This window comes from Delphinus delphis, chromosome 12 (assembly GCF_949987515.2).
Source record: "Delphinus delphis chromosome 12, mDelDel1.2, whole genome shotgun sequence".
In the NCBI taxonomy this organism is placed as follows: Eukaryota; Metazoa; Chordata; class Mammalia; order Artiodactyla; family Delphinidae; genus Delphinus; species Delphinus delphis.
Window position 1 is genome coordinate 12,903,235 of NC_082694.2, and position 136,681 is coordinate 13,039,915.

The following is a 136,681-nucleotide window of genomic DNA, read 5'->3' on the forward strand; positions in this document are numbered from 1 at the left end:
TTTGGCTTAACTGAAAATGTAAGCCCCTCTAAATTGAGCTACATTTAATGTGGGGTCCAATCTGGCTTTGAAGAGCCCTTCTCTTCACATTACAGGAGGAGCAGTCAACCGTCCACGTGGTAACCAACACATCACGAACGGAAGAGTGTTTAGGAAGCACTTACTGTTTGCATGAGGATGATGGGGGCTGGCGAGATGGCCTGTCCAAGAAGTGCCTCTAAGAAATCTTTCCTGGTCTGACTCTGTCGCCCCCTGACTGCTCTGTTCATCCCCTTCAACAGAGCTGGTACCCAACCACTTCCAAGAGCCTGCCCTTCTTCCCCTCTCCTCCTCCCAGCAGCAGGTGCCAAAGCCCTCTGGCTGTGCCTCTCTCATCTCCCCATTTCAATCTTTCTTTAATGAGGATCTGTTACATTACAACTACACCCCCTCCCAATAACGCACAGTATTAAAGTTTAAATGATGAACATTATTAATATATTAATATTTGATAATAGTTGAGGCATATAACGTTGTAACAGGGAGCGATGTACTGAGCTAAAAGAGTTGTGACAGATGGTGGAATGTCAGGATGGAGAATGGGGAGTATTTAGAGGCTGAGGGGTTATCCTGGCCCCTGAGATCCTCCCAGGTGTAAGGCAATACAGCAAGTTAGCCAAATAGGCTGAGAGTTGCGCAGGTTTTGGTAGCTTCTCCCCAGGTAGCTCCTGGCCATGGGTAGGGTGGGAAATGCATCCCTCATCATTACGGTTTGGTGGCCAAGTGTGGGGATCAGGGGTTGCATGTGGGTTTAAGAACAGAGACTCAGTACGTCTACCCAGCTCCCTATGGCAGCTTCCACAATGAGCATTTATTAAATTGGTAATGAACTCTGCGATCTTGGCATAAACTTGGGCAGGTTTCTCTCTCTGGGGTGGGCATCCCTTGTGGGAATGACATGCCCCGTCCATGCTTCCCAGCAATGAGCTCTCTGTCCAGACCAACGGGCCAGCCAGCTCTGACATCAGCCTCACCTTCGTGGTGTCTACCAGGATGTGCTGAGCTGTGGTCACTAGCTCCTCCTGGTGGCTCTGACATTCCGGCTGAAGATGGAGCTTCTGAGCTACCAGCGTGATATTCCTTGAAGACAGGATCAGAGACTCCGCCGCAACCCCCATTTCCTCCTGGAGCCACACTTCCTCAGAGTCTCCCGCCAGCCTGGACAGACATGTTCTTTGCTTAGCATTTACCAACACTCCATGAATGTAATGTTACAAAAAAGAAACATCCCAGTAAGGAAACTGTGACGCGTAGAAGTTACAGAGCACTATGAAGCCATTAAAGTGGTGACGTAGGTCTGTATGTAAGTGACAGAAGCCTCTCCAAGATGTGATATTGAGTGAATAAAACCAAACTACAGAATAGTGTGTATGGCAAGATTTAATTTGTTTTCAATTAAGTGTAGATCTACATCGAGAACCATTTATCGAGAAGGATAATCATCAAACTGTGGTTCTATCTTGGCGTCTTAAAATATGCTTTGTTCCTTTCTGAATTGCTCTCATTTTCTCTGCAGTGAACACATATAATTACTACAGGAAACAATAAGCCTCTTTTTGTAAGGAAGAACTATCTAGAATCTCACTGCAATCCATTTTATCAGGAGGAGATGTTTTGTGTAACAAAAATCAGTTTCCATGAACGCAGATGTCCACAGCAGCTGTTTTTGTCCACGTGACTGCAAACATTTCTTTTTCACTAATAATCCCTAACCACACAAAACAAAACAAGAAAAGTCCCACCCCGCCTCCCGCCTGACCATATAATGGTTATTCTTTGCAAATGAGGCTGAGTTCTGTGCCTTTGGACTTGCAGGCTGGGAGGACACAGGAGTGCCAGCTTGAGTGATCTCAGAGAAGCTCCTCTCAGCTTTTGGTCCCTTACCTAATGGCAGCTGATTTCAATGCCCCTCATTCTTTCCTGCCCCAAACAATCCAGCTACCCTCATGTAAAATATCCCAAGTTCCCGGTGTGCAGAATCACACGAACCCAAAACACCCAGCGCAGCAAAATGTCTAAACGCTGGGGGAAAGGAATATTGGAGAGGATATGTGACAGCTTTTGTCTTCCCTTACTTTACTTTGGACTCCTTGCGGAGAATTTGCACATCAGCTGCTCGGCCCATAAATTTGACACTCAGGCCGCTCAGCCCATAAATATGACTGTGCCACATCCGGGCAGCTGTTCAGTTGCAGAGCTGGGGCCCTCACACACTTGCTAACTTCCTGGGCTTTCTCATGGAAGAGAAACATAGCAGTCAAGAGTCAGGGTTGTATATGTGAAATGAGGTTGTGGAGTCCAGTCTTAAGGCAATTAATAGCTGTGTTCAGATATATGACCTTGAGTACCAGCTACTTCACACAGAATGGAAACTCTGCAGTGATCTGCCCAAATGAATCTTCCGATGACCTGCTGACCTTCCCAACTCTCCTCCCTCTTCCTGAGACCTTTGGAACATTTTTCAATCCTTTCTCCCCTCACTCTCTCCCCTCCTTTTAGATTCGGCTGAGGTAGTTTAATGTTTTGAATTTGAAGCCTCAGTTAGAATTTCCCTTAGCATTTGCATCTCTCTTTCAAGAATTTTGATTCTTAACCATTCCAAGATGTGGTACTATTATCCTTTACAAATTTCTGTTCTTCTTCATCTTCCCTTATATTGAGGTCTTTGGTTTCTGTTTGTGTTGTTTATCAGTATTTTTCTGGGTTTTCTTTCTTTTTTTTTTTTTTTTTGTGGTACGCGGGCCTCTCACTGCTGTGACCTCTCCCATTGCAGAGCACAGGATCCGGACGCGCAGGCTTAGCGGCCATGGCTCACAGGCCTAGCCGCTCCACGGCATGTGGGATCCTTCCGGACCGGGGCACAAACCCATGTCCCCTGCATCGGCAGGCGGGCTCTCAACCACTGCGCCACCAGGGAAGCCCTGGGTTTTCTTGATTTCTTGACTTGGGGTACATGGTGATACGGTCACTAAATCCTTGCTTATCTGCATTCATATACTTCCTGTTTCAGGTTAATGATGAGGTGTCTGGGTAGAGCGTTCTTAATGGCAGGCCTTTCCTCTTCACAGCCCATAGACTTGTTACCAGCATCTTCTGGCCTCCAGAGTTACAGGTGAGAAATATGAAGCCAGTCTATTTGATACCAGTCTAATTGACCTTCCTTTATAAGTAATTTGTTTTTCTTTTGTCTGGAAGCACCAAGAGTTCAGGAATTATGTCAACATATGCTTTATATATATCTTTCCTCTGCAATCTCACCCAGAACCCAGGGAGCAGTTTTTCTGTACAGATATGGGTCATTACTTGGCTCAGAGAAATTTTCTTCTATTATTTGTTTAATTATTGCCTCTCCTCAATCTCTTCATGTTTCTCCTTCTAGAAGCCCCATTATCTGAAAATTGGGTCTCCTGGATCTGTCCTTCAATTCTACTGTATTTTACATGTGTGATTTCTATATCTTTCTGCTTTTGCTCTTTGGCCGGATTATATTGATAGCTTGCTCTTTCAGATCAATAATTGAGTCATAATAGTAGATATTCTTGGGACTTCCTTGGTGGTCCAGTGGTAAAGAATCCGCCTTCCAATGCAAGGGACGTGGGTTTGATCCCTGGTCGGCGAACTAAGATCCCTCATGCCACGGGGCAACTGATCTCGAGTGCCGCAAACTACAGAGCCCATGCAACACAGCTAGAGAGAAGCCCACGTGCTACAACGAAGAGCCCACACGCTGCAACGAAAAATCCCGCATGCCTCAACGAAGATCCTGTGTGCCACAAGTAAGACCCGATGCAGCCAAAAATAATAAATAAATAAAATAGTAAGTATTCTCAAACTTTTGCTTCAAGCCATGAGAGTATCAGACCAACCTTCCCACCAAGAACACTGGTAAAAGATGGATGAAATATTTTTAAAAACCCAGATACTTTCAGGTGCTAGAGATCAACCAAGGCAGCCAAGATTTATTCCCAAGTAACGCAGGCCAAGAGGCACAAAAGCCATGGAAAAAGTAGCAGTCATGCCAAGACTTCAGTAGTCTCATGGTACTGAGAAAATAAAAATTAGAGTTTGGGTCTCATCAATGTGAAGGAAACCTGATGAGTATCCCAGGATTTCAGCTGAGACCGCAAAAGGCTACACCTTAGAAGTAAGAACTGGAAATAGACATCTCCTAACAAAGACTGAAACTAGTCTTGAAGCATTTTAAGGTTTTGATTGGAGAAGAGTGACCTCTCCCTACTTTAACTGCCCATCAGAATAAAATTAAATTCTCTCTGGAAGGAGACAATACTACAATTTGCATACATTATGTATTGTATTCAGTTTTTTTTTAATTAGCCCACATGAAAAGATAAAGGTAGCATCTCAAATTATTTTGGTGAAGATAGACTTTATAATAAATAGTGCTGGGGGAGTTCCCTGGTGGTCTAGTGGTTAGGATTCGGCACTTCCACTGCCGTGGCCGGGGTTCAATCCCTGGTCAGAGCACTGAGATCCCACAAGCTGCGTGACCAAAAAAGTAATAAATACATAAATAAATAGTGCTGGGACAACTGAGTAGACATCTGGAAAAATATAAAGTGAGATTCCTATCTTAAGCCATACACAAGACTGAACTCTGAGTAGATTAGGCAATCTGAATATAAAATCAAAACTATACAAGTACTAGAAGAAAATGTGAGTGAATTCTTCTTTAATCTTGGTGTGAGAAAACCTTTGTAACTATGACTCAAAACCAAAAGGCAATAAAAGAATAGGTTGATAAATTTAACTACATAAAATTTTTAAATTTCCATGGCAAAAAAAAAAACACACACCTAAAATGTCAAAAGACATACAGTAAGCTGGGAAAAGATTTTTGCAATATATATGACAGACAAAGTTACTAACCTTAATGTATAATATATTCAATGTTTATAAACCTAATGATATAACTCTGCACCATACACTTTGCTTTTATCACTTAATAGTGTATGTGTTTTGGATTAATAACATAACCTAACATACACTACAAAGGGCTAATAACCTAATTATATTTCAATAGATCCAACATGTAATATATAATATATTTCAACCCAGAAATCTCACTACAAAGAATCGACCACCTCCAACAATATGAAAGTACATATGCACAAGGTTGTTTACTGCAGCATTGTTTATAATTTCAAATATTGGAAACAACCTACATGTGCATTCATACAACAGTGGTTGAATAAATTATGGTGCGTTCATACACACAATGGAGTTATTATACAACTCCATATAAAAAAGTAAGGAAAATTTCTATGAAATGGTATGTGTGATCTCCATGATATATTAAGTAAAATAATCAAAGTGCACAACAATATCTGTAACATACCCTTCATGTAAGAAAGAAGATATTAAAGATACATGTGTCGAGGGCTTCCCTGGTGGCGCAGTGGTTGAGAGTCCGCCTGCCGATGCAGGGGACACGGGTTCGTGCCCCGGTCCGGGAAGATCCCACATGCCACGGAGCGGCTGGGCCCGTGAGCCATGGCCGCTGAGCCTGCGCGTCCGGAGCCTGTGCTCCGCAACGGGAGAGGCCACAACAGTGAGAGGCCCGCGTACCGCCAAAAAAAAAAGATACATGTGTCGAAATTAACCAGAATGTGGGGAAATCACAAAATAAAATATGAAAAGTAACAAATGAACCTAACTAATCACTGAGGTTGTCAGAATTCTAAGATCGCCAGCAAGGCTCTCATCCTCTGGTGTACACACCCCGGGTAATGGCCTCCCCTTGAGTGTGGGTGGGACCTGTGAATAGGACGGGATGGCAGCCTGTGATTATGTTATCTTATAGGAAAAAGGGGTTTGTTGATGTAATTAAGGCCCCTAATCATTGGCTTGAGTTAATCAAAGGAGGATTATCTTGGGCTGGCTTGACCAAAGCAGAGGAGCCCTTAAAAGGGTGAGTGGGTCCTTATTGAAGAGACAGATCTGAAGGAGCAGAGACACTCTCCTGTTAGCCTTGAAGAAGCAAATTGCCACATTGCGGAGAGGGCCATATCTCAGGGCCTCAGTTCTCCAATCCCAGAGAACTGAATACTGCCAGCAACCAGTGAGCTTGGAAGGGGACCTGAGCCTCAGATGAGACTGGGGCCCACCTGACACCTGGGTCATCTGGCTCACCCAGCCAGATGAGACTCACAGCAGCAGACCAGCTACCCCAGGCCCAGACTCCTGACCCACAGACACTGTGAGATGATAAATTGGTGTTGTTTTCAGCAGCTAAACTGGTGGTAATTTGTAATGCAGCAGTAGAAAACGAATATGATTTCAAATGAATAACACTGAAGGGGATGGGGAAGAAAAAAACTAACCTAATTAACTCTAGAGAACAATATTTTTGCAGGACAGGGTCAGGATAAAAACGGTAAGAGCTACATAAAAATGCTTCCCTCTAGTAATCTGTTTCTCATATGGTTACAGGTTAAATTTGCAATTCCTTCACGTGTATAGGGCTGAAAATAAATGGATATATTGTGGGTAATGAGAACCAGGATTCTCATTTGTTGGAAAAAGAAGCTGCAAAGAAGGAAAGGAGAAGATAAGAAAGAACCTTGTAGGGTTGGATTGGACTTGGAGATATGAATATGCGATTATATATATATATATATATATGCATTCGGAGACATAGAAATAAATAGTCAATGTATGTGTGCCCATGGATTAGGATACATACATATATTTCTTAGCTCTGTCTGCTGAGAGGCCCAAGGAGCAATGACACACCAGTAGTAATGAGTATATTTAAAGCCCAGATCTTGGTTTCTAAATGCTCTTATCCTTCAGTAAAGGAAACCAGGGTTCTTTGGGGGAAGAAGTTAATTCCAGGGCTCAGGCTGGAAAAATACAAGATGAGTCTGAAAAATAAGTGGGTGCTTTAAAAAAATGGAGACATTTTCAAAAGGACACAGGAGCTGATTGGAAGGAACTCCCGATGACCGAAACTGGAATGAATTAAACAGTAAAATAATGACAGTATTGGATTATAAGCCATAGAACGAAATAAATATCCAGTATAAATCATTGAATATATACATATAATTGAATAAATAAATGAGGGAGAAAGGGTATTATTTCTGTACAGAAGAATTCCAGTTCATACACGTAGAAGAAATGAGAGAAATTTTAAAAATTATTAGGCAAACATCACAGTAACAATTCTTACAGGCAAGATACACTAATGGGTAAATGGATGAAAGTTTGAAGAGAAACAGAACAGTTACAGAAATTACTCCAAGACACTTATGAATTACAAAAGGAAAAATAGTGGAGAAATCTATCGGTTAGTTAGCCACTCAACTAAATGATAAAGTTTAAAATCACTAGTAATAAGATAGATCAACATCATGATAGAATGCGTAAAGAAGGCCACATCACTTCTGTGATATTCTTGCCAAAAAATGCATAACCTCAATCTAATCTAATCATGACAAAACAATCTGACAAACCCAAATTAATAGATATGAAAGTACTAAATAACTGACTGCAAAATAACTGACCAAGACTTATCATAATATCAGGGTCATAGAAGACAAAGAATGAAGAACTGCCACAGATTGGAAAATCTTAAGGAGAGACCATTAAATGCAATGTGGGATCCTGAATTCGATCCTGGAACAGAAAAAGAACATTAGGAGGAAAACTGGCGAAGTTTGAATGAGGTCTACAGTATAGTTAATAGTATTGTATCAATGTTAATTTCCTGGTTTTGAAAATTGCACTATGGATATATAAGTTGTTAACATTAGGGAAAATGAGGTGATGTGTGTACCTGAACTCTATTATTTTTATTTATTTATTTATTTATTTTGCGGTACGCGGGCCTCTCACTGTTGTGGCCTCTCCCGTTGCGGAGCACAGGCTCTGGACGCGCAGGCTCAGCGGCCATGGCTCAAGGGCCCAGCCACTCCACGGCGTGTGGGATCTTCCCGGACCGGGGCACGAACCTGTGTCCCCTGCATCGGCAGGCGGACTCTCAGCCACTGCGCCACCAGGGAAACCCCTTTACATATTTTTGATATAAGTTCTTTATCAGATAGATGCTTTGTAAATATTTTCTCCCAGTCTCCGGCTTCTTTTCATTCTCTTAGTAGTAGCTTCTTTTCATCCTCTTCTTTTGAAGAGCAAAAGTTTTTTATTTTTTGAAAAAGTCTAATTTGTTCTTTTATGGATCATGCACTTGGCATTATGTCTAAGAAATCTGTTCTTAATCCAAGATCTCAAAGACTTTTTTTCCCTATGGTTCCTTCTAGAACTTTTATAGATTTAGGATTTATATTTAGGTCTGTGATCCATTTTGAGTTAATTTTTATATATAATCTAATATAGTATGTATCAAAGTTCATTTTTTTGGTATATGAATATCCAATTATTCCAGCACTATTTGTTGAAAGACTAACCATCCTCCACCGATTTGCCTTTACACCTTTGTAAAAAATCAATACTAATTTATATTAGAGTCTAAAAACTCAAGGATTCATGTTGTAATGAACTAATTCATGCATAGTGTAGAACATTAAAGGGATAATTTAAAAATGCATAACTGCATAAAAGAAGAGACATCATATAGAATATTTATTGGACCACAGTATAATTATGCTAGAAATCAGAAAGATAGCTAGAAAATCTCCAACTGTGTGGTCCAGGAGAGACTGAAGTTGGAAGTGGAGAGCAGAGAAGGTGTGTTAAACCGTCTTCCCCAGGGGTGCTGTGATGCTCATGCTGACTGTGCAGTCACAGCCCCAAAGGCACGATTCACCCAGACTCTGAGGTGAGTGGTACCCTGTGGGGTTGTGCAACCCACGGACCCTTCCCTGTTTACCAACCAGTATGATCATATATATGTATGGTAAACACATATACATATATACAGGCATATCCATGGATAGATATGCTTTATATGAATTTTTTTAATGAAAATGGAGAGATAGGGAAGAAAAAAGGATGGGAAGAGGGAGTGGGAAGGAGAGAGAGAAAGCAAAAATATCTGGAATCAATATATACCAAATGTTCACACTGGTTACCTATGGGCTGTAGACTTATGGGTAATTCTTTTCTTCCTCATCTCATTCATATTTTCTAAATGTTCATCGTATGATACATTTTTAAGCAAAAGGGAACATATGCTGTGTTGGCCTCTTCTTGTGGGGTCTTCCCTGTAGCCCCGTCCTGATGCCAATGCTGGTCTGCTGATGTGGCAAGTTCCTTCTGGCCTCCTGAGAGCTTACACAGCAGAGAGAAACACCGGAACTTGCCAGCCAGAGAGAAACACTTAGCACGTTGTGTACAGATTGCCTCCATTTGCCCTCTCCTGAGAACTGCTGGAGGAGCTGCCCTGAAAGCCAAGGGAACGAAACCCAAGTCAGAATATGAATTATTTGCAGTGTTGCTCGGATTTGATGGGCTGGACCATATCCCACGGTCATGAGCACAGATAATTCCCTTTATAAATAACTTAATTGCCCGGAACAGACGATACAGCAAAGTCATTTATAATGAAGCAGACAAAAAGGATAGTTAACTTCTCCCAAAGTTTTGTGTGATTTTTTGTGTGTGATTACAAAATGCATTGCATTAAAAACTTAGAATGTACAAAAGAGCATTAAATTAGTATAAAATCACTCTATTCTCAAACTCCTAAGTAAATTATTGTAAAAATTTTGGCAAGTTTCTTTCCATGAATTCTTTTTCCTTTCACATCACTGGGGTCACACCATGTACAGTGCCTCTGGCTGCATATCTTGTGTGTGTGTATTAAAATATACATAACATAAAACTTACCATCGTACCCATTTTTAAGTGCACAGCTATTGTGGCAGTAAGTACATTCACATTGTTGTGCAACTATCACCACCATCCATCTCCAGAACGTTTTTCAACATCTCAAATTGAAATTCTTTTTTTTTTTTTTTAATTTAATTTGATTTATTTTTGGCTGCATTGGGTCTTTGTTGCTGTGCGCGGGCTTTCTCTAGTTGCGGTGAGCGGGGGCTACTCTTCATTGTGAGTGGGCTTCTCATTGTGGTGGCTTCTCTTGTTGCAAAGCACGAGGTCTAGGCACATGGGCTTCAGTAGTTGCAGCACATGGGTTCAGCAGTTGTGGCTCACGGGCTCTAGAGTGCAGGCTCAGTAGTTGTGGCGCACGGGCTTAGTTGCTCTGTGGCATGTGGGATCTTCCTGGACCAGGGCTCGAACCCATGTCCCCTGCATTGGCAGGCAGATTCTTATCCACTGCACCACCAGGGAAGTCCCTCAAATTGAAATTCCATACCCATTAAATGATAACTTCCCATCTTCCCCCTTCCTGAGCCCGCCCCTCACCACCCCTGGCAACCACCATTCTACTTTCTGTCTCTATGAATTTGACTACTGTAGGAACCTCACATAAGTGGAATCACAAAGTATTTGTCTTTTAGTGCCTGGTTTATTTCGCTTAACACTAAGTCCTCAAGGTTCATCCATGATGTAGCATGTGTCAGAATTTCCTTCCTTTTTAAGACTAATACTCCCCTGTATGTGTATACCACATTTTGTTTATGCATTCATCTGTCTAGTGACACTTGGGTTGTGTCCACCTTTTGATTATTGAAAATAATACTGCTGTGAACACGGGTATACAAGTAACTGTTAGAATTCCTGCTTTCAATTCTTTTTAATATAGAACCAGAAGTAGAATTGCTGTATCATATGGTAATTCCATCTTTGGTTTTTTGAGGACTCACGTACAGTTTTGAATCCTCTCTGCTTCTAATTCACTTAACTTTTGAGCATGAGGTGTTTTGTTTTTTTTTAAATTTTTGGCTGCATTGGGTCCTCATTGCTGTGCGTGGTCTTTTTCCCTGGTTGTGGAGAGCGGGGGCTACTCTTTGTTACAGTGTGCGGGCTTCTCATTGCGGTGGCTTCTCTTGTTGCAGAGCACAGACTCTAGGTGCGCAGGCTTCAGTAGTTGCAGCACACAGGCTCAGTAGTTGTGACTCGCGGGCTCTAGAGCACAGGCTCAGTAGTTGTGGCGCATGGGCTTAGTTGCTCTGCGGCATGTGGGATCTTTCCCGGGCCAGGGATCGAACCCGTGTCCCCTGCATTGGCAGGCGGATTCTTAACCACTGTGCCACCAGGGAAGCCCCCATGAGTATCTTTTTAACAATGTTTTTGTAGCTCTTAATAATTTCAAACTTGCAAAAATTTTTATGAAAATAATACAACAAACTCCAATATATCCTTCAGTGAGATTCACCAACTGTTCTCATTTTGCCATGTTTTCTTTATCATTCTCTCTTTCTCTTTTTGTGTATGTATGTGTATGTGTGTGTATAGAAGGTTCCAGATACGATGCTTCTTTACCCTGAAATGATTTAGTGTGGATTCCCTAAGAACAAGCACATTCACTTTCGTAACCACAAAACAAGTATCAGAAATTAATCAGAAAATTAAACATTGGTACAACGCCATTACGTAATCCAAAATCCATATTCTAAGTTTGCTAATTGCTTCCAATCTGAGGACATGTATGAAAGTTAATTGTCGAGTCCTGTGGTGGGCAGTTCTAAAGATGCCCCCACCCCAACGGTCCCATCCCCTGGTAAGTCAATCAAGTGTTAATCGGGTACTGCTGGGAAGGACTTTGCAGATGCAATTAAGGTGACCTTAAAATAGGGAACTTATCCTGGACGATCCAGGTGGGTCAAAGTAATCACATGAGCCCTTAAAGCAGAAGAATAAGTCAGAAGGGGAAGTCAGAGAGGTCTGACAGGTGGGCAACCTTGACCCGCCATTGCTGGAGGGGCCACAGGAATGCAGGCAGCCTTGAAGAGCAAAGATGAGCCTCTGGCTGAGAGCCAGCAAGAGACTGGGCTCCTCAGTCGCATGACCACAAGGGACAGCCTGAATGAGCCTGGAAACGGATTCTTCCCAGAGCCTCTACAGAAGAGCCCAGCCCACGGGCACCTTGATTTTGCCTGTGAGACCAAAAATGGAGGAACCAGCCAAGCCCACCAACTTCAAAACTCTGAGGTACTAAATCTGTATTGCGTTAGGTCCCTAAGTTTGTGATAACTTGTTACAGCAGCAAAAAAAACCTAATACACGTCCCCTCAGTCTCCTTTAATCTGCAGCAGTTCCTGAGACTTCGTCTTGACCCCTGACACTTTATGGAAAATACAAGCCATTTATTTGTAGAAGGTCTCTGAATTTGGATTTTTCTGATATATATATAAATATAAATAAATAAATATATATATATATATACTTGGCCACGTGCATGGTCACCCGACCAGGGACTGAACTCAGGTCACAGCAGTGAAAGTGCTGAATTCTAACCGCTAGACCACCAGGAAACTCCCTGATATTTTATTAATAGATTCAGGTTCTACATCTTGGCAATTGATTCCATAGAAGTGGTGCTGTGTCCTTCTCAATGGCCCACATCAGTGGGCATGTGGTGGTGTTTTTGTCCCAATAACAGTAATGTTAACTTGATCGCTAGGGTAAAGTGATATCTGCCAGGCTTCTCCTCTGTAAAACTACTATTTCCCCTTTGTAAATAATAAATACTCTGCCGGAAGATAACTAGAGACAGTACAAATATCCTGCTCCTCATTAAACTTTTGCCCACCAATTTTAGCATCCACTGATGACCCTTGCCTGGAACAGTTATTATTATGATAGGTGCCTTCTCTGTTCATATTAATTCTAGCTCTATATTAGCTTAAAAATTTTGTTTGATAGCCCGCTTCCCCATGTAAAGCAATACTACAAGTATTTCCCCTAATTAATAAATGTTAATTGACATTTTAAGCATCTACTTTGTTTTATTGTTTCACCATAAGGTTATATCATGGTTTACCAAACTAGGTCATTTAGCTTGTTTCTCCTTTTTCACAATTTTAAATAATGACACAACAAATGTCCTTGTAAATACATCGTAGCTCATATTTGTGACTATGTCCTCTGGGTAAATTAGTAAGATTGGAATTAATGAGTCAACAGGTACATATTTCTAAAGTCTTGGATCTATTTTATCAAATTACCCTCTAAAACACCAATTTCCATTTCTATCATGAGTATATGAGACGACGCATGTCTGCCACCACAGTATTATCATTATTCTTTAATAGTTGCTGATATGCTGGGCTAGAAAAATAGTATCTTACCATTTTAATTTTCATTTCTTTGTTTGCTAAATGTTTGGTAAAAGAATTATTGAGGATTAGTAAGATTGAATATATATTCCAGATTTTAAAATTCACTTTTATTTCTTTTTCACTGAAATAGCTATACTTTCCTTACTTTTATATTTATGTATTTGTCTTTTCCTTGTTGATATCGTTGTATGTTTCCTTTCTGTTTGATCCACTGCTCCTGAGAGCAAGGACTGTGAATGTCTTATTCATGCTATATTTCAGCACTTAGAATAGTGCCTGACACTTTAGTAGATGGTCGATAAATACATGTTGGATGAAAACATGTATTCTTAGTGGAAAACTCAGTCAGCTAATTCTGAAATGTTTGCCTTTTGAAATTACATCCCGACTAATAAATAACAACATATTAAGTAGCTTTGCTTTATGTTTTATCAATTTACTTGTCACACCTGACTTCTTTCCAAAAGTATCTAAGGAGACTATAATAAGGCTCTATTTATACTCTTCTTCTGCAAACTTGTCAGAGTAAAGTGCTTGAGTTGTTTAAAATTATTACCTTTGGGCAATTTGCACAAACTCTTCACTAGCTTGAGCCAGTTCCTCTGCCATCTTCTCCAAAGAGGCAAATACTTCATTGTCCATGTCTTTCCTCTCCACTGAGATGATCAGATGGCAAAGCTGAACAGTCATTGGTGAAATGATTCTCTCAATGGCCTTGTTCTGTATCATGGAGCCGATGTCATCCAAGAGGAAAGACTCCATCTGTGGACAGAAGTATGACATGGCTGAGAAGAAAAGAGGAAGGCTCAGACTTGCCCTTCTAGTTAAGACATAATAGATTACAACAGGTCAAAGTGCCTGCTATAACATTAAGAAAAGTCAGATAAATTATAAAAATTATATTCCAAATACATCAGAGAGCTGTGGCAGCAAGGATTATGAGACAGATTAAAATTCCAGGAATGAGGTGCTTCCCTGGTGGCGCAGTGGTTGGGAGTCCGCCTGCCGATGCAGGGGACGCGGGTTCGTGCCCCGGTCCGGGAAGATCCCACATGCCGCGGAGCGGCTGGGCCCGTGAGCCGTGGCCGCTGAGCCTGCGCATCCGGAGGCTGTGCTCCACAACGGGAGAGGCCACAACATTGAGAGGCCCGCGAACCGCAAAAAAAAAAAAAAAAAAAAAAAAAAAATTCCAGAAATGAGAGAATCTTTCAGAGATGAGTTAGTGTAGAGGGCTATTTTCTTAGGGGAATTTGTTATTCTGGGCACAGGCTGAGGAACAGGGCCTGGACAATTCAGAAGCCCAGTGCTGGGGGAAACAGATAAAAAGAAAACTTTTATAATAAAAAAACCTCACACTGAGAAACATTACATAGTCCAACTGCTAAAAATTAAACACAAAGAGAAAAAATTTGTGAGCATCCAGAGAAAAAGGCACTCTATCTCTAAAGGAACAGTATTAAATTTGACAGGTGACTTCTCTATAGAAACAAAGGAGTACAGAAGATAATGGAATGGCATCTCTAAAGCGATAAAAGAAAATCATTGCTAACCTAGAATCGTATACCCAGTGAAGTATGCTTTTAAAAAAATGAATGTGCTGGGGTGATAGAACAGTCCTAAATCTTGGTTGTTGTGATTATGTAAATGTGTACATTTGTCAAAAGTTGCAGAATTGTACACTAAAAGAGGGTAAATTTTACTGTATGTAAACTGTGTTTTTTTTTATGAAAAAAAATAAGGAAACAAAGGCATCTTCAGACAAACGAAAACCAAGGGGATTTGTTGCCAGCAGGAACTGCACTGAAGGAAAAAAAAGGAGTTTATCAGGCAGGAGGAAGATGATCCAAAGAGGGAAACAAATGCAGAAGAAAAAGAACAGCAGAAGGGTAACATACGATATTGCTTATACAAAACAATAATCATATATAATGGTATATTTTATAGAGTTTAAAATATATGTAGATCTAAAATGCATGACATGAGGTGGATGGACCTAGAGACTGTCATGCAGGGTGAAGTAAGTCAGAAAGAGAAAAACAAATACTGTATGCTAACTCATATACATGGAATCTAAAAAAAAAATGGTTCTGAAGAACCTAGGGGCAGGGCAGGAATAAAGATGCAGATGTAGAGAATGGACTTGAGGACACAGGGAGGGGGAAGCTGGGACGAAGTGAGCGAGTGGCATGGACTTATATATACTACCAAATGTAAAATAGATAGCTAGTGGGAAGCAGCCGCATAGCACAGGGAGATCAGCTCGGTGCTTTGTGACCACCTAGAGGGGTGGGATAGGGAGGGTGGGAGAGAGGGAGACGCAAGAGGGAGGGGATATGAGGATGTAGGTATATGTATAGCTGATTCACTTTGTTATACAGCAGAAACTAACACACCATTGTAAAGCAATTATACTCTAATAAAGGTGTTAAAAAAAGTAAAATGCATGACAGGGAATTCCCTTGTGGTCCAGTGGTTAGGACTCGGCGCTCTCACTGCCGAGGGCCTGGGTTCGATCCCTGGTCGGGGAACACAGATCCCTCAAGCCGTGAGGCATGGCCAAAAACAGAAAAAGAGATAAAATGCATGACAATCATAACTCAGAGAGCAGGATGGGGTAAATGTTGTCAGAGTGTTCTAGGGTTGCAGCATCATTAAGAAATTAGTAAAAATAATCATCTGTGTTAAACTATAATAATGTAAGGACATATATTATAATCTCTAGGTTAACCACTAAAAAAGTGAAGGAATGTGTAATTAAAAAGTTATTACATGGAAATAACAGAAAAATTACAATTTTGATTGATTTTTAAAGTCAAGAAAAGGAGGAAAATGGGCATAAAACAGATGCCGAATAGAAAAGTCATCCCAGTAAGAGAGTATATATACACACACACAAATACATCTAATTACATTAAATGTAAACAGATTGGATTCATCAAGTAAAAGACTAAAATTGTCAGTCTAGGTAAAACAAATTCATTCTAATTATAATACAGTAATCCTGCTTACAGGAGACATAGTTAAGGGCACAGAGAGAGATTGAAAGTAAAATAAAGAAGCATGCCATGGAAATGTTACCTAAAAGAAAGCTGTTTTGCTATAATTAATGTCATACAGAGTAGACCGAAGGCAAGAAATATTACTAGAGATGAAGAGGGTTACTTCATAGACATGACAAATCTCCCATGCAGTAGAATTCCAAATAATTTCTATAGCAACTCCACCCTCAAGAAGGGGGAGAATAACTCCCCAGTCCTTAAGTGTGGGCTGTGCATAACAACTTCCTTCCAAAGAGAACTGGAAGGAACGGGTATGGGGGAGAGTAACTTTACAGTAGAGAAACCTGACGACGCTATCTCAGCCAGGCAATCCAGGTCAGCATCAACAGTGATGAATTGAAATAGGATTCCTCAAAGCTGTTTAGATCAAGGTGATCAAAAACAGGGAAAACCTTTGGAACTGTCATGGCCAGGAGGAATCTAAGGACACATGACAACTAAATTTAATGTGGCATCCTGAATGGAATCTTGCAAAAGAAAAAGGATGCTAGGTAAAAACTAAGGAAATCTGAATAAAGGATTGACTTTATATAATAATTGTGAGGGCTTCCCTGGTGGCGCAGTGGTTAAGAATCCGCCTGCCAATGCAGGGGACACGGGTTCGAGCCCTGGTCCGGGGAGATCCCACATGCGGCGGAACAACTAAGCCCTTGTGCCAGGACTACTGAGCCTGCACTCTAGAGCCTGCAAGCCACAACTACGGAGCCCGTGTGCCACAACTACTGAAGCCCGTGGGCCTAGAGCCCGTGCTCCGCAACAAGAGAAGCCACTGCAATGAGGAGACCGCGCACAGCAACGAAGAGTAGCCCCCGCTCGCCACAACTAGAGAAAGCACGTGTGCAGCAACGAAGACCCAGTGCAGCCATAGATAAATAAATAAATAATAAAAATTTAATAATTGTGTATCAATATTAGTTCATTAATTAAAACAAATATACCATATTAATATAAGATGTTGATAATAGGGGAAATTGGGTTCACGGAGCTCATACTACTTTCTTAATTTTTCTGTAATTCCAAAACTGTTTAAGAAAATTAAGAAGTCTAATCTTTTAAAAATAAATGATCACAATATATTTAATCAATGAATTAAATATGATAACATTAAATCAATAAATAGTAAAAAGGCTATTCCTAATCTTTAAAAAGATTTCCAAGTAAAATACTTAAACATGATAAAGATTATTTACCAAGAGAAAGCTTTAGACTAAAGAGTAAAATGCAGAGCCAGTTTCATCAAAATCAGTTTCAAACTACTTATGCATCTATCACTATGATTCAACATTTCCCAAAGTTCTATTTAATGCAATTAAACCAAAAAAATCAAATTAAGTTAAAATTAAATTTTAAAATAGGCAAAATCATCCATGATATTTTAGGAAAGAAAATCTTTAAAAAGAAAATTTGGTTTAAATGGTTGCATATGTTTTCTGTAATAACAAAAATTGGAAATGGAAGAACATCTCATTGTAGTAGTAACAATATCCAACGTGAAGTAAATTTAACACGAAAGGCATGATTTAACTTAAATAAAATCTTCTAGAGGACATAAAAACTGAATCAATTGAGAGATATAACACGTCTGGATAGGAAGACTTAGTATCATAGAAATAAGAATCCTCCCAACATTAATATGTATGGACATTACTGCCATTCTATCACAATGAGTTTAGAGCTAGCTAAAAATAGTCATATGGGACAACAATAATGACAGAAAAGTTCATAGGGAAAAATAAGTGCTTGAGAATAACCAAGAAGCTAAGGCAAAGATTAAGAGGGAATTGCCTTTAAAACCATTGTGTGGTGGAGACGGTTACTTACCACCACCCCCATGTTGGTTATCTATATCTGTGTAAGTACAACCTTCTGTAATACCTCAAGAAAATCAAAGGAGTTTTGTTCAGTCATACAAAGGTCCCTTTAAAGAGATTTGGGTGTTCCTCTCAGATCCTCTCAATCAAACAATAAGGGGAGATTAAGAGCAGTGTTTCTCAGCCTCCATGCAGGAGCTCAAGGTAGTGAAGGGTTTATCTCAAAGATTTGTAGTGTGTTTCATCTAACGGAGTTAATCCCAAGGAGACTCACACACACAAAAAGAAAACCCACAAGTTTTATGAGAAATCTGTGTCAGCCAAGCAGGCATGCTCCCACAGGGGTGGGGTGTGGAGGGATACGGGAAGAGTCCCTCTAAAGTTAAGGTAGTGGTGCCCACTCGGACACTGTCACCAGCAGTGCAGCTGGTGCTGTGAGTAGGAGCTGCCAATTCCCCTCTCCCGGGAACTGCTCTGACCTGACAGAGCTGCTTTCCCTGGGGAGTAATTCCTTCCCCCTGGACAGAGCGGACTGTAGCCAATGGCTGAATGACATGGAGTGTAAATGGTCAGGCCCCCTTGCCTTTAGGGGAGGCAGATCTAGGATGCAGTTTGTGCTCCATGGTCATATCCTGTGGGTCAGACCAGGTTAGACTTGGCCCTGAGACCAGGTCCTTTCTCCTTCCCCTCCCCTGTCCTCCCTTCAGGCTTTTCCTGAAGGGCACTCCTTCAGTACATCCTGTGCCCCCAAACCACTATCTCAGTCTCTGCTTCTGGGGAAGCCGGGCTAAGTCTCTTCCCCTGGCTACATGTATTGATTCAGGGAGGGCAAATGATCTCAGCCTGTCCAATTAAAGCTGACCCCCCAAACCCGTTGAGAGCCAGACTATGCGCCTGGAGCTGCTGGCAGCCATTTTGCCCCCCGATGGTGTGGCGGGTGGTGTCTACTCTTGGAGGGAGACAGCAAGGGTAGCCAAGGGATGGAGCAAGTAAGACCAAGTCCTGAAGACATTGCTTACGCCCTTGGATTCAGGTAAACAGTTGTCTTCCAACACACACTATTTTTGTGTTGCTTAAACCATTTGGTCACGTTTGGCAGACTCCGCTGACATACCTGGGAACCTCCCAGAGGAATGAGGCCCCTCCCTCTGCATAGCTACAGGTGGTCAACACCACCTGTAGTGCTTATAGAGTAGCAGGGAGGAGCTACAGAATCCTGGCCCACTGTCTCAGTTATCAAAAAACTTAAAAATTTTTAAAAAGGTTGTTTTTATTTAGTATTTTTTTTTATTTTATAAAAACCTTCTTTCTCATTTTTAAATGGATACCCACATAATGTTTCTAGTGTGAACTCTGTTCATGAAAGATTTTAACACACCAAAACGTATTATAAAATAAGTTATTCCTGGGACTTCCCTGGTGGCGCTGTGGTTAAGAATCCACCTGACAATGCAGGGAGCACGGGTTTGAGCCCTGGTCCAGGAAGACCCCACATGCCACAGAGCAGCTAAGCCTGAGTGCCACAACTACTGAGCCCACACATGCCACAGAGCAGCTAAGCCTGAGTGCCACAACTACTGAGCCCACACGCTGCAACTACTGAAGCCCTCGCGCTCTAGGGCCCGCGTGCTGCAACTACTGAGCCTGCATGCTGCAACTACTGAAGTTCGTGTGCCTAGAGCCCGTGCTGCGCAACAAGAGAAGCCACCGCAATGAGAAGCCCAAGGACCGCAGCAAAGAGTAGCTCCCGCTCGCTGCAACTAGAGAAGAGCCCATGTGCAGCAACGAAGACCCAATGCAGCCAAAACAACAACAACCACCACCAAACAAACAGAAAAACAAAAACCATAAAATAAGTTATTCCAGATAAGAAAGAGTTTAACACATAAGAAAAAGGAAAACATGGTTATTCCTGCTTCTGAGTATGCCTAGAGATCAGCCAGCATCATCTTATGCCAAGAGCATGAGTTGTAAAAACCCTATGATCCATCTTGATTGACAATCTTGAGAGCATAGCCACCCATAGAGAACCAGCAAGGGGGAAAACATGGACATTTTTGCTTACCTTGATGGGAAGATGCTCTCCACTTTCCAAGCCAAAGAGCAGAATACTGGATTCACTCTAAATGTAAAATATCCAGTTTTTTAAAACCAGCAACAGTAATCTATTTACATCCATACTACTGTTCAAAACTGTGGCATCTCCCACCATCTGTTAGCTGACTCTGCTACTTACGTCACAGACAGTATTGCTAACAAGCAAACATCATAATTTATGCATGGAGCTATTCAAAGTCTGCTGCGCCTGCGGGATTGAATGTCCTGCTTATTCACAGGAATAGGAACCAGATTACAGTCTGAGAAAGAATCTAAACGTTTTAATCAATTCAGTCATAAAAATAAGACTCGACTATCGGTCTTCAAAAAGTTTTGTTGTGGGCAACTGAAAGGAAATTAGGCATCTGAAAGCCAGACGATGAATCACTAAGCAGTTTAATTAACTTGGCTTCTTTCTAGTTTCCTCACGTGTAGATTTTCACAAGAATCTGGTTTGTGAGTGAATATTCAGGCTGCTGTTTGCGGGAACAATAAAAGAAATGGGGTCTTAAACTGGAGGGAAAATAGAATTAAACATGTATTTAAGGTTTGTACTGTGTCCCGGGTGTTTCCTATACGTCATCTCACTTACTTCCTAGAACAACTTAATTAGGTAAGTATTATGAACTTCTCTTTACAAGTGAGGAAACCAAAGGCTGGGGCAGGTGAATGGTGCCAAACCTTTGAGAATTATTTCCTATTCAAATTATCACTCATTCCTAGATTTACAATAAGTTCCTAAAGACTATATGACGTTTGAGTCGTGCCTGATCAGGAAAACAGAAAGCACTTTAGGTACTTAAACCAGAGGGAATCTGATTCAAAGAATTAAATACAAAAGTGTTGGGAAGGATAATGATTTCAGGCAGGACTTCTGACTATGGTTGAGTGAGGAGATTGTCAAACGCTCTTCCCTAAAAACAACTATAAAGATGGACAAAATTGCCCCCAAACAATCATTTCAGTGCTCTGGAAACTGACCATAGGCATTCAACAATCTGAGAAGTGTTTATGCTTTAGCAAATGCTGGACTTGGTGGAAATCTGTGGCGTTCTAGTCTGTGTCTGATCCTGCCTATCCCTTCAATGTGGAGTACTGTCAGGGAGGAAGGACCGTGAGAACCAGCAACTTTGCTGTTGCCATCAAAGGGGGCTCACTCCATTTGGAGCAGTGGATGATGCCCACACTCAGGGTCCTTGTCAGTGAAAGTGATTTCCCAGAGGCAGGAGAGCTGGGGAGGGCCAAGCCCTGGTCTGGGAGGATCCCACATGCCGCGGAGCAACTAGGCCCGTGAGCCACAACTACTGAGCCTGCGCATCTGGAGCCTGTGCTCCACAACAAGAGAGGCCACGACAGTGAGAGGCCCGCACACTGCGATGAAGAGGGGCCCCCGCTTGCCACAACTAGAGAAAGCCCTCGCACAGAAATGAAGACCCAACACAGCCCTAAATAAATAAATTAATTAAGAAAAAAACCGAGTAAATCCTATTTAAAAAAAAAGGAGAAAATAAAAAACAAATAGAAAACTGACAAATATATAACAAACAATATCAATAATTATATTAAATCTGAATTATCTAAACACCCTAATCAAAAGGCAGAAATTGAAAGACTGCATAAAAAAGCAAAGTCCAATCCTGTCTACAAGAGACACAACGCTGATTCAAAAACACAAATAAATGCAAAGTTAAATTTTGGGAAAAGATACTCTTTGCAAATAGTAACCCAAAGAGAGCTAGAGTGCTGTATGGAGTTGAACAGCATTCCCCCCAAATTTCATGTCTACTCAGAATCTGTGAATATGACCTTATTTGGAAATAGAGTCTTTGAAGATGTAATCAAGATAAGACAAGGTCATACTGAATTAAGGTGAGCTCTAATCCAATGATTGATGTACTGATAAGAAAATAGAAATTTGGACACAAACACACAGAGAGAACGCCATGTGATGATGGAGACAGAGATCTGAGTGATGCATCTACAGGCCAAGGAACATCAAATATTACTGGCAATTAGCAAATACCAGGAACAGGCAGGGAAACATCCTTCCCTTGAGAATCCTAGAGCCTTGAAAGAAAACATGACCCTGACAACACCTTGATTTCAGAGTTCTAGCCTCCAGAACTGTGACAGAATCAATTTCTGTTGTTTTAAGCTCCCCAGTTTAGATATCATCAGAGACAAAATGGGACATTTCATAATGATAAAAAGGGTCCATCTGTCAGAAAGATGTAACACTTAAAATGTAAATGCACTTACACTAGAACTCCAAGATACATGAAGCTAGAGAATTCCCTGGTGGCCCAGTGGTCAGCACTAGGTGCTTCCACTGCTGGGACCCGGGTTCAATCCCTGGTCAGTGAAAAAATACATGAAGCTAAAACTGACAGATTTAAAAGGAGAAATATACAACTCAACATATACAGTTGTAGATTTCAAGACCCCATTTTAAATATTTAATAGAACAACTAGTCATAAAATGAGCAAAACATGAACAGTACTATCAACAAATGCACCCTAACTAGTATATATAGAATACACCACCCAATGACTGGAGAATACACATTCTTTTCAAGAACACATGGAACATTTACAGGAAAAACGACATGCTATGCCATAAAAGTATAAAAGTCTCAATAAATAAAAAGGATTGAAATCATGCAAAGGACGATCTCTGAAGGTATTGTTGTCCCTTACGTCTGTCACCCCAACCCAGAATTGCAGCTGCGGAGACTGTGGGAATTTGTGCTCCTCCAGTTAAAATTCCTCTCTCTGAATCCAGTAAAATCCAAGCTTCCCCAGGAACAGAAGCTCTGCGAGGGCAGGGACTTTGTCTTGTGTCCTCCATGCCTCAAGCGATGTCTAGAACAAGGATTTGTTAAATATCGAATGAGCAGTTCATGCCTTGAGAAGAAGGCATTTCCTGTGTTCCAGAGTCTCTGTTTCAACCACACACCCATGCTGCTAGAAATACCAACACATCAGTCATCGTAATCTTAGCATTAATAAGTTCATTCAAATGGAAAATACTTTTGTCCTAGTTTTGAGAAATATTTGGATGGACATAAAGATGAGAAAGTCAAGGTGCCTTCCTCCGAGGACTTCACAACCTAGTCCGTCGATTTTGGTGTCCTTCGGCTGCACGAATGAGCTGGGTGAGAACAGCAGAGTGCGACACTGGCGGAGCAGGTTGGTTCAGTCAATGTTGAAGCTATTAATCAGCAGACACCCCTTGACATAAAATGCAATGCAGAAAACCCAGTCCCGGTATTACCAACCATTGACACACTTCGTAGCTTCCTCCAGTCCTTCTGTCCCATAGTCATAATCGTGGGTACATCCTGGCCTCTACTGGTCCCATTTCCATGGCTCTGTATCCTTTCCACGGTTGGACGTAGGTCTCTTCTTCGTCTGTGTTCATGGGCTGCATACCCAGCCCATTCTCGGAGTCTGGCAGGAATCTGATGGGGAGGGAGCTGTCCTGTCCAGAGCTCACCTCACTGCCTTAAAAAGGCAGCACCAGGACATGCAGGGGGGCCCTGGCTGGTGTAGGGTGCGGGCTGAGCATCTGGGCTGGAGAGTGTTAAAAGATGTGTGAAGTTGAATATCACCATCTTAACTCTGTGTCTGGAGACTGCTCAACTTGAAGACTTGGAAATGGAGGTTTCATGCTCACCAGCAAGGATATCCTCGCCCTACAGACTGTTTTCCTTCTGACGGAAATGTTATATTACACGTACACGCAACATCTGAACTTGGTAACTTCTCAGTTATGAAGAGTTGATTATATGCCAGGCATGCCTTAGGCGTTTCACATGTCACTTAGTCCTCACCAATGTCACATTATTATTCCATTTTTCAAAGATACAATTTGAGGGACTTCCCTGGCGGTCCAGTGGCTAAGACTCCACGCTCCCAGTGCAGGGGGCCTGGGTTCGATCCCTGGTCAGGGAACTAGATCTCGCATGCGGCAACTAAAAAGATTCCGCATGCAGCAACTAAGACCCGGAGCAGCCAAATAAATGTATGAATGAATGAATGAATGATACAATTTGAGGCCCAGAGAGGTTGAGTAACTTGTCGCAAGTCACACAGAGAGTCAGTGGCTGAGGTGGGATGTTAGCCTAGGCCTGGTGGCCCCAGAGCCTGATTTGTCTTCTCTCTGTCACACAGCCTGAGCAAAGTCACAATCCCAGACACAGTCACCTTCTGAAGAAAGTGACTCCAAGCTCTGTCATCCTAATAAAAACCTCAGGCCTCATGATTTCTAAATGACACCCAGCCTGAAGCTCAGGCCCTCGTTCTGGAACTCCAAGTCCCTCTCTACGGCTGGAGTTTAAGTAGCCTGGAATGTTCTCCAGCGCTTCTTAGGGCATTTGAAGTGGTAGGAGAACAAGGGAAGGGACCAGCTGTGTGAGCTGAGGATACTGTCTCCAGAGGGACTGAGCCCCTTCCTGGCTCATGTGAGACCTTTGGGAGAGCGGGATGTGGGATGTCTATGGAGGGGCGAGGAGCTCCCCCATCCTTCCTCCTGGTGCCGTATTCATGGGTACCCACGTTCCACATACCACGGATGACCTGGGCATGTCTCATCCCTGAAACTCTAAGGAACTTGACTGCAAGAGGTATATACCAGGAACTGCATATAGAACCACCCTTCAAGGGCCTTTCTCTGCCGCAAGGTTCAAGCTGTTGTTACAAAGGCCCCTGTGAGGTAATAGAAAATTCATACAGTTGACCCTTGAACAAAGTGGCAGTTAAGGCCACTGGCTCCTACGCCCTCAAAAATCCAAGCATGACTTTACAGTCGCCCCTCCCTATTCACGGTTCCAATCCATGGATTCAACGAACCATGGATGGTATCATGCTGTATTTATCGGGAAAAAAAAATCCATGTATAAGTGGACCTGGGCAGGTAAAACCCATGTTATTCAAAGGTCAAATATAGCAACCCAAATCTCTCATTTATCACTGATATTTATTGAAACTCTTTAAAATCACATTATCTAAAGAATGCCCCATTTAGGCAGCTCTTCCACGAATTTATTGGTCTCTATGCTTGTCTATAGACTGGGCAATCCCTTCGCAGTTGGGGCGGGATTAGAAGCGGATTCAACAACGGACGCATATTTCAGGTATGGTTCGAGTACTTTTTTTATACTTTTAACTATAGGTTCTGACTGTGCTTCCCTTTTACAATTGTTTTTTAGATGCATATGTTTGTATGTGTACACATGAATGTGTATAATAATTATTATTATGGATATTTCGGACATCATACAGTACAGAAATTTTTGAAGCAGATGTTCACTTTGTAATATCAAAGGCACGAAAGAACTTAACACAGAAAAATAAAACAGATAATTTATGCAGTCTTTTTGTTAAACATTTTGGTGCTTGGGGGGAAAAAGTAAAAAAGGTCAAATATATATTGGTCTCTGCTCCTGGCTCCTGGCACAGAGTTCCTAAAACACTTGTAATTTCCTAAGTGATAAGAGCCCTGGGATCATCTTGAGTTCTACTGAGGTGACTCTGGGTGAGCTTCTCCATGGCTCCTGGATAGGGGCTGGTTGTCAGGAAGACCAAATCATGATTATTAGGAGCTTGGAAGTTTCAGTGCCACCCTCCATCCTTCAGAGAGGAGACAGGGGCTGGAAATTGAGTTAATAATTCAGCATGCCCACGTGAGGAAGCCCCCATAAAATGCCAATAGTACAAGGTTCAGAGGGCTTCCAGGTGGGTGAACACATCCACATACTAGGAGGGTGACTCATCTCAACTCCACGGGGACAGAGGTGCCTGCACTCGGGACCCTCCCAGACCTCATTCTGTATATCTCCTCATCTGACTGTTCATCTCTGCCCTTTATTATACCCTTTAGTAAACTGATAAATGTGTCTCTCTGAGTTCTGTGAGCCGCCCTAGCAAATGAATCAAGCCCAAGGAAGAAGTTCATTGGATCCTCTGACCTACAGCCCACTGGTCAGAAGCACAGATGACAACCTGGGCTTGAGGCTGGCGCTGGAAGTGTGTGCTGTGGTGGTGGGGGCAGTCTTGTGGACCTGAGCGCTTAACCTGTGGGATCTGACGCTACCATGGGGTAGTGTCAGGACTGGGTGGACCTGTTGGTGGTCACAGAGAATCGCTTGGGGTGTGGAAAACCTCCACATACTTGGTGACCACAAATGTCGGAAGTGAAGTGTTTGGTGTGAGTGAGGAGTAGTATGAGACATGCAGGAGAAGGAAACACCGGAGGGAAAAACTGGTGTTTCCGACTCAGGCCACATCTACTTTTGTGGAAGCGTGGGCAGCCCTGGGATGGACGAAGCGGACAGGGAGAGACTGGGGAGAAACCTTACATAAAAAAGATCTATGTGAGGGCTTCCCTGGTGGCACAGTGGTTGAGAGTCCTCCTGCCGATGCAGGGGACACAGGTTCGTGCCCCAGCCCGGGAAGATCCCACATGCCATGCCACGGAGCGGCTGGGCCTGTGAGCCATGGCCGCTGAGCCTGCGTGTCTGGAGCCTGTGCTCCACAACGAGAGAGGCCACAATAGTGAGAGGCCTGAGTACCGCAAAAAAAGAAAAAAAAAAAAAAAAAGACCTATGTGGTCCATGTTTGTACAGCATGCTATGCAGGAAGAGTTTGCTGCAATCAATCTGTCAAAGAAAGGCAGAAGGAGCTTTTGCAAGTAAACTCTTCCGGTACATGAAAGCATTTCATTTTATTGTTTAACATCCTAATTGGGAGGAAAAAAAATCTCCCATCACGTGTTCACAATTAGATTTTTTCTTTTTCTTTCTTTCTTCAAAGAATATTAAGGGAAGTTCCCTGGCGGTCCAGAGGTTAGCACTCGGCACTTTCACTGCCCTGGCCTGGGTTCCATCCCTGGTCGGGGAAGTAAGATCCCGAAAGTCATGTGGTGTGTCCAAAAAAAAAAAAAGAATTATCCAGTGAGTGTAACATCACGTGCATAGCATCTTGAGAACCGCGATTCTGGTTCTCTGGGGGCAGAAGAGTGTGACGGGCCTTCCTAAAGGAGGGGGTCAAGGGCTCCACTGAAGGGTACGGCAGTTCTACCTGCAAAGTGCTTAAGAGCTACCGAGACCTCAGGCTAAAGAAATAGTAAGTCTTATTTTACTCAGCACGATTGTGAGATACAAAACTCTGGCTCATTAAATGTTTTGATTAATAGGGACTTTATGATCCATGTGGTATATGGTCCATCCGTTTAGGGAGGGTTAATACACACTCAACAATGAAACAGACTTTCATTTGACCTTGATGATGATCAGGGCACTTCAAACACTTTGGATGAAGGAGTGTGGGTAACACGGCAGGGAAGATCCAATGGGAAGACTTAATGAAAGGCTATGAATTTGAAACTGAGGATGCTGGCTTCAATGAGCCACTGCAGTTTTTTTGTTTTTTTTTTTTTTTTTGCGGTATGCGGGCCTCTAACTGTTGTGGCCTCTCCCATTGCGGAGCACAGGCTCCGGATGCGCAGGCTCAGCGGCCATGGCTCACGGGCCCAGCCGCTCTGCGGCATGTGGGATCTTCCCGGACCGGGACACGAACCCGCGTCCCCTGCATCAGCAGGCAGACTCTCAACCACTGCGCCACCAGGGAAGCCCTACTGCAGTTTTTGATGGGTGGATAGACGTGATGAACGCTGTGTTTTTGAAAGATTAACCTGATAATGATGTTCAGGGAAGAGGGGAGGTAGAGGGGCGAAAGCAAGAAGAGCAGCCAGAGGCAGGCGTAGTAACCGAAGCGTGGAATGATTGCGGTGGTGTCAGAGACAGACAGTTTTGAGTTGTTTGGTGTCCAAGTAGGAGACACAAAGAGCAGACAGAGGGGAAAGGGTAGTTGAGGATTTTGCAGCTTGTATCTTAGGAGCGTCAACCTAAGGTCTATGTAAGAAAAGTCCTTCTTTAGAGGCTCCAAGTCTGGCCCTATGCTAGCCACGTCCCTCCCTATGAGTGAGACATTTGTGAGGTCAAGGGGATATGGGCACCCCAAGACTATAACCTTCCCCCTTTCTAGACTATTCTGGGTACCTGAGAACCTGATGCTTCACTGTCCAAATAGCCCAGCTCATGGCCTGGGCCTATACAGGCTTCTTCCCTGGGTCCATTCTCTGAAGGGTCAATGGCATGGCTGGTGTGTGCGCCTCTAGGCCTGAGTGGTGGCCAAAAGGCAGCTGTTTGTGGGAGGTGTTGGGTGAGTGGACGGAGCTTGAATTTCCCGGCTACGGAGTCCCCGCGCGTGATGCACAACCAACCCCTCACAGTGTAGGACGGAGTCAAGGGGGCGGGCCATGGACAGGGGCCAGGGTCATCCCTTCCAGTATTACCAGGGTCTGGCATGGAACTCCTGTGAGTCTGAAAAGTATTAAAATCCTGACCTTCCAGGTCATTCTCGTAAATGTATATTTGTAAGGTAGGAAGATAGGCATATTGTTTAGCAGCTTACCGGCTTGTTTATAACTTCAAAGTATTTAGACATATGGTTTCCCTTTGTACTCTTGCCCTACAACTATTAGGTGTATGTGGGCCTGCTTTTTAGCCAAATATATTCCTTTTTTAGTTTCTCAGGGTGCCTTTTCTTCAATTTTTCTCTTTTCTGAGGGCTTACCTCTTGGGTTGTCCCTTAGACTATCCAGAACAATTCTTTTGTTAATTGGCTTCCCAGTTTCTTGTTTGTTTGTTTGGCCGTGCCATGTGCGTGGCTTGTGGGATCTTAGTTCCCCAACCAGGGACTGAACCTGCACCCTTGGCAGTGAAAAACGTGAAGTCCTAACCACTGGACTGCCAGGGAATTCCCCTCAGTTTTTTAAATTATTGATTTGTAATTCCTTGTATATCTCAGCTATGAGGCCTTTGTCAGATACATATGTACACACACGCACACACACATCAGACATATTCTACTCTCTTGTTTTCCTTTTTATTCTCTTGATGATGTCTTTTGATGAATAAAAGTTCATAATTTTAAGGTTGCCAGTTTATCAGTTTTTTCCTTTATTCATAGAGATTTTTGTGTCTGCTTTGAGAAATCTTTATCTAGCGGAAGATCATAAACATTTTTCTTCTTTCTCTTTTCCTCAAGCAGGTTTATTGCTTCACTTTTCACATTTAGATGCATTATATCACAATGAATCTGCAACTAGTATTTTTCTTTTTGCAACTGATTTTTGTGTGTGGTAGAGGTCAAGATTAATTTTGTTTTCCAAGTGCATATCCATTGGCCCAGCTCCATTTATTGCAAAGTCCATCCTTTCTCCTATTGATGTGCAATGTTGCCTTTGTTATAAACAAAGTGACTATATATGCATAGGTTCTTTCCATTGGTCTATTTGTTTCTCCTTGTACCAAAATCATAGTTTCGTAATTACTATAGCTTTGTACTTAAATATTATAATTTTACAGTTCTTGATATCTGGTAGTGTTAAGTCCTCCAAATTTCTTGGTCAAGATTGTCTTTGCTATTCTTGGTCCTTTGCATTACCGTGTAAATTTTAGAATTGCCTTGTCAATTCTCAAAAACTGTTCCGTTTTCTATTTCCTTGGTTTCTTCCCTTCCACTTACTTTGGATTTGATTTGATATTCTTTTCATAGATGAAACAGATGACAATAGAGATGAAAGCTTAGATAATTGATTTTCAGTCTTTCTTCTTTTTCTAACATATGTTCTGTAGAATGTAAATTTCCATTTAAGCACAGCTTCAGTCTGCGTTCTACCAGTTTTGATACACCACATCTTTATTACCATTCAGTTAAAAAATTTTTTTTCATACTGTTGCGATTTCTTCGTTGACTCATGGGCTACTGAAGGGTTTTACTTGATGTCCAAGCAGCTTGATTCCACTGCAGTCAGAGAAAGCGCTCAAAATTATATCAGTCCTTTGAAATTTGTCGAGGCTTACCTTATAACGCAGCATATAACGAGTTTTGGTAAATGTCTTACAACGTTTTGTCCCACTATTGTTATTGACTGTGTATCCTGCCTCCAAGAGAAGAAGGAGAAGGCAAGTGCAAATTCTAAGGTCCAGACTAGGAAGAAATGCACAGTACTTCATTTACATGTAGTAAATGAAGATATTTATATATCCACATGGCCAGGCCTAATGCAAAGGAGGATGGGAAGCTGAATTCTCAGACAGGGTGTTCCCTCTGTAAGATAGCAAGAGAGCTGCACGCTGTCCCACACAATCTTCCAGCTAAGCAACTCCAGTTGGGGGAAAAAAGAGAGTCTTTCTCCATAGCTCAGGTAGAAAAATCCCGGAGAGAATCAGATTCGCCAAATTTGGATCACTCTCCTATGTTTCTCCAATCACAATGGCAAACGGGGTGGAGTAGTCCTGTTGGGCCAAGATATTCATTTTCCTGTGTCCAGAATGGTCAGTGTCAATCCCAACAGAATCACATAAAATGGACTCCAAGGGGAAAGATGGATTCTATTCTTAAGAAAAGGGGTGCTGTACAAGAACTAAAACAAACAAAAAAGATGTTCACTGCAAAGTGTAGGTGAGAAAAAGGAGAGAAGTACTACTGGATTTGGAAATTCAGAGGTCGCTGATGTTCCTAATGACATCCGTGGCTGCGGAGTGGCAGAGAGAGAAGCCAGCTTGCCGGGGTGAGTGGGTGATGCAGGAGGATTGAGTGAGTGAAGAGGACGGGGGTGGGGGGCACGATGAAAGTGGGTGTCACTTCCGGGATGACTGGCTGTGAAGAGAAGCAGCTACAATGTCTGGGCCTGAGTTCCCCAAAAAGGGGGCCCTGGTACAGGGATTTGAGAGCAAGTAGTCTATTTGGGAAGTGATCCCAAGAGACGTGGTATAGTAAACCAGGAAAAGGAAGGACTCCAACAAGAGAAGGTGCGTGAATGAGCGGGTTACAAGCTGTGGACAACGGGAACGCTTCTGCAGATGACCTCGAAGTAGGGTGTAGGATATATGCCTCCCTGCCGGTTCGTTCACTGGAGGGGTGAGGAAGCTGGAGAACTATCTACCAACTTTTTTTTTTTTTTTTTTTTTTTTGCGGTATGCGGGCCTCTCACCGTTGTGGCCTCTCCCGTGGCGGAGCACAGGCTCAGTGGCCATGGCTCACGGGCCCAGCCGCTCCGCGGCATGTGGGATCTTCCCGGATCGGGGCACGAACCCGTGTCCCCTGCATCGGCAGGAGGACTCTCAACCACTGCGCCACCAGGGAAACCCTCTACCAACTCTTATTCCTCCTGGATGTCTGAGTGCTGGGGGCGGGGTTGGGGGGGGGTGAGGAAATGTAACCAACCCGGCACTCCTGAGTCTGCCGCATTCCTCCTCTGAGCGAGCTTCCCTCCAGCGGTTGCCGAGCTGGAGGCTTGGGCGTAGAATAAGCGAGTACTCGCCGCTGGGAACGTGGGCAAAATGGGAGAGAGGAGAGCGCCTTTACGATATGCTAATTAGACACCGTGAGCACAGGGAGAGCAGGACGGGGAGACGTCCCAGGATGCTCTTTCTCTAAAGAGTAAAAGATATGAGGCGTGTGGCTGATGCGGCTATCTCATGCGGAAGTGTAGGAAGTTTACGGGAAATCTGATAGAGTCCTTTCTCTGTCCCTCAAATGGACCAAAAATCGTTTCCTAAAAGGAAGTCAGAGTGAGATCAGGGCCGAAGGGGCTTTCAAGAACCCCGCCACGCACACACTCGAAAGGGGAAATCGTTCCGGAGAAGAGAAAGCGAGTGACCCAACGCCGGTAAACCGCAGGGCGGAGTCCAGGGCTCCCCAGAGCTTGTGTGCAAGCGCCCGGCGGAATCTGAAGTCACCCCCTGGCTGTGTGCCACGCAGGAGGTCTCAGCAGGTGAAAGGAGCATTCGACCCAAAGGGAAACCAACAGCCACCGGAACGCTTCTGGTTCTCCGCCGTCTTTAAGCAGGAAAGCCAAAGAAGCGCATCTTGGACGCAGGATGGGGCCGCAGAACTTTTTGGTTTTATCCATAAAACGTCCCTTTGAAATAGTGGGTGGGAAGCTACCGGAGCAAGCCCCCTAGAAAGGGATCTTCCGCTGGCACCGCCGCCCCCCTCCGCCCCCAGCAGTGACCCTGGGCACGGGAGGACTGCCCCACCCTCCGGTCCCTCTGGGGACCGGCTCCCGAGGCTGCAGCTTAAGCCGCGCGCCCCTCCTCCAGCCCCCGCATCCTCCGCCGCCGGCAGCCGGCTCAGGGAGGGTGCGGGGCGCGCCCCGGGCGCACAGACTCCCCCCCCGCCCGCCGCCGGGCTGGCCGCGCGGAATCACGGGCCGGAGGCGGGGCTGCGCCGGCGGTGGGCGCGGCGTCCGGGCTGCGCTTGCCGCTCGGGCCGACGCGCGGGCACCCGGGCGCGGGCCGCCAGGGGAACCCTAGCTGCGCGGGGACCGGGCGCGGCGGCGCGGCCGGAGCGTGCGGGCGGGGTCGGCGGGGCCAGATCCCGGCTGGCGCCCGGGCGGTTCCTACGCTGAGCCGCCGCCTGGCCGGCTGGTTCCTGCGGCGGCTGCCGGGGCGGCCCGGTCGCGCGGCCCTTCGCCATGTACACCTTCGTGGTGCGCGACGAGAACAGCAGCGTCTACGCCGAGGTCTCCCGGCTGCTGCTCGCCACCGGCCACTGGAAGAGGCTGCGGCGGGACAACCCCAGGTTCAACCTGATGCTGGGAGAAAGGAACCGGCTGCCCTTTGGGAGACTGGGTGAGCTTACCCGTTTCGCGCCCTCCCGCTCCTCCCGGTAGAACGAGCGCTTTTGTCTTAAGGTCAGAAACCTTCCACTCTGTCGTTCCTCGGGCGGATAAAAAAATGCATCCCTAAAGGGCTAAGGCCGTCGTTTTTCATGCCTTCTCGGGTCCCAAATCGAATTCGGGGCGGGAGTGTCGGTGCGGGCCCCCGGGACGGCGGCTGCCTCCTGACAATGACCCGGCCCTGCAGCCCCGGGGGCGTCGGCCTCGGGAGCGGGGAGCCAATGCCGCGCGTTCCCCGGATTCCCCGGTCCTGACGCCCCCAAATCGGGCAGGTCGGCTGGGCAGATCGCCGGGCGGGGCGAGGCTCCGCGGAGCCGGCGGCTGACCATCTTGCAAATTTCCTCCACGGGGGATTCCGCCCTGTCTGTGTTGGCTCGGGAGGGGAGCTTGTGTGTGTTGAAAACCCTGAGGATTCAGCTCCCCGAAGGCTCAGATAAAGCGGCAGGGGATTTGGAAAAGACCTCTGGATTGCGAAAACGGGAGCTTCAGCAGTGAGCCCAGCCCGGGGAAGGGCGGAAGGGTGTCTGATTTTAGACCTTCCCTTAGTTTCACCAAAGAACACGTTTTCACACTTGCGCATTGAATGCAGATTTTACGTGACTCAGGTTTCTCTGCCCTACTGTCTCCGAGGGAGTTCCCTTCATTGACACGGTTGAAGCTGGCGCCCCCGTGCCTACATCTTCCCCTGTAGGAAGAGGCAGGGGGAAGGAGAGGACCAACGGCTCCTTTTTAGATGACGTAATCCAGAAGTTGTGCAGATCATTGCCATTTACATCCCACTGACCTGCACGTAGTCTCACGGCCTCTCCTCCCTGCATAGTCATCCGGAATTGCAGCCTCACTCAGGGTCGCCGTGTGCCCTGCCAAAATTCCCCTGGGGTGGGCACCCCATCGTACTGCCAAAGATAGAAGGGGAGAAAATAATGAGGAAAAGTCATCTCTGCCTTGGAGGGCATCCCAGAGAGAACAGTTGTATGTCCAGGAGAGGAGACAGTTTTTAGAAATAGGTGTGGTCAGCGGGTTGGAGAGGTTGAATAGGCAAAGACTGAAAATAGCCATTTGGAACTGACTAGCCCTTGGTGAGCTGACAGAGCACAGTTGGGTGGGAGCCTGTAGAATTGTAATGATTTGAGGAATGAAGGGGGTTTCAGCCTAGTCTTCCTGATATTTTTTCTTTGAAATGAGACCATGGACAACTTTTTATTGTTATACAAATTTATGATGTGTGTTGGGGACTCCATGGAAGGGCTGATTCCAACCCCCAGAAACCTTCGAATACAGAGAATGGGCCTGGAGATTGATTCCCTTTTGTTAAACTGTCTCCCCAGGAAGCCCTCAGCGAGAAGAATATCTTCCCTGAAAGAAGAAAACCTGCTTACAGTTGAGAACGTTTATTTCCTCCTTGCTCTGTCTGCTCCCCTGCCTGCCTGACTTTCCTCTTTGGACTGGTCAGTGCCCAGCTGAAAGAGCTTAGGTGGAATCCTAAAATTAAAAACTGACAAAAACGGCTCTTTGCAGGGGTGATCGGCGTTGCTGTGGGGCTCAGGACTAGGGTGTAGGATTAGGGTTAGGAGCAGAGTCCTAGAAGGTCCGAATCCTAAGCAGGTACCATGAAGTCAGCAACTGCTCAGGGAACATTTGCTTTTTATGGGAAAGAAAACAGCATCCGATTGGGAGTTTGGGATTAGCAGATGCAAACTATTACATATGTATAACCGGATCACTTTGCTGTATACCAGAAACTAACACAACAGTGTAACTCAACTATAGTCCAATATAAAATTTAAAAAAAGAAAAATTCTAAAAAGAATGTCAGCCAAACCCCCCCCATACTTCAATAAAATAAACATTTTTTAAAAGGTTAGCATCTTAAAAAACAAAGAAGAAGAAAAAACAAAAAGAAAAACAAAACAAAAAAACCAGCATCCCACAACCAGATGGTTATAATATGCCTTCATTGTTAAGGATATTTACCTTTCACACAGTTCGAAACCCAAGGAGATGGCCCAGCGGATAAAGGCCAAGGAATGCTGCTGCCTTGGTGATGTGAAGGTGGGTAGTTCAGGTGTGAACCAGTCCATCTGTCCAGGGAGATGGTGAGAGCTAGTTAGCGCCTGAAACTTTTTATTTGATTGTATGCTGTTCTCAGATGAATTATTCTTACCTCTGGCATCTTCAGTTCAAGCTCCCATTGTTGGGTTCTACTTTGTGTTGCTGAAAACTGCATTTTGTTAAGATGTTAAACATAAATTGAGGCTTTTATAGAGATTATCATACTCAGTGAAGTAAGTCAGACAGAGAAGGATAAATATATGATATCACTTATATGTTGAATCTAAAAAATAGTACAAATTAATTTATTTACAAAACAGAAACAGACACACACATAGAAAACAAACTTATGGTTGCCAAAGGGGAAGGGGGGAGGGATAAATTAGGAGTATGAGACTAACAGATGCACACTACTACATAAAAAATAAACAAAAAGGATTTACTGGATAGCACAGGGAACTATATTCAATATCTTGTGATAACCTATAATGGAAAAGAATCTGAAATATATATATGTATAACTGAATCACTTTGCTGTACATCTGAAACTAACACAGTATTGTAAGTCAACTATACTATAATAAATTGTTTTTTAATTGAGGCTTTTGTTTTTATTTGTATCCTTTTGCCCTAATTTTAAAGAGGAGGGGGCATGCGGTACAATCTATGGAAAATGGGTTTCCCTGTGAGAGGACGCACAGAACATCCTCAGGGCTTCTGAATTTACAGACACGGCCTCTTGGAGCATCTAGTGGCCCTCCTAGAAGCTTGCACAGGGAGACATGCTTGAGAACAGCAGGATCGTAGTTCTCCTACCTTCCTTGATGACTGTAGAAAGCAAGGGTAGCAACATCAAAAGCCTAACTGTTTAAGTCCTTACTGTACAGAGATGACTAACTCCATATGTGTTAAGCCATGTGTGCAGTGCAGTGGGGATCCAGGAGAGGCGAAATAGAAAATACTCTCCCACCCAAAGAAGAAAAAACAGAGGCAGCAGTGGTCTTTGGCAGACCTACGATGGCGGTATCCTAATAGCCACTCTGGGGAGGGTGAGAATTGCCAGTGAGATGCTGAGCAAAGGGGCGTAGAGGGGCCGGGCCACTGAATCGCTCCCTTTCCAACACCCAGTCCTGAAAGGGGAGAAAGACAAGCTAAGCATGACCCTGCTCTCCCTCCTGCGCGCTGGTGCTGACATTGTCATTTCCCACTTGAGAAATTGTCTGTTCCCCTTCTGAGCCTCTTCTTCCCTTCACAGGTCACGAGCCTGGCCTGATGCAGTTGGTGAATTACTACAGGGGAGCTGACAAACTGTGTCGCAAAGCTTCTTTAGTGAAGTAAGTGTTCTTTACGGACCCGTGTTTTCCATTTTTCACCTGAACCTTTTGGGCTTTCATCATGAAGCACTTAAGCAAAAGTGTGAGGTCGTCTTTAAAGGGAGAAGACACTTTTATTTAAAAAGCCAGCAAAGATCAGCTTTTAGTCCCAGTCCAAACTTGGCCGTACGTGCCTGTCTGTCCCTTAAGTTGAGGCTCCCTAGAAGCAGAGCCTGAGACAGGGCTTCTGGGAAGTGATTTATAAGGGGAGGGCTTGCAGGAGAAACGCGCTGAGAACCAAGGGCAGGGCATCTGGGGAAGACGCGAAGCGAGGAGGTGGTTTCAGCTGAAGTCTCGCCTCTGCCTGACTCCATGGAGCTTGAACAGCAGTGAACAGCCCCTCCACGTTCTCTACTCTGACGTCGCCCAGCCACCGGCTTTGGGCGGGACACAGCTTCCCTGGCGCTTCTAGGCACAGGCTGGTCCCCGGAGAAGAGGCGCGCCTAAGCCCCTGGCAGCCAAAGCTCGGCAGCCAGGGGTCCCTCAGAAGGGACACCTGGGCAGAATATACCGGTGTCTACCGCACCACCCACCTCTGAGCAGTGGGCTTACAGCCAGGTGCCGAAAGAACCGTGTCATAAGGCGGAAGGAAGCAGCCTTATACAGTGATAAGATCTAGGATCAGCAGCTTGGGTTTTAATTTCAGCTCTGAGCAGCTTGGGCAAATGTTCTGATCCCTCTAAGCCTCGGTGCCTCCCTCCTAAAGAGGTTGTGATGGACGTAAAGCGTGTAGCACGGTGACACAGAGTGAGCGTTTGACGCTATGCCTTAGTTTCCTTTTCTGTGAAACGAGGATGATAATAGCAGCTACCTCAGGGTTGTTGTGAGGATTAGTTGAGTTACTTTACATAAAGGCCCGGAATAATGCGCGTGTCAGAGTTCACACTGTATAAATGAAAGGTGGGTGTGGCCCCCCAAATCAGGTCTCCAGCATTCCCTCCACAGTGGCTTGTGAACATGTGTGTGTAGCCAAACGAATCATTTAGGTAAGAAGACACTAGAAGTCTTGACCCAAAGCAAACGCTCTTTTCCCCAGTCGCACAGCTTTCCGGGCTCTCTAGCTGTTTACTAGTTTGAGTGCTGGTAGGAATATTTCCACCTTTTTGTTCCGACTCACTGCCCCCACTAACTTATGTATCCACTTCTTCCTGTGACGGATTTTCATGATTTACCAGCTATCCTGAAGGAGAACGAGGCTTTCTGAAGTCTTCTTACATATTTATACATTTAGAGTGCAAACAGTTGTTTCAGCAGAACTAGAAGTAGCACACGATTATTTATCCAGATTGTCCATTTAGAAAATTTTTTTTTTTAATTTTATTTATTTTTGGCTGTGTTGGGTCTTCGTTTCTGTGCGAGGGCTTTCTCTAGTTGCGGCAAGTGGGGGCCACTCTTCATCGCGGTGCGCGGGCCTCTCACTATCGCGGCCTGTCTTGTTGCGGAGCACAGGCTCCAGACGCGCGGGCTCAGTAATTGTGGCTCACGGGCCTAGTTGCTCCGCGGCATGTGGGATCTTCCCAGACCAGGGCTCGAACCCGTGTCCCCTGCATTGGCAGGCAGGTTCTCAACCACTGCGCCACCGGAGAAGCCCCATTTGGAAATTTTTATAAAATGCTTACTCATTCTTTATTCTATGATGATTTTTTTTCCTAAAGATAGAGGTTGAATTCTGTTTTTGAAGTAGAAAGCAGAGGGTGCTGTAAAAAGTAATGTTCTCTATATTTGCATACTTGGCAGCTATAATAGGGTGAAGAGAGTGCAGAGCTGGAGTCGTGAGCAGGTCTGAATAGGTATCCGGACCTCTGTGACCTTGGACGGTACCACTCAGAATCTGTGGGGAGGGAGGTGATCACACCTGCCCTTTGCTGTTCTGCAGCACGCGGCGTGGTCTGTCATGACACCTTATAAATGACGACGTGACTTATGCAGACTAGAGGTTGTCATCATTCTCATAAGCTTCCTTCGTTCTCTCAGGTGTCCTGCAAGGGACTGTAGTAATTCCAGGAGGGAATGATTACCTTTGTCATTTTGTCTCTCTCCCATAGTTTGTATGGCTCAAAAGAGCTCCAGAAAGTTAAAAAAATGTCATCTCAGGTGGCAGTCAGAGAAGACAGCCAGGTTGCCTGTGGCCGTAGCAGTTAGTGTCGAGCCAGGACGGTTCTCATCTGTACAAACGGGCCCCGTGGGCAGTGTGCCTGGGCCTCCCTCGAGGCTTCCCAGGGCCCTGATGGGGTTCCATGCTGGACCCTGTACAGTCTGTCATGCCTGTCACTTCCAGGAGCTTTAGAAATTCATCAGGTCCCCATGGCCATAGTCTCAGAGCGCTCAAGGGCTGTCCTCCTGGCCCTGATTGGAGCTTTCTTTTCCTCTTGTGAGCGTTTCTCACATCTCGTGTGCGATGCGACTAAACCTCCATTTGTGGCTGCTTCCCAAATGGGCCTTTTTTGGAAAGGGAACAAATGCTAGAGATTTCCGGTAGAAACTGGACTGGGTTCTGTACAGGAAATGAGGGCTTCAGATGAAGGGCATTCTACAGACCAGCACTGGCCAACAGAAATAGAATGCTGGCCACATGTGTCATTTTAAATTGCTTAGTAGCCCCATTAAATTGAGTGCAAAGAAACCGGTACAATTTATTTTAATAATATATTTTATTTAACCAAATAAATCCAAAATGTCATGTATTTAATATTAAAAACAACTAATGGGATATATTCTTTTTTTTTTCTGGTGTGTATATTTTACATTTATAGCACAGCTAAGCTCAGATATTAAATTTTCATTGGAAGTCCTATGTTTAGATTTCATAAAAATGTGTGGTTGAAAAGGTAGATTTACATACGCAAGTCATTCTGACATACGTAAAAGTTTTTCAATAACTGTATTAAATACCCAAATATAATTTTCCTTTAATAGTCACATGTACATTGACAAAGCAGGTTCATAACATGAGAAGAATTGACTTGACTTTGAAGCAAAAGCATATCATTTTTAAAACTATGTCCAAGTTAAGTAAATTGACCAACTCATGTGTCAACTCAGTATTATTAATATTGAATTCAGAGGAGGTATTGAATACATTGAAAAGAAACCCTAAACTTATCATTATCAACAAAGTGTTCTTCAAATTTTTCTTTAGTTTTTGCAGCCAGTTTGCATAATGTTGTCTGTTACAAGGAAAATCTTATGCATACTGAGTCATAAAACTATGTAAAATCATTATTATTGACTTATATTATGAAGTTGGAACACAAATTCTCACACCTGTTGGTCTACATCACAAGTAAGATCTTTTTTTCCGACTTCCTTGGAGCTTGAAATTTAGCTTGTTCATATGCAGCGTGGTTATAGGTGAAAAAATGTAAACCACACTGTATTTTTTATCTTTGATTATTGAATGAGGGAATAGTTGCATGAAAAGAACGATTTGACAAGCATTCCTCTTATTTTAAGAAAATGTGAACTGGAGTTTACAGTACGGGGAAACCTTGTAAAACTCTTCCATCTCTCAGTCAGTGAGCATTGGCAAAGAACACAGAATCATTAAATTCATCATCTTGTGTTTCTTTCATGGTTCTATACCTGCGAACCATTGTAGCATTTGCAAGCATATACTGAACCATTTCAACAACTGTATCCATACTGAGTGCAAATGTTTTCAGTATGTATCATGCGGGCTTCCCTGGTGGCGCAGTGGTTGAGAGTTCGCCTGCCGATGCAGGGGACACGGGTTCGTGCCCCGGTCTGGGAAGATCCCACATGCTGCGGAGCAGCTAGGCCCGTGAGCCATGGCTGCTGAGCCTGCGCGTCCGGAGCCTGAGCTCCGCAACGGGAGAGAGGCCACAACAGTGAGAGGCCCGCGTACCGCAAAAAAAAAAAAAAAAAAAAATGTATCATGCAATGAAGCAGATGTTTCCAATACGTATGGTACAACAAAATAAAGCAATAAAGCAAACGTCAGTCTATTAAAATCCCAGTAAATCCAGATTTTAACCCAACCTAGCTGAAGTAATGTCTGTCATGATAGAAGCTGACTTTTCACATGTAGATGAAATTCTTCTTGGACAAATGTAAAAGATTAGGAAATATCCTCACCACGAGTTTGCATTTTAGGCTGCAATTTGACAATAATTTTTTCCTATATTTGGAAATCTTTTGAGGCAAAACATACAAAGTATTAATTGGGCAGCATCTCTTATGTCACTCAACTCATCTAAAGCTAAGGAAAAATATTTCAAAATTTTCCGGTTTTGAATCAATCTTTAATATTGTTAGAAATGCTTTGTACTCTATGGGCAATTATTGATGGCTTAACTAAAGATTGTTCACTTTTTATAAAATATCTTTTTAGTCTTTTCCTCAAAATAATTTCTATTACCACACTTCCATCTAAAAGGATGTTCGTTTTGCGTGTGTATGTAAGAATCCAAGCCACTTTAGAGCTGACCAAAGTTACAAGCTCAGATCCTAAGAAAAATATGTTGAAAGTTTTTTTGTTGAGTTTTTAATTCTGATTTCAGCCGCTAATTCCATTGCTTCTCTTTAGACTATTGAGAGGAAAACACCTATCAAATTCATTATGTATTTGCTGAAAATGTCTCCTTACACAACAAACTTCATTTTTCCTGCCACAGCAAATCGTAATTGCCGTTTGTTAGGAAATTTGTGACACGTCTTCTTCTAGTGCTTATTTTTTTCTTTATTGTCTGGTCATAGTTCTAGCTTCTGCATCCCCACTCAATTCCGTGTCAGTAGAATGCCTTTGTTTTAAACTTAAAAGTTTGTTCATACTCATTTTTTTAACTAGAGGACTAATTATACGTTATTTACCAATTATGATTTACCTAGCAATCTCTGTAAGTTGGCTGTGTGCATAATAAACACATTATAATGTTTCATCAGTGCCTGGAAAAAAATTCACATGAGCTGAATCCATCTGTTGTCCCCCAGTAGAACAGTGATGCATTTATGTCTAATTCCAGAAGTAGCACACGCGCCTGACATGCACGCCACCCTCTAACAACAACATCTGAGGTCACGTGGTAGTTAAAGTGAAAACATCATCTACCGAAACAGTAATGTTGTACTTGGTGGAAACATACTTTACAGTGCTTCAGCTTTTAAATGAAAACTAAACAAAACGGAAAATTCAGTTTCCGAGTCGCATTGGCCACTTTTCAAGTGCTCGGAAGCCCTTGGAAACTCCACGTGGCTAGTGGCTGCCGTATTGGACAATGCAGATAGAGCTGAATGGTCAGTGAGTTAGAAATGTATTGATTTTTTTGTTCCTTTGAGTTCTTTAAGTTAAATTCCATTGCCTCTAACGTAAAAATAGCTTTACTTAAAAATCTCAGTTTAAAGTTTCTTTTCATTATTTCTGCCATTGGCTCAGAGGCTGGGTTTTGCTGATGAATCATACCCCAGGCTTTAACAGTTCTGTTCTAGATAGAAGAGGGCGTGCAGCTCAGGGGAGGCCTGTGAATGTCTTTGGGCAGGTTTCTCCCTCCTCTGATTCCTGGGGAGCAAGGGTAGGTTTTTTTCTTTCTATTTTCTTTCTTTTTTTTTTTCTGTTTTGGCTGCACCTCGCGGTTTGAGGGATCTTAGTTCCCCAACCAGGGATTGAACCTGGGCCCTCGGCAGTGAGAGCCTGGAGTCCTAACCACTGGGCCACCAGGGAATTCCCAAGGATAGGTTTAGAATTAGGACATGGGAGTGATTCAGGGCTTATATCCTGCTTGTTTCTTACTACCTTTGTGATCTTGGGAAATTCACTTCTCTGTGACCCAGTGCCTCATCTGTGAAACGTGATGCTAGCGCCTCCCCCCAGGGGTCTGATTGGAGAGGAGATACAGTGTGAAGCCTTTGTGTTTATTAAGTGCCTGCCCAGGGCCTTTCTTTATATTCCCTTATATTATGGGGTTTTTTTTTGAGGGGGGGCAGGAGGTGTGTTTAGTTATGACCACTGGAGTCCCAGGTTCCATTAGAAAGATTCTTCCTTTATTCTGTCACCGAAGCCAGGCTGAGCTAAAGGCAAGAAATGAAGAACGAAAATGTCTTTAGATAATTCCGATTCCTGAGTGTTAGCCTTTTCTCTCCAGAGTTGGGCCGAGGTGGTATGTTTTGCTAGTAATCCAAATGGTTTCCTCAGTTCTCCACTTTGATTTTTTCGGGTGGTTCTAGCTCAGCTACAGCATGTTCGGTGAAAAGATGTTGGTTCAGGATTACTTCAAGCTAAGTTTCCTTAGAGATGCATTTTAAAAGGAGCTGAAGTTCTGGACGTTAAGCCCCTTTTGAATTCACCGGAGCATGCCTATAAGGTCGCGGGTAACAGCTGTGAGCTGCCCCGTGGTGCCTTGGAGGTCTGCCCCGTGAGTGGGATAAAAAGGAGACCTAGCCCTGGTCGTGCCCGGCTTCCTTCAGGAGCTCTGGGGCAAAGCACTGGCTGTTCTGAATAGAGGGACGGAGGGTACTCAGAAGGGAGACTGACCCTCTGTCATCTGCTAGGCTCGTCAAGACCAGCCCAGAACTGGCTGAGTCCTGCACATGGTTCCCCGAGTCCTATGTGATTTATCCAACTAACCTCAAGACCCCAGTTGCTCCGGCTCAGAACGGAATCCACCCGCCAATCCAGAGCTCAAGGACAGATGAGAGAGAATTTTTCCTGGCTTCTTATAATAGAAAGAAAGAAGATGGAGAGGGCAACGTTTGGATTGCAAAGTCATCAGCCGGAGCCAAAGGTGAGTCGGCACTGTTGCCCCTTCTCCCTTCCCTGTAGGTTCCCATTGTGTTTTGTTAGATTCAAACGATGTCTTCAGATGTGTGGCTATTCTAATCTGAATCCTCGGGGGTGGAGGCCTCGTTTCATTACATAGTTTAAAATATCTGCGTGCTGGTGACTTAGAAACGTGTATCTCCAAATCAACTAAAATAGAATAAAATAAAATCTTTTTAAAAAGTGAAATAAAGTAAAATAAAATAAGAAAATAGAAGTATCTCGAAAATAGAATAAACTCGAGCTGAGGTCTTTCCCTTTAAGCTCCACATCCAACAGCAGGCATTTTCAGCATAACATGTCTGATATAGAACTCCTTATTTCCTTCCCAACTTCACCCGCCCCAGCCTACTCCTCTCTCCATCTTCCCATGGAGTATATGATTCCACTTCTCACCCAGCCTCTCAATCCCCAAACCCAGGAGTCCTCTTTGGCTTTACAATCTATACCTAATGCAGTAGTAGGTCTTGCTAACTGTACCTTCAAAATAAAGTCTGCAATGGACTTTTCTTGCCATTCCCACTGCTCTCACTTAAACCAAAGCTCCTTTTCTCTCTATTCTGGGTAACTGCGGCACCTGCTCACAGCAGCTCTCCTGCTCTTGGACAGAGTGGTGTTTTAAAAACAGAAACGTGATCATGTTACTCCCCGCTCAAGACTTACCAGCTGGCTTCCCAAGGCAACTAGAATAAACTCGAGTCCTGCTGGAAGTCTCCGTCACTTGATATTTGCCTGTGTCTCTGATCTCATCTCTTATTCTTGGCCTTGCTCCCTGTACTGTAGCCATAACACCTGCCTAGCATCCCTGAAATACTCTAAATTCATCTCTGTACCTGGAATGAGCTTTCATGGACTATTTTTCATTTCTCAGCTCAGATGTTGCCTTGTCAGAGAGGCTTTTCTTTTCTTTCTTTTTTTTTTTTAGAGAGGCTTTTCTTTTTTCTTTTCTTTCTTTTTTTTTTAGAGAGGCTTTTCTGATCTAAAATAACCTCTGTGCCCATTGCTTTCTATCCTTTCTCCTGCTTTATTTTCCATCCTTGCATTAACCTCTTCCCAGCACTCTATTACATATTAGTTTATCTGTTCATCTCCCCCATAATCCTGCACACTCCATATAAACACAGACTTTCTGTCTTGTTCATCTCTGTACCCTCCCCATAGGCACTTAATAGAGGTATGTTGAGGGAAGGCATAAGGTGTGTCATACTAACGCAGGCTTAAAATGTAGGCAGCTGCCAATGTAATGATCACATAGACACGGTCCATCTCTGCAACTACCATCATATGCTCTCTTAAAACCCACTCCATTTTGAACTTACTTCTTCTTTCATTGCCTTGGAAGACCATCTGGCCATTGGTACTCATTTCTGTCCCCGGTCCAGTGGATCTCACCTTCTTTTCCACCAACCGTGAGACAGGAGGGCATCACCTGGAATCTCCTGAAAGTGGGAGAGTTGGACTCTTGCCACAAGCCAGGTACCTCACCTACTTCTCCCTCCCCTCCTGGGACTTCTTCTCCAGGAGAGTCCCCTAGCTTTGTTCTACTAGTAAGTGGGGGAATTGAAAGAGGAAATAGTCATCCACAGTATTCCAGATTCCTCCTTTGGATCGGGGCTGGAATCAGGATGGCCATTATGAGGCTATCGTGTGTCCTTGTGTCATGGACTTGACTGGTGCCGGAACCATGAGTGGGGCAGGGCCCTGGGTAGAAGGATCTGTCAAGTCGTGGCAGTGATCCCACCTAGGTGGTCCCTGGACCCTCACCAACCCAAGATATAGAGTGATTCTCAGCAGCAGAGGGAGGTCATAAAGAGAGAATAAAATGCCAAACAGGACGTTTTGCTTTGGGAGTTGAGGAGATAAGTGGTGTGGATTTGTTTTGTTTAGGCTGAATGAATGACTTTTATTCTTGTTAAACAAATATTTAGTGCCTACTACATGCTGGGTGTAGTTGGCTTAACTTCACCCTATATCCAGATCAAGCCACTGTTCACCACCTCCACCCCCGTCTTGGATCTGAGTCACCTTCACGTGTCACCTGGAGCATTGCTCCCTGTTCTGTTCTTGGCCATTCTGCAGAGTCTACACAAAATACAGCAGACAGAGATCCTGTTAGAGCACAATCAGACCATGTCACATCTGTCCTCAGCACTGCCTCTGGGGCCAGGACAGCACCTGGCGTGCTGCAAAGGTTCAATATATGTATTGAGCGAACGAGTGAATGGATGGATGAATGAATAAGAGAAGTAATGAACGTTTGGAGGGAGATGAAGAGATAAATGAGACGGACATGGTTCTCTTGCCCTCAGGGACCCATAGTCTAGTCAGAAAGAAGGCTAATGATGCATTTATTTCCAGATTAGCTAAATGCTGAGATGGAAACAAAGAACCCGAAAAACCACTGTGACTGCGACCTTGAAGCTCCTAGAAGAACCCCAGCTTCATAACTTAGTGAGGATATAAACAGATATCCTCCAGGTATAGTTAGTGAGGATAGAAACGAACGGTATAAGAAACAGTTAAGAAACACATGGAAACATGCTACGCTGGTGTACAAAACTTACAAAATCAATGTGGATTTTACGTATCATTTTACATCTACAAAGTAAGAAAACAGAACCCTTCAGTGGTTGTGTTGCTGAGTTTGTTGTGAACTGCTCCCTCCCAGTGGCGATACACAGCCCTTTGAAGCAGCAATAGGATCACACAGAGCAAGGGTCAGAGTTCCTTTGCTTTCGGCTCACTCATCTCATTCCTGAAAATTTACTCCGGGGAGATAGTTAAAAAGTAACAAGTGTGATCTACAGCAAAGACCTTTACCATTGTGTTACCTGTAATAGCAAAATTGTATTTAGGAACAGCCCCGTTGTCCAGCAGTCAGTAAACGTGTCATTTTTTACATCCACACAATGGGATATTTCCTTGGCCACTAGCATTGGGAAGTTAATGCAGATACAGTGAAAATATTGACTGTATGAAGTGAAAAAAGAATATGAGGTGAGTCTGCTGTGATTGAACCTATCTTTGCCATATTACATAAAGGAAGGTAATATGAAAAAATGAAAAGCATTATGTTAGGAAATAAGATGATGGGTAGTTTCAGGGCACTCGTAGGAAAATGCTGTTTTCGGATGATGATTCTAAAAAGAGTGTGCAAGGTGCTGTGGAGCGGGAGAGACTGAAGTCTGATCTGAAGAACTGGCAAGTGAGAATGAAGAGGAACCAGGGAATCTGAGTGCGGTTCTTAAGGGAAATGAAACAGAATGAATTATGTTCATCCAAAAAGAGAGGAAGGGATGTTTCCCAAGTTGATTTGCTGCTTCTTGTTTAAGAGGCTAACCAGGTGGTGGAGGGAGTGATAGAAATGGGGTAGTTGAAAACGGGGCTGGCTTTTAGGAAAGATGAATCGTTAAATTAATTTGCCGTACAGCAGAAATTAACACAACATTGTAAATCAACTATACTTCAATTAAAAATATATTGGAGGGCTTCCCTGGTGGCGCAGTGGTTGAGAGTCCGCCTGCCGATGCAGGGGACACGGGTTCGTGCCCCGGTCTGGGAGGATCCCACGTGCCGCGGAGTGGCTGGGCCCGTGAGCCATGGCCGCTGAGCCTGCGCGCCCGGAGCCTGTGCTCCGCAACGGGAGAGGCCACAACAGTGAAAGGCCCGCATACCGCAAAAAAAAAAAAAATTTTTACTGAAAGCATGAGACCCAAGTAGAGATGAGCTGTGAATCTAAAGTGTAAGGGGGTGACTTCCCTGGTGGTCCAGTGGCTAAGACTCCGCACTCCCAATGCAAGGGGGCTCCAGTTTGATCCCTGTTCAGGGAACTAGATCCCGCATGCCACAACTAAGAGTCCACATGCCGCAACTAAAGATCCTGCACGCTGCAACTAAAAGATCCCGCGCGTCTCAATGAAGATCCCGCATTGCCACAACTAAGACCTGATGCAGCCAAGTAAATAAATAAATATTAAAAAAAAAAAGTGTAGGTGGGAGGTCCTAGAACTAAAAAGTGAGTCCAGCAAGGTCGCAGGATATGAGATCAACACACAAAAATCAATTGCATTTCTACCTCTGTCACCTATTTATGCCTTGCTCTCCGCAATCTGGCCACATCCCATCTTGTATGCTCCAACCTTATTTTCTTTATGCAATTTCCTTACGGACTATTTCTTATTGAAAATTAATATCTCTAATGCTAGTAGATGGAAAAATAATGGGAAGAAAGTAAGGAGACAGGTACTTTTTAAAAATAAATTTATTTATTTATTATTTTTGGCTGCATTGGGTCTTCGTTGCTGTGCACAGGCTTTCTCTAGTTGCAGCGAGTGGGGCCTACTCTTTGTTGCAGTGCACGGGCTTCTCATTGTAGTGCCTTCTCCCATTGCAGAGCACGGGCTCTAGGCGTGTGGGCTCAGCAATTGTGGCTCATGGGCTCTAGGGTGCAGGCTCAGTAGTTGTGGCGCACAGGCTTAGTTGCTCCATGGCATGTGGGATCTTCCCAGACCAGGGCTCGAACCCATGTCCCCTGCATTGGCAGGCAGATTCTTAACCACTGCGCCACTAGGGAAGCCCTATAACTTTTTTTTTAATAGGAGTATAATTGCTTTACAGTGTTAGTTTCTGCTGTACAATGAAGTGAATCAGCTATATGTATACATATATCCCCTCCTTCTTGGACCTCCCTCCTCCCCCCCACCCCATTCTACCCATCTAGGTCATCACAGAGCACCAAGCTGAGCTCCCTGTGCTATACAGCAGGTTGCCACTATCTATTTTACACATGGTAGTGTGTATATGTCAACCCTAAGCTCCCAATTCATTCCACCCTCCCCTTCCCCTCTGGGTCCACATGTCTGTTCTCTACGTCTGCGTTTCTATTCCTTCCCTGCAAATAGGTTCATCTGTACCATTTTTCTAGATTCCACATATACGCGTTAATATACAATATTTGTTTTTCTCTTTCTGACTTCACTCTGTATGACAGACTCTAGGTCCATCCACATCTCTACAAATGACCCAGTTTCATTTCCTTTTAAAAAATATTATCATTAAAGAAAACCTAACATTAAAAGGACATGGAAAAGTTACCCGTAGCCTTACCCAGTTCCTAACATAATTATTTTTATTTTTTCATATTAGTTTCTTTTACATATGGGCAAAGACAGGTTCAATCACAGTGAACTCATTTCATATCTTTTTCATTTCATACTAACAATGAACATGTGGAAGCCAAAGTTAAAAATACAATACCAGTTACAGTCACCCTAAAGAAAATGAGATGCTTAGGTATAAACTTACCAAAACACGTACAGGGCCTATCTGCTCAAAATTACAAAACAACTATGAAAGAAGTCAAGGAGGACCTAAATAAACAGGTAGACATATCATGTTCATGGATTGCAAGATTCAACACAGTAAAGATGTCACTTCACCCCAAATTGCTCTATAGGCTTTAGGTGATTGGTGTCAAGACCTCAGCAAGGTTCTTGTGTAAACATAAAGCTTCTACTAAAATTCATATGGAAAGGCACAGGCCCTAGAATAGCTTACACGATATTGAAGAAGAAAAGTGGGAGGAAACACTGTCCCTGATCCCAAACTGTATTGTAGAGCTACAATAATCAGTACACTGTGGTATTCGTGGAGGGGATAGAAATGTGAATCAGTGGGACAGAGATGTACCCACACATTTATGACCATCTGATTTTTGACAGAGGTGCAAAAGCAATTCAATAGAGGAAGGATAGAGTTTTCAACAAACGTTGGTGGAGCAGGTGGATAGCCACAGACCAAGAAAATGAACCTCAACATAAACCTCACCCCTTATACAGAACCGAACTCAAAATGGATTGTGGACTGAAATGTAAAATATAAAGTTATTTTTCAGAAAAAAATAAGAGATAAAGCTAGGCAAAGAATTCTTAAACTTGATACTGAAAGTATAATCCATAATAGTAAAAACTGATCAGTTGAACCTTATCAAAATGAAAAACTTTTGTTCTGTAAAGGACCCAACCACGAGGATGAAAAGACAAGCTACAGACTGGGAGAAAATACTTCCAAGCCTTATATCTGACAAAGGACTCATATGTAGACTATACAAACAATATTCAAAACTCAACAGTTAAAAAAGGGGGGGGATCCAATTAGAAAATGGGCAAAAGACAATGAAAACATATTCCATTGAAAAGGTTCTACAGATGAAAAATAAGTAAATGAAAAGATTTTCAATATCATTAACCATGAGGGAAATGCAGATTAAAACCACAACGAGCTATCACTGCACTCCTAAAATGGCTAAAATAGGAAACGGTAACAACAGCAAATGCTGGCAAGGGTCAGGAGAAACTAGATCACCCTCCCAGTGCTAGTGGGGATTTAAATTGGTAGAGCCACTCTGGAAAACAGTCTGGCAAGTTCTTATAAAACTAAACCTGAAATTATATGACCCAGCAACTCCACACGTGTGGGCATTTGTCCAGAGAAATGAAAACTTACCTTCACAAAAAACTTGTACCTGATTGTTCATAGCAGCTCTATTTGTAATAGCCCAAAATGGGAACAGCTCAACTGTCCTTCAACAAGTGAATGATTAAGCAAAGCGGGGTGAATTGATCCCATAGAATACTACCCAGTAATAAAAGAGAATGAACCGTTAATAAATACAACCCCTTGGAGGAATTTCCAGGGGAGTATCAGTGAAGAAAACAACTTCCAGGGATCACATATGTTGTAATTCTATTTATGTAACATTTTTGAAATGACAAAATTGTAGAAATGGAAAACGGATTAGCGGCTACCAGGGGTCGGGGAGTGGGGTGGGGGGAGGTACTCGTGGCTTTGAAAGGGCAATATGAGGATTCTGTGCAATAATGGAACTGTTCAGAATTGGAGAAGATATTTGCAAATCATATAAGGTACCTGTATCCAGGATATATAAAGACCTCTTATAACTCAGTAATAAAGACAAATAACCCATTAAGAAATGAGCAAAGAATCTAAATAGACCTTTCTCAAAACAAACAAATGACATAAATAGCCAATAAGCATGTGAAAACATGCTCAACATTCCAAGTCATTAGAGAAATGCAAATCAAAACCATAATAACATACCACCTCCCTCACAGCCACTAGGATGGCTATAGTTAAGGCAGAATACAACATGTGTTGGCAAGGATGTGAAGAAATGGAGCTCTTGCCGCCCTTTGCTTATGGGAATGTAAAACGGTACAGCTATTACCAAACTATTTTGGAAAACAGTTTGGTAGTTCCTTAAAAAGTTAAACAGTTACCATATGACCAACAATTCCACTCCTAGGTATATTTCCAAAAGAGTTGAAAACATGTCATATGTTTTCCTATGTTGAAAACATATGTTTTCCACATGAAAACTGCAGTACACATCTTCATAGCAGCATTATTCATGAGCCAAAGATATATGTATATGTATAACTGAATAACTTTGCTGTATACCTGAAACTAATACAACATTGTAGATCAACTATACTCTAATATAAAATTTAAAAAAAAGAGCCAAACAACAGTGGAAACAACCCAAATGTCCATCAATTGATTGGACAAAATGTGATCTATCCATACAATGCAATATTTAGTCATAGGAAGGTGGAATGGCATATTGACACATGCTATAACATGGGTGAAGCTTAAAACGCTGTGTTAATGAAAGAAGCCAGACCAGAAAGGGCCCCATATTGTGTGTTTCCATTTATATGAAGCATCTAGAATAGGCAAACCCATAGAGACAGAAAGTGGGTTAGTAGTCCTCAGGAGCTAGTGTGAGGAAGGAATGGGGAGTAACTGCTTGATGGGTGTGGGGTTTGGGGGGAGGTGAAGAAAATGTCCTAAAATTAGATTGTAGTGATGGTTGCAAACCTCTTGAATATGCTAAACACCATTGAATTTTACACTTTACAAGGGTGAATTTTGTAGGATATAAACAATATCTCAGAGCTGATGCATCATTTATCTAATATTGATGGACACTTTCTATTGGAGTAGAGTTGCTTTGCAATGTTGAGTTAGTTGCAGGTGTACAGCAAAGTGAGTCAGTTATACATATACATATATCCACTCTTTTTTTAGATTCTTTTCCCACATAGGGCATTACAGAGTATTGAGCAGAGTTCCCTGCGCTCTACAATAGGTCGTTATTATCTATTTTATATATAGCAGTGTGTATATGTCAATCCCAATCTCCCAATGTATCCCTCTCCCCGCCCTTTCACCCCTGGTAACCATAAGATTGTTTTCTACATCTGTGACTCTATTTCTCTTTTGTAAATAAGTTCATTTGTACCATTTTTTTAGATTCCACATGCAAGCGATATCATATGATATTTCTCTTTCTCTGAAGTAAGTCTGACTTCCTTCACTCAGTATGACAATCTCTAGGTTGAGGGACACTTTAAATGTATCCAGTTTTTTCTAATACAACGCTGCAGGAATGTTCTTGTACATTTGTCTTTCTGCCCTAACCACCTGATGTTTCTACTAGATATAGTGTTTCCAGTCGGTTTATTGGTCATAAGCAGCATACGGCCTTTACTGTGGTAGCCAGTGACCAAAAGTAGAGCGGCCTTTATTTATGGTGCTTAGACCCTTTGAATATCCATAAAAATGAAATTTCATGGAGGCTGCCATGACAGTGTTTACAATCCTACATGGAGAGAGGGTTGGATAACCCTTGGTGCTTTTGTGGGGAGAGGGGAGAGTGAGAGAGATGGAAGGAGGGAAAGGATGGAGAATGAAAAGCGAGTCGGCCAGTAACAGCCTCCTGTCGGTTTTTACCTGCTGTCAGAATTTGCTTTCTGGCTTTGCAGAGAGCTTTTCCTCTTGGAGTGAACTGGACTGATTATGGTTTGCTTTTGCCCTGTTAGGTGAAGGCATCCTCATCTCCTCGGACGCTGCGGAGCTGCTGGATTTCATAGACAACCAGGGCCAGGTGCACGTGATCCAGAAATACCTTGAGCGCCCCCTGCTGCTGGAGCCAGGCCATCGCAAGTTTGACATCCGGTAATGCTTCCGCGTCTGGAGTTTTTGTTTTACAAATCTGGAAAAAATGCCGTGGTGTGTGATGCGGAGGGTGACATGGATTATAGGGAAGTATTGGACTTCGTTTAATGTTCCCCAAGTTGAGTGCAGCTGAACAGAACCGAGCTTCTGTTTTTCTTTCACTCTTTCTCTTGTCTTTCTAGAAAATGTTATTAAGATGATGAATTTTCTTTTTTTTAAGTATTCTCTTTAATGAAGATGACTTGTGGATCCAAAGAAAGGATATCAGTGTGTGGGGCTTGCTTTATGAAAGCAGCAGAGAGATATGCATAGAACACCTAATACAGCCACAGCAGATCAGGTGATCCTGCCAAAGAGCACGTCCTCACTTTATTATCCGTGTCCCACTTTTTAAGGTTTTCGTGAACACACCTCAGGGGTTTGGACTTTACCTTTGCGAGCAAAGGGCCTGCAAGGAGAAGGAGGTTGCATGGTGCTTTCACAAGCTGAAAGCCCTGCCCCAGCTTGCCCTGAACCTTGCTGTCCTCTCCCCATCCAGGACTCTTAGTCACTTAGGTGCCTTCACGTTGACTTGCTGCTTCTCGAACACCAGGGCTGTCAGATCAGCTTCAGCAGAAAGTCTTCTTAAGATAACTAAAAGAGCAAACATGGCAACTGGAGGTTTCATAGATTAACCGTAAAAACCAAGCCACTCAGATCTCTTCGAAATACTGTATCTTTTGAATGGACCAAAGTCTCCTTGTCAGTTACGGTGAAATGTTTTCTTTGCCTCATCATGGTGGTAATCCACTGTCTTGGCTAACTGGCATGACTTGCCTTGTATATATATTTTTTATTAATTTTTTCTGGAGTATAGTTGCTTTACAATGTTGTTACGGCATGCCTCGTATAATTTTAGAACATACCTCCTTCCTCTGTTTCCTCCCAGAGAAATCAAGGTGTGGGGATGATCTATATAATATGCAGAAACTTTGGGTAACTTGAATATTTTATTGACTTGCAGAAGCTGGGTCTTGGTGGATCATCAATATAATATCTACCTCTATAGAGAGGGTGTACTTCGGACTGCTTCAGAACCGTATCATGTGGATAATTTCCAAGATAAGACTTGCCATTTGACTAATCACTGCATTCAAAAGGAGTACTCAAAGAACTATGGGAAGTATGAGGAAGGGAACGAAATGTTCTTTGAGGAGTTCAATCGGTACCTAACAAGTGCTTTGAACATCACCCTGGAAAGTAGTATCTTACTACAAATCAAACATATAATAAGGTAACTTATTCCTATCTCTTTCGGTTAAATGTGTCTTAAAGGAGCTTTGGGAGTTTGTGCCTTTCAAGGAATGATTCCATTTACATTGTCTAAGAACAAAAATTATTTGTTATATCCCTTTATTATCCTTTTAATATCTATAGGATCTGTAATGCTGTCACTTTTTTTTAATCCTTACGTTGGTAATTACCTCATGTTGGTAGTTTATATCTTCTGTCTTTCACTTGGACAGATTGGTTAGAGGCTTATCAGTTTTATTCATCTCTTGTAAAAGTCAGCTTTTGGCTTTATAGATTTTCTTTGTTGTTTCTGTTTTCAGTTTCTTTGATTTCTGTTCTTAATTATTTTCATCCTTCCGCTTTTGGGAGGTTTGATTTGCTTTTCTTTTTCTAGTTTCCTTAAAGTGCAAGGTTAGATCATTGATTGGAGAGATTTATTTTTTTATAAAATATAAGCATTTAAGGCCATCAGTTTTCTTATAAGTACTCGTTCGCTGCATCCCACAGATTTTGCTATGTCATGTTTTTGTTTTCATTTTATTTTTATTTTTAAAAATTTTTGTTTATTTTTGGCTGCTTTGGGTCTTTGTTGCTACACATGGGCTTTCTCTAGTTGTGGCGAGTGGGGGCTACTCTTTTTTGTTTGTTTGTTTGTTTTGTTTTGTTTTGTTTTGTTTGTAGTATTTGGGCTTCTCACTGTTGCGGCCTCTCCCATTGCGGAGCACAGGCTCAGAGGCCCAGCCGCTCTGCGGCATGTGGGATCTTCCCGGACCGGCGCACGAACCCGTGTCCCCTGCATCGGCAGGCGGACTCTCAACCACTGCGCCACCAGGGAAGCCCTTTTTTTTTTTTTTGTATTTTTGGGGGCTACTCTGTTGCGGTGAGCGGGCTTCTCATTGTGGTGGCTTCTCTTGTTGTGGAGCACAGACTCTAGGTGCGCAGGCTCAGTAGTTGCGGCTCTCAGGCTCAAGAGCGCAGGCTCAGTAGTTGGGGTGCGCGGGCTTAGTTGCTCTGCGGCATGTGAGATCTTCCCAGACCAGGGCTCGAGCCCATGTCCTCTGCATTGGCAGGTGGATTCTTAACCACCGCACCACCAGGGAAGACTGTTTTCATTTTATTAAAATATTTTCTAGTTTTCCTTGTGACTTCATCTTTGACTGGTGTTATTTAGAAATTTTTGCTTAATCGCCAGATATTTGGGGATTTTCCAGGCATTTTAATTTCTTTATGGTCCAAGAAAATACTTTGTATGGTTTTACATCTTTAAAATTTGTTAAAGTTTGTTTCATGGCCCAGAATATGGTCCATCTTAGTGAATGTTCCACATGCACTAAAAATAATGTTTATTCTGCTATAGCTGGGCAGAGTGTTCTATAAATGTGCTTTAGGCAAAGGTGGTTGGTAGTGTTGTTCAAGTCTTTCGCATCCTCGATCATTTTCTGTTCTACTTGTCCTGTACATTATTGAAAGGTAAACTATTGACGTCTCCAAGTATAATTATGGATTTATCTATGTCTCCTTTTAGTTGTTTTTTTCTTTTTTAAATAAATGTATTTATTTATTTTTTGGCTGCATTGGGTCTGCTCTGCTGCACGTGGGCTTTCTGGAGTGGTGAGTGGGGGCTGCTCTTCGTTGCAGTGTGCGGGCTTCTCGTTGCAGTGGTTTCTCTTGTCGTGGAGCACAGGCTCTAGGTGCACGGGCTTCGGTAGTTGTGGCACTCAGGCTCAGTAGTTGTGGTGCACGGGCTTAGTTGCTCCACAGCACGTGGGATCTTCCTGGACCAGGGCTCAAACCCATGTCCCCTGCCTTGGCAGGTGGATTTTTAACCACTGTGCCACCAGGGAAGCCCCTCCTTTTAGTTTTATTAGCTTTTTGCTTCGTACATTGTGAAGATCTGTTGTCAGGTGCATATGCATTTAGAATTGTTATCTCTTTGAGGGCAATTGACCTCTTTATCATTATGTAGTTTCTGTCTTTATCTCTGGTAATATTTCTTATTTTGAAGTCTATTTTGTCTGGTATTAATACAGCCACTCCAGCTTTCTTTTGATTAATGGTATGTCTCTTTCCATCCCTTTACCCTTCTTCTCTGTTCTATTCTATATTTAAAATGGGCTTTTGGTAGACATCACATCATTGGATTTTGTTTTCTTTTGTTTTTAATCCAATATATCATCTCTGGTTTTTTTTTAATTTAATTTTATTTCTTTTTTTATACAGCAGGTTCTTATTAGTCATCAATTTTACACACATCAGTATATACATGTCAATCCCAATTGCCCAATTCATCATCATCTGTTTTTTAATTGTTGTGTTTATACCATTTAAATTTAAAGTAATTACTGACTTGATGGGATTTATGTCTACCATTGTATTATTCATTGTCTGTCCCTTCTTTTTTGTTTGTTTGTTTTTCCTTTCCCTGTTTCCTGCCTTCTTTTGAATTATTTGAACTTTTTTAGAGTTCCATTTTAATTTTTCCACTGAGTATTTGGCTGTCTCTCTTTGTATTTTTGTTTGTCTGTTTGTTTTAGTGGTTACTCCAGGGTTTATTATACACATACTTAATATATGATAGATTGTCAGGTTGGATTAAAAAATAAAAAAAGACCAAACTATACGCTCTCTACAAGAAACGCACTTTAAATATAAAGGGAGAAAACTAAGCTTTTACATTTACCCAGATATTTGCAGTTTCCTTTGCTCTTCCTTCAGTCCTCAAGTTCCAAGTTTCATTTCCCTTCAGACTTCAGCATTTCTTCTAGAGCAGTTCTGCTGGTGATAAGTCCTCTTAATTTTCCGTCATCTGAGAATGTCTTTAGTTTACCTTATTCCTGAAGGATTTTTTTCACTGGAGTTACACAAATATAATGTCAAGCAAAAAATTACAAATTGGTCCTGTTCATATAAATTGAAAAACAAGCAAAACTAAGTAATACGTTATTTGGAGGAATGTACACATGTGGTAAAAATCTAGAGAGAAACAAAGTAATGATAAACACAAAATTCAAAACAGTGGTTAACTCTGGAGGGGAAGCGGGAGGGACCCAAGGAGGGGGTTTAAAGGTATTGAATTGTAAGTATATGGGTAGTCATTAGTGCTACATATATTTTAAAATCACAAGTCATTATTTTTGTTATTTGTATAGTTAATATCCTGTTAGATTCCCCCATACATTTTAACCCTTCATGACCCCAGGTCACTAGTACATATGACTGTCCTTTCCCCACTGCGTTTTGGTGTGCCTTTGTTATAAATCAGGTGGCCGTTTATGTGAGAGTCTGTTCCTGGGATCTCTGTTCTGTGCCGTGGTCTGTTTATCTGCCCTGTCGTTACCACCCTGTCATGATGACTGAGCCTTTTTCCTTAATGTATTCTTACACAGAGTCTAACAGAATAATTACGGGGCTCAGAGTTCCATCTCTTCAGGGATTATATGTGGTTAGAATTCTGACACCAGATAAGTCAAGTATACTGAAGAAAGAATTCATATTTTAGGCAGAAGGTTTATTTGATATTTGATATACCCCCTCCTCCTCATTGTTCTGCACTTCAGAGAGCGTTGCTACTTTGGTGCCATTAACGCTCCTCACGGCTCTCATGTTCCTTTTTTCCCCAGCTAGCTTCCCCCAAACTTCCCACTCCAGCTGAAAAAAAAGATGTACTATATAAAGTCTCTGATGATGAAAAGAAATTCTTTAAAGTGAATTATTAACTTGAACTCCCAGCAGATAAAACAATATTTCGTTTTGACTTGGTTCTTGCTTTCAGTTTTTCCTGTAAGTGTTGGAGTGTAATGTTTCTTTCCATTTTTATCCTTCAGTGTTGTTGGTTTTGTTTTGTTTTTTAATCATGAGCACCTATTAAATTAAAACTTTTTTCTAAATTATATTTTAAAGGGCATTTTAATAAAAACAAAAGTTAAAGGTATTCTCTCGTAGAATAGAGATGAAATATAGAAAAAAATGTGATGTGTGGCTTGCAGGTTAGGGATGAATGGGAAAAGAAATTTTTATTCCAATTGGTTCTTAAGTGACTAACTGTCCAAAGTGATTTTGAAAGGTTTAAACACATCTATAGAAAATTTTTCCTCTTCGAGGAAAAAAGGAGGAAACTGATGCTTGGGGTGGAGGGAGGTTGAGGGGAGCAAGACCCTGGTGCCAAGTTCACAGAAGCCTCAGTTCTTCTTTTAAAGTCATAAGCCAAAAGCTACTTATAAGGACACGTCTTTTTTCTTTTTGGCCATACGGCACGTGGGATCTTAGTTCCCCAACCAGGGATCAAACCCGCGCCCTCTGCATTGGGGGTGCGGAGTCTTAACCACTGGACCGCCAGCGAAGTCCACTTCTATTTCTTCTTCCCCTTCCCCTTCTTCTTCTTCTTTTTTTTTTTTTTTTAGGACACATCTTTTTTCTTCTAAATATACAGCTGTGTAGAAGGACAGCTATCTCTGGTAATCTTAGAGTCATCATAACATATATTGCATTTACTAAGAGAAATATTTTGCCCCAACATCTAGTTGAGGGAAAAATCAGTGAAGAGAGCTTCATAAAACAGAAATGGCCTAGGTTTTTTCTAGGATGGTTGTACTAGATAACAGTTCTTTATTATTCATAAACAATAGATTCATGATTATCGTAATTAATGATAAACTCATAAAATATGCTTACATTTATTAGATGCTTCCTAGCTACCAGAAGTCATGCCAAGTTCCTTATGTAATTATGTCATTGAACCATCTCAGCACTGGGAGTAAGTATTATTTTTACCCCAACTTTACGGACAATGAAGTCAACACTTGGCTTAAAGAGGTTAAAAAACTTGTCCGAGCTTCTGGCTTCAGCAGCCTGACCTCAGGCATCATGTACTTTTCCATTATGTCTCTGAGATTCACTTTCAGCTTTTCTGCGTCACTAAAATCCTCCAATTTTTGCGAACAGTAGTTGATCCGAATATTAAATCCTATTCTGTATGTCAGTATCTTGTTTCATTATATAAAGCTTTAAAAGCAACTATTTGACACTTGAACTGGAGCTAGTGAAAGAAATGAACGGAGTCAGCATTCTTTTTGCAAATTCTGCTCATCACTAAATGGTGGTCCATTCTTTTAATATAGCAAAACTACGTAGAAATGTTTTGCTTATTATTATTATTATTTTTTGGTTTGTTTTGCTTATTATAAACATATGTGACAGCAGTCCACCTGTTGGAGGAGTCCACGTTTGTAGGGACCACGGTGACTCAGCACTTGCTGGGAAAGCAGCCACTACTTGTAAGAACAAGAGTGATGGCAGAGTTTTCTAACAAATAACTCACATCATCTTGAATAATCTATTGGTAATGCATTTAAAAAAGAGAATTAAGGCAAAGCCTAATTTTCATCAGCACATTCGACATAAAACCATCCAAGCACCTCTCTCTCCCAGTGGTCCTTCTCCCTGGACCACCCCATCCTCAGTGAGCGCCCCCTCTGCCCTGCAGGAGCTGCCTCATGAGCGTGGAGCCCGCCATCAGCACCCGACACCTCCCTTACCAGAGCTTCCAGCTCTTCGGCTTCGACTTCATGGTGGATGAGGAGATGAAGGTCTGGCTCATTGAAGTCAACGGCGCCCCTGCTTGTGCTCAGTAAGCCCGAACACCACTGGGTTTTTGTCTGTTTGTTTGCTTTTATCTAAAATGAGGTTTAATGCATTTCATGCAGTTTGAAGTCCGTGCAGCAAAGGAGACTAGCACGATCTTTAATGCATTTAAAAATAAGGGCTTCCCTGGTGGCGCAGTGGTTGAGAGTCCGCCTGCCGGTGCAGGGGACACGGGTTCGTGCCCCGCTCCAGGAAGATCCCACAGCCGCGGAGCAACTAAGCCCGTGAGTCATGGCCGCTGAGCCTGCGCGTCCGGAGCCTGTGCTCCGCAACGGGAGAGGCCACAGCAGTGAGAGGCCCACGTACTGCAAAAAAAAAAAAATTAATTAATTAATTAAAAAAAATTAAATTAAAAACGTGGGGTGGGAGGCAAATACACAAAGTCCTAGTCTCCTTGAGTCCCTGGAAGAGAAGGATTTGGGTTAAAATGCGTGGGAAGTTAGTTCTGCAGGGGGAGTAGTCTGTCTTGGCAAGGTGGTGAGCTCCTGTTACCTGGGTGTCCAACCACTGACCCTTTGAGTGCCGTCAAGGAGGATGTACCAGCGACGGGAGGGCTTTGGGAGGACCCCGGCCAGCAGGGGGCTTTGCTGAGTCATTTCTTATCCCTTTTCCTCCCTGTATATGTTGAGCACTTAGCACCTGTGGGTGGTGGATGCCGTGAGAGTTCTAAACAAAGCTGGTAATACCAGCAGCGACCCTCTCCCGTGACAAGGTGATGAGTCAGCCGCGTCCTGTGAGTCAGGGAGAAAGTGATGACCAAGCAGTTCAGAGGCTCCCTGGGCAGGAAGTGGTCTGAGAAGGTACCATGGACATCGTGGAGCTGAGGCTGGGGTGTAAGAGGAGAGTGTCATGTGTGCTAAGGGGGCGGGAACCCAGAATCCAGTGGGACCTTGCTCTGGGCCAGGCTCTAGGGGAGATGCACAGATGAACAGACCCTGCCCTCGGGGAACTTCTGTTCCTCCTGGGAGGAACCTGGCTGCAGCGTGGCATGAGTGTCGGGGGTGAGGAAAGTTGAGGGTGAAAAGGTGAGTTGGGGCCCCACTGTGGGAGGCCTTACGTGTAAGGGAGTCATTTGGACTTCATCCTCAAAGGCTGTTGGTTCCTCTGAGGATCCACATTCATTAGTGTCAAGACCCTTTCACGGTTCCCCACGTCCACGTCTTGGAGAAATTGAGGTGTGATCTTCCGACGGCGTAGGAAAAAGGCCTGCACCTCCAAGGGGCAGTGTTAACACATAAGCAGTTCTCTCATCTGCCACCTGCTTCGTGGCTGTGACCTGGCAGCTGGGATTCCGTCTCATTCATCCTTGCCTGCCACTAACGAATACCTGTTAGATACCCCTAACCCGCCAGGCCCCGGACTGGGCTCTGGGTCACAGTCGTGAGCAGAGAGACCCGGGCCCCGCCCTCAGTGGAGGGCGACTGGGCGAGACAAAGGACAAGACAAATATAGATTACAAACTGGGACACACCCTTTCATAGGGTAAGAGATGTTAGAAGGTAATATAATTGAGCAAAAAGTCCCCCTGGGAGGTGATGTTTGGAACCAAGATCTGAAGGAGAAAGGAAAGTTAAGGAGACCCAGGGTGGAGGAGAGCAGAATGTTTCACATCCTCCCTTCCCCAGGTCCACAGGGGTGTCCATCTTCTCCCGTCCTTCCTGTCAGAGGTTTGTCCCTTCCTTGTGCTCTGGACCCGATCCCCTCCCTCCAGGCAAGAGGGCGGGTTGAGGATGCCTCCCTCATCTGCTTTCTCCCTCTTGGCTACCTCGTTCCCACCAGCCTGTGGCGCTCAGCACATTTCCCCAGCAATTAGGAAAAGCCCTCCTCTGAGGCCCCGCCCTGCTCCCGGGACCACCCCCTCCCTGCTCCCTCCACAGCCACACTTCTGGAGAAGCCATACGTGCACACGCTGTCTCCTTGTCCTCAGTCCGCATCCACGCTCTGGTCCACTCCGGGCTGCCTCGCATCCCGGCCGCTGCACAGAAACTGCTCTTTCCAGGTCCCCAGCCAAGCCCATATTGCACTCCAGGATTTTAAAACCAGCAAATGATGTCGCAGCCCGGAGTTGCAGGCCAGTATCTGCACCTGTCTTCCCGGCGTCCTGCAAGGATGTGTGTGGATGTCCAGTAGGCGCCCCACCCGGCCAGAGTCGCCCATCTCACTGAATGTCCAGCCCCCGCAACCGCCCCCTGCTTTCCAGGTGACCGAGACCCTGCCCCTGCCTTTCCATTACCCTCAGGTTCTGTCCATTGGGGCCTGGTCAGTTCTGCTTCCAGCCTCGCCAGCCCTCTGCTCCCCCCGCCCACTGCCCTTGCTCTCCCAAACATCGTCCTCCAGCTTTGCTTTTGCAGAGAGCCTGCTAACTGGGTCTGTGCTCTTGCCCCAGTGGAGTCCGTTGTCCCCTGAGCAGCCAGAAACCAGGCCCTGCTGTTCTCTAGCCTTCCCCCTGCGCCTGGGACCGAAACCCGACTCCCCTCCACCTGCAGGGCTCCTGCCCCGCCTACCTCTCCAGCCTCACCCAGAGCCTCGTTTCCCTGATGACGCTTACCTGCTGCGGGGCCTTTGGCTTGCTCTTACTCTACCCCCCCCAGCCCAGTCTTACCAAGGCTGCTCCTAGTCTGTCGAGATGGCATCTCCAGGAAGCCTCCCCTGAATAATCCCATCTTTTTTAAAAAATTTATTTTATTGACGTATAGTTGATTTACAGCGTTGTGTTCATTTCTGCTGTGCAGCAGAGTGATTCAGTGATACATATATAGACATTCTTTTTCATAGTCTTTTCCATTATGGTTTATCCCAGGATATTGAATAGAGTTCCCTGTGCTCTCCAGTAGGACCTTGTTGTTTATGCATTCTGTATATACCGGTTTGCATCTGCTCACCCCAAGCTCCCAATCCATCCCTCCCTCCCCCCTCCCCTTGGCAACCACAAGTCTTGAACAGTCCTATCTTTGATTTTCTCCAGCCAGAGCCTTGGTAGTTTACTTCATTGCACTAATTGCTGTCAAATCAACCATTTTTGTTTTCTTTACGGAATGTATGCACCGTGAGGGCAGTAACCTTGTTTTTCTTGTTCTCCTTGGAGTCCCAGCACCTGGCACCGTGCCTCGCACATCCTAGTCTGCAAATAGTAGTTGGGTGGATATAGTGTGTGTTACTGGTTAGCACTCTTACTCACCTGAGTCAGTAATTGCTTAGGTTTTATTTACATAGAGACATCTTTCTATCTTCCTAATACTCCCTAATGACATTGGTGCTTCGATGCATAGAATTTCTTTATCATTAGGCCCAAACTTACGCATCAGCCAGGATGGGGTGTCAGGGAGCAGGGAGGTTCTGTTTGCGCACTGTGAAGAGCTTTGGGAATGTTTAAATGGCAGCTTTAAGTGTTCAAAGACAAGGATGCCATCATGTTTTGATGGTGAGTCAAGGACAGAATCTAACATGCAGTCAGGCATTCAAGTGTACAAGGTAAGAAAGTCATAAAATAACCCCACTGTCTTGTGGGCAAAAGTGATTCTGTTTCAGTTTATTCCTGAAGCTTATGAGCTGTTCACTAAGTGTTTCTTCTCCAGGGTAGCTCTTTGATTCCAAGTGTAAATTATCCTAGGTCAAGATACAGATAATCTGGTGCAGGCCCTCATAACTGAACGCTTTCCGTAGACGTTGGACCCTTTATTTACCATTGGTCTTAAGGGCTTTGGCTCAAGGGTGGACCTCCAGTCTCTGGATTGGAAAAGGTGAATCTGCCTCTTTTGTTCCGCGTAAGGATTGAAGGCTAGGGAGGGCAGAGAAACGGCAACTTCTTAGTTCATTTGGAGTGTCTAGTAATGGCTTTGACCTCTTTCCCCAACAGTAGCACCCCCCCAACCTGGTGGAAACTCACCTGCTCTCTGAGGTGCCTTGCAGGATCAGGTCATGCTGGGCCCCAACAGAGGCCTCTGGTGATAAACCCCTGGGCATCAGGGTTCACTGGCTTCTCTGGGCTCCATCTCACCAGCTCCCACACAGCCACTCACTGTCTGTTGGATTCCCTTCGTTCAGAGTCCTGATGCGAGCAGTGGGGTCCAGGGAAACAGTGGGGATTTTAGGAACATGTAAAAATGAGCGTCCTCAAGGAGTCGACTGGAGGAGGGAGACAGACACTGCCCAGTTAATTATTATATGAATCATACTGTGTTACAGTTGCTGTAATAGAAAAGAAACAGATTCCATCTTTTTATTTTTTGGCCAAGCCAAAAATTGTGGGATCTTAGTTCCCTGACCAGGGATTGAACCCGGGCCCTCGGCAGTGAAAGCGTGGAGTCCCAACCACTGGACCACTGGGAATGTCCCTCAGATTCTATCTTTTAGGTTCATGATTTTGAGTGGGGAGTGTTCTTGGGTCCTTGCTTCCAAAAGGACAAACAGCGGGGAGAGGGTCAATGGAGATGGTGACATGAGGGCGTAGTCCAAGGGAAGTCTTTTTTTTTTTTTTTTTTTTAATTTATTTTTGGCTGCATTGGGTCTTCGTTGCGGTGCGCAGGCTTCTCATCACAGTGGCTTCTCTTGTTGCGGAGCGTGGGCTCTAGGTGCGTGGGCTTCAGTAGTTGTAGCATGCGGGCTCAGTAGTTGTGGCTCGCGGGCTCTAGAGCGCAGGCTCAGTAGTTGTGGCACACGGGCTTAGTTGCTCCGTGGCGTGTGGGATCCTCCCGGACCAGGGCTCGAACCCATGTCCCCTGCATTGGCAGGCGGATTCTTAACCACTGCGCCACCAGGGAAGTCCCGGGAAGCCTTTGTTCAGGAACCACAGTTTCCATTGTCGTGTACATGTTAAAATAGGACTTACTCCTCTTGCTGTAGGAAAACCAGCAGGATGTTCAAAGGCCCACTCTTGCCTGTATGTCAGGTACTTCCTACACCAGAAATAGCGAAGATATGAGTTGACCAGGTTGAAGCTGTGTCCTCCCCTCCCCCAGTATCCCCTTTGGAAAATGCCTTCCCGAGGTAGCTAATGACAAGCATCACGAAACACCAAACACGGTGTATTTTGATGGTTGTGGCTCTTGGGGACTTGCCGAGTCCCAAGTTTAGCAGCCGCTATCACTCCCTTGCTGGCCCCCTGGTCACTGTCCCTTCAGAAGTGGGAGGTTGAGTGTGTGGCCACACCAGACTGTTGAAAATGGGACTCGATTCACAGACAGAAGGGGCAGAGGCTGGGGGACTGGGGAGAGGGGAGAGCGGGAAGAGCAGACATCCAGCAGGAAAGATGAAGGTTAGCTGGCAGTTAGGACTTCCTGAGATAGACAACGGAAGCATGGCTTTGCGTGAGCTTTCTTCCCAGAGGGCCTCACCAGAGGTTAGAGCATACAGGTTCCAGCTGCAAGGGCAGTAGAAGGGGATGGGAGGGGCGGGAGAAAGTCTCTGTGATGGGGTGGATGATAGCAGAGATTTGCCATTGCATCAGGAGGGATGGGAATTCGCTTGTGAAGATTTCCTACCTGTTGGAGGTTGGGACATAGCATCTTCTGGAGATCAGGGCAGTGAAGACCTCTGTTCCTCCAGGTCGAGCTGGCCTGGGCTCCTACCCTTGGCTGCAGCCACCTGGATTCCAAATGTGTCTTGAGTGAGTTGGGAAGGCACGTCAGGCCTGGAGCGCCATCCCAGATGTGGGTTTTCTCTTTGGACCATATGTCTCTGGTTTTCCCCTGTGTTAGAGACAGTCCTCCGAGAGCTGGCTCTGGGCCTCATGCGCTGCCGTGTGAAACGGGCGAAAATCCTATAGGCAATGAGTGAGTGGGGAGCCAGAGGGCCTCATCGCTTCTCTGAAGAGGCTGGATGGGAGGTTTTCCTCCTTAGCTTTTCTGCTATGGTGGTTCCAGATCCCTGCACGTGGCCTCAGAACCCTGCATGGCTTGGCCCCTGCCTTGTCCCTAGCCTCGCACTGCAGTGGTCCAGTTCCCCAGATGCCCTGAGTTCTCTCTCCTCAGTGGGCACCACTCCTTCCATTTGCACTGCCCCTCTTCTCTCTCGCCCAAGTCTCTCTTTCTCCCTCCCCTCCTTTCTCTCCGCATCTCTCCCTCATTCTTTGTGTCTGGCTCCCCCTCCTTCATCCTGTTTCCCATCCCATCATCCGTTCTCTGTCCGAAGTGATTCCCTCTCCGGGTCTCGGCCGAGCTGTCACTCCGGGGAGTCTTTCCTAAAGGCCCCGCAGCCACACTGCGTGGGCACTTTCCCTGGGGAGAGCCTGCGCCTCCAGGTGTCCCCCCCCCCGAGACAGGCAAGACGGCCCCCGTTCTCTTTGGAATTGCCTGTGTTCCCTGCAGTTCAAGTCAGAGCAGGAGTCGTCTTGTCTGTTCACCTGCAAGACCTTCCAGAAATATCTGTCGAGTGGCTGCTTTCTCTTCCTGCAGTACCTCCTGCAGGATTTGCATGGTCAACAGACACTAGTCTTAGAAACGTGAGGTGGAATTTCTAGGGCGGATCCTGGTGAAAAAAGCGTTGACTTTTCGCTCGCACTTTGATGAGCGTCCTCAGTAACAGCTCTTTGAACCCGTTGCAGGAAGCTCTATGCGGAGCTGTGCCAGGGCATTGTGGACATAGCCATCGCCAGCCTCTTCCCGCCCCCCGGCTCGGGGCAGCAGCCGCCCCAGCCAGCCGCCTTCATCAAGCTGTGACCGAGGGAGGCGCTCGAAGCTGCCTCGGAAGAAGCACGAGGGGGCGCTGCCCCGGGGGAAGGAGAAGTGTCCGAGTTGCTCGTCATCAAGCCAAACAGGAGGAGGAGAGACAACCCGCAGAGATGTGCTGGAAGAAGAAAAGGCAGCTTCCCCGAGGAGTGGTCGTTTGCCCAGGGGTTCCCAGGTGGAGCTCTTGGCACTGCTACTGAGATTCGAAAACTGCAGCAAATTTCGCCAATGGGAGAGCAGGCTATTCCTCTGAGGGGCAAAACACAGGGATGTGCTTAACGTTCTCATCCTTTGAAAAATCTGATTTTTATCCTAAGGTAGTGCTGTGAGCAGCGCCTTTCCTGCCCAGGGTGGCAGCCGTTGGATCTGGTTGGTGTCTGTCCACCTGCTGCATTAGTGCCTTAGCTCTGTGCCCAGCTACAGCCTCCTGTCTGGGGCAGGGGCGGGATGCGAGAGCACTTGGGAGGTTGCCAAGGGTGTCCCCCGCTAGTCCCACGGGCATCTGCACAAGCGCGCACCGACTGTCCTGGGTGCTGGGCTCTGCGGACGCTGCCTTGCCATCAGGGGGCTTGCTCTTCTTGGTCCTGATGGCATCTGGCTGGTCACTGGCCAGGGATGGCGTGGGCTGGGCACCAAACAGCAAACGCTGCTCTCAGCCTGCTCTCTGCATGTTTTAGAAACCAAGCAGCAAGTTTGCTGCAAACCCGTAAGCATCCAATAAGCATGAGAGAGGAAACAACACAAGTCCTGCTTTACTTAATAGTTGCGTGGCGGGGAGTCTTTGAAATATGATTCTCAGTTCTCTTTGTTTTAACCAGAATTCTACATGCCCTTTGGCCAAGTTCCCTTTCGTTCTGTTTTTTTTGGGGGGATTTAACTTTTGTAAAAACCCTTCTAGGGGTCGGGAGAGGGTAGAATTCCCCCCCTCCACCCCAGGGGGCTCCTCCCCACTTTGTTTTTCTTGCTCTTCTAGCACCTTCTGTGGGAGCTGGACAGGCAGGTTTTGTTCCAGGGAAGATTCTCCGTCTGCTGCGCCTCTCGACATCACGGAGAGGCTCTGAATCAGTGTGTGTCTCGCCTGAGTGGGAGAGTCTCTTAAAATGGGGAAGATGGGGTTTCAGAGCCGCGCTCAGCATCTCTTAAGTCAGCAGAGGTTAACAGTGTCCCGTTAGATGTAGTTTCTACTCACAGGATGGACGAATTTTCTGCAGACTTTCCAGGAGGCCATGTCACTAGCGAGAGGAAGCCCCATATGCCATCTGTGTCCACCGTAAGATGAGTGAACGGTGCGCTGGGAATCAGAGCAGACCCACTGAACCGGCTCCCTCCTCCCCAGGGCGCCGCGGGGTCTTCCCTCTGGCACGTGTGTGCTCTGTTATTCGTCTGTACTTGGCACAAGAAAACAGTTCTGCAGCCAGGGGAGACTTTTTTTTTTACAAAGAGAAGAAACAGCAACACCTCAAACATGATGAGATGTGGGAGCTTAACAGTGAAAAAAGGAATCATGATGGAAGTGATTCAATGGCTGCAGCAGTGTGTGTGGGATGTGAAAGTGTTATGTCCGGGCTGAAGTGGAGGAAGGGCCAGCTGGCTCGGCCCTCCCGGGTGTTTGGAATTACAAAGTAAACGTGCGGGCGGTTACCCAGAATATATAGATAATGAAGTTTCCATCCAGAGCGAAATAAGACAGTGTTAAGGGAACTGTGGAGGCCCAGCACAGCTGATGGGTTAGTGCTGGGGGCTTCTGAGCAGATCGTGGTGAGGTGCACACCTACGTAGAAAGTGTAGGGTGATGGGGAAAGCGTGGAGGTTTTTGTAGTGCTGTCACATGCGAACGCAGATTTGTAATGATCTTTTGGACCTGAACTGCAGGGACGTTTGAGAATTTTCTCTTACCGTGTCTCTTACTGGTGACAGAGGTAAGAATCCAGGTGTAGGAAGTCTGTGGAACTTGATGGATTTTCTAAGAAACCTGAATCAGTAGCAATATATGTGAGGGAAGGAAGGCTTTAAAGAGAAAATTCTGCTTCATTCCTCGCGTGGTTTCGAATAAGTATCTATTTTATGCATTTATTTCTGACCAGGTGGAATGGCTGGCTGGCTCAGAGCTCTTCCATATCCTTCCACGATATCCTTGACACAGGTGGTCATGCCTCGCCCGCAGTCAGTCTTCATACCTGTGGTCTGTGTTCGTGTGTCCAGTTGCTGGGGAAGGAGGTGGTGTTTTGTGGAGGCGTTGATTCTGATCTTGACTCTGTCATTGGCTGCACGGCATCAGAGGAGCCCGTGAACCTCTCTGTGCCTTAGTTTCTTATCTCATGGAAGAGCTTGTTGCCTGACCCAGGGACTACTTCAAGGGCATTTAGTGAGGACACATGAGATTAGGAAGGCTGGAGAACCTCCAGCACCAAGGTTCTCAATGCTGGCTGTTTGCTGGAATCACTTGGGAAGCTTTTAAAGAATGTCGGTGTCCACACCTTCCCCCTCCCTCACCCCTGACCGATTAAGTCAGAACCTCAGGCATCAGCTTGCTTTGAGATGCCTTGAACCACTGACTGAGAAGGAAGGACAAACACATTATTACCTTGGAAGAATCAGATAAGGTTTAGGGCTTTAAAAAAAATTCCTTCTAGAAGGCTAGGCGTTCCTTTAAGAATGACCGGATGCTGACGTGATACAGCGAGTGCCGTCCAAGCAGGTTTTCCTTTGCTCCCCGTCACAGCCTTTGGAAGCTCAGCTGTGCTTTCATCTACTTAAACAGTTTGTGAAGCCTTGTCAGCAAATATAAACAGATATGAATTTATAAATCTGCTAAATAAGTGTTAAGATTATAAACAAATAATGGAGAGAAAAATCCCCTTCCCTCCCTCTGGACTCCCGTGGTAACTATAGACTCCACTTCCCCAGGACGTGGAAGTGCCTCGGTGTCTGTCTGATGCAGTGGAGCGGGTGCTGGTGGACTTACCAGCTGACGTGATGTGTCACGAGTGCCTCAGGGTGATCATCCCAAACTGGGGACATCTGGTAGTGCTGGAAATGGATGGGATCCGCGGGACCCGCAAGCAGCAGCGATGCTACAGAGGGTGTTGCCATTAAGAATTGAGGTCGTGTCAAGCAGGGGTGCGTCCAGCCCTGCTGTGGGTGGTGGGGACTCTGCCAGAGGAGACTAGATGCCAGAGTGGGTCCCCACAGCACATGGGTGCCACGGAGAAAACTGTCTCTGATCCTGGACACAGAATATGTACCTAAGAGGAAATGACTCCTGACACAAGGCGATTTTATGAATGTTTAAAATGCCTGGAGCATTAAAGGAATCATATTTCAAGCATTTCTCTGCCCTTTGGTTCTGTCATCTTATTGCGAGTGTTGACTGTCCTAGGATATCACTCGTTATTTGAATGCATGATTCTGTTACCCAGAGGTAGGCATACTTGTTCTATAAAGGGCCAGGTAGTAAATATTCTAGGCTTTGCAAGCCAAACTGGTTCTCCTTTGCATATTCTTCTTTTTTTTCCCCAACTCTTAAAAAATATTAAAACAAAGCCAAAAAAACTTAGCACACAGGCCATACAAAAACAAGCACATATGCGGCCATTGTTTGCTGACCCCAGAATGCTACTCAATACGTAAGCCAACAGATTGGCCTTTGAAACTGTGATGAGCTGCTCCAGGGTGAAGCATTGAAACAGTTTCAGCTGCCAAAATGCAGCCCATCATGTCTCACATGTCATGTGTATCGTCTGAATCATGCTGCAGGTTGTGAGGTGAGACCCCTGGTTGTGAAGGAGTTATGTGTGCTTTAAACATGGAGGTAGAGGGGCTTCTGAAGTGAGGTTCGTTCCCCAAATAGCTAGAAGTTCAAGAAGTCCTTACTAAGACTTCACTAAGGACTTCTGTGTAAGTCCCCATCTTAGGGCTTATTTTATGTGACGTGTCTCAGAGTGTGCCCAGTGTGAGCAGCCTTTTCCCTAGGTGCGTTTGTTAAAAATAATCAGCAGCCGTTGTTTAACATCTCAACTTCCTGAGATGGCTTTAGCAGCTGGAACAGAGAAGCCGCTGACCAAAAAATTTGAAGGGAAAGATGGGGAATGAGATGTCCATAAAACGTTTTGAAAAGTTTCAACATATTCCTAAAAATATGGAAGGCCACACACAGGTGTAGGGCTGTGTCCATGCCCAGGGGAGACCTGAATTCCCTCGGCTTTCACCTCTGTCTGACTAGGAGGATCTGCACAAGCAGGACGTGCAGACTAAGGCAGAGCTGTAAACTAAAAGGAGACAGAACGATGTGTCACCAGAGAGACAATATCATTAAAGAGAGAAATTGTTTTTGAAATCGAACAAAGAAATTTTGGCATTGAAGAGTATGATCATGCGAATGAAAAATTCAGTAGAGGTGTCCAAAAGCAGGTTTCAGCTGGCAAAAGAAGGAATCAGTGAATCTGAATTCAGTTGAGATCATCCAGTCTGAGGAACAGAAAGAAAAATGAATGAATAAAAAAATGAACAGAACTCCAGAAACATGTATGTACACCAACATATACGTAACAGGAATCCTAAAAGAAAGGAGGGAGAGAGAAGGGGGCAGAAAACAAATTGGAAGGAGCAGTGGTCAAAAACTTTCCCACTTTGAGGAAAACCATTAAAATGCATCCAAGAGGTTCAATAAACTAAGTAGGATACATTCAAAGAGATCCGCACCAAGACACATTAACCACTAAGAAAATAACTTTAAATATATAGTAAAAAGGACAAGGGAACTAGAATGTTACACTAGAAAATATATATTTAACAAGAAAAGGCAGTAGTGAAGGGATGAGGAGGTAATAAGGCATTTACAAAGCAAATAGCACAATGCAGACACAAATCCTACCTTATCAGTAATTTCATTTAAATGTAAATGAGTTAAACACGCCAATCAAAAGGCAGAGATTGGCAACGTGGATCCAAAAAAAAAAACATGATCAAACTCTGCTATCTACAAGAGACACGCTTTGATTCAAAGCCACAAACAGGTGAAAGTAAAAGGATGGGAAAAAATATACCATGCAAGCAGTAAGTCAAAGAGAGCTTAGGTGGCCATACTACTATTAGACAAAATAGACTTGAAGAAAAAAAATTATTACAGGCAAAGAAAGACACTTTATAATGATAAATAGATCAATCCATCAGGAGATACAACAATTATAAACAAATGCACCTAGCAACAGAATCCCAAGATACATGAAGCAAAAACTGGCAGAACTAAAGAGAGAAATGGACAATTCAACAGTAATAATTGGAGCTTTCAATTTTCCATTTTCAATAATGGATAGATGATCAACAAGAACATAGAAAACAATGTAAACCAACTAGATATAACAAATATCTATAGAACACTCCACCCAACAATAGCAAAATATACATTTTCCTGAAGTGCACATGGAACTTTCTCAGGAATAAACCATATGCTACACCATAAAGCCCCAGTGAATTAAAAATGATTGGAATCAAACTACATATGTTCTGTGAACACAAATAAAACAAGAAATCATTAACAAATCTGGGAAAATCACAAGTGTGTGGAAGTTAAAAATGCCAAAGGAAAGAAGTCACAAGGGAAATTAGAAAGTACTTTGAGAGAGATGAAAATGAAAACACAACAGGGCTTCCCTGGTGGCACAGTGGTTAAGAATCCATCTGCCAATGCAGGGGACACAGGTTTGAGCCCTGGTCTGGAAAGATCCCACATGCTGTAGAGCAACTAAGCCCGTGCACCACAACTACTGAGCCTGCGCTCTAGAGCCTGCAACCCATAACTACTGAGCCCGCGTGCTGCAACTTCTAAAGCCCGTGCGCCTAGAGCCCGTGCTCTGCAACAAGAGAAGACACTGCAATGAGAAGCCCGCCCACTGCAATGAAGAGTAGCCCCCGCTCACCGCAACTAGAGAAAGCCTGCGTGCAGCAACGAAGACCTAACACAGCAAATAAATAAATAAACAAAAAAGAAAGAAAACACAACTTACCAAAACTTACGGAAAGCAGTTAAAGCCGTGCCTAAAGGAAAACTTATATCTTTAAATGACTATATTGTGAAAAGATCTCAAATCAGTAACCTAACCTTCCACCTTAAGAAACTAGAAAAAGAAGAACAAGCTAAATCCAAAGTAAGTAGAAAGAAATAATACAGATTAGAGTGGAAATAAATGAAATAGAGAATAGAAAAACAATAGATAAGATCAATGAGACCAAAAGTTGGCACTTTGAAAGATCAACAAAATTGACTAACCTTTAGCTAGACTGACCAAGAAAAAATAAGGAATGAAAGAGAGACATTACTACAGCACAAATAGAAAGGATTATGGGGGAACCTGATGAACAATAATATGCCAACAAGTTAGATAACTTACATGAAATGGGCACATTCCTAGAAAGACACAAAACTGATGAAACTAACTCAAGATAAATTCTGAAGAGACCTAACAGGAGATTGAATTAATAATAAATAATATTTTCACAGGGAAAAGCCCAGGACCAGATAGCTTCACTGGTAAAGTCTACCAAATGTTTAAAGAGGAATTAACACCAATCGTTCACAAACTCTTCCAAAATATAGAAGAGGAGGGGACACTTTCCAACTCATCCTATAAGGTCACTATTAATACTTTAATACCAAAACCAGACAAAGACATCACAAGAAAAGCAAGCAACAGACCAATATCTCTTAGGAATAGAAATGAAAAAATCTTCAACAAAATACTAACAAACCAAATCCAGCAACATATAAAAAGAATTATAGATCTTCCTTTACTTATGATGGGTTATGTCCCAGTAAACCCACTGTACGTTGAAAATACCATAAGTCAAAAATGCATTTAATACACCTTACCTAGCAAACATCATAGCTTAGCCTAGTCTACTTTAAATGCACTCAGAACACTTACATTGGCCTACAGTTGGGCAAAATCATCTAACACAAAGCCTATTTTATAATAAAGTGCTGACTATCTCATGTGATTTATTCAATACTGTAGTGAGAGTGAAACATGGAATGGCTCTCTGGGTATGGAATGGTTATAAGAGTATTGGTTGTTTATCCTTGTGATCGCTTGGCTGACTGAGAGCTTCAGCTCACTACTGCTCCCCGGTATCATGAGCAACTACCATACTCCATATCCCTATCCCGAGAAAAGATCAAAATTCAAAATTTGAAGTAAGTTTTCTAATGAATGTGTATCGTTTTGCACCACTGTAAAGTTGAAAAATCATAAGTCGAACCATTGTAAGTTGGGGACTGTCTGTATATACTATTGTATACACCATGATCAAGTAGGATCTATCCTAAAAAGTCTACATTCATTTAACACACAAAATTCAATCAATATAATCATTTTTTTATGGAACAAAAAATGATCATATCAATATACACAGAAAAAGCATTTGACAAAACAACACTTTCTTTGTAAAAAAACTAGGAATGAAATGGGAACTTCCTCAATTTGATCAAAGGCATCTTTGGAAAAACCCACAGCCTACATCATATTTAGTGGTGGAAGACTGAAAGCTTTCTCCCTAAAATCAAGCATAAAACAAAGATCTAATCTTGCCACTTCTATTCAACATTGGATTAAGGGTTCAAAAGGAAGGGAGGACGGAAAGAAGGAAGGGCATCTAGATTGGAAAGGAAGAAATATAACTATCTCTTTTTGCATATGACAAGACCTAACATACAGAAAATCCTAAGAAATCCACAAAACCTATTAGATCTAATAAATGAGTTCACACAAGATTGCCAGAAACAAGATCAATATACAAAACTCAATTGTATTTCTAGACCCTACAAATGAGCAATTTGAAAGTTAAATGAAGAAAACAATTCCATTTACATCAACATCAAAAAGGTTTAAATACTTAGGAGTAAATTCAACAAAAGACGTTCATTTGTACACCAAAAACCACAAAACATCTTTGAAAGAAATTAACACCCAAATAAATGGCAAGACATCCCATGTTCATAGGTTGGAAGATAATTATTGTTAAGATGAATATAGACCCTAGATTGATGTACAGATTGAATATAATCCCTATCAAATAGCTCAGCTGCCTTTTTTTGCAGAAATTGACAAGCCAACCCTAAAATTCATATGGAAATACAAAGGATCAGGAATAGCCAAAGCAACCTAGAAAAAGAAGAACAGAATTGGAGGACTTACACTTCCTGTTTTCAAAATTTATTACAAAGCTATATTGACCAAGATTGTATGGTATTGGTATAAGAATAGACATACACATCAAGTCAATAGAACTGAGAGTCCAGAAATGAACCATCATATTTATGATCAATTTTTTTTTTTTTTTTTTTTTTTTTTTTTTGCGGTACGCGGGTCTCTCACTGTTGTGGCCTCTCCCGTTGCGGAGCACAGGCTCCGGACGCGCAGGCTCAGCGGCCATGGCTCACGGTCCCAGCCGCTCCGCGGCATGTGGGATCTTCCCGGACCGGGGCACGAATCCGTGTCCCCTGCATCGGCAGGCGGACTCCCAACCACTGCGCCACCAGGGAAGCTCTGATCAATTGATTTTTGACAAGGTGCTAAGACAGTTCAATGGGAGAAAGAATAGTCTTTACAACGAATGGTGCTAGAACAAAATATTCACCCGCAAAGGAGTGAAGTTGGATGTCTCTCTCACACCATATACAAAAATTAACTCAAGATGGGTCAAAGGCCTAAATGTAAGAGTTGCAGCTAAAAAAACAAACAAACAAAAAGACACAACTCAGAAGACAGCATAGCTGTTAACCTTCATGATCTTGGATTAGGCAATGATTTCTTAGATATGATATCAAAAGCACAAGCAACAAAAGGAAAAAAATAAACTAGACTTCATCAATATGAAAAACTTTTGTGTTTCAAAGGACACAACCAGGGAAGTAAAAGATAACCCACAAAATGGGAAAAAATATTTGCAAATCATATATCTGATAAGTAGTATAGAAATAATACAAAGAAGTATGACAACTCAACGATAAAAAAGACGACCCAATTTTAAAATGGACCAAGTATCTAAACAGACATTTCTCCATTGGAAATATACAAATGGTCAATAAACACATGAAAATATGCTCAATATCACTAGTCATTAGAGAAATACAGAAATCACAATTAGATACTACTTCACATGTACTAGGGTGGATATAATTTTTTTTTTTTTTTTTTTTTTTTTTGCGGGACGCGGGCCTCTCACTGTTGTGGCCTCTCCCGTTGCGGAGCACAGGCTCCGGACGCGCAGGTTCAGCGGCCATGGCTCACGGGCCCAGCCGCTCCGCGGCATGTGAGATCTTCCCGGCCCGGGGCACGAAGCCGTGTCCCCTGCATCGGCAGGCGGACTCTCAACCACTGCGCCACCAGGGAAGCCCTTGTACCGCTTTTTTTTTTTTTGTGGCGGGGGGTGGATATAATTTTTAAAAAACAGAGAATAACAAATACTGGTGAGGACATGGAGAAACTGGGATCCTCATACATTGCTAGAGGGAATGTAAACGTGTACAGTGCTTTTGGAAAAATTTGGCAGCACCTCAAAAAGTTAAACATGGAGTTACCATATGTCCCAGAAATTCCACTCCTAGCTGTAATACCTAAGAGCATTGAAAACTTATGTCCATACAAAAACTTGTGCATGGATATTTCTAGCAGCATTACTCATAATAGCCAAAGGTGGAAACAACCGAAATGTCCATCAACCGGTGAATAGAGAAACAAAGTATGTATCCATACAATGGATTCTTATTCAGCGGTGAAAGGAATGAGTTACTGATACATGCTAAAACATGGATGAACCTTAAAAGCAGTGGAGAGATAGTAAGGATGGTCGACGCTTTTTGTGTTCTGAAGGGGAGAATTCCTGTGGTAGCTGAAGTGGGACAAGAGATCAGTGAGCTGTTTTTTTGTTTTAACAGCTTTTCCAGCAGGTTTGTATGCTGATGGAAATGACTGCTCCTGCCATCATCCCTGCATTCTCCTGCCCTCCAGGAGACCCTGACCAAGGGAAAGGGAATGAAGGAAGTTTTCCTTAAAAGAAGCAGATGTTGTAAAGGGAGAGAAGGCAGAATTTAGGTCACAGCTGCACGGATCTTGGGAGATTTGATGATGTCAACATAAGACAGAAACAGAAGATAACTTTTTAAAAGTGATATAAGAGGAATTTCCTGGCGGTCCAGTGGTTAGGACTCAGGGCTTTCACTGCCAGGCCATTTCAATTCCTGGTCCGGGAACTGAGATCCTGCGAGTCACACGGCATGGGATGGGGGTGGGGGAGCAATAGAGGAGTGAAAATTACCAGCTGACCCAGGTAAAGGTGAAACTGGGGAAGGAGGACACTTTTGGGAGTGGTGAATTAATTCATTAATTGTGGTGATGGCTTCATGGGTGTATAAATAGGTCAAAACTTATCAACGTGCACACTTTAAATGTGTGTAGTTTATTGCCTGTCAATTATACTTCAATACAGAAGAGAGCTGTGACACACACACACATACACACCAAAGATGAAAGACAGCTGCAGGCAGTCCCTGATAACGTCCGTATTCTGGGGAGATAAGTACTTCATAGGACTTACAGATCCTCAAAGGATCTTAAGGCTGCAAGGCCCCTCGGACACCCGCCTTCCCACCCCGCCGGCCCCGCCTGGCTCAAGACTTCAGTCCAGACGACGCGGGGAGTGGGTAGAGAGGGCGGACCACCGCTTGACCGTCCCAGTGATGAGCCTTCGACTTCAGAGTTGCGTAGAGAGCAGTCAGTTTGGTGCCCGACTGCTTTTTCCTTGAAGCCAAGACTCCGGCTGGGTGTCACCCCAAGGGTCTGCATCAGCACTGGATCGCAAAGCGGTCAAGGGAAGAGAGGGAAATCTTTGAACACCGCTCTCGGCCGGCCCTAATAGCACGAATGAGAGCCAAAGAGGTCACACGTGGAATTGCCCGTGGAGCGGATTCCCGCCTTTGGCGTCTCGCGGAAGGGGGATATGGGAGGGAGCGGTGGAAGAAAGGAGGCCGGGCGAGTCCCCCACTCTGCACAGGTTTCACTGGCCCATTCGCTCCACGGTATTGGTTTCCAGTCGACCCCGTAAAATCGGAGGACCCAGGGCCGGAGGAAAAAGAGGAACTACATTTCCCAGCAAGCCGAAGGCGCCCGGCGCCGGCCATGCTTTCCGGCGCGTGTGAAGCTGTTGCCGGCATCCGGTGTGCAGGCGGACTCATGGATCCCGACGGCCGGTGGCGGCACCTACCCAGCGGGCCCAGCCTAAAGCACTTGACCGACCCCTCTTACGGGATCCCGCGCGAGCAGCAACAGCCAGCGTTGCAGGAGCTGACGCGGGCGCATGTCGAGTCCTTCAACTACGCTGTGCGCGAGGGGCTCAGCCACGCGGTGCAGGTGAGCGCGGCGTCCTCAGGCGAACCCAGGCTCCCCTCAGCTCTGGGTTCGCCTGCGGCCCTAGCCCCTGCTCCAGGCGGGCGGAGGAGAGGGGGCCCGGCGAGGATAGGGGTGGGGGGCTTGTGAGGCGTTGGAGGAGGGCCGGGGGAGAGGTGATTGAGGCTCGGGGCCTGGGAGGGGGAGATCCAGGAGGCGGGGGGAATGGGGCACATGCCGCGGGCAGGGGTCCCAGAGAGAGGGCTGGGAGGTCGCAGTGTAATTTCAAATAGTTGTAACTCCTTGACCGTGCTAGGCTCAGCGCGGGTCTGTGTTGAGGAAGGTATCAGTGAGGCATAAAAGAGAGGTTCCGTAGGAACCGTTTGGTCCACAGGAAGTGATTGGTACCATCATTACACAGCATTTGCTCCACATTAAAGTGATTGGTCTAGAGGGTCATGGTGCCAGAGTTCAGGTGAAGATGGTGGGGGGAGGGTCTCATTAGTAAGCATCCCCTTGTCTCCAGGCACTGGGCTCTAAGGGTGAGGGAGAGGCAGGCCTGTAAGAGACAGTTCTTGCTTGGCATCATGTTTTAGGTGAGGAGGTGCAACTGTGAAGGCAGTCGGTGCCGGTACACTTGAGCACTGCTCTGACAAGGGGCGGCCGCATGGTACTCGGGGAGCACAGAGGAGGTCCAGCTAGTCCAGGTGTACACGAATTGAAGAGGAAAGTGCGTTGCCTCCAGGGGAAGTGAAGGAGCAGAGCTCAAGGGGACTCTACCCTGTGCTTTTGTTGGGTAGGGCTTGCATGGTGGGAGGGGTGGAGAGAATGTGGAGAGCTGTGCCGGTCTCTGATGCTTGAACTCTATTCCGCAAATAATTCGGAGCCGTTGAGGCTTCTTTGAAGTTTAATTATTCCTTGACCTGTTTGCGGAAGACAAGATATTTTTGTCTGATGGGAAATAATTTCTATCATGCCTGGACTCATTGTATCGTGTCTATGAGAAAAATTATACGTCTACTTAAAAGTTAATTGGCCCTGGGGTTTATGAAAACAATGAAAAAGAGCAGTGTTGAGATGATCAAGGAAGGTTTGACCTAAAATGATGGAGCACATGTACATAAGAGATTTTTATGGGTAATATGTGGACCAGCAGTTCTCAAACTTTTTGGTCCCAGGACCCCTTTCCACTCATAAAATTCTTGAGCGATTCCCAAAGAGCTTTTGTTTACTCTATTAGAAACTGAAATTGAGAAATCTTAAAAATACTAATTCATTGAAAAAGAGACCAATTTTATATTAACTTTTTATAAAAAATATTTTCTAAAGCAAAAATGGAATTAGTAGATGAATGATACTTTTGTGTATCTTTTTAATGTTTGGCTTATTAGAAGACAGCTGGATTCTCAACTCTGCTTGTATAGTCAGTCTCTTTTGGTATGTTGTTTTGGTTGAAATACACGAAGAAAATCTGACCCAGATAACGACGCTGCAATTGAGTTTTTGAAAATGTTGTTCCATGAAGCACAGTAAGGTAAATGACTAATGTTTACAAAACCAAGGGGAAAATAGCCTTCATCAGATCTTGTTTTGCCCAGTTTCTTTGGAGTAGATTCCTCCATCTGTGAGTGCAAGTTGATATGTCTGTCACATTTGTGAATTGCCTACTTGCTAAAGTTTATTTGTAACCCCCAAACCAGTACTCGCCAACATCTGCAGGGACAAAAAATTTGAGTTGCCCATTGTACAGCCATCCCAACTCAGGTACGATAAGGCGACAGTCTTGCTTTCTTGTTTCAAGTTCTTATACTAAAAATAATGAGATAGTAAGAGAGATACGCTCATTTTTTTCCAGCAGATTCAAAGTGTTCTTTTCAAAGTTTCTTCCGTTTTTCACGTTCTTATTATGTTCTTTTCGTTGGTGATTTTGCTGTTTAAAACAGACATCATGCGTAGTGCTGAAGTGCTGTGTAATGTTGCTAAGTGTGAGAAGGCTGTGATGTGCCTTCAGAGAAAATGTATATTAGATAACCTTTGTTCAGTCATGAGCTAGTGCTGATGGCTGTGAGATCAGTATTAATGAACCACGGTATGTATTAAATAAGATGTTCCTAAGTAGAAACACGCATAAAGGGAATTCCCTGGTGGTCCAGCGGGTAAGACTCTGTGCTCCCAATGCAGGGGGCCCAGGTTCAATCCCTGGTCAGGGAACTAGATCCCACATGCATGCGGCAACTAAAGGTCCCGCGTGCTGCAACTAAACACGCTGCAACAAAGATCCCGGGTGTCGCAGCTAAGAGCCGGTGCAGCCAAAATAAAAAAATGTTTTTTTAAAAAAAAAAAGAAAGAAAGAAACCCACATAAAGCAAGGTTATGTATTGATCAGTTAATGAAATGCTGTGATCAGAGACTGGCAGGAACCTAACTTTGTATTTCCCCCGAGAACAGAGGTTCGGAATTCACTGATTCAGCACTTGTGGTGACTTTATGGGCCGTAACTATCTTGAATAATGAGAGTTGGCTGCGTTGAGATATAGATAGTGCAGCAAATGGCTGGAGAAAGTGAATCTTCTAATCTCCTTTTGTAAACTATTGCTCTATCCTGAAATAGGAAATATGTTAAATTTTTATTTTAGAATAAAATACTGAATTCTAAAATACTAGCTTTAGATAAAATTTTAAAGTTTAGAAAGGGTCAGTTGAACTCACGTGAGGTGGAAGAACCTCCCTCGTATTCTTAGCTCCATTTGTGGCATTCTTGCTATTTCAGCACTAAGGCCAGGAGGTTGTTTAGAGTTAATACGTAGGAGAACTCAGTGATGCCCCTTCCTCAGTTCAGCAGCGCTCCCCCCGGGGTGTGGTACAAAGAAGCAACTGCTGTGGAAGGGGAAGAACCACCATGACCACCACCAACCCCTTGCATGGCTCTGGCTTCAGTGTGAGGCCACCGTGGAATGAAATGTACAAAGATCAGCCTAAAGAATGGCATTATTAGAGTGTCTTGCTAAATCAGTAGGGTGTGTCTGTATCCTTGCTCTGTTGGCAGGAGTCCCATTTGTCTTGCATGCAGAGGGTACAAGGTACAAATGGGAGGGGTGGGGGAGAAATTAGGAGTTTGAGATTAACATATACACACTACTATATATAAAATAGGTAAACATCAAGGACCTACTGTATAGCACAGGGAACTAACTATACTCGATATCTTGTAATAAACTATAATGGAAAAGAAACTGAAAAAGAATAGATGTGTGTGTGTGTGTGTGTGTGTGTGTGTGTGTTTATTATATATAAGAATAGAGAAGTCGGGGCTTCCCTGGTGGCACAGTGGTTGCGAGTCCGTCTGCCGATGCAGGGGACGCGGGTTCGTGCCCCGGTCCGGGAGGATCCCACATGCCGCGGAGCGGCTGGGCCCATGAGGCCACAACAGTGAGAGGCCCGCGTACCGGAAAAAAAAAAAAAAAAAAAGAATAGAGAAGTCAAGCACTTGGTTCAGAGAACAGCTTTGTTCTGTACACAGCTGTATCCCTAGAACCTACTACAGAATCGGACATGTAGTAGACAGTCAAAAAAAATCTTGTTAATGCATTACAGTTTTAGGTAGTTAGGTTATGAGTAGACTGGTTGTAGCTTTAGCTGTTTTTCAGATGTGTCACATTAGCATTATAGCCATCAATGCTTATAGAACACATGGGATTTGAAAGAGTCTTAGAGAAAAAATACCTTGGAAATGCAAGCAGCTAACAGTGTGAATTGTGTTTCAGGCCATCCCTCCCTTTGAATTTGCTTTCAAAGATGAGCGGATCTCTCTTACTATTGTGGATGCTGTCATCAGTCCACCCACAGTTCCAAAAGGGAGCATCTGTAAAGAGCTCAATGTTTATCCAGCAGAATGCCGGGGCCGAAGGAGCACCTACCGGGGAAAGCTGACGGTGAGTACAAGAGAGAGTGTATGACTTGCACACTGTACATTTTTGAGAATAAGCCTGGTGCCTAACACAGTTTATACCAGAATTCTACTTTCTTAGTGCTGTCATCCAAGAGATGCCATCTTTTCAGTCTAAAGCATAAAATCATTTAGTTTATGGTCTTCTGCCTTAATCTCTTCAAATACTCATTCTTGTAGATCTGGATATTTCCTTTTGTACGAAATAATTTTTTTCTCTCTCTTATTTTCATTTAGGCCGATATCAGCTGGGCAGTGAATGGAATCTCAAAAGGAATCATTAAACAGTTTCTTGGCTATGTTCCCATCATGGTGAAATCCAAGCTTTGCAACTTATACAACCTTCCTCCAAAAGCCCTCATCCAGCACCACGAGGAAGCAGAGGTACCTACAGGGGTCCCATGCAGTCAAGGGCCAGGTGACAGTAGAAAGCGCCGGAGCTGGGAGAGAGAGGACGGGAAGCTTGTCGGGAGTGGGGGAGGGGGGTCCGGATTTCTTTCTCTGCTTCAGTCTCTGGATAGGTAACATGGGGCATTGATGTTTTGTCTGCACACTGCATAGGCCTCATAATGAGTCTCACATGAGACAATGTATGAAAAAAAAACCACTCCAGTTAGAGAATATGATTATTATGGGGAAAGAATTGGTAGGTTTCTCCTACCAACTGATACATATTTAGATACATATTTGGTTTTTTTAAAGCTGTCTTAACCCACATATCTGTCTCAAATGTCTGCTTTACCCACAGTCAGATTCTGTGGACGTATTAAATGCTTCATATACCTTCCATTCAAGCCCTGTTAGGTGGCTTTGCAGTATTAAGTTGAAGTAATCAAGACATGCAAACACTACAAATAGAACTACCATATGACCCAGCAATGCCACTACTGGGCATATACCCTGAGAAAACCATAATTCAAAAAGAGTCATGTAGGGCTTCCCTGGTGGCGCAGTGGTTGAGAGTCTGCTTGCCGATGCAGGGGACACGGGTTCGTGCCCCGGTCCGGGAAGATCCCACATGCCGCGGAGCGGCTGGGCCCGTGAGCCGTGGCCGCTGAGCCTATGCGTCCGGAGCCTGTGCTCCGCAATGGGAGAGGCCACAACAGTGAGAGGCCCACGTACCGCAAAAAAAAAAAAAAAAAAGAGTCATGTACCAAAATGTTCATTGCAGCTCTATTTACAATAGCCCGGAGATGGAAACAACCTAAGTGTCCATCATTGGATGAATGGCTAAAGAAGATGTGACACATATATACAATGGAATATTACTCAGCCATAAAAAGAAACGAAATTGAGCTATTTGTAATGAGGTGGATAGACCTAGAGTCTGTTATACAGAGTGAAGTAAGTCAGAAAGAGAAAGACAAATACCGTATGCTAACACATATATATGGAATTTAAGAAAAAAAAATGTCATGAAGAACCTAGGGGTAAGACAGGAAGAAAGACACAGACCTACTAGAGAATGGACTTGAGGATATGGGGAGCAGGAAGGGTAAGCTGTGACAAAGCGAGAGAGAGGCATGGACATATATACACTACCAAACATAAGGTAGATAGCTAGTGGGAAGCAGCTGCATAGCACAGGGAGATCAGCTCGGTGCTTTGTGACCGCCTGGAGAGGTGGGGTAGGGAGGGTGGGAGGGAGGGAGACGCAAGAGGGAAGAGATATGGGAACATATGTATATGTATAACTGATTCACTTTGTTATAAAGCAGAAACTAACACACCATTGTAAAGCAATTATACTCCAATAAAGATGTAAAAAAAAAAAAAAGACCAGCAGACTCTGCTTACAACAGGGGGGCTGTGTTGTGTGGTGGGAAGAGGGTTTTGGTGGCAGATCTGGGTTTGACATCCAGCTGTTCCGCTTACCAGTCCCGCACCTTTGGGAAATTTAATCTCCCTGAGCCTCAGTTTTCTCTTCTGAAAATGGGCATATAGCTCTCTCTCATTATTATGGGATTAAATGTTATGCTGACATAGAGCACTCAGCGTGATATGCCTGCTTCATAGTAGCTCCTTATTTATTACAGAAACGTTCTATTAACTTATTAAAATTAAATATTAAAAATATTTTCCTATTTAGCTAATCCAAATTTCTGGTTTCCAGAGCTTTCATACAGTCAAAAGCTTTTTAACTTATTCAAGAAGCCATACTTGTCTGGAAGCTAAACGATTACTGTTTTCATCTTTAGACTTCTCTTTGGAGTAACTTGTTTTTGTTTGTTTGTTTTGCGGTACGCGGGCCTCTCACTGCTGTGGCCTCTCCTGTTGCGGAGCACAGGCTCCGGACGCGCAGGCTCAGCGGCCATGGCTCACGGGTCCAGCCACTCCGCGGCATGTGGGATCTTCCTGGACCAGGGCTCAAACCCATGTCCCCTGCATTGGCAGGCGGACTCTCAGCCACTGCGCCACCAGGGAAGCCCTCTACAGCCGTTTTAATGTGCTTAAGAAGACTTTATAAAGTCTGCAGTTTCCAAGGGATCCACAGTTCCTCTTGCCCGAGTGCACCTCTTCTGCACATCTGTTTACGAATGAGGGTGGTGATTCCAGTTGGTCAGTTTCATGTTTACGGGTAGTTATATATCTTTGTTTAACAAATTTTAATTCGTCTCTTCGGCAGGAAATGGGAGGCTATTTTATAATCAATGGCATCGAAAAAGTCATCCGAATGTTGATTATGCCTCGCAGAAATTTCCCCATCGCAATGGTAAGACCAAAATGGAAAAGCAGAGGGCCTGGCTATACTCAGTATGGTAAGTTGTAGTGATTTTTTGGAATGTTCTTTTAGAAAAATTTAAGCTATTTTATTGGGTCGGCCAAAAGGTTCGTTCGTTTTTTTCTGTAAGATGGCTCTAATAGCAGTTAGTTGTCTTTAACTTCATTCGAAACAATTCTGTTAGATTGTATTTGACAGCTGTCATATCAGCGTGCATTTAAAAAAAGACATCAAAATTAGTGAATTTTTGTGTAGCCATTTTAACATTCAAGATGAAAGAAAAAAATCAACATTTTTCAGCATATTATGTTTTATTATTTCAAGAAAGGTAAAAATGCAACTGAAACGCAAAAAAAATTTGTGCAGTGTGTGGAGAAGGTGCCATGACTGATTGAACGTGTCAAAAGTGGTTTGCAAAGTTTCGTGCTGGAGATTTCTCTGGACGATGCTCCACGGTCGGGTAGACCAGTTGAAGTTGATAGCGATCAAATCGGACATTAATTGAGAAAAATTAACATTATAGGACTTCCCTGGTGGTGCAGTGGTTAAGAATCCACCTGCCAATGCAGGGGACACGGGTTTGAGCCCTGGTCCGGGAAGATCCCACATGCCACGGAGCAACTGAGCCCGTGTGCCACAACTACTGAGCCTGTGCTCTGGAGCCCGTGAGCCACAGCTACGGAGCCCACGTGCCACAACTACTGAAGCCCGCGCACCTAGAGTCCATGCTCTGCAACAAGAGAAGCCACCATAATAGGAAGCCTGCACACCACAACGAAGAGTAGCCCCCACTTGCCGCAACTAGAGAAAGCCTGCGCACAGCAACGAAGACCCAAGGCAGCCAAAAATTAATAAATAAAATAAATAAATTTTTAAAAATCAACATTATGCCACGCGGGAGATAGCTCACATATTCAAAATATCCAAATCAAGTGTTGAAAATCATTTGCATCAGCTTGGTTATGTGAATCGGTTTGATGTTTGGGTTCCACGTAAGTTAAGCAAAAAAAACTTTCTTGACCTTATTTCTGCATGCGATTCGCTACTGAAATGTAATGAAAACATTCCGTTTTTAAAACAAATTGTGATGGGCGATGAAAAGTGGATACTGTACAGTAATGTGGAACAGAAGAGATCATGGGGCAAGTGAAATCAACCACCACCAACCACACGAAAGGCCGGTCTTCATCCAATAAAGGTGATGTTGTGTATATGGTGGGATTGGAAGGGAGTCCTCTATTACGAGCTCCTTCCGGAAAACCAAACGATTGGTTCCAACAAGTACTGCTCCCAGTTAGACCACCTGAAAGCGGCACTCGACAAAAAGCGTCTGGAATTAGTCAACAGAAAACACATAGTCTTCCATCAGGATAATGCAAGACCGCATGTTTCTTTGATGACCACTCAAAACTGTTATAGCTTGGCTGGGAAGTTCTGATTCACCCTCCGTATTCACCACACATTGCTCCTTCGGATTGCCATTTACTTTGGTCTTTACAAAATTCTCTCTCTCTTTTTTTTTTATAAATTTATTTTTGGCTGCGTTGGGACTTTGTTGCTGTGCACGGGCTTTCTCTAGTTGCGGTGAGCAGGGGCTACTCTTTGTTGCAGCGCACAGGCTTCTCATTGCAGTGGCTTCTCTTGTTGCGGAGCATGGGCTCTAGGCACGCAGCCTTCAGTAGTTGTAGCACGTGGGCTCGGTAGTTGTGGCTCGCGGGCTCCAGAGCGTAGGCTCAGTAGTTGTGGTGCAGGGGCTTAGTTGCTCCGTGGCATGTGGGATCTTCCTGGACCGGGGCTCAAACCCATGTTCCCTGCATTGGCAGGTGGATTCTTAACCACTGCGCCACCAGGGAAGCCCCAAAATTCTCTTAATGAAAAAAATTTCAATTCCCTGGAAGACTGCAAAAGGCACCTGGAACAGTTCTTTGCTTAAAAAGATAAGTTTTGGGAAGATGGAATTATGAAGTTGCCTGAAAAATGGCAGAAGGTAGTGGAACAAAAGGGTGAATACGTTGTTCAATAAAGTTCTTGGTGAAAATGAAAAATATGTCTTTTATTTTTACTTAAAAACCGAAGGCACGTTTTGGTCCACCCGATATTAAAAAGTAGATGCATCCAAACAGAGTCTTTGATATTTTTCTCCCATATATGTATAATTTTTTGTTTTTCTGTTAAGCATTTCTGTGTTATAATTTCATAGTGGGAAACCTTTCTACTGTGTTCAATTTTTTTTCAAACTGAATGAACACATGTATTTATGTTACTGCTTACGGTGCTGAAGGATGCTGACTTGGCCAGGTGTAGGTACAGGCCTCGGAACTCTTCTGGTTCAGGGTATGTGGCACTGCCCTCGGTCTCTGGCTGACAGTGACCTGGCCTCTGTTTGATCACTCTCCGTGACAGTGGCTGGCTTCACAAGATAGCATTTTGCATTCACGAGCCCTGTAGTTAAACAATTTATTCTTATAATTGAGCTAAAAATCAGTCTCTAATTGTAGCCATGCATGCTAAGTGGTAGTGTTGCTGAGTTTCTGACCGTTTGCTCTGTTTGTTTAAATAGGAGTTTCAATGCACTGTGTGAGGGAAGAACATTCCGCCGTCAATATGAACCTTCACTACCTGGAAAATGGCACGGTTATGTTGAACTTTATTTACCGGAAAGAACTGTTTTTTTTTCCTTTGGGATTTGCACTTAAGGTGTGACTTACTGAATATACTTCTCTCGTTAGGGAGTGAGTCATTGCAAGTGGTGTCCTGCGCAGGATGGATACAGGTTGTCCTCATCAGAGTTCATGCTGTGCTGGCGTCTCCTACTGCTCCCTAATAAGTTACCTCAGGGAATTTCCCGGTGGGCCAATGGTTAGGGCTCCTCGCTTTCATTGCCGAGGGCCTGGGTTCGATCATTGGTTGGGGAACTAAGATCCTGCAAGCCACGTGGCGCGGCCACCAACAAAAAAAGTTAACTTAAAAGGCAGTGGCTAAAGCATCGCTAAACATTTCTCCCACAGTTTCTGCGGTCAGGAGTTTGGAAGTTGCTCCAGATTTGGGCAGCTCTGGCCGGGGTCTCCGGAGGTTGCCGTGAGATGTCAGCGGGGGCTACGGTTGTTTGGAAGGCTTTCCCGGGGCTGGAGGATCCCCTTCCGAGGCGGTTCCCTCATGGCTGGCAAGTCACTGTGGGCTGTCGGCAGGAGGTCTCAGTTCCTCTCCACGTGGGCCTTTGCACAGGCTGCTTTGAGGCAGCTGTCTTCCCCAGAGAGTTAGCCAGGAGAGCAAGGCGGGAGCTGGAGGGCCCTTGAGACCCTGCCTTGAGAGTCATGCTTCAGCTTTTCCACCATGTTCCATCGGTCACACTGGCCAGCCCTGGCTCAGTGTGGAGGAGACCAAGGTTGTGGATACCGGGAGGTGAGGATCATGGGACCATCTTGGTGTCTGTCATACAAGCATCGCCCTGATTTTGAAGAGCTCACTTAGATTCAGCGATAGCGGAGTGCTAATTTTTCTCGGGTATTAAAAAAAAAGAACAGAATGGTTACTAAATGATTAAGATGGTTTAGTTATTAGCAATTTTTAAAAAGAACCTTTTTTTCTTTTCTAGGCACTTGTCAGCTTTTCCGATTACCAGATTTTTCAGGAGCTCATCAAAGGAAAGGAAGATGACTCTTTCTTTAGGAACTCTGTTTCTCAGATGTTAAGGATTGTAATGGAAGAGGGATGTTCCACACAAAAACAGGTCCTTAGCTATCTGGGGGAACGCTTCAGGGTAAAACTCAGTCTTCCTGACTGGTACCCAAATGAATACGCTGCAGAGTTTCTCTTCAGGTAGGTGTGCTTTTGTTTATTGGGGGTGGAAGGTGTCCATGCTTCCTTGTATTGATGTAGCTGGGGCTGGTGAGTCATCTGGGAATCAGAATGGCCCTGGGGGTAGGGTTCTGGCTTAGCAAAGTAGGGCCCAGCGTTGTTTCTGCAGTCATCTTCGCCTTTTTTTTTTTTCTGGTAGCTTCATATCTTCTGTTGTACTTTAAAACTTTTGAAATAACTTCAGACTTCCAGAATTGCTGCAAAAATAGTACATTGGACACTCTCGTTCACTAGTTCTTAATATTTTTACCACTTTGCTTTGTTGCTTTCTCTGCATATCATCAGCGTTTTTCTTTCTGCATCCTTGAAAGTTGCAGGCATCACGTCCCTTTATTTCCCCAAGGCTAGGACCTGGTCTTCTGTAACCACTGTGTAGTTATTAAAGGAGCCCTGCTCTAGACCAGCGCTGTCCCATCTGTATCCACGAGCCACACGCTGAGCATCTGAATGGCCAGTGCAGCCGAGAAGCTGAATTCAGTAGGACATCGAGTAGTATCGGCGGCTGAATCGTTCTAAGCTTTTTCTTTCTCTTTTGGCAGCCAGTGCATCTGTATCCACTTGAAATCCAACACTGAAAAGTTTTATGTGCTTTGTCTCATGACCCGGAAGCTCTTTGCTTTAGCCAAAGGAGAGTGCATGGAGGAGAATCCTGACAGTTTAGTGAATCAAGAGGTCCTGACCCCCGGGCAGCTCTTCCTCATGTTTCTGAAGGTAAATGCAGGCTGCTTCACCCCAGAGCAGTCATACCTCTTGTGGGATGACGTGGCCATTTCCAGCAGTATTGTTTCCTGCATGTTTAAAATTTCTCGTTTGGGCATTTTATGTAGTCTTTTTTTTTCTTTTCTTTTCTACTTTTTGTTTGTTTAGCAGTAACGGACTCACAGATCTTAGCTTGGCCAGGTTCAGAAATTTCTTTAATGTTTTTATAGAAGCTAAATAAAGACAATATCAAATCTTGGTCATAACATTAATGATAAAGTGTAAATGGCCTATATACACACATCCAGTCAGTCCCCATTATTCACAGAGTCTGTACTTGTGAATTCACCTACTCGCTAAAATTTATTTGGAACGCCAGCAGTGTCAGCACTCCCGGGATCATTTGCAGACATGCACAGGTGCTGAAGAACTGGAGTTTCCTGACGTTCATGGCCCCAGCTGAGGTCTGATGAGCTGTAAACAAGGGTCTCTACCGCCACGTTTTTCACAGTTTTGTGCTTTCTGTTGGTGATTTTGCTGTTTAAAGTGACCCCCAGGCTCAGTGCTGAAGTACCGTCTAGTGTTCCTAAGTGTAAGAAGGCTGCGACATTCTTTATGGAGAAAACACCTGACAGGCTTTTTTCAGGCATGAGTTACGGTGCTGTTTGCTCTGAGCTCAGTGGTAACGAATCAACAGAATAAACTAAGGTGTCTCTCAACAAACACAAAAAACGAGGTCATGTTTCGATCAGTTGACGAAAACGTTGTCAATGACCAGAGACTCCCTGAAGTCTAACCCTGCATTTCCCCTAGGAGCAGTGCTTCTGTGCTCGCCAATGCGGTGTTCACAGAGACAGGATAGGACACGATAACTGTAAATAATGAGAACTCTGTGTGTGTTGGGAGAGAATGTTGGCATGACACAAAAATAATCTTATAAGCAAGTTGACTTGGTAGCATTTTATATTTTGAATATCATCCCTAAAAAAGATTTAATCTAAGAGATAACAGAACAACGGCAGGGAAGATGGAGAGGACTGAAGTAAAAATCTCCAATTCGTAATCTGGTCAATAATTAAATTCTTACTTGAAGGTAATAACTTTTGTTTCTGTCTGCTCTGTCTATAAAATTAGATTGAGAAATTTTGGTAGTCTAGCATTTCCCTGATAAAAATTCAAATCAGGCAGAAGTTTCAGTCACCTTTAAAGACTAATTTACATTTCCCTCCTTAAACTGAAGCATGTGGGTTCGTTGCGAGCTGGCCATGTTAGAAGTATCTTCACTTGCACGACATTACCAAGGTGACCTGTTTCAGCAACAGAGGAAAGGAAACTTGGGACTTTTTCAGAGAATTCATTGCTTAAAAGTGTCTGATTTCCTTGCCTTTGCCTCCGTTATACTCAAGCTTTTAAACCTCTGAATTCGGGACATGAAAGCAATCTTCAGAAGGTTCATGACAGTGACCTGATACGAATGACAGGCTTGTATAACCATCTCAGTGAGTGTTGCCACAGAGACTGAGGTCCCTGTGATTGGGTCCGAGGCTGCTTAACAGGGTTGGGGAGTGAGGGACGCTGAAGCGATTCCGCTCTGAAGTGTGAGAGCAGGTGGGGAGATGCTGTACCTCCTTCTCAGTGCTGCGTCGCTCTTCATAGGCTTGTCCGCCCATCTCCACATTAGCCCTTTTCCCAGAGAGGCTGGTGAGCCTCATGGGAAGCCTTCCTGGAGGTCTCGCTTGCTTCTGCTTGTACTGAGTGTGCAGACCGCACAGACAGGTCCACAATCACTCGCCTGCAATTCCAGATCCAGAAAGTATGAGAACCAAAAAAAAATATAAGAGTTGGCAGCAAAACCTGATCCGAACCAACAGGAAGCTGTTTGTAACTTTCATTTGCTCTACCTAGTATGACAGTTTGTGTTTCAGGGTAGAAATGTGTTTGATTATGAGCCAGTGCCTCAGTCTCCATCATGGGTGTTAGGTAATAAAAGGTCTGTGTGCCTGTCACCTTTCGGAAGCCTAAAAAGTTCTTAATACTGAAGTGCATCTGGCCCACGGGTTTTCAGAGGTCCTGTAATGCCGTGCTTCCTGAGGAAAAGTTTGTTGTGCGGCTGAAGTAACCATGCAGAGCGCCAGCTTGTTGTACGTGCCCAGTAAATGCTAGCTAACCTCGAAGAGACCACGGGCAGGCCTCTGACCCAGGAGGAAAGTTTAGCTCACTCTTTCCGCCTCCCCGTCTCCGGTTCCAGAGCATTTTACCCACATCTCTGTTCCTCATCTCTGACTTCTTTCCTCTTTTCTCTTTTGTTTTCTCTTCCTTTTCCATTATGTTTCAACTTTTATATGAGAAGAACGTGTCGGTCTTTCCTACTGGCTTGTCAGTCAGGGGTCCTGTGTGTTGGGTGTCATTTGGGGACTCTGGGCTCTTCTTAGTTGTTTTGTTCTTGGGACAGCAGGCTGCTGCTTTGTCTCAGGGCTTTGTTGTTGTTGCCTGTTTCTGGGGTTGAAGGTCTTGCGATTGTTTGATAAGAGCATTTGAATTAAAAACTTTTCTAAGGCCCAAGCAAACCAGTTTCGGTTCTTTTCCATTAGTGTGGGTAATCTCGACTGGGAGCGATTTTGTTCCACCCCAAGGGACCTTTGAGAGTGTCTGGAGGCATTTTTGTGGGTAAGGGCCAGGGATGCTGCGGTAACATCCCACAGCTCACAGAACAGCCCCTCGTCACAAAGAACTATCCAGCCAGCTGCCCACAGTGCCGAGGCGAACCTCAGCACTGCAGAAGCCTGTATCTTCTGTCTTAAGAAATGCCTGAGCTGCAATAGTACTTTGAAAAGCTGTTTTTTCAGGTTTATAGTTGAGAAGTTTTCCGTGTCAGACGTACGAATTAGTGGGCTTTTGTTACGGATGTGCAGGTTATGTAAGAGTAAATATCCAGCTTGTGCTCATTAAAATACCTAACAATGTAAAGTTTTTCTTATTTCAGGAAAAATTGGAAGCTTGGTTAGCATCTATTAAAATAGCTATAGACAAGAAGGCCCAGAAGACCAATGTGTCCTTAAACACTGAAAATTTGATGAAGATTTTTACTCTGGGAACAGACCTTACAAAACCATTTGAATATCTTCTTGCTACTGGGAATCTACGTTCTAAAACAGGTGAAATTAAACAGAGAGGCTTCATTTAGTTATGATTTTCAAATTATTTGCTTAATGTAGATTTATATATTGCTGAGAGAGATTCTTTTCAAAAGTGAACTTCTTACTCATTAAAGACAGATTTCATGTTGTAAATTTTGACAGGTGTATATTGGGCTGTAGACAGTCTGTCTGTATAGTTGAAATCTAATTTTAATGATCAAATGCATTTCCTGTGCCTCCTTCTAGAAAACTAAAGAAAGCTTAGATCTCTGAGGAAAGGTTAACTAGATGGGTTGTCTGGGAGGGTTGTTAGACGTGCGCATCCCTGAACCAGTTGTATTAGAATGACTGGAAAACTTTGAAAAGTGGTTATTGAGGGCCCAGAAATCTTTTTTTTTTTTTTTTAAACAGATGATACTGGTGCAGATTCCTTAAGGGCTAACAAATGCTTGTGTGTTATCCAGCCCTCTTGGATGAATCCCATTTAATTACTTGCTATTTTATTACTTATTTAATGTTTTCCCACAAAGGAGATAGTGTAGAGGAGATGGAGAAACCGTCGAGGCTAATACAGTTTGTGAAATCTGGGGATTTTTACTATGTTTTTAAGCTCTTCCCCTCACCAGAGCTGAGTAAACTTTGTGATAACTGAGTAAACTTTGTGATGACCCACTCTGTGATCTCTAGTGTACTCTGAGGGTTTATCTTATCAGAGCCTCCAGTAAAAGATAGGCTTTTTTTTTTTCCTTAAGTTTAGCCCATTTTCAATGACATTTGTTTTATTAAGGTCTTGGCTTCCTGCAAGATTCCGGACTTTGTGTGGTGGCTGACAAGCTGAACTTCATACGCTATCTCTCCCACTTCCGCTGTGTGCACAGAGGGGCAGATTTTGCCAAGATGCGGACCACCACAGTACGCAGGCTGCTGCCGGAGTCCTGGGGTTTCCTTTGCCCCGTGCACACCCCCGACGGGGAGCCCTGTGGTCTGATGAACCACTTAACCACCATATGTGAGGTCGTCACACAGTTTGTGTATACAGCATCTGTTCCAGCTTTGCTCTGCAACTTGGGTAGGTGGTGTACAGCAGTCTTGTCTTGTTTGCTTGTGTGGGTTTTAACAGGTGCAAAGCTATTAAGTTGTGCTTCTTTGGGGGCTGAGCAGAGAGTTCTTGTAAGGGCGGTGGGTGAAACACTGTGGATAACCTGTGACATTTTGTAAAGCACTTGCTATCTTCAGAAGGTGTTGATGGCTCATGGAAGAGCGTTCTTTATTTAATTAGAGTCGATGCTTGGTATTTGCAGTACTTCTGTAAAGTCACCACTGGCACTGAATTAGCAGATAGTGAGCCGTTGTTCCTGGGGAAACAAAAGATTAGGTTCCTGTGAGCCTCTTGTCACAGCGTTTTCATCAGCTGGTACATAGTCTTGCTTTATGTGTGTTTCTGTTTAAAGACGCCTTATTTAATGTATATTGTTGATTCATTAATATTGAGCTCTTGGCCAACAGCACTGTAACGATAAGCTTATCTAACACGTTTTTCCATAAGGCTCAGCACGGCCTCGTGCTTAGGAACCAGCACTTTCACACTGTGCTTGAAGGCCATTATAAACGGCAGAATCACCAACAAAAGCACAAAGATGCAAAAAACATGGCACTGAACAGAGTGCGGAAAGGACGCTTGTTTACAGTATGAGCTGAAACAGACAGTGCGTCACCTGGTTTGAGCTCAGCTGGGAACACGTGTATCTGGCGATTCAAAATTTTCACTGCATGTCCTCAAATGATCAAAAAAGCGCCACTAGTATTGATATTGGGGTTACAAATAAAGTTTAGCTAGTAGGCAAATTTGTGATATGTGAACAATGAGGATCAAAGGTAATTAGATTATTGGGAAGAAGTTAACGTGTTTACATGGCTCAGAAATCAAAATACAAAAGGTGCACAGGGAAAAGCCTCCCTTAAACCCCTGTCCCCCTGCTCCTCTCCTCACCGGCAATTAGAGACAGTAGATTTGGGGGGTCCTTGCTAGATATTTACTCAGGCAATACAAAAACATTCCGGTTTAGAGACAAGATGACTAGATAGCTAAAATGATGAAGCACTTGTTGAATGTGGAGGGAAAGTTAAATGTCGGGAAAAGCATCCTGATGTGATCATTCCGTTTCCTCACTTCACCAGGCGTCACTCCAGTTGACGGAGCGCCACATCGGCCGTACAGCGAGTGCTACCCTGTCCTGCTGGACGGTGTCATGGTTGGCTGGGCGGATAAGGAGCTTGCTCCTGGCATTGCCGATTCTCTCCGACATTTTAAGGTCATTTTAAGATCTTGAGTCTCTGTGAATTGTCCTGTCCTTCCGTCTTAGGTTTTCAGTCATTTTCTAGTTGAGGTAGCCCCAGGGCATTCTCGAGTGTCAAGGGGTCTGGAGGTCAGAAGCTAATTACAAAAGTGCCCATACATTCCCTCTGGTGGCAGCGTCTTGCCTTGTACTGACGTCATCAGTTAGGGTCAGTGACAGGTATTTGACCTGTACTTTTTTTTTGGTGGTTTCATTGAGGCCCTAGTCTATTAATCTAACACCCTTTTAACTTTTTTTTTCTTGGTAAACACTAGTGGCATACAGGGGACCTTGAAATATGGACTTTATATTTCAAGTAACATTGAAACTATACAGGATATAAGTCATAACCTGTTGCCTTCTGGGTCCTGAGATACCTTTTTTTTTTTTTTAAAGGCCGTTCCATGCAGCACGTGGATCTTAGTTCCCCAACCAGGGATTGAATCCGTGCGCCCTGCATTGGGAGCACAGGGTCTTAACCACTGGACCACCAGGGAAGTCCCTTGAAATACATTTTTTTTTTTAAGTAGAGGGCTTCCCTGGTGGTGCAGTGGTTGAGAGTCCGCCTGCCAATGCAGGGGACACAGGTTCGTGCCCCGGTTCGGGAAGATCCCACGTGCCGCCTTTTCACTGAATACATTTTAAAATAACACCAGTCATCTGTATATTATTTATTTATTGTTTCAGTATTTATTTATTTGGCTGTGCCAATTCTTAGTCGAGGCACACGGGATCTTCGTTGCGGCATACAGGATCTTTTAGTTGCGGCATGTGACCTCTTACTTGTGGCATGTGGGATCTAGTTCCCTGACCAGGGATCGAACCTGAGCCCTCTACAGTGGGAGCTCAGAGTCTTAGCCACTGGACCGCCATGAAAGTCCCCAGTAATCTATGTTGTAGACATCAGAGGATAGAATTTCATTTAGTATGTCTACACACACATTCTTGGTTTACCTTTTCCCCAGTCTCAGTTGTACGCAGTTTGCCTGATACTGGGACTGAGCCCCCAAGAAAGTAGGGCCTTTGCCAACTCTGGATATGGGGCAAACGGCCATCTGTGTGGGGTTGAGACTGGCAGGGCACTAGGTTTGTTACCTGCAAAACTGATTTAATTCTAAAGATGTTGCTTTTCACATTTGATCTGCTTCTCCACTATACCCACCTCCTGGGTGGCAGGGGAGATAGATGTAAAATACTTCATTTATTCTTAATTGAACTCTTTTTTTTTTTTTTTTTTTTTTGAGAACAGGTTTTGAGAGAAAAAAGAATTCCTCCCTGGATGGAGGTGGTCCTGGTCCCCATGACGGGAAAACCAAGTCTGTACCCAGGGTTGTACCTTTTTACCACTCCTTGTAGGCTGGTGCGGCCTGTGCAGAACTTGGAATTGGGCAAAGAAGAACTAATTGGAACTATGGAACAGGTACATAGACGATGTGTGATTGTATAGTATGCAACTTGCAGAGACTTAGTAACTATTTCTTTTTTAAAAGTGTTACTGGGGCTTCCCTGGTGGCGCAGTGGTTGAGAGTCCGCCTGCCGATGCAGGGGACGCGGGTTCGTGCCCCGGTCCGGGAAGCTCCCACATGCCGCGGAGCGGCTGGGCCCGTGAGCCATGGCCGCTGAGCCTGCGCGTCCGGAGCCTGTGCTCCGCAACGGGAGAGGCCACAGCAGTGAGAGGCCCGTGTATCGCAAAAAAAAAAAAAAAAAAAGGTGTAACTGTTATAATTACAATTGGGGCATTTGAAAGAAAGTCAAAGCTTATTTTCTGCCTCTTCTGTGACCAGCATGAAGCAGTTTTCATGCTCATCAAACTTGAGAGAGGGTTGGCAGTCACATGACTTGCCTTTCCCATCCCGCTCAACTCCCCACGTTCCTTGGCAGCCAGCTCTGCCTCGGGTGGTGAGACTGAAACGTTCCGTTAGAACCGCTCTCAATCTTTGCCTACATTTCTGCAGTTGCAAACTCTGGGCTTTGTGCTACTTTAAAAAAAATGTTCCTCCTTCCTGTCTCCCTTCACGATTGGACCAGGGTAGATTTAGAATGAGGTGTGTAAGGCATGTGGTATTTCTAACTGTGGATCCCTTCAGTGTTCATGATACTGGGTGTGAAGTTTTTCTTTCAAGTCTGTGAGAACTAAACTCTGAGAGATAGAGCTAATACGTGTTAGCAGTCACAGTTATTTTGTATGTTGAACTTCCTTGTCCTTCCTCTTTTCCAGATCTTCATGAACGTTGCTGTCTTTGAGGATGAGGTTTTGGCTGGCGTTACCACCCACCAGGAGCTCTTCCCTCACAGCCTGCTGAGTGTGATCGCCAACTTCATCCCTTTCTCTGATCACAACCAAAGTCCAAGAAACATGTACCAGTGCCAGATGGGTAAGGTGGAGGGGAAGGTGGTGGTAGTCACAGAAGAAAAGGGCTTGTAGTTTCTTTTTAAAATTTATTTATTTTATTTACTTTTTATTTTTGGCTGCGTTGGGTCTTCGTTGCTGCACGCTGGCTTTCTCTAGTTGCGGCGAGCGGGGGCTACTCTTTGTTGCCGTGTGCGGGCTTCTCATTGTGGTGGTTTCTCTTGTTGTGGAGCACAGGCTCTAGGCGCTTGGGCTTCAGTAGTTGTGGCTCGCGGGCTCTAGAGCGCAGGCTCAGTAGTTGTGGCACACGGGCTTAGTTGCTCCACGGCATGTGGAATCTTCCTGGACCAGGGCTCAAACCCGTGTCCCCTGCGTTGCCAGGCAGATTCTTAACCACTGCGCCACCAGGGAAGTCCCTTAAATCTGTTTTAAAAAATTAAATCTGTATGGTTTTCTGCCATTATTTCTAAAAGTATTGCTTCTGCCTCATTCTCTCATCTCCTGAGACTTCAGTTATGCATCATATATGTTATGCCTTTTAGTGTTGTCCCATAAGCCACTGGATTTTTGTTCTCTTTTTTCAATCTTTTTTCTTCAGATTGGATCATTTTTATTGATCTATCATATTCACTGTCATCTAGTGCATTTTTATTTCAGAAAGTTAATTTTTTAGCTTAGAGCTTCCATTTGTTTCATTTTTATAGTTTCTGTTTTATCTGAGAGTCTGATCTTCATTCATCGTGAACATATTTTCCATTACATGAGCATAGTTATAACAGGTATTTTTAAATCATTGTCTGCCAAATCCAACATTTGGGTCATCTCAGGATCAGCTCCATTGATTGCATATTTCTTGAGTCTTGGGCACGTTTTCCTGTTTCTTTGTATGTCTAATAATATTGGATTGGATTGTGGACAGAAAATATGTTGTAAAGACTAGATTCTCTTCTGTTCCTTGGAAGAGGGCTGGTTTTTAGATTGCTGGAAGTCAGCTGAACAGCTGTTGAAGTGCACTCTTCAGCCTTAGGTAGACTGCCCATGTCTGTCCCACCACACATAGTGCTGGACAGAGTCCACCAAAGATTTGGACTCAGTTTATATGCAGAATGTGAGGCTCTCCCTTTATGGTTCTCTCCTTTCTGAAATTTCCCCCCTTACGCTTCCAATTGCTGTCGTGCTCTGAACTCTGCTCCTTGATTCTTCAAGCCAATAAGACTGTGGGTTTCTGAGCTTTAGCCGCTACACTGACTGAGCCATCTGGTAAAAAATTAAAGAAGAAACAAGACATTAAAAACTGAAAAAACTGGAAATTCACTCTGAAGTTGCTTTTGTCCAAATGTTAATCCCTCTCTAATTTCTATTTTTTATTACATTTCAGTGCTTTCAGGTAGTGTGTATATGTATGTAGTTGATTTTCTTTTCTGGATTTTATACTTACATGTTGGGGGTGATATTGTAGGAATATCTCTCTATATACCGGAAACTAGAAGTCTCCCTTTTTAAAAAAATTCCCGTGTATATATTTATTTATTTTAGCTTTTAAAATCATTTTGGGTTTTTTTTGCGGAACGCGGGGCTCTCACTGTTGTGGCCTCTCCTGTTGCGGAGCACAGGCTCCGGACGCGCAGGCTCAGCGGCCATGGCTCACGGGCCCAGCCGCTCCGCGGCATGTGGGATCTTCCTGGACCGGGGCACGAACCCGTGTCCCCTGCATCGGCAGGTGGACTCTCAACCACTGCGCTACCAGGGAAGCCCTAAAATCAATTTGTCTTGAATTGATTCTCTGTACTGTAAGGTAGTAGTACAAAGAAGCGTCTGACCTGCCCCCTGTACCTACCTCACTATGCACAATTTACAAATACCAACATCTTACTGTGTGTGTGTGTGTGTGTGTGTGTGAAAGTAATCTACTTAGATAGTAGTTACTGTCACTCCATCTCCCCCAGTAGTAGTAATATCCTGTAGTTTGTATATATCCTTTACATTCCCTTTTTATGCTTTTATTACATGTGTATCCATAAACTAGGTCTAGAATTGGGATGTGTGGCAAATGTACATGAATGCATCATATTAAATGTCATTCTGTACTTTTTCTCATTCAGCATTGTTTTCACGGGTCATGTTGATACACACTTGTCTACTTCATTTTCACCCCAAGTATTAGTCTGTAGTAAACATAACCAGCATGATTAATTTATTTATTCATTCCCCTATGATGAATATTTAGTTTCCAATTTTATATGTCACCTTTATAATCAAGGAGGAAAAAACGAAATACTAATTTTTTTCCCTTTGTAGGTAAGCAGACTATGGGCTTTCCACTCCTCACTTTTCAAGACCGGTCAGATAATAAACTGTATCGTCTTCAGACTCCACAGAGCCCTTTAGTGCGACCATACATGTATGATTATTATGACATGGATAACTATCCGATTGGGACAAATGCCATTGTTGCTGTTATTTCTTACACTGGCTATGATATGGAAGATGCCATGGTAAGTTCTACCAGGAGACGTAGTTCCATCCTTCTTCGTTTTTAACTTCTTTGTTTACCATCAGATCACTGAAGGAGTATTTCTTGTGTGCCCAAGTGCCTAGTATTTGGTGCATGGCTATTCTGTTAAATAGTTAATTCCTGGTCTAAGTTAAAAGTGACAAGCCTTGAGGGATATCACTAGATATTCATATGCATACAGCCTGCCTGTTTGAGTGCATGGTATGAGTAGATGTCGAATGAATGTAGTCTTGGAAATATCTACCTTTATTGTGTCTGGATTTTAATAGCATAGGTGATTTAGGAAATGTGGATAGTTTTAAAATCAAATGCCTAAACCAGTTGTAATTCTAACCGGGTTTATTTTGAAAACTCTCATTTAGTCTCAGTCTCTTAATGATTCTTTGACTTCACAGATTGTGAATAAGGCCTCTTGGGAACGAGGCTTTGCCCACGGAAGTGTCTACAAGTCCGAGTGTATAGATCTGTCTGAAAAAATCAAACAAGGAGATGATAGTCTGGTCTTTGGAGTCAAACCTGGTGACCCACGGATTCTGCAGAAGTTGGATGATGACGGATTGCCGTTTATTGGAGCACAACTGCAGTATGGAGATCCATATTACAGCTACGTAAACCTCAACACCGGGGAAAGCTTTGTGATGTACTATAAGTAAGTTCGCATAACCAGTGCTGTGTTTTTTGTTTGTTTGTTTTTTTTGCGGTACACGGGCCTCTCACTGTTGTGGCCTCTCCCGTTGCGGAGCACAGGCTCCGGACGCGCAGGCTCAGCAGCCATGGCTCACGGGCCCAGCCACTCTGCGGCATGTGGGATCTTCCTGGACCGGGGCATGAACCCTGCGTCAGCAGGTGGACTCTCAACCACTGCGCCACCAGGGAAGCCCACCAGTGCTGTTTCTTAAAGGCTGTTTCTGAGTGAAATTGCTGGAGGTCAATGCAAGTTATTTTTCAACAGGAGAATTTTTGAGAAAATATAAGCGGTAGCTTAGTTATTAACTGAATGGCCATTTCTTAAATGAGACAAAGTTCTGTGGTCTGTTGTACTGCCTTTGTTTTTCTACTTTTCTTGTCAGTCTACTACAATTGATCAGCTAATCTGTGATTTATTTTAAAACTATATTATTCAAACTTGAGCATCTCTCTTGGACATGTTGTTAGTAATGTTTCCCAGCTAAAATGTTGAGTTCATTATACCTCTTAATAAAAATAAAATTTTTAAGCTTATTTTACAGCTGTAAAATTGGTTTCAGTAGTAGGTCTTCAGCTGCCTTTCTTGCTAGTATTCTTTCAGATGAACACAGTTCTCTAGTGAACATAATCAGTAGCCCTATTCATAAATATACTTTTAGGGATACCAGCTCTATCTGTATTGGAGAATAGAGGTGAGAATAAGTTCTGCAAATATCCTTTATGAAGCGCTAACTGTATCAGTAAAACTTAGTATCTCTATACATTTTGACATTTTGTCCGGTTTATTTTTTCCTAGGAGTAAAGAAAATTGTATTGTGGATAACATCAAAGTGTGCAGTAATGACACTGGAAATGGCAAATTCAAGTGTGTTTGCATCACGATGAGAGTCCCTCGGAACCCAACTATCGGGGATAAATTTGCCAGTCGTCATGGGCAGAAGGGCATCTTGAGCAGACTGTGGCCAGCTGAGGACATGCCATTCACTGAGAGCGGGATGGTTCCAGACATTCTGTTCAACCCTCACGGTTTTCCATCCCGCATGACCATCGGTATGCTGATTGAGAGTATGGCAGGGAAGTCTGCAGCTTTACATGGTCTCTGCCATGACGCTACGCCCTTCATCTTCTCCGAGGAGAACTCGGCCCTGGAGTACTTTGGTGAGATGTTGAAGGCTGCTGGCTACAACTACTACGGCACTGAGAGGTTGTATAGTGGCATCAGTGGGCTAGAGCTGGATGCAGACATCTTCATAGGTGTGGTTTATTACCAACGCTTACGCCACATGGTCTCAGACAAATTCCAAGTTAGGACAACAGGAGCCAGAGACAAAGTCACTAACCAGCCTATCGGGGGAAGAAACGTCCAGGGTGGGATCCGTTTCGGGGAGATGGAGCGGGACGCCCTTTTAGCTCATGGTACATCTTTTCTCCTTCACGACCGGCTCTTCAACTGCTCGGATCGGTCTGTAGCCCACGTGTGTGTGAAGTGTGGTAGTTTGCTCTCCCCGCTCTTGGAGAAGCCACCCCCATCGTGGTCCACCATGCGCAACAGGAAGTACAACTGTACTCTGTGTAACCGCAGTGACACCATCGACACTGTTTCCGTGCCTTACGTCTTTCAGTATTTTGTAGCTGAACTGGCAGCTATGAACATCAAAGTGAAACTGGATATCGTTTAACTTGACGCTGGCCTTTTGGGTCAAGATTGCTATCAGATTAAAACAAAATGTAACTTTGGTTCATTGAAGCTGTTAATAGTTACTCGAGTTTTTCAAGGTTAAGACTGCTCAACCAAGACCTGGCAACTAAGAATGCAGTGTTTCTGAGTTGCTCTGGTATAATAACTGCTGAAGATGACTTTCAGTGTATTTGTTGCTCTTTAAAAGTGATACACTGATAAATAGAAGGATATTCAGGGGAAAGTCTTTCCACCCCCAGGTTCTTCACATCCTGCTTTCAGCAGGCAGTGAGAGTCAAACATTTATTTGTCCATGTAGAGCAGAGCAGCCCAATAGAAATAAACAGCGTAAGCCATATATATGTAATTTTGTATTTTCTTAAAGTAAAAACAAAGGTAGAAAAGTTTTTAGCAGCTTTTTTGAGGTGTAATGGTTATACCAAAAACTGCGCATATTTAATGTATATAATTTGGTGCGTTTGAACATATGCACACACTTGTGAACGATCACAATCATGGTAATAAGTGTCACCTCCAAAGGGTTCCTTGTGCTCCTGGGGGTGGTTGGTTTTGTTTTGTTTCTTGGTGTTTTTACGGTAAGAACACTGAACTTGATCTCTACCCTATGGACTATGGATAGAACACAGATGAATATATCGCCCCATAAAAACAGTTGTTCAAAAGATCGATATGTGTCTCTAGAAACTGGGTCTTGGTGTAACAAAAAATAATGTATTTATTGAAGGAAAGAGCGATAAAACTGAATGGTGTGTGTAACAAGTCTATGAGTGAATGGCTGCTAAAACACATAGAAAAATACAACTCAAGGCTGAATTCTATATGTGACTAGAACAAAAATGTATCTAAAAAGAGCTATCCTCAACACGGAATGATATGAAGTATATCTATGAATGGACAGTTTGTATAAAACAAAATTATTCAAAACAAAATTACTCAAAGGAAATACCTGAACATAAGAACGAATGACATTTTTTAGAATAAACTGTTGTAGAATGGGAAAAAGTATACACACAATTATATGCTGTGTATCTCTATGAATGGAATGTTGGCAGAACAATAATATATTAACATAAGACATTTCCATATACATAATTGAATTATACTTTTATATCTCCCTGAATGAAGAGTTTATGAATCTAAATGAATGTAACTACTGAAAGGATTTATACGCAAAAGAGAATGATGCAAAATATATCTATACATGGAACGTTGGTAGAAAACAGAAACAGGAGGTGTCTACAGAGAGAAAACGCCTGTGTACCATGCGTATTGTGGGTCCCTGGAATAAAATGTGGTTAGAATGGAAAGGAATATATCCGCTCAAAGAAAAGCGGTGTACACAACACTGAATGACAGGTTACTTATCTCTGCACTGAATGTTGGTATAACAACAAGAAGTGTATCTAATGAGAATGAGTGATGTGTTTTTATCTATAAATGAAGTGTTTGTGAACACAAATGATGTATCTGGAGTATGAGAATATAAGCAATTGTACCTATTAAAAGGAAGGATTTAGAAATGAGCCTGAAAGGTTTTCCCCTGTGAATGGATTGCTGGCAGAACACATGGGTGTCTGCTGAGACAGACTGCCATATGCGGCACTGATGATTTGTATCTGTAAGTGGAGTGTTGGTGAACCCAGATGAATGTATTTGCTCAAGTAAGAACGGTATATACAAGATCTGTGCGTGCGTGTGAAATTCATGTGTAAATATATATAGGTATATAATCTCAATAAATAGGAGAACAAGCAAAAAATCTACTTAAAGGAAAAATATACTCAAAAGATTGAATTAATGTTATGCAACTCTATGAAAAGCGGAGAAAAGTACCTTCAATGGGAAGACAGAGCTAAATGTAAAACTGAATAAGTTACTTATAACCATGAATGAAGTGTTGCATAATTAAAGAATTTATTATGAGTACCTTAAATGAAAGAAGTAAATACACAATTGAATGACAGATTTTGGTTCCTGGCAGGACCCGTCCCTGGGTCCTGCTAGAAGTCAGACCTCCAGGCCCAGCCCACTTGGAGACAAAGACAAATGTATGGGGTAGATTCACAGCACTCAGTCCCTCTGGCAGTCAGGATACTAATGAGAAGCCACTTGTGACTCCTTCCCATCGGTCTTGTGGTAAAAGAGGCCACATCACAGGACTGCAGTGTGTCTACCAGCCGAGGAGGGCCAAGGACTGCTGGCGACCACCAGAAGCTGGGAACAGGCCTGGAACAGATTCTCCCCGTCTCCCGAAGGAATCAACTTGCCAGCACCTTGATTCTGGACTTTGGCCTGAACTGTGAGAGAACACGTTTCTGCCTACCTAGTTTGTGGTAGACTGTTCAACAACCTCAGGAAACTTCCACAGCCGAAGCTCAGTGCCTGGTGGGGCACACCGTTGAATAGCATGGGCTCTAACTGTGACATTTAGGTCCCTCCATTGGGATCAGTGAGGGGGAGGTGAAGGGGCCCAGACTGGCTGTCAGAGAACCAAATCACCTAATTAACCCTTCCCATGCTTCCTTTTTCCTTCCCACGAGGTGCCAAGTTCTGTTTGAAACATCAAATGCACTTTAAAGGCTAAGCAGGGGGAATTCCCTGGAGGTCCAGTGGTTAGGACTCTGCACTTTCACCAGCAAGGGCCCAGGTTCAATCCCTGGTTAGGGAACTAAGACCTTGCAAGCCTTGTGGCACGGCCAAAAAAAAGAAAAAAAAATGCCCTGCATCTGTGACCGGTTTCTGTGCGCCTCCTTTGGCCTCCTTTTGGCCCACAGCTCTGGAGGACCTGGAGGAAGGAGTAGGGCACTGGGACCCATTCATCAGCTGCTGCTTATGAAACTGCACCTCTTCTAAGCCTCGCACCCCGTGAACCTGCAGCGGGTAAGGAAGGCTCGGGCAGTGCTGAGGAGGGGGCCAGGCCCACGGGAGCCCCAGCAGCCCAGTGCACGAGGAAAGGAGTTGCACTGGGTGGGCGGCGGAGGTCTTGTCTAAGACTGGTCCCCAGGAGGGAGCTGCTCCCCTGCTCCCAGGGAGCAGAAGAGTCTGAGTCCGCCCTCATGAGGGCACCGCGTCCTCCTCACCTGCAGCGTGCCTGCCATCACTCAGGAAGGCTGTTTCGGTAGCTTCTCTAGGACACAGCCACAGCTTCCACCTCTTCCCCAAAACCTCCTCTGCCCCGCACCTTAATACAGGCCTGAGAGCACGGCAGGAACCTGCAGGTATACCCTCCTCCAGGCCTCCCGGCCCTGCCTAGACTGGCAAACGGCTGGAATCCAGAAGCTGGAGTCGAGGATGGAGTTGTTTTTTGTCTGCGTTGGCTCTTCGTTGCGGCAACCGGGATCTTTTTGTTGCGGCGCTCGGGCTTCTCTCTAGTGGCGTGCGGGCTCCAGGGTGCGTAGGCTCTATAGTCTGCGGCACGCGGGCTCTAGTTGATGTGTGTGGGCTCTGTAGTTGCAGCGCACGGGCTCTCTAGTTGTGGCACGCAGGCTCAGCAGTTGCGGCGCGCAGGCTTAGTTGCCCCGCGGCATGTGGGATCTTAGTTCCCTGACCAGAAATCGAACCCACGTCCCCTGTATTGGAAGGTGGATTCTTTACGAATGGACCACCAGGGAAGTCCCCACTGAGGATAGAATTTATCACAGTTCTGATTTTAAACTAAAGGGCCTACGATGGAGAAAAGGGGGCAAGAGACCCCCTCAGAGTATGTGGTTTCCTCTAACAATTTCCTGTGCCACTCTTTCCACAGGAGGGGAGGCCCTGAAGTTCTACGTCACTGAGAAAAGGTGGAAGGTGGCTGGCAGGGTGTATCCGCTCACCGCTGTCCTCACACCGGGAGACTTTACGTGTGCGGGGCTCCTCAGGAGTTGCCTCCCCTCCAGCATGCCCTACAACCTAAGATCAGGAGTGTGGAGCTTCCAGAAAAGACAGAAGGAAGCCCAAGGGTTGAGGGTGGTGGGTGAAGCCACCCGAGAGGAGAGGAGCCCGTGGGGCCAAGAGACCCTCTCCTGGTCCACAGAGCCTTCTCGTAACACCCCGTCAGGAAACCACCTGTACGCCCAGGCACCATCACAGGCTGCCTCACAGCCCCTTCAAGGGATCAAGGGTCAGCACTCACTTTGCTGCCAGGTCGGAGATCATCTGGTCAAAGTCATGTCTGTGCTGCCATCCGTGACGGCCCTCAGTCTGGCCAGGGATCGAAGCCCTGAACTAAAACTCTCTCTGAGTCAGTCTACAAGTGCATCCTCCCATCATACAACCCTGCCCCTCACCAACTCTGACACGCGCTCCCTGGAAGGCGTTATGTCTTCCTGTGTCTAGCTGATTTCACCGAGCAAACACTGCATGATCTACTTGATATGTGGAATCTAAACAAGTAAAACTTCCCTGGTGGCGCAGTGGTTACGAATCCGCCTGCCAATGCAGGGGACGTGGGTTCAAGCCCTGGTCTTAGAGGATCCCACATGCCGCGGAGCAACTAAGCCCGCGCGCCACAACTGCTGAAGCCCGTGTGCCCAGAGCCTGTGCTTCGCAACAAGAGAGGCCACTGCAGTCAGAGGCCCGCGCACCGCAATGAAGAGTGGCCCCCACTCGCTGCAACTAAAGAAAGCTGGTGCACAGCAACGAAGACCCAACGCAGCCAAAAATAAATGGATAAATAAATTAATAAAAACAAACTCTGTGGAGCTAAAACATAATTTAAATAAATAAATAAATAAAATTAAAAAGTCAAAATCATAGGAGCAGAGTAGCCAGGCCCAGGGAGTGGGGGAAGTGGGGAGATGTTGGTCAAAGGGCACAAACTCAGTTATAGGATGAGTAAGTCCTAGAGACCTAATGTACAGCATGGTGACCACAGTTAGCAATAATGTATGATGTACCTGCAATCTGCTAAGAGAGTGGATCTCAAATGTTCTCTTCACACACACACAATGGTAACTATGTGAGGTTGATAGGGATAGAGAAGGATAATTAAATGGTTAGTTTAGAAATCCCACTTGGGGATTAAAGATAGAAAGGGAATTTTAAGAGTCTGGGAGACTCTTGTAAGCTAATGACACTCAAGAAAAGGATCCAGTAATCTAGCAACAATCTACCTTGAAGGAACACCAGGCACACTCAAGCCACAAACCCTGACAGCTAGGACACAAGACAATAGGGAACTCCCTGGCGGTCCAGTGGTTAGGGCTCTGCACTTTCACTGCTGAGGGCACGGGTTCAATCCCTGGTCGGGGAGCTAAGATCCCACAAGCCATGTGGCGTGGCCAAAAAAACAACAAAAAACCCACAAGACTATAGATATGGGGTCTATGTCTTGTTACATGAAATCGGGGAGTTAGTGGTCCTCGAAAAGTATCATTTCTGCATGTAGCCAAGACAGGACTTTGTATAGGTGAAAGGGTGAAGAAACTAGGTGAAAGGGGACATTATACCGAAACCTGAGATGAATTACCATATTTTAGTATATGTCACCACCCTAATATACATAGGATTTAAATAGCACCATGACGGTCTCAGACCACATAGGGTTAAAGGAGGAACTAATGATGTAAGCCTTGATGTCTGCCCAAGAATGAGGAAAAAGGTGGTCTTCTCCCCTCCCCATTTGCTTTGATTATAAAAATGGAGCCCTCTTTGCTCTTGCGGCTGCGCCTTGCCTGCCCGCTTGTCTCTCCCACAACTGTCCTATGCTAATAAACTCACTCTTTGAATGCCACTTTACCTCACGCTGAATTCTTTCTGCATAAAAACAAAAGAACCTGGGCCTTCCCTGGTGGCGCAGTGGTTGAGAGTCCGCCTGCCGATGCAGGGGACGCGGGTTCGTGCCCCGGTCCGGGAAGATCCCACATGCCGCGGAGCAGCTGGGCCCGTGAGCCATGGCTGCTGAGCCTGCGCATCCGGAGCCTGTGCTCCGCAACGGGAGAGGCCACAGCAATGAGAGGCCCGCGTACCGCAAAAAAAAAAAAAAAAAACAAAAACAACTTCTCTGCCCTTTGGCCTCCCCTCTCCCCACCGCACTGTGCATTGTGCATCTGCATTATGCATTGACCAAACCTCCCCCCTCAGCAGAAATACCTACTCAACCATAAACAGCAACACTCTCCTAGCATAAATAAGACAACTCCTTAAAAAACTACATTCCTTCTTGATCTTGTAAAGGGTCACACGACCCACTGTGATGGTGCTCAAATCTGGAATTATGTACACTGTCAATATTAAATCCTTTAATGTACAGCCCTCTGCCTCAAAAAACTTATATAAACTGTGTCTTGACTTCTAAAGGGTGGAACAGTTCTCAGAACTTTCTGAGATGCTCCTCCCAGGTTATTATCCTCAAATTTGGCTCGAATAAAAATTTCCAGGGACTTCCCTGGTGGCACAGTGGGTAAGACTCCATGCTCCCAATGCAGGGGGCCTGGGTTCGATACCTGGTCAGGGAACTAGATCCCTCCTGCATGCCACAACTAAGAGTTCACATGCCACAACTAAGGAGCCCGTCTGCTGCAACTAAGACCTGGCACAACCTAACTAAATATTTTTTAAGAATAAAATAAAAATTTCCAATTCTCTCTTAGATCAACTGATCAGTTTTTCGTCAACAGTGAATAACTGGATCTCATGTTACTGTCAACAAAAAATTAATCAGTGGTCAATCTAAGACATGGAAAATGTTACTCAAGCCAATGTGAGGGTTATAACCCAGGAGACAGTCTTTCAGGAAGTTCTGAGGACTGTTCTGCTTGTTAGAGGTCAAGGCACAGTTATATAAGTTTTTGAGACAAAGGCTTATATATCAAAGTAACATATTGACAGTTAACACAGTCCAACAAGGAGAGTAGTGGGTCATCGCGATTGCTTACAGGATTGAGAAAGGAATGTTATCTCCTAGGAGTTACTCTGCTGGTGCCAGGAGGAAATCGCTTTTTTTTTTTCTCTTTGCCAAGTAGGCATTTCTGTATCCTCTTAGGGGATCTAGTTGATGTATAATGCAGATGCCCAATGCACAATGAAAGGGAGGGAGTAGTGGCTCAAATGGGCAGAGAGAGAATTTTGTTTTCCTTTTCCTATTTTGAGAATTTTATGTTTAAATATTTTCTTGTACTGCCTTAAAACAATTTTATTTCATCATTATCCTCACGCAATCCTATGAGCACACTGTTTCATTCATTCCACTATTACTCTGCCAGGCCCCATGCTGTGGGGTAGCCAGCAGTGACCATGATACAGACACAAAGCCCCTTCTCTCATGGGCTTCACAGGGCTTTGAAGTAGGCAGAAAATAAGCCAACAAATATATACAATAATAATTGTAAAAAGTAATAAACAGAACCAAAATTAAAACAGAGTCAGGAGGTCAGAAGGGGGCGCACTCACACCCTAACACATAACTGAACCCAACAGGAAGAGATTCCTCTTCTTCCCTAGCAAGAGCTCAGCCAATGAGACTGTCAGGACTTAGCCAATAAAAAGCCGCTAAACTTCAAACTCCCAATCCCTCCAATGGACTCTGTTTACTACAGTCCTCCCAATTTCCTTTTCTCCTCTTTAAAAGAGCTCTCCTCTCCTTGCTGTGCTGGGACTTGCACCTGGCTTGCTATGGTTGCGGACCTGTTAACTGTATTTCTTTACTGATCTTGAATAAACCCACTTTTGCTGGAGAAATAACTGGCAGCCTATTTGTTTTAGGTCAACATAACAAACTCTGATAAGTCTAGAAAGAAAATACAAAGTGCTCCATACCAGGTGCTTTGCACGTCATCTATGTTTCTATTCACAAGGAAATCCTGAAACATCTGTTACAAGGAAACTGAAACACAGACAGAAGTACTCTGTCCGAGATCTCAGGTTCAAACCCAGATCTGCTTCACTCCAAACCCTAGGGTCACTTGGGTCCCCCTTTCCTTTGATTCCTAAAGAGGAAGTTAGTTACACTCTTGAGCCACAGGCCAAAAGGCAACTAGAAGTTTGCAGGCATGAATGTCAGACGTTTGAAACCCTTCCCTGGAGGAAGCATATTACCTGGACTTTGGGGTAAGACTCAGGGGGAGGCATGGGACAGGTTAAGATTTCACTCTCCCGGGAAGGGAAAACCTGAGAATTTAGTCTACATTTGAAGCCAAAGAGAAGAGATGCTGACGCTGTTCCCTTCCTCTCTTCCAGGCTCCATGCTAAAATGCTCACATATACTATATCTTGTGAAGAATTTCACTGTTATCACCCCATTTTACAGACGAGCACACTTGCAACCAAGGAGGACCCTTTGGGGCCCTCCCAGAACACACTTCCTCCCCATGTCCTCTGCCTACCTTCTGTCTGTAGAAAGACTTTAGCCTCCTGGGCCTTCCCCGAGTTCCAAAGAGGAAATTTAATCAGAGAAGTGAGAAAATGCAGCAAGGAAAACCGTCAAACAAGACAAAATAATAATAGTTTAGCCATTAAACAAAGTCAAGGCCCTTTAGTTCCTCCTCAGGGGCTACAGATAATATTCTGAGCCGCGTCCTTTGAGCTGTTTTGCACATACTGAAACCCTCACCAGATGGAGGCACGTAGACCCCAGACTGGTTGGAACCAGAAAGTTGATGATACTAACTCCCACCAACCAATGAGAAGAACGTCTAGAACTGATCACACACCTCACAACCCCGCTCCCTCACCCTGTCTTTTTTTTTTTTTTTTGCGGTACGCGGGCCTCTCCCGTTGCGGAGCGCAGGCTCGGGACGCGCAGGCCCAGCGGCCACGGCTCACGGGCCCAGCCGCGCTGCAGCATGTGGGATCCTCCCGGACCGGGGCACGAACCCGTGTCCCCTGCATCGGCAGGCGGGCTCTCAACCACTGCGCCACCAGGGAAGCCCCCTCACCCTGTCTTTAAAAACCTTTCCCTGGGAACTCTCTGGCAGTCCAGTTGTTAGGACTTGGAGCTTTCAGTGCCCTGGACCCGGGTTCAATCGCTGGTCAGGGAACTAAGATCCCTCAAGCTGTGTGTCGTGGCCAAAACAAACAAATAAAAAAAATAAAAGAATGACAGAGCCTTTGCAGGTATGACAAAAACTGGCTAGAACCGATTAGGCCCAAGATGGAGGAAGATTCAACTCCCAGAAGACCTTGAACCTCATTATACACTAACATATGCAAATGACATGCCCACAGGTGCCAGGACAGTTCTGAGGCTGACCACAGGAGGCCAAAAAGTGGGCAGGGACCCAATTCCTGGAAATCCCCGCCCCTTCCCCTAAGTAGTTAGAATACTCCTCCCACTTGCCTAAGAAGTTACCCAGCCCATAAAAACTAACCACCCCATATTTCCGGGCCACTCTCCCCTTTTGAGATGGATTGCATTCTGCTTACAGAGTGTATTTCTCTAAATAAATCCACTTCTTTCCTATCACTTTGTGTCTCATTGAATTCTTTGGGCAACCAGACAGAAAAAACCTGAGCTTCTGTAAGTCCTGATACCAGGTGTGCGAGCTCAATGAAAAGACAGTGAGTTCGAGTCCCAGCCCATGGGTTCCAGTCCCATCTAAGCTGTGCTGTTTCAGTTCGGTAACATACTGAGACTCCAAGCAATTGTCACGTGCTCACAAATGGCTCTGGTTCCTCTAAGCCACTATGATTAACTACATTTTATGTTCATTTTGGCTCACCCTGGGTCTGGAAAAAGCTCTGCACACAAGACAGCAGGACTGACGCTCAGTTCTCTGACCAAGGGATACTCACACGGAGCCTCATACCTGAAGACAGACGAGGAGGCGGAAACGTCATATGATGAAGAATTACAGAGAACTAACTTCCCCAATGTGGCAGGGAGCCAAGACTAAAACTCACATCCGCCTTGGCTTCATAATTTATGCCAAGGGGTAGGGGACACGGTCTGGGTAACCCAGGCTGAGTAGACGAGTGGTCCAGGCCTCCTTCTCCTGCTCCCGGGGTGACCCCCTTCCCGCCCGCTCCGCCTCGCGTACAACCAGCGTCCCCAGAGGCTAGTGAGCGCACGCGCAGAGCAGAAGATGCAGAGGAGCATCAGGTATCAGGTTCCGTGTCCGGGCACCCAGCAGCCCGCAGCCACGGCGCCCAACCAAGCCGCGAACGGCAGCATGTTGAGAGGTCGCAGCAGCGGCAGCCGCTGGCCACCAGCTCCAGTAAGGCGACTAAAGGCGCGTGCGGCTGCGGCCAAGTACAGGAGCGGCGCACACCGGCGCGGCACTCGCGTTAGAGCGGAGGTACCGCGATTCTTCCCAGGACTTCCGGTGAATTCCCGGTGCCGCCAGGGCCAGCCGGAAATTGAAGGGCACAAAGTACCGAGCCGGCTGGGGCCGGAAAGTGGCTACGCAAGGCTCCACCATTAGAGGTCGGGGCCGGAAGGACAAGTAGGGCGTCGCCATGACGGGTTGGGCCTAAAGGGAACTGGGCTGCCTGTCTGCTCTGCGACCGGGAAAATACGAGGCAAGGAGGGTTGGGCTGGGCGCCGCCATGACAACCTGATACCGGAAAAGGCGGGGCTATCCTCCCTCATTGATCCTCCTCCGGCATCGGCCTCAGGATGTGAGTAGCGGGAGCCCCTACCCCGTACTGCCCCCGTATTCTTTCTCTTCCCCAGTGATCTGGACTTAGGCCAGGACTCCGGGAAGAAAGATTGGCCACTCTGTTCCCTGGAGATCCCGAGCCTTAGGATTCAGCGCTGTCCTTCACGAGCCTCAGTTCGGCGCGTGTTCAGGCCCCGCCCTCTGAGCGTTTAGGCTCCGCCCCTTTTTCGGGTGATAACGGAGGACTTTCAGGTCCAGTCTCTCAACACCCCAAGCCTTGCCCCCCAAAACACCGGGTCTCGTCCCTCACCCTGCAACCCTACGACTCCAGACTTCTCCCAGGACCTCTAGGACTCTTAGAGCCGTCCTTTTAGAGCTCCAGGTTCCTCCCCCTGGATCATCTGACTTTACCTTTTGGAACTTCCGGGTCTGTCGAGTATCTCAGATCTCACCTATAGGGCCCACAGACTTGTTCTTAGACACCACTGATCTCACGCTGGAGTTCCAGACCTTGTTCCCAAGAACTTGAAGAGCCTATTTGTAGGACCCTCCAGATTTACCCTAGAGCCCCAGCCTCACCCAGGGCTTCCAGATCATGCCCCTAGGACCCTGAGACCCACCCCAGGACCCCCAAACCTGCCCCAGGGCCTCAAGTCTCCCTTTCAGTACCCCTGTTTTCAGGTCTCATGTCTAAGACCCTTTGGTCAAGAGACCTTTACCCAGGACCCAAGACCTCAACCCTTGGACCTCTAACCCTCACTTTTAGGGCCTTTGAACTCATTTAGGGCTCCCAGGTTCTCTCGGAAAACTCTAGGTGTTACTTCTAAGGCCCTAAGCCTTCTCTTCATGATTCCCAAGCCTAAACTAGGGGATGCCCAGACTCCCAGACCCTTCTTCCAGGACCTCCACAGCCTGCCTTGGAATAATCAGACCTTTTTTTCAGATCCTCCACTATCTCCCCAGAAGCTTCCAGCCTGCTCCACAGCCCCCAAGGCTCATGCCTTACCTCTCTACCTCCCTGGCCCTATCCCAGGACCCTTCAGACTCTGAGATTTGCCCAAGACCCCATGGGGTGCCACCCCAGACTCAGATCAGAATTCCCTTTCTTGCCTACTGCCTGGAATTATCCTCAGACTGTCGCGTCCCACAGGCAGGCGGCCCTGGAGATCACTGCTCGCTACTGTGGCCGGGAGCTGGAGCAGTATGGCCAGTGTGTGGCAGCCAAGCCTGAGTCATGGCAACGAGACTGTCACCACCTTAAGATGGGCATTGCTCAGTGCACGTCCGCCCAGTGAGTGTGGGCAAGTACGGGGCAGGTGGAGGGGGGTAGGCAGTGGGGTGGAAGTCTCCCCAGGCCTGAAATGCCCTGCCCCTGCAGCCCAGTCATCCGGCAGATCCGCCAGGCTTGTGCGGAGCCTTTTGAGGCCTTTGAGGAATGTCTTAGAAAGAACGAGGCAGCCGTGGGCAACTGTGCAGAACACGTGCGCCGCTTCCTGCAGTGTGCTGAGCAGGTGCAGCCGACACACGCCTCCTCCACCGCAGAGGTAAGACAGCAGCTCAGCACTTCATCCCACCCCTTCATCTTTGTAGCTGCTCAGAGTAAAGACCTTGGAGTCAGCCTCAGCCCCACACAGACCTTTACCGTGCATCCCGCTTCCAGAACATCAGCACGTGTTCCCCTCTTACCCGTTCCATAGTCCCTGCTTTAGTCCAGCCATCTCCTCCCTGCCTCCACAGCCAGGGTACTTGCCCCAGCCTTCTCCCTGGTCTCCCTGAATCCCCTCTTACCTTGCCTCCATGCGGTGGCCAGAGAGAACATTTAGGAACTGAAAACTAGTCACATTACACCTTTGCTTAAAGCTCTTTGGTGACTCCTCATCCACACTGAGAACAAAATCCCAGGTTCCTGCTGCTTCTCTGTGTTCTTCCCCAGGCTGACCTGATCCACCTCCTCCCTTACCCACTCTCCCTTTCTCGTCCTCATTGCCTCTCAGCTGTATGGGCAATGGGGGTAAGGATGGAGCAAAAAAGTCTTACCTGTTTTTAATGTATACAGTACCTAAACAGATATACACTATATCTATGGTATTAAAGTGTCATGGATGGGTTCAATTTTAAAAAAATGTCTAAAAAGACTCCTTGGGGGGCAATAATTTTTTTAAAAAGAAGGTTGAGAAATGCTGGTTTAGATGTTTATGTCTCTCCCACTGGCCTGCAAGCTCCAAAGGCAAAAGTCACATCTTTCACCAGCTCCCTCTCAAGCCCCTCCCATTTGCCCCTCTCTCGGTTCCTGGGGCCCCATCTTTTCTGTTCACACCCAGAAGAGAAGCCTTCTCTTGGACCTCCATGCTGTCAGTCTTACCGCATTCAGTCCGTTCTCTGTGAAGGTCCCAGAGTGATCCCAAAGGAACTCTGACTGTGTACTGCTTCATGGCTCGCATTGACCAGGCCAGGTCTACACCCCGGCACAGCCTCTCGGGCCCTGCAGGACATGGCCTCTGGCCCTGCCTCTACCCGACATCCACCTCAAGCTCTGTGTTTCCTGCCCCAGTGAACATGCAGCTACTCGAATGCCGGTCTCTCCTGCTGCCAGGCTTTTATCTCACTTTTCCTCTGCCTGGACTGCCCTTCCCATTCCATCTGGCTAATTCGTATCCCAGCTTCGATGTCACCTCCCCCAGAAAATCCCGTCATGGCCCGTCTCCATCCTCCCAAGATCCCTGAGCTCCCTCCACTATGGCTTATACTTTACTGCCTTGTGTCTGCTTCCCTCCCATCGCCTGTTTCAGAGGAGTTCTTGCCTAAAGACTGGGGAAATGCCCTTCTACCAGGCCCTGTAGACATTGGGTTTTGTTTTTTTTTAATAAGGCACAGATAAGTGAAAGGTTCAGGTTCCAAGAGCAGACACCAGTGAGATGGACTTTTAATTCTTTTCAGAAAATATTCAGTAATGATTGCATACTGTTCACGCTAGTTTATTAATTATATTTTGGTGATACTTCTTTCAAGTTTTTTGAGCATCTGAGCAAAGACCCCACCTTCCTATCTTAGGGCCAGTTGCTCCGTCCCTCCCGGAATGAGCAACCAAGGCTCTCCCTGGTCTTCCTGGGGTCAGCCCTGCCCTGCCCCCTTGCTATTCTCTGTCTCCCCGCTGGTAGCCAAAGGAGCTTTTAAAAACGGAAATGGGGTCACATCTGTCCCCTTTAAAGCCTGTGGCTTTCCAGCGCACTCAGAGTCATTAACCCCGCACCCAGGTCCTCCAGACTGCCCTCCCCTTCCCGGTAATGGCACCCCAGCTGCAGCTTTCCCTCTCCGATTGGAGGCAGTGAAATTCAGGCCTCCTCTCTTCTCTGGTCTCCAAAATAGCAAACACACAGGCTCATCTCGTAAAACACGGCATAAAGACATGTCACGTTAGCGTGGCTGACGGCGTGAAGTGCTGCTTGTACCTCCCGCTCCACACACCTCTGCCCTTCACCCCGATGCAGTTTTCTTCATAGGATTTACCCGCTGACACGTTTTTGTTCATTTGTGTCTGTCCCTCCCTGGAGTCAGAGATGTGTGTCTGCTGCATCCACTGCTGGGTCCCTAGCACCTGTCACAGTGCTGGGCACACAGCAGGTGCTGTGTAAACCCAGCAGAATGCTGCCTTCCCTGCTCCCAGTGATGGCTCGCTGCACCCGAGGGCATCACCTGACACCCTCTCCCTCGAGGCTGTGAGCTCGGCAAGGGCAGCCTCTGCCGTGTCTACCTGATCTCGTCAGCAGTGGTCCCAGGGCCAGGCCCACAGAGGTGCTAGCAGATGTTGATGCGGCTTTTTTCTGCAGGCACAGCCACTTCCTGCCTCCTGAGGACCCTTCAGACCGCAGGAGAACTGGACATGAGCGACTGCGCTTGATGCCTCCACCCCTGAAGCATGGCCAGGTGGAGTCCTGAGGGCTGTGGACATGGGCCTGGCTTCCCTGGACATCAAGGCTCACAATAAATAAAGACTCTACAGGCTTTGGCTCCTGCCTTCAGCGCCTGCGGGCCCTGTTCCCCAGCTTCACCTAGTGCGCCAAGGAGGGGCCTGGGGCCTGGGGCAAGCTGCTCTGTCTGTTCACCAGGGTTAAGGCGACCCCTCTTCCCCCTCAGCTCTGCCAACATCCATTTCCTGTCCCCTGCCACACGGATATGGAGAAGGGCTCCTTCTCACCTTAACTGTAGCACTTACAAGTCTTCATTGAGTGTTTCCTTGAGGCTTAGGGGGCAATAAATAACACACCTCCTTCCCTCCTGAGTTCAGAACCAGTTGAGCAATAGACATGGGCATGAGGCAATGCAGGTGAAAACACTGGCTTTTGTATGGAAAACAGCTGCATTGACGGATGTGGCTTGGAGTTTGCTGCACTGGACTTCTCCTCTGTCTTGGTTTGCATCCTTCCAGAGTCCAACCCGGAGGATTTGAGTGCAGGTAGTATCTGGGGGCATGATTCCAGGAATACTCGTAGGGAAATGGAGAGGTGTGACAGAGACGAAGGCAGCCAATAAAAGGTGCATCATCAAAACCGGTCACTGCTGTGGGCAGCTGAGGCTCAGTCCCACCTGGGACTTCTGGGAGGCGGCACAGAACATACCTCAGTTCCCCCATCCCAGGGGCAAGGAAGTTGGGGTGTATGTACACCAACTCCCCATCTGACACTGAGGGATGTTTTCATGGGCATTGACTGCCCTATGCGTGGCCGAGTGCCCTCCTGCCACCAAGAGAGGGCCCTGAGCAGAGAGCAGTGGGAAGTCACGTGAGCAGCCTTCAGCACACAGGAGAGGGTGCTGAGTGGATCGGGTAGGTACCAGCAGTGCCTGCTGCAGCTTCTTAATGTTTCTCTGCAGGATTACAGGCTCCGCGGGCACAGCTGGTTGATCGTCTTCCTGCAGGGGAGGTCCTAAGGTGCAGAGGGTAGACAGGCAAGTATGCAGAGAGCGAGCCCAGAGCCTGCACCCAGCTTCACCATTCAGATAAGTTGCTGTTCCCTGGAGCATAATCCAGACTTACAGAAACTGGAAGTGCCTGGTCAGCGCTGACCGGACTGGCCATTTGAAATCTAAGGCTTGTGCTCTGGCTTGGAAAAATGAGCTGGGAGTCTCTCCTGGGGATTTGACACCTAAAACAAAGGAACTTGTTGGTTGGCTTCGCAGCCAGGGTGGGAGTCCTATGCTGTCAGGGTTGCAGGGGCCCTTGGATGCCATGTGGCCCGAACAAGAAAACCCAGGTTGTGAAGAGAGGGTTGTGATCAGTTCCTGTGGTCCCTGAAAGGGCTGCTTGGGTCCTGGTGGCTTTCTGTTCCCAGCTCCAGTTTCCTTGGGCTGTGGATTGGGCCCTCAGATTTCTGTGTATGTTTTCAGCCAACCTGTCTTTACTTGAGTAAGCTAGGGTGGGGTTCTCTCCATGTGACTGAAAGAAGTGATAAGAGCAGACAAAATGGAGGTGGAGACTACGTTTTAGAACATCTCTAACAGGCCTCTCTTCCACTAGGCTACACCAGCTTCCTTACATGGTGGGTCTCAGGGGTCCGCGAGAGCAAAAATGGAAACAAAGTCACCGCATTCACCACATTCTACTAGTTGAAGTAAGTCATGAGGCCAACCCAGATTACAGGCCCTGGAGCCTCTGCCTCTTTCTTGGCGGGGAAGGGACTCCACCCCTTGACGGCGTTTGCCTGCAAAGAATTTTTGCCCATATTTACCCATAAAAACTTCATAGTTTCTATTCTTGCGTCTGTTTGGGTAAAATGTATTTTTCTAAGAATTTTTCACATGATCTGAATTTTTAAATTGTCATCAATTTGTTCTTAATATCCTCATGTTATCTTAAGGTCCGTCAAACCTGTAACAAAGGCGCCTTTTTCATTTCTCTCTTTTCTTCTTTTGGCCGAGCCATGTGGCTTGTGGGATCTTGGTTCCCACCTGGGCCCTCGGCAGTGAGGGTGTGGAGTCCTAACCACTGGACCGCCAGGGAGTTCCCCCCGTTTTCATTTCTGACATTGGTTATTTGTGTCCTCTTCCTTTTTTTCTTGATGAGTCTTGACAGGAGTTTATCAGTATTACTAGTCTTTTCACAGAATCTGCTTTTGGCTTTGTTGGTGCTCTCTAGTTCATATATTTATTTTTAATTTAAATCTCTTCTTTATTATTACCTTCTTTCCTTGGATTTAATTTTCTGTTTTCTACCTTTTGGAATGTTTAGCTCACTGATTTTCAGCCTTTTCCCTTTTCTAATATATGCACTGTTTCCCCAAAGCATGGCTATTTTGCTTTTTTCATTGATCTCAGATTATTTAGACGTTTAAAATTGTATTTTTAAATTTCTAAACATATGGGGATTTTTCTAGTTATCTTGCCTAATTGCAATTGGGCTGAGAACATATTTTATGTGATTTCAGTCTTTGGAAATCTGTTTCGACTTTCTGGCTTGGCATATGGTCAGTTGTTGTTCATGTGCCGTATGTGCTTGAATGCTTGGCTCGTGACGCATCATCGTAGCTTGGATTCCCCCACAAACAGACTTTGAGACAAGGGTTTGGGAGATGATCCCAGAAAGCACTGGTAGAGCTGTGGGAAGTGAGGCAGGGAAGGGAAGGCAGCACATCAGAGGTGCATTTTCAAGCAAGGTATCACTGTGGGCAGCAGCTTCCTTCTCTGGGCAACTCTGGGAAGCAGTGGAAATAGGCTTCCCACTCTCGGGGTGAGGGCACTTGTACACCCTTCATTTGGTTGAGGGCTACTTAAGGGGATGGGTTTGTGGGGTCTTTTGTTTTTTTTAGTTTGGCCCGCGGGATTTTGGTTCCCTGGCCAGGGGTCGAACCCGTGCCCCCTGCAGTGGAAGCGCAGAGTGTTAACCACTGGACCGCCAGGGGAGTCCCGAGGGGATGGACTTTTAATTCGCTGCCACTTCCCGCTTGCCACACACATCAGGCAGAGTGGGCTCTGTTGGAGAGGGATCTCTCCAGCAAAGGTCAGCCGCCTCGCCTGATTCATCCACTGGGTTCACGTCTGTGGCCGCCACCTGTGGCCACAGCTGCCATTGCTCCCGTCTGTCATGGCTGCCTCAGCAGCAGCCAGCGTCATCCTGACCACCTTCGCTGCCTGTCACTACTGATGCCATCACCACATCCCACCATAGCCACCGTTGGTGGAGGTATTGAAATGACAAGAATGCCTTCAAAATGCTTGACTCCGTTCGCAAAGAATGGCTGCATTCAACCCAGGAGGCCAGTGAGAAGTGGTGGGCGTGAAGGCGGGGGGAAGCCCAGGGAAGTGTGTGGGGAGGGACGGACGGCAGTGTTGGGGGGACGCGTGTGCACGCTGAAGGGTCTGAGTGAGCGGATAACGCTCAGGGTTCTGAGGAGGCAGAGTTCCAGTCAAGGCTTCAGAACCGCAGAGTTTGGCTCGGGCGGCAGATGGGCTTGGGCGGCTCCTTGGTGGGTGGTGGCGGTGGCCTGGCGGTTCCTCCTGGCCCTGTTAATGTCGGGGCCAGGCCCGGGGAAGATGGCGCCCTAGAGCCTAGCCTCGCTGGGGTAGGGGCGGGAGGGGACGCGGTGGGGACCGGCCATGTCGGAGGTGACCCGAAGTCTGCCGCAGCGCTGGGGTGCCAGCTTTGGGAGAGGCTCCGACTTCGACTCTTGGGGCCAGCTGGTGGAGGCGATAGAGGAGCATCAGATATTAGCAAGACACCTACAAAAAGAGGCCCAAGCTCAGCACAGCAATTCTGAATTCACCGAAGAACAAAAGAAAACCATAGGCAAATGGCGACATGCTTGGAATTACGAAGTGCAGCTTTACAGCCCACATGGTCCCAAGAAGAATTTAAACTGGAGGATCTGAAGAAGCTAGAACCAATCCTAAAGAATGTTCTTACATATAATAAAGAATTCCCATTTGCTGTTCAGCCTGTCCCCTTAAGAAGAGTTTTAGCACCTGGTGAAGAAGAGAATTTGGAATTTGAAGAAGAGGGTGGTGCTAGAGCAGGGTCTCCTGATGCCTTTCCTGCTAAGAGTTCCCCGTACTTTATTACCAAGGTCGCCATCAGAACCAGGAGTGACGTTACTCATCATCAGAATTGAGAAAATTGGCCTGAAAGATGCTGGGCAACGCATTGATCCCCATGTCACGGTTAGCGTAAAAGATCTGAATGGCGTGGATTTAACTCCTGTGCAAGAGACTCCAGTGGCTTCAAGAGAAGAAGATATGTATGTTCATTTAATGTGGACGTGGAGCTCCAGAAGCATGTTGAAAAATTAACCAAAGGTGCAGCTATTTTCTTTGAATTCAAACACTATAAGCCCCAAAAAAAGGTTTACCAGCACCAAGTGTTTTGCTTTCATGGAGAAGTATGAAATTAAACCTGGGCCAATTGTAATAGAACTATACAAGAAACCCACTGACTTTAAAAGAAAGAAATTGCAATTGCTGACCAAGAAACCACTTTATCTTCATCTGCATCAAACTTTGCCCAAGGAATGATCGTGACATGAATACCCTGGAACTTCTGTGAATCTTACCACTCAGTAGAAACCATCCTAGCTCTGTGTAGCCTATTCACCCTTCAACAGGCAGGAAGCAAGCCATACCCAGGCCAGCAGGACAGAGCGAGTCCATTACCCAGCTGTAGCCCAGAATTCAAAGTCCAGCACGTCACTGATGGAAAAGACTCCTTTGGATACAGGCTTATTGTAGGTCTTGAAACGTTTTCACTTTTCTATTAATTGTGCAATGAATAGCCTCTTTTCTAATGGGCCACTACTCCTGCCCTGCTTCCTGGAACGACACTGTTGTGGGTGGAATGTGCCTACCTGCACACTTAATACAGCAATAAGAGTGTGCTAGAGTTTACACACCTGTCCACTTCCGCTCCAATATGCTCTTCGGTTTTTCGAGTTAATGTCAAACTTTGGGTTGATGTGGGTAGGATAGTATGAAACTGTCTTTGAGAGGAATTGGACCAATTATGCTGCCCAAGGTCAGTCTGGAAATTTATAGGCTGCTCCTCGGAGACGGCCTTGATTCACCCTGATCTCATGGTTCTCCTGCTTAGAAATAGTGTGTCTTGGCCAAATCAGCATCCCATATGGGCGTTGTTCACAGGTTGTAGCTGTGATTTTTCCAGATGACCAGATCGTTCTTCTGAAAGATCATTTTTTTGTTTGTTTGTTTTGTTCTGTTTTTTTTGCGGTACGCGGGCCTTTCACTGTTGTGGCCTCTCCCGTTGCGGAGCACAGGCTCCGGATGCGCAGGCTCAGCGGCCATGGCTCACGGGCCCAGCCGCTCCGCGGCATGTGGGATCTTCCTGGACCGGGGCACGAACCCGCGTCCCCTGCATCGGCAGGCGGACTCTCAACCACTGCGCCACCAGGGAAGCCCCTGAAAGAGCATATTTTTAGTCATGTTGATTAGCTTCTTTCTACATCACATCGTTACTCTTTCTGATAGTGATTCTGGGGTTAATGATGGAATAATTACGAATTCTTGGTGGGTTTATAATGTCTTCTAAATCATGTAATCTAAAAATAATTTTATTTTTAGATTGTTAGTCAGATGCTAACAAGATCCTGCAGGAATAACTGCTGTTTTTCTGACAACTGATTGTGAAACCTTAAAACCTGCCTACCTCTTCTTATAGTGGTGAGTACGCAAATCTGGAGATATTCTGTTTTTTTTATATAGGTAGATAGGATTGCCATTTATTTCCTATGTAGATATATTTCCATTCACATGTGGAAATATGCAGGTCATGAGCTTTTTATAATTTGACTATTTACATTGTTTCAACTTGATAATGGGGCATAAATAAAACTTTCATAGTACACACGAGGTGGATACTTGATACACAGAACATTAAGATTTGGGGTGGGCATTCTGTGGGTTAGGTGTGGAGCCCACATATTTAATATTCACTATTTTAAATGACCAATGCTAGCATGAGGGGAACGCAGTGCCAGTACTTGGCCTATTTTTAAACTAGTGTAATAGGCCTGGTCATACCGTTCAGTATGTTTGCTTTTTAAAGTAAGTAACCACAGTCAAGTTCTAGCCCTTGCACTTCAAGAGATCTAGTCTCCACTTTCAGTTGTCTGTTAGGTCTGTTCTGTTTACTGTGATGGATGTTAAAAAACTATATGAGCCTGAAGGATTCTCAGCCAAATTCAGTCTTGCCTCTCTCTTGATTAGCTTAATTCCAAAATGATTCCATCCACAGTAGCTTGAGGGGATGAGGTATTTGCCTTAATAAGTTACTTTGTTGTTCACGCAACTCTTAGACTGTGAGTTGTCAGGCCCCCCGCCCCCGCCGCCGCCCCCCAGACTGTAAGCTCCTCAGGGGGCAAGAACCACATGTTCGCCACATCACGTACATTTTCTGAGGTGCTTGGCAGCGCTCTGTACCCTGTGGAGTACTCGGTATCTTCTGTTTGATGTTGCTGACAAGACCTAAAACTAATCCCTTAAAAAACCTACCATTTGGGTTTCCCTGGTGGCGCAGTGGTTGAGAACCTGCCTGCCAATGCAGGGGACATGGGTTCGAGCCCTGGTCTGGGAAGATCCCACATGCCGCGGAGCAACTAGGCCCGTGAGCCACAACTACTGAGCACGCGCGTCTGGAGGCTGTGCTCCGCAACGGGAGAGGCCACGACAGTGAGAGGCCCGCACACGCGATGAAGCATGGCCCCCCGCTTGCCGCAACTAGAGAAAGCCCTCGCACAGAAACGAAGACCCAACACAGCCAAAAATTAATTAATTAATTAATTTTAAAAAATAGTAGTACTTAAAAAAAAAAACCTACCATTAAAATATAGCAAAACTGGAAGGAAGAAAAAAAAAAAAACCCAGTCAAAGGTGTGTGGAGGTTAGCAGGCGGGGTATGTGAACCAGAAAGCAGAGTCTTCGAGGGTCATCATTTTCACCTTTGATGGCTGGACTGAGGATTTTGTGCCTGTCACTGAACATACTGACTTTGATGATAAAGATTATCACTATATTAATGGTAAGAAATATTTCAGTCAGCACTTACCTTCCAAGGGTAAGCACCTCATTTATACCATCAAAAACTTTCAGGCAGAATGTGTGCAAATAAAAGTCAGATCTCTAAAGAAATTAATAATCTTGAAAGAAAGTAAGCTAGCTTTTACCGTAAAGTGTGCTGCTTTTCAGAAGTCCTGCTGCCACACCCTAGACCAATTAAATCAGAATCTCCTGGGGTAAGACCCACCCAGACATGGGTATTTTTTTTAAAATACCGATTTTAAATTTTATTTCAATATACAGCCAAGAACCACCGCCCTGGTGGAATTCCTCATTTTTGGTTGACTGCGTTTTGTAATATTAACTTGTTTGGAAATAAAGTTCTGAAAGTTGTTGACCCTATTTCTGAAGCCCCTGATGATCTAGAATTTATAGAGTCTGGGAGCCTATGAGTGTCACAATAGTATTTCTAACCCAATGAATATTTACCAGTGAGGTGGGGACATACGAAACAAGGTCAGATTCAAGTAATTTACATCCTTTCCTCCTTCTCTGATGGGCCAGAAATTATGGGATGCAAGGTGTGTCAGTTCAACTGGACAGAAGGAAAGGGTGTCACTCTAAAAAGCATTAAGCAGCAAAAATGTCAAGGACACGGACAAGTTTGTGCAATAAGGGGACCTGCCCTCCTGAGTCTTCCAAGGCCAGAGGCCTGGACACTGCTGCTGGGACTGTGCTGGCTGCAGAGCATGTCCAAAGTCAAATCTCTTACTTCCCCAGAGAAGACATTGAAGATAACACGGTGACCTCGATGCAGCAGTGTGAGGTGCTGGCGAGAAAAAGGGGGGAAATGCAAATCGGTAAAATGGAGAAAGAGAACAACTCCAAAGATTCTGTACCCAGCAGAGCGTGAGCCCCAGGGAACCAAGTCCAGGGAAGCATATTTACATATGTTCTTAAGACACGTAAAGGCAAGACTTTAAAAAAGAAGACGGCAAATAAAATAGTACTAATTTAAATGGATATAACCTATACAGAATAAAAATGACAACGACCTGTTTCTTCCTGTCTGATGATACAGTAAAATAGTTTTGCTTTCTCTGTTTCCTTTTCCAGTAATATTCTCTGAACTGCCTGCAGGCTTTAGGATGTCTTATTTTCTTTCATTTAGTGGTAAAACTGAGAATCCTAATGATTCCGTGTTCAGTGCTTTTGTTGAGAGAATGTTTAGCTCGATGTCATCACGTTGGCCTGACACCAGGAATCAGTGTGATGTGTGCCTTCTGAGAGTAGAACTTCAAGGCAAAGTGAATTTTACATAATAGAGTAAAAGTGATAAAGTAAAACAAAACAAACAAAAAACAAAAAATCCTCATTTAATTCTTCTTCACATTTCGAGAAAAGGAAAAGTGACCAAAATGCACATTATAAAAGCCTCAATATCACAGGTAAGTAAATCACGTCTCTTTTTAGCAAAATGTGTCCAGGACACTTAGCAAGTAAGATCTTTCCGTTTTCTTTGGTAAGGAGCTTATATGCTGAATGGGATTTGCCAAAATTTACATTTGCACTCTCTGCTGAATATGCAGATAAATCAGCAAAGTCTAGTTTGTATTTGTATAAGAGATCAGCAATTTTTTGTTTTATGTTTTCTGAAACTTCAAGGCAACCTTCATAGAAATTAAGAAATGATTTGAAGCTCCAGTTTTCATTGAAAAAGTACCTAAGAGCTAGGGGAAACATTTGTTGTGGCTGCCATGCCTCAGTTGAGTCACTGTAGAAAGTATGATCATTGCTGAGATACGATGGAGTCAGTTTCGCACTGTAAGGGGCCAACACATCTGTTACGCTCTAGAGTCTACCCTTCTGTTGGCCCACAAGACATTTTAGTTGCAATATCTGAACGAGGAAATGTAATTCTACTCCGTTTCATAGCGCGGTCAAGGGAACAGTACGCTGATCGTACGTGTTTGTGTCGATTCAATGGCTGCTGTTTTCAGCTGAGCTTTGGTGTCTTTTGGGGAGACAAACAAGCAAACGAACACACTGGCTTTTTTTTTAATATATAAATTTATTTTATTATTTATTTATTTATTTTTGGCTGCATTGGGTCTTTGTTGCTGTGCGTGGGCTTTCTCTAGTTGCGGTGAGCTGGGGGCTACTCTTCGTTGTGGTGCGCAGGCTTCTCGTTGCAGTGGTTTCACTTGTTGCAGAGCACGGGCTCTAGGCGCACGGGCTTCAGTAGTTGTGGCACGCAAGCTCATTAGTTGTGGCTCGCGGGCTCTAGAGCGCAGGCTCAGTAGTTGCGGCGCGCCGGCTTAGTTGCTCTGCGGCATGTAGGAGCTTCCCGGACCAGGGCTCGAACCTGTGTCCCCTGCATTGGCAAGCAGATTCTTAACCACTGCGCCACCAGGGAAGTCCCAACACACTGGCTTTTGATAGATTTAGAAGTACTTGCCTGTCTCATCCTGAACTTGTGATGTTCAGTCTCCACATGTGCTTTCATATACTCTTTTCCACCATGTGCAATCCCCAGTTTTTTTCTGCATAGTGTGCAGTATGATATATTTTGGTTACTTACTTTCCTGATCCAGTTATATATGTCCTTCCAGTTGTCATTAAAATAACATAAACATTTAGTCTGTGTTTTATCTGCTATCTGGGTCATGCTGGCATTGGTACTACGATTATTCTCATTTTCATTATCTGAACTCCTAGAAAACAAAGTCACGCTATTCACAATGTTAAATATTAAACTATCACTGTCCCAGTCCAAAGTACAACAGTTGATCCACAGAGACAGAGTATTAACATACAACTACAATGTACTTGTTACACATTTAAGTTGCATCATTCAGAGTGATGCAGCGATGGAGGATTCAACACTCTCAGTCAAATTATACATTGGGAGGAAAACAACAACAACAATGGCAGGGAATTCCCTGCAGTCCAGTGGTTAGGACTTTGCGCTTCCACTGCAGGGGGCCCGGGTTCGATCCCTGGTCAGGGAACTAAGATTCCGCAAGCCGTGCTGCATGGCCAAAAAAAAAAGGCAGGTGGTTAACTTTTGAAATTTAATCTCCACTCAGACTTCTCTGCCAAACTCCAGATTTGCATATCAATTGCCTACTCGACTTTTTTTTTTTTTAATTACTACACTTACTTTATTTTATTTACTTGTTTATTTTTTGGCTGCAGTGGGTCTTCGTTGCTGCTCACGGGCTTTCTCTAGTTGCGGTGAGCAGGGGCTACTCTTCATTGAGGTTCGCAGGCTTCTCATTGCGGTGGCTTCTCTTGTGGAGCACGGGCTCTAGGAGCCCATGGGCTTCAGTAGTTGCAGCACATGGGCTCAGTAGTTGTGGCTCGCGGGCTCTAGAGCGCAGGCTCAGTAGATGGGGCGCACCAGGTTAGTTGTTCCGTGGCATGTTGAATCTTCCCGTACCAGGGCTCGAACCCGTGTCCCCTGCATTGTCAGGCGGATTCTTAACTCCTGCACCACCAGGGGAGCCCCAACGTTTCTATTTTGATGTCTTGAAACATCTCAATATTACCATGTTCAGAGCTGAGCTTCTGATTCTCCTCCTAAAACTGTTCCGCCTCTGCCTCCCCTAACTCAGGCAGATCCATTCTGCCCGCTGCTCAGGCCAAAGACCTTGGGAGCCTCCTTAACCCCACTTTTCTTTCACACCCAATATCCAGTGCATTTGGAAATCCCATTGGCTCCTTCTTCAAAGCATATCCACCATCCCTCTACCTTTCAGCACCTCCTGTTACCAAATCCAGCAGGAACCACCATCCCTCACACCTGGGTTTCTGCACAGCCTCGTCCCTACTCTCCAAGTTTCTCCTTCCTCCCACCCTGAGTGTGTTCTCAATACAAAAGCTAGAGGGATCCTTTTAAACATGTAAGTCAGAATATCTGTCACTTCTCCATCTGAAACTGTGCAAAGGTATATCATCTCAGAGCCAAAGCCAAAGTCCGTAGAGTAGCCTGTGATGCCCTGCGCCGTCTGGGCACCCTCCTCCTCATGCCTTCTGACCTCATTTCCTTCCAAGTTCCCAGCCACGTGGACTCATTCCTGCTCTTCGAACACTCCAGGAGTGGCCCTGCCTCAGGGCCTTTGCTTAATTCTGCTGGGAGCCTTCTTCTCCCAGAGAAGCATGTGACTGTCACCTCTAAGTCTTTTCTCAAATGTCACCTTCCTACCACCCTACGTAGCACAGATACGTACCTCTTGCCCTGCACTTCGGATAACCTGCTCTTCTCCTTTTATCACCTCTTCGCCTACCTTATTTATTAGTATTATTGCTTACGGTCTGTCTCTCCCACTCGAATAGGCAGGAATCTTTGTCTCATCTGTTCATTGCTATATCCAAAGCCTTGAGGATAGTGTCTGATAGGTGCTCAATGAACATTTTATTATTTTATTTTATTTTATTTTTGGCCATGCTGCGTGGCCTGCAGGATCCTAATTCCCCCACCAGGGATCGAACCAGTGCCCCCTGCGGTGGAAGCTCAGAGCCCTAACCACTGGACCAGCAGGAACTCCCTCAACATATATTTTAGAATGAACGAAGGAGGTGATCACTATGCTCTGTTCAGGTCACAGCCTAGGAAGTGTGGCTGGAGCTGTCGTGGTGAGGTCCGGGGCCCCGGAGTGGTCAGGCTGAGGCCTCAGGGCCCAGGGGTTCACCATTGCACTCCCTCACCTCTGCCCTAAGTGGCTCTAGCCTATTTATCAAGGTTGCATCATCGTCTGGGGAAGAAGTTTCATTGGAAATGCAAGTATCATCTTATTTGAAAGACAGGCAGATCCCTCAAAGTTGCTCAGATCTGTAGGCAGGCTGTGCTAAATCAGGTGGTAGGGAATGCCCTCCGAGAAGATGACATTTGAGCAAAGACTTGCTGCTAGGTCCAGGGCATGCGAGCGAATCTCAGTGCGGAGAGAGGGGAGGGGGCAGCAATGAGATATGGTAAAAATTTGTTTCTCTGCTCAACCTAGTAATGCTCTAGGGCTCAGAGACTTCCACTTGACTTTCTGCACGTGTCAAGCAGATGAAGGAAGAGAGAGAGCTTGAGGATTATGGAGAGGTTTTTTAGGGGCCAGTTCTGGAAGTGCTGGTGTACATCACTACTGCCACCAACCAGATCTCAGCCCCACCTCACGGCAAGGGATGCTGAGAGATGTAGCGTACTTGTGTGCTCCGGAGGCAAAGCAAGTAAGCGCTCAGCATCGTCTGTGCCACATAGGTACCCTGCGTAATTCGGGGACAATACTCAGGGCTGTAGAATGAGTAGAGTACCAGGCACACACTGGTGTGGATGGGAGAGGTGTGTGGCCTGGAACAGCCTTTCAGGAAGGCAATGTGGAAGAATCTTCTTCCCTCTGTAGGAATTTATGCTACAGAATCATGAGTGTACAGATGTAAGTGTACAAGAACGCATCCAGCAATGCAGTTCACAGTAATAAAAATTGGAAACATTGGACAAAAAATGGGATGCAGATCATTTAAAAACAAAGACAGGGACTTCATCGGCAGTCCAGTGGTTAAGACTCTGCACTTCCATTGCAGGGGACATGGGTTCGATCCCTGGTTGGGGAACTCACATCCCACATGCCACGTGGCATGGCCACAAACAAATAAACAAACAAAGACAGATCTTCTTATATTGTCATCTGAACAGATGTCCAATAAAATGCAAATTGTACTGTAATTATAGTGTGATCTCAGGAAGAATATTTATACATTAATTTTTAAAATACATAGTATTTGCACGTGGTACAAAAATTCGAAAGATAGAAAAGGCTATCCACTGAAAAATCTCCCTGTCACCCCTGCTCCGGGTCATCAAGTTCATCTCCTTACAGGCAGCCTATGCTACCAGTTTCTTGTATATCTTTCTAGGAGCATCTTATGTATACACCAGCAAAGACATACATATGTGGACACATTCCCACACATATGTGTGTGTATCTCGATCCTCCTTTTTTATGCAAATGCTAACTTACTATACATATATTGTTTTCAAAACAATTTTTTACTGAAGTATAGACTTACAATGTTGTATTAGTTTCAGCTGTACAGCAAACTGATTCCGTTATATAAGAGTATTTCAGATTCTTTTCCATTTCAGGTCTTACCAGATACTGAATATAGTTCCCAATGCCACACAGTAGGTCCTTGCTGTTTATCCATTTTATACATAGTAGTGTGTATGTTAATCCCAAACTCTTAGTTTATCCCTCCCCCCAACTTTCCCTTTTGGTAACCATAAATTGGTTTTCTATGTCTGTGAGTCTATTTCTGTTTTGTAAATAAGTTCATTTGTATCATTTTTTTTCGATTCCACATATAAGTGATATGTGATATTTGTCTTTCTCTGTCTGACTTACTTCACTCAGTATGATCATCTCTAGGTCTTTTGTCACCTAAAAATTTAACTTTGTGATCATTCCATTATGAGTACCTAAATAATTCTCTCTTTCTTTTTATGGCTACATAATATTTCCTTTTATGGATATAAAAAATGAGTTATATTTAAAATTAAGTGTTTCCAGCCCATATATACATAGAACTATATGCAGAATATCCTCAAACTCTTCACAGCTCTTGCTAAGGCCGCAGTGACCTCCACGTGCAGTGAGCACTTTTCAGTCCTCCTCTTGGCCGCTCTTGACGGGTTGCTTTCTGACAAAGACTCTCTCCTTGATCAAACTTGAGTCAATTTCCCCCAGGCCCTATTTTTGATTAGGTCTCAACCTTGGCCGCCATCCTGTGTCTGGTCTGCCCAACCCAGTCTCAGCAAAGAATCCTGCTAAGTTGGTTTAGGAAGAATTCCCTCATCTTTGACATCTGATCAAGTTCCTCACGCCCACCTTTGACATCTAAGTCCTTCACCTGCCTTAGCAAGAATTCTGTTAGGTCAGTTTCGCAAGAATTCCTTGAAGTCTCCCCTTAGTCATTTTCCATCCACTGAGCCCTTCGTGCTGCCCTTGGCTCTAAATCCCCCTTGTCCTTGTTGGAGTCAGTGTTGAGTCAGATCTCTCTGTCCTATTGCAGTACTCCTATTGCAACAGTCCTGAGGAAAGCCTTTTTTACCATTTTAACAAGTGTCAGTATTAACCTTTAACCTTGCTCCCTTAACCATTCCCTGAAACTCGTCTTCCCTTGTCTTTCTGTACACACTTTGCAGGCCTCCTCCTGCCTCTCTGGCCATCCCTCCACCTACTCCCACCCCTGGCGGTATTCTTCAAGCCTTGAACCAGGCGTCTTCTATTCTCTACTCTCTGCAGTGACATTTCCTATAGAGAATTGCAAACAATTCATTGGGTCACAGATGGTTTCCTTCAGCCCAGGCCTCTGCCACAGGCTTCCCCCGACTACATGGATTTTTCTCAGATTTTCCAAGGGAACACTCACCATCCAGAACTAAAGGCAACATCTTCCCAAGCTTGTCTGTCATTTCCTTTGGCCCCCTCACCCTTTCTCATGGCCACGTCATTGCACCTGGGCCTGGAGGGCTGTTGCTCGCCATGGCCAGTGTGCTTAGTTAATTCCTTCTCATCATTTAGACCTGAGCTCAGCCCAGAGTCCCTTAGAGAGTCTGCTCTGTCCCCGCCCTCCTCAGAGGCCAGATTCCACTTCTGTATGTTTTCACAGCAGTGCCATAAGCACCTCACTTGTGGCCCCACTTGAAAGAGGGAACCTCAGGCTGATCCGGACCGAGAGACAGTCTGCAAAATGACTGTCTTGGACTCTTCAAAAACATCAGTGTCATGAAAGACAGAAAAAGTCCAGGGACTGGTGCTAAAGAGACATTGTTTGGGCCATCCATCTCTAAGCCATTATTGGGATAATTGGGATATTTGAATATGGACTGTATATTAGACAATAAATGTTAAGTGCCTTGGGTTTGATAATGATATTGAGTTAGTATATAAGAATTATAGGGAATTCCCTGCCAGTCCAGTGGTTAGGACTCTGAGCTCTCACTGCCTTGGGCCCGGGTTTGATCCCTGGTTGGGGTAGGATCCCACAAGCCGTGCAGTGTGGCCAAAAAAAAAAAAGTTGCTTAATATATGAGAATTATATAATATATAAGAATTCTTTAGGAGATACATGTCTAGGGATGAAGTCTCATAATAAATGCAACTTATTCTCAAACAGTTCAGCAAAGAAATGTGAGTGTATATATGTATATACCTATAACTATAGGTATTACATATACACCTATACCTATCATTCACATATGTATATTTATACATATGTACATATATATACACACTATATATAAACATATCTATCTATCTATCTAGAGAGAACAAATGTGTCAAAAGGTTAATAATTGATACATCAAGGTAAGGGATATACTGTATTATTTTTGCAACATTTTGTAGGTTTGAAGTTTTCCAAAATAAAAAATTGGAGGAAAATCAGTGAACATGTAAAGTATAAAAAGCTTTGGGGAAGAACTTCTTGATAACAGTCATTCAGGCCATGTTGTCATCCTTTTGTTTTCAACTACAGTCCAAAAAGATTGACTTTTCTGGGCTTCCCTGGTGGCACAGTGGTTAAGAATCCGCCTGCCAATGCAGGGGACACAGGTTCGATCCCTGGTCCAGGAAGATCCCACATGCCACAGAGCAACTAAGTCCACGTGCCACAACTACTGAGCCTGCGCTCTAGAGCCCACGAGCCACAACTACTGAAGCCCGTGTGCCTAGAGCCCGTGCTCTGCAACAACAGAAGCCACCACAATGAGAAGCCCATGCACGGCAATGAAGAGTAGCCCTCTTTGCTCACTGCAACTAGAGAAGTCCTGCGTGCAGCAACGAAGACCTAACGCGGCCAAAAATAAATAAATTAAATAAATAACTTAAAAAAAAAAAGATTGACTTTTCTAAAAAAAAAAAAATCTGAGACACAACTTAATGATTTAAAGTACAATCCAGTTGATAACACCTTAACTTAAACGGCTCAAGATCATAGAGATATAGTTTATTCTTTCTAGTTTTGAAGTTGGACACAGACTGTGCATGGGTTTATTCTATTATATTTTAAATAACAAAATAAATAAAGCAGGCCATGCATAGAATAGTGATGACAGTATTATGGAAAAAACATTTTTCTTGGTCCAAGTCTGAGCTCTTGAGGTACAAAAAGCAGAAAGGAGGAATAAATAAAATTAAAATCTGATGTTAATGAAACAGGAAATAAAAAAGCAAAAAAAAAAAAAGGCTTAAAAAGATGAATTCCAAGTTGCTTCTTCAGGAGCCTGATTAAGGAAAAAGAAAGGAAAAAGTTAAAAGAGATGCATTAAAAATTAGAAAGGAAATGTAACCAGAAATTGTCTGGAAACTACTGTGTGCCGCTCTATTACAAAAATTTCCTGGGCTTCCCTGGTTGCACAGTGGTTAAGAATCCGCCTGCTAATGCAGGGGACACGGGTTCGAGCCCTGGTTGGGGAACTAAGATCCTGCATACCAAAAAGTAAAACAAAACAAAACAAACACCCGTATATCCTTTACTCAGATTTACTTATTGCTAACATTTTGCCTCATTTGCTTTGTTGCTTGTTCCCTCTCTCTCTCTCTCTCTCTCTCTCTCTCTCTGTATGTTCTTAACTTTTTTTTTCCCTGAACAATTTGAGAATAAGTTGCAAACATCATGGCCTTTAACTCCTGGTGTAATACAAAGCACAGTGGTGAGGGAGCTTCTGGTAGCAATGAGAAATTCAGTGGTAGGGTCCTCCACAGGCTGGGGTGGCGGTAAGACATGGTACCACTGAACTGGACTGCCTTGTGTTACTGGGAATAACAGGATTCTGAAAAAGCAGAGGCAGGTGGGGTTACTTAACTGTCAGAAATGTGGACATAATTACTGGAATGGGCAGCAAGCTTGAGGTAGCAACCAGGGTACCTTGATACACAGAGATCTGTGGCAATGCCTGATGATCCATAGTGTCTTTGGGAAAGAGATATGACAGCATCTGAATAGAGTATTGTTTGGTTGTATAACCAGAAAACATGGAGATCTGGGGAGCTGAAGCCCGATGGCTTTCACTACAGTGGAAAATCACAAGTTCTCACCCAGTTTCTAGATCTGAGTCAGTTCTCAGACTGACAGATGGGCAGTCCAGTTCCCTGTGGGGAAGGACTTGGTAAGGCCACTGCAAGTATGCACAATATTCCTCTAGTTCCTCCTTAAAGGGACTCGTGGCCATTTTCTAGAGAAACCGTCCACTACGGAAAAGGGGATTCCTAGATTTCTCGAGGGCTGTGGAATACTGGATTCTGAGGTGACACCAATACCAGGGGATCAGAAATGCCATTGTGGTTCCCCCGGCTGGAATGAGGCTGAGAGATGAAAGGTAATAAATGAAATCCTGATTCATGTTTGTCTCACTGTGGGTCTAGTGGGCCCACAGATCCATCCTGCAGTTACATCTCCTAACGGTAATGGTTTAACAGGTAGCAGACCTCACATATTGATTGGTTCCCTCACCAATTATGTTAGGGAAAGCCTAGCATGTAGTGACAAGACAGTACATAAAGGATAATATCCTATCAGGGGTGGAATTGCAGAGATTAGCACCTATATCAGACTAAAAGATGCAGGACTCCCTATCATACACCTATTTGGTTCTCATGAATATAAAAAAACAGATTATGGTGGATGGCTGTGGATTTCCATCCACTTAACCAAGTGATAGTCCCAATTGTAGTTGCTGAGCTGGATCTTTTCTTTTTTTATTTATTTATTTGGCTGTGCTGGGTCTTAGTTGTGGCATGTGGGGTCTTTAGTTGTGTCATGTGAACTCTTAGTTGCAGCATGTGGGATCTAGTTCCCTGACTAGGGATCGAACCCAGGCCCCCTGCATTGGGAGCGTGGAGTCTTAGCCACTGGACCACCAGGGAAGCCTCTCTGAGCTGGATCTTTACCTGAACAGATCAATACAGATTTTGGCACTTGGTATGAAGCTATTGATTTGGTAAATGCATTCTTTTCAATCTCCATCATTAAAAAGGCTCAAAGCCATTTTGTTTATATGTGGGAAGGCCAGCAGAATACATTGACTTTCTTGCCCCAGTGCTACATTAACTCTCCTGCTTCCTGCTACAGTATTATCCACAGAGACCTGGATCATCTTGATATTCTACAGAACATGATACTAACTGAACTTTGTTGAACAAAATATGATAAGTACTCTGGATGCCCAGATGCCAACTAGTGGGAAAAAAAGACTCCCTCAAAATTCAAAGTCTTTGCCACATTGGTGAAATCTTTAGGGGTCCACTGGTTTGGGACAAGACGCTGCACCTTATGTACCCCCTATCACTATGAAAGGGACAAATAGTATAAAAAAAGAAAAATAGTATTTTTTTGGAGCTCTTTGGATTTGAGGCATCATACACCACGTTGGCAATACAGCACTGATTCATCTCTTTCCTAGTTCAGATAATGTCCAGAGCAAGAGGAGATTTGCAGTAGATCCAGGACGTAGGGCAAATTACCTGCTCCTTGGCCACTGCAACTCAGCAGGACCTGTGGTGCCCAGATATCCTTGATAGGTAAAGATGCCATGCGGAGTCTCAGGAATGTCTAGTAGGAGGTCTACAGCACAGACCTCTAGGGATCTGGAACGAGGTTCTACCTTCTGTAACAAAGAACTATTTGCCATTCATTTGAGAAGCAGCTCCTGTAATGCCACTGAGCCCTAAAAGGGACTTTGAAATTGATCATGGGGCATCCGATGACTTTGCAACTGGAGCTGCCTTTCAAGTTGCAGCAACAGTTCATCATATAAGGGAAATGAACAGGTCCAGAGAACACAAGTAAGTTAAATGGATAAATGGTCCAGGTCCCTATGTCATCCACCTCTGTTGCACTGACACCATTCTCTCAGCTCATGCATATAACCTCAGGGGATCCGTATGATCAACTAACGAAAGAAAATCTTGGGCCTTCTTAGTGTGAGCTGAAATGGACTGCTACCACATTACAGCTCTACTCAAGGTGGCCATAAAAATAGCAATGAGGGGGGACGAGGGGAAGAAAAAAAAAAAAAAGCAATGAGGAGAAATCTTCCCAGCAATCAGAGCTGTGAGTAGTGTATATTGACTGAAAAACAACAAAAAACAAAACATACAACCTGAAATTATGTTTTATTCGGGGGCTATACTGAGGTCTATAGCACAGGAGACAGCCTCTCAGATAGCTCTGAGCAACTGTTCCAATGAGGTAAGAGAGGAGCCAGGATATTTAGGAGTTTTTGTTGGAGAAAAAAAAAGAAAAGCAAACCCATATAGTTGAACATCAAAAAATTACTGCTAATCACAAAAAAACAGACAAGTTAATGAATTTCGTGCTTTTCTATGTATGGGAAGATGCAAGAGTCTGCATTATTGAAATCATTCGTTTGATATGCATCTTAACTATATAAAGGCAGTGTCTATTTTTCTCCATCCTGAAGAATTCCCCTCAGGGAGCACCGTGCAGAGGCTGATGGTCTGATGGCAGGCAACGTTCATAGTTTACTGGAATGGCAGGAAACAAGTTTTGTCCACATATACTTCGTATTTCAAGAGACGAGGTCTAACGTAGGTATGTGTATGGACTCCTGAGCTGTGATGAGTAGTTTGTCTAGTAGGTCAGGGACCTAGAAGGAGTAAGATGGGAAGATCAGAGACAAAGGGGTCTGAGGAGGGTGAACCTGTGTGCATGAGCACAAGTGTGTGTATCTTCATGTTTCAAGTCAGGGCCCACCAAAAGCATCCACATCAGAAGATGCACTCAGCAGCCATGTGGACAGGATGACATATCTGGTGGATATCAGCTGGCTCTGACTCTTATAACTCCATTGCTTGTGTGATTGACAGCATGGGCTCCGTCTGTCCAAGGCTGATCTAACGTAACATTTACCATGTCACCAACTGTGCCACGTGGTACCATCCCTTGGAGGAAAACAGCCAGCCTCGTGGTGGCAAATTGATTACATCTGATCTCTTCTATTCTGGAGGGGACAGTGATTCATTCTTACTATAGTTTATGCCTATTGCACACGTGGTTGTAATTCACTGCCTGAAGTGTCTCTGCCAGCACCACTGTGAAGGCTCACTGAATGCCTGATTTTCCGTGCGTTTGAATGACACATAACCATGGGTACCTAATAACGGAATCCACTAGTCCTACCATATACCAGACCATCCAAAAGTAGTCAGCCAGGTAAATGTTTGGAATGCCCCATTAAAACCTCAGCCCTGGCACCATCTTGGGAACAACATTCAGGGATAGGACATTCTTCTCCCTCCGGGGATGCAGTCTATGCATTGTACCAATAACGAGAATATACAGCTTCTGGAATCAAGGGGTAGAATGAAGAGTGCCTTTTCTCACATTGACTCACAATGAGCAGGTTGCCAACTTGCAACCTGAGGCTCTACTGGGTCCAAGGGCCTGGTTCACGGAAAATGAATGCTTGTTCCAGCGGATGAAGTAAGGTTTCAGCTTCTTTGGATTTCTTTTGTCCTTTTTGCAACTTCTCAAGTAGGATACTTACATGGATCTTTAATCTTCAGCCTTTATTTCTCTCTAACACGAGCATTTAAGGCTATAAATATCTAAAGAGTGTTTGTGATATGGTAGTATATTGTCATTATTTTTCATTTCTGCATACTAAGTGATTTCCACAAGAGTTTCTTCTTTAACACATCAGTTATTTAGAAGTTATTTCATGAATTTCCAAATATGGTATTTTTCTAATTTTCTTTTGGTTAATTCTTTTCTTTTCTCTTCTGTCTTAAGAAAGAAGTCCACTTTCTTTAATGTTGTACAGAAAGTATGTGTAGAACCAAAAATAAAGTAAACATTATCACATTTGTTTACACCACAATCTAGTTTTTCATATTAACTTTGCTATTCAAACAACAGAAAGTAGGTGGTCATTTAGGGATTGGGAAAGAGATAAAACCCAAAAAACTTTTCTAGCATGTTTATTCTACACTGTGTACAGCTGTGCTCACAAAGACAGCTTCTCTTTTTTTTAAATTTATTTATTTTTATTGGAGTATAGTTGATTTACAATGTTGTGTTAGTTTCTGCTGT

The 136,681-nt window shown here is 44.6% G+C and overlaps 3 protein-coding genes and 1 pseudogene across 4 annotated transcripts; all 4 read left to right on the top strand.

Annotated features, from left to right (window-relative positions):
- Positions 1-32,474: 32,474 nt before the first annotated feature.
- On the top strand, positions 32,475-69,252 carry TTL (tubulin tyrosine ligase). Its single transcript, XM_060027368.1, has 7 exons — positions 32,475-32,876; positions 36,231-36,309; positions 42,853-43,085; positions 52,024-52,159; positions 53,163-53,432; positions 58,914-59,057; positions 65,613-69,252. Exons 1-7 carry the CDS (start codon positions 32,720-32,722, stop codon positions 65,725-65,727), a joined length of 1,134 nt encoding a protein of 377 aa, XP_059883351.1. The 5' UTR covers positions 32,475-32,719; the 3' UTR covers positions 65,728-69,252.
- Positions 69,253-76,946: 7,694 nt separating this feature from the next.
- On the top strand, positions 76,947-103,628 carry POLR1B (RNA polymerase I subunit B). The gene is made up of 15 exons (XM_060027369.1): positions 76,947-77,141; positions 80,882-81,049; positions 81,301-81,447; positions 83,690-83,822; positions 86,346-86,482; positions 87,381-87,604; positions 88,183-88,354; positions 91,326-91,497; positions 92,267-92,548; positions 93,658-93,791; positions 95,065-95,235; positions 96,034-96,190; positions 98,464-98,660; positions 99,076-99,329; positions 100,164-103,628. The coding sequence occupies exons 1-15, from the start codon at positions 76,965-76,967 to the stop codon at positions 101,044-101,046; spliced, it is 3,408 nt and encodes a 1,135-aa protein (XP_059883352.1). The 5' UTR covers positions 76,947-76,964; the 3' UTR covers positions 101,047-103,628.
- Positions 103,629-110,947: 7,319 nt separating this feature from the next.
- On the top strand, positions 110,948-115,580 carry CHCHD5 (coiled-coil-helix-coiled-coil-helix domain containing 5). Of its 2 annotated transcripts, none has more exons than XM_060027370.1 (4): positions 110,948-111,084; positions 112,734-112,874; positions 112,962-113,127; positions 115,411-115,580. In XM_060027370.1, exons 1-4 carry the CDS (start codon positions 111,068-111,070, stop codon positions 115,432-115,434), a joined length of 348 nt encoding a protein of 115 aa, XP_059883353.1. In that variant the 5' UTR covers positions 110,948-111,067; the 3' UTR covers positions 115,435-115,580. The 2 variants fall into 2 exon arrangements, with proteins under 2 accessions (XP_059883353.1, XP_059883354.1); XM_060027371.1 differs by lacking the exon at positions 110,948-111,084 and adding an exon at positions 111,186-111,602.
- Positions 115,581-119,170: 3,590 nt separating this feature from the next.
- On the top strand, positions 119,171-120,157 carry LOC132435591 (axin interactor, dorsalization-associated protein pseudogene; annotated as a pseudogene).
- Positions 120,158-136,681: the final 16,524 nt, after the last annotated feature.

Excerpts from the sequence above, each read along its gene's own strand:
- TTL (XM_060027368.1), top strand. The coding sequence starts at position 32,720 with ATGTACACCTTCGTGGTGCGCGACGAGAACAGCAGCGTCTACGCCGAG. Across the intron at positions 32,877-36,230 it reads GCTGCCCTTTGGGAGACTGG|GTCACGAGCCTGGCCTGATG; the intron begins GTGAGCTTACCC and ends TTCCCTTCACAG. Across the intron at positions 52,160-53,162 it reads CATCGCAAGTTTGACATCCG|AAGCTGGGTCTTGGTGGATC; the intron begins GTAATGCTTCCG and ends ATTGACTTGCAG.
- POLR1B (XM_060027369.1), top strand. The coding sequence starts at position 76,965 with ATGGATCCCGACGGCCGGTGGCGGCACCTACCCAGCGGGCCCAGCCTA. Across the intron at positions 91,498-92,266 it reads GAATCTACGTTCTAAAACAG|GTCTTGGCTTCCTGCAAGAT; the intron begins GTGAAATTAAAC and ends TGTTTTATTAAG. Across the intron at positions 96,191-98,463 it reads CATGTACCAGTGCCAGATGG|GTAAGCAGACTATGGGCTTT; the intron begins GTAAGGTGGAGG and ends TTCCCTTTGTAG.
- CHCHD5 (XM_060027370.1), top strand. Across the intron at positions 112,875-112,961 it reads GCTCAGTGCACGTCCGCCCA|CCCAGTCATCCGGCAGATCC; the intron begins GTGAGTGTGGGC and ends CTGCCCCTGCAG. Across the intron at positions 113,128-115,410 it reads ACGCCTCCTCCACCGCAGAG|GCACAGCCACTTCCTGCCTC; the intron begins GTAAGACAGCAG and ends TTTTTTCTGCAG.